Raw genomic sequence first — 135,878 nt, 5'->3', positions numbered from 1 at the left:
TATTCATATCATGATCAGATCACCATGCTCAATATATCCTATATGCATGGGGGTATTGGGGTAACAATACAAAAGGTTTGCTAGGGTAGATCCTCTTTCACTCAGACTCAGCCCCCCCACCCCGAATCAAACTCAACTCCCCCCGAAACAAAATCCTGGCTACGGGCCTGACTGTAGCTACTTTGAATTTGTAAGAGAGGAAAGCAGAATATAAATAGTAATTATGATTATGTTGGTTGAGGTGGAACTTTGAAGTAGCTGCTTTGAATAAAGGGAAGAAAGCGCAATATTATTATCATTAACTAGCCGTCCCCTGCCATGCGTTGCTGTGGCCCAGTCTGGTGATCTGGAAAATAAAGTAATTAGAAAGTGTTGGTTTCCAATATATGTAATGTCTTGATGCTTGTGGGTAACCAGTACTTCTTGCTGCTTCTTCGTCACTGTTGATGTGGAGATTGTCTGTTTTGCCTACTCTGGAACATAACATATAATTGTCCTTCTTTAGGGGTCCCTTTCAAATCTATGATACTATATCTGTCATATGCATATATGTGTGAATCATCTGTCTCTATCTATCTATCTATCTATCTATCTATCTTTGTATCTATGTATCTATGTATCTACAGTATATCTATGGCTGGATGGCTCTTTGTGAAAAGGGCTTTGATTATGTTTTCTTACCCTGGTGAAGGGAGTTGGACTGGATGGCCTTAAGGCAGCGTTTTTCAACCTGGGGGTCGGGCCCCCTGAGGGGGTCACAAGGGGGTGTCAGAAGGGTCACCAAAGACCAGCAGAAAACACAGTATTTTCTGTTGGTCATGGGTGTTCTGTGTGGGAAGTCTGGCCCAATTCTATCATTGGTGGGGTTCAGAATGCTCTTTGATTGTAGGTGAACTATACATCCCAGTAACTACAAATCCCAAAGGTCAAGGTCTATTTCCCCCAAACTCCATGTGTTCATATTTGGGCATATTGAGTATTTTTACCAAGTTTGGTCCAGATCCATCATTATTTGAGTCCACAGTGCTCTCTGGATGTAGGTGAACTACAACTCCAAAACTCAAGGTCAATGCCCACCAAACCCTTGCAGTATTTTCTGTTGGTCATGGGAGTTCTGTGTGCCAAGTTTGGTTGAATTCCACCATTGGTGGAGTTCAGAATGCTTTTTGATTGTAGGTGAATTATAAATCCCAGCAACTACAACTCCCAAAAGACAAATTCAATGTTTTTATGGGTGTGATAGTGACTCCGTGGATTAGTCTTGTGGCCAAATTTGGTGTCAATTAGTCCAGTGGTTTTTGAGTTATGTTATGTTAATCCCACAAACGAACATTACATTTTTATTTATATAGATTACTACTACTACAAACACCACTTTGTTCCTTGCGATTTTTCTAAGGTGCAGCTTGTCAAAGTAGGACAGCGTTTCCTAGCGTGCTCCTTCAACTACGATGATCAGATCCCCAGAGTTGGGTGTTGATGGGATCTACAGTTGGAAAGATCTGGGTGAGGCCTGGGTCACAATCGGGGGTCCCAAACAGAGTGTCCCAGCAGGAGATACTACTGACTCGGGGTCACGTAATCCCCGATTAGCTAAGCTTTGGCATACATCTAGCAGCTGCTTGTTGACACACACAGGAAGGGAGGACAGTTGTAAATGGGTCTTATCCACTCTCCGTCTGCAGTTGTGTTTTCAATCTATGCAAAGTTGTAGGAATCTACACAGTCACCTTCCTCCCACCCCTTTGATTGTGTCAAAGGCTGTATCTACAATGTAGAATTAATGCTGTTTGATACTACTTGAACTGCCATGGCTCAATGCTATAGAATTGTGGGGTGTTGTAGTTTTATGAAGTCTTTCCTTCCCTGCCAAATTGAGCTGGTGCCCAATCTGCAACTTCCATGACTCTATAACAAGGAGCCATAGCAGTTCAAGTGGTGCCAAAATACATTAAGTAGATCAGTGTTTCTCAACCTGGGGGTCAGGACCCCTGAAGAGTCGCGAGGGGGTGTCAGAGGAGTCTCCAAAGACCGTCAGAAAACACTGTATTTTTCGTTGGTCATGGCTGTTCTTTGTGGGAAGTTTGGCACAATCTTCCCACCTTTGATTGTAGGTGAAGTATACATCCGAGCAACTACAATTTCCAAATGTCAAGGTCTATCTTCCCCAAACTCCACCAGTGTTCATATTTGGGCATATTGAGTATTCGTGCCAAGTTTAGTCCAGCTCCATCATTGTCTGAGTCCACAGTTCCCCCTGGATGTAGGCGAACTACAACTCCAAAACTCAAGGTCAAAGCCCACCAAATCCTTCCAGCATTTTCTGTTGGTCATGGGAGTTCTGTATGCCAATTTTAGTTCAATTCCATCGTTGCTGGAGTTCAGAATGCTCTTTGATTAAAGGTGAACTATAAATCCCAGCAACTACAACTCCCAAATGTCAAGGTCCATTTTCCTAAACCTCCACCAGTGTCCACATATAGGCATATTGAGTACTCCGTGCCAAGTTTGGTCCAGATCCATCATTGTTTGAGTCCACAATATTTTTTGGGTGTAGGTGAACTACAACTCCCAAAACTCAAGGCCAATGCCCACCAAATACCTGGGAGTCACTCTGGACCGTGCTCTGACCTATTTATTTATTTATTTGCTTTATTTCTATACCGCATTTTTCAGCCCTTGACAGGCGACTCAATGAGGTTTACATGGTACAATTATCAAACAGTGTCAGTGCAATTAAAACATAACAATGCAACAAACAGGATCAACAGCATCAATCCACAACAATTGACAATCAACAAGACAGATCAACAAGACAAACATAACATAAGCACTGCCTGAATATCAAGCAAAAGGTGGGTGCTAGAAACAATATCATACGAAAGCTGACTGGCACAACCTGGGGATCACAACCAGACACAGTGAAGACATCTGCCCTTGCACTATGCTACTCTGCTGCTGAGAATGCATGCCCAGTGTGGAACAAATCTCACCACGCCAAAACAGTGGATGTGGCTCTTAATGAGACATGCCGCATTATCACGGGATGTCTGCGCCCTACACCACTGGAGAAATTACACTGTTTAGTCAGTATTGCACCACCTGACATCTGCCGGGAAGTAGCAACCGATAGTGAAAGAAGCAAGCAGTGACATCTCCAGCTCATCCCCTGTTTGGATATCAGCCAGCATGTCAACGACTTAAATCAAGAAATAGTTTTCTAAGATCTACAGAGACACTCGCTGGAACACCCCAGCAAGCGAGAGTCCAAAAGTGGCAGGCTCAAACCCAGAACCTCAACCAATGGCTGATACCAAATGAGAGACTTCCCCCTGGGCACACAGAAAACTGGGCGACTTGGAAGGCGCTGAACAGACTGCACTCTGGCACCACGAGATGCAGAGCCAACCTTAAGAAATGGGCTACAAAGTGGAATCCACGACATGCGAGTGTGGAGAAGAGCAAACCACTGACCACCTGCTGCAATGCAAAATGACCCCTGCTACATGCACAATGGAGGATCTTCTTGCTGCAACACCAGAGGCACTCCAAGTGGCCAGATACTGGTTAAAGGACATTTAATCAACTACCAAGCTTGCAAACTTTGTGTTTTGCCTGTTTGTTTGTTTTGTTAATGTCTGGTTGCTCCTGACACGATAAATAAATAACCAAACCCTTTCAGTATTTTCAGTTGGTCATGGGAGTTCTGTGTGCCAAGTTTGGTTCAATTCCATCGTTGGTGGAATTCAGAATGATCGTATGTGAACTATAAATCCCAGCAACTACAACTCCCAAATGACAAAATCTATCCCCCCAACCCCACCAGTATTCAAATTTGGGCGTATCGGGTATTTGGGCCAAATTTGGTCCAGTGAATGAAAATACATCCTGCATATTAGATATTTACACGACGATTCATAACAGTATCAAAATTACAGTTCTGAAGTAGCAACGAAAATAATTGTATGGTTGGGGGTCACCACAAATAAGGAACTGTATTAAAGGGAAGGTTGAGAAACACTCGTATAGATGCACTATATAGCTCACATTTCCTGGTTGCTGCAATTCTTTATTGCTTTGGATGAAATAAACCCTTTTGGCTTTGTCCAGGTGCATCCTCTTCCCAATCCCAAACTTTACAAAAATGATTGTGCTTGATTTAGAGTCGGCTTTGAGGATGTTGATCTTGGCGTTATCAGCCTCTTTCCTTGGCCAGAGATAAACAGAAACAAACTCAAGGGAACAATTCGGAAGAGAGATTGGAGCCCGTCTCTGGGATGTTTCCACAATGCGTGTTGTTGACCCTTTTGTTGTCTACCTTCTACTGTCTCCCCATCTCAGGTCATCCCTTTACAACTGGGGAGGGGGAAAGGGGTCACAACTCATCCCGTAATCCCCTCACAGCTAAACCATCACATCTGGCATGCGCAGTAAAGGAGACGTGTTACTTCCTTATCCTGAAAATGAGTCAAAATATGACTGCTTTTTATGGCTTTGTGAAGGTTTGGGTGGTCTTATGGCCATATTTTGGGGCAAAGTTGGGTATTAAAAGGGAATTTTAGGGCTTCAAGAGCTTCCTGAGAATCTTCGAAGGTCACAAAACAGGGCACCAGGGCCCACAAGCCATATTGAGGCTTGTGAAGACCTAACTCTTCTGGAAGGTTTAGCCAGTCAGTTTGAATCATACATTTTAAACTCATAATAATAATAATAATAATAATAATAATAATAATAATAATAATTTGGCACACTGGGTGCAGTGCCTAAAGACCTTGGCCTGCACTTAAACACAATCAGCGCTGACCAAATTACCATCTGCCAGCTGCAGAAGGCCACCTAACTGGGATCTGCACGCATTATTTGCCGATACATCACACAGTCATAGAATCATAGAATCATAGAATCAAAGAGTTGGAAGAGACCTCATGGGCCATCCAGTCCAACCCCCTGCCAAGAAGCAGGAATATTGCATTCAAATCACCCCTGACAAATGGCCATCCAGCCTCTGCTTAAAAGCTTCCAAAGAAGGAGCCTCCACCACACTCCGGGGCAGAGAGTTCCACTGCTGAACGGCTCTCACAGTCAGGAAGTTCTTCCTAATGTTCAGATGGAATCTCCTCTCTTGTAGTTTGAAGCCATTGTTCCGCGTCCTAGTCTCCAAGGAAGCAGAAAACAAGCTTGCTCCCTCCTCCCTGTGGCACTTGGGAAGTGTCCGACGTGTGATCCAATACAACATCCAGCAAAGTGATCTTGTCTGCTATGGACTCATCTTGTTGTGTTTCAAATAATAATACTGGATTTGTATACTGCCCTATCTCCCTGAAGGGACTCAGGATGGTTTCCAACATATAAGGCAAACATTCAATTGCCAGAAAGAAAACCATACAGACAATTGCATCAAAATAAACACATTTGGCAATATAGCACAACTAATTTAATTTACCAAACAAAATAACAACTAAAACCATGATAAAATACCAAAACCATGTTAAAACACACTAAAAATAAAAATAAAAAATATTGTGTTATCGAAGGCTTTCATGGCTGGAATCACTGGATTGCCGTGACTTTTCCGGCTTGTCTGGTCATGCTCCAGATACATTCTCTCCTGACGTTTCACCCACATCTACAGCAGGCATCCTCAGAGGTTGTGAGGTCTGTTGGAATCTAGGAAAATGGGGTTTATACATCTGTGGAATGTTCAGAGAAGCAATTCAAATCCACAAGCATGTGGACAATTTCAAAAGAAAGGAGGAAACCATGAAAATGAACAAAATCTGGCTACCAGTATTATAAAACTCTAAAACCAGAACAGTAAATAAAGAGCAACGCTTTGATAACAGGGGAATTCTAGACAAGAATCAATCAGGGCCAGCTAGCACCTCCCAACAAAGGATTCCCCCAGGCAGGAAGCAACCAGGCTTTGAGGCTGCAAGGCCATTCAGTGCTAATCAAGGTGGCCAATGGCAACATTCACACTTGCCTCCAACAGACAAGAGTTCTTTCTCCCACCCTGGACATTATTCCACAGATACATAAACCCCACTTGCCTAGTTTTCAACACAACCTCACAACCTCGGAGGATGACTGCCATAGATGTGGCCGAAACGTCAGGAGAGAATGCTTCTGGAACATGGCCAGACAGCCAGAAAAACTCACAGCAACTCAGTTATTTCCAGCCATGAAAGCCTTTTACAACACAATAAAATTATTATTATTATTATTATTATTATTATTATTAATCTTCTACCTCTCCAGTCCACAGAAAGTGTCGTCAACCTATTTGAGACCAGAGGATTTCTGTTTTGAACCATCCAATTTTCTACCTGCCTGGGGATTCTTGGAATTGTAGTCCGAAAACTTTGATTCTGTGAGACTCACATGTGAGGCTCATATACTTTATTTCTGCGAAGGGGTTAATTGTATTGAGTATATGTGTGAGCCAGGGAGGATGTTTGTTGTTGGACACACACAAAACCACAGTCTGGGCATCCAGCCCAAATCTCAGCGGTTTGAGCTCCTGAGTGGACATCAAACGCCCGCCGTCTCCCATCTAAGCAGCTTATAGGTGGGACCCTCTTGGCTTTTGAAGTGATGCCAGCTTTCGATTGTGGCCTTTCTTTTTTTATCAGGTGGGTGGTGCTCTGGGTTGGCTACCTGGTCTTAGCTTTAGACCGACAGACAAGGTGGGGGACTGGAGGGAATTTAAACAGGATTATCTAACCCAGGATTCCAATTTAGATAAGGGCAAGCCACAGATTCCCTTTGCAGGAATGTGAACAGTTTGTGTCACAAAGATTTCCTGCAATTTTCAAAGCGGGACAGGTTGGGCCAGCAAGAAAAAAAATGTTGGTCACTGGGCAGGAACACAGCAGGGGGTTGGACTAGATGGCCTTTGAGGTGCCCTCGCACTTTATTTTGATCCCACAATACTCCAGGAGGCAGGGCCTATTTATTTACATGATAAATTACATGAAAAACTGGTTTATTTCTAAACCATTAAAGAAAGAAACCATCTTTCAAAGAATAACCACAAGTTCAAAGCATTTTGAAAAACATACTGAAAGATCTGTTTTTTTTCTTTTAAAAGGCAAAATGCTCTGGTCCCTCACCATAGTGGTATCTTAATGAATGACTTGAATGGGTTTAATCTTATGTATGAGGGGTGTTCATTAAAGATTTCCCCTGACTCACTTCTACTGATCACAGGATGCTGAAACTGCACATGTGTAATGATATAAGTCTCTATAGGTAACGTGCCAATTTACAACTCGGAACTGAGAGCCGTCTTGATGTTACAAGTGCGGAAGTGGTGTAAGGTTTGATCATGGACCCAGTGGAATACAGAGCAGTCATCAAGTTCCTTGACTTGAAAGGACGCACACCAAAGGAGACGTTTGATAAGATGGAAGAGGTTTATGATTCCCCATCAGATGATGGAATCAAAAACTGGCATCATCCATTCCAATGTGGTCAGACTTTGGTGCAAACAGCTCCTATTCCAGGGCGACCCCACTCTACTATTGAGCAAGTTGAGGTTGCCATTTTGGGAAATTGCCACATAACCATCCAGCAGCTAGCCCAAAATGTCAAGATGAGTATGGGGTTTGTGGGAAAAAAACCCACCCAAGACCATCTTCACCTGCATAAGGTATCCTCTTGCTGGGTCCCCCGGCTGCTCACTCCTTTCCAGAAGCAGATACGAGTCAAATGCTCTCAGGCTCTCTTGATAATGATGTGCCATGGAAACCAAGAGGGCTTTTTCAACAGATTGATCACACAGGGTGAAAGCTGAGTCCATCCCTATGATCCTGAGACTCAATTCCAGTCGATGCCATGGAAGCATCCTGACTCACCGCCTCCAAAGAAGGCACGTGCCCAACTCTTGGAAGGCAAGGTCATGCTCAAAGTATTTTGGGACCAGCACGGAGTGGGATTGATGGTATTCCTCCCAAAGGGGACCACGATCACTGGGGCAGACTAGGCTTCACTGTTGCGAAAATTGCAAGAGGCCATCCAAACCAAGAGACAATGTGGCATTCTCACTAAAGGTGTCCACCTTCTGCAGGACAATGCACCAGTTCACAACTCACCTGTTGCCCAAATGGAAGAAGCATGCTCCGATGGCTTTGACATTCGACCGCATCCTCCTGATTCACCCGACCTCACACCATCAGACTTCCACCTCTTTCCAACAAGGAAGTTATTTTTGAAGGGCAAGCGTTTGTCAGATGATGAAATTTCCAAAGTCACAATGTGGCTTTGGGAACAATCTGTTGAATTCTACAAGCAAGGTGTTTACAATGGCTTCAAAAGATGGGAGAAGTGCATGTCCCAGGAGACAAGGACTCATAACTGGGCCAAGTTTCATTGCTCTCAGTCCATAGGAAATGGGTCAGGGGAAAAATTTCATGAATGCCCCTTGTATATGTCTTTTAGTATGTGTTCTAATGGTCTATTTTTTTCAATCTATGTATTTTAATAATGTTGCACCCTACCACAAGTAAGAAAAAAATGTTAAAATCAAGTTGAAAATAAATCCAGACAAAACAAAGGTACTCCTGGTCAGTCAGAAGATGGATCAGGGTGTGGGAATACAGCCTGTGTTGAATGGGGTCGCACTCCCTCTGAAGATACAGGTCCGCAGTCTGGGGGTAATCCTGGATTCATTGCTGACCCTGGAACCCCAGGTATCGGCGGTGGCCAGGAATGCCTTTGCATAATTAAAACTTGTGTGCCAGCTGCACCTGTACCTTGAGGTGCCTGACTTGACCATCGCAGTCCACGTCTTAGACACATTCTGCTTAGGCTATTGCAACAATCTCTATGGGGGGCTGCCTTTGAAGATCGTTTGGAAGCTTCAACTGGTTCAGAGATCGGCAGCCAGGTTACTAACAGGAGCCCCATACTGGAGCTCCTGCTTTTTGGCAGGGGATTGGACTGGATGGCCCACGAGGTCTTTTCCAACTCTAGGATTCGATGATTCTACAGGGAGAGATCCACTCCTATGTTGCAGCAGCTCAACTGGCTGCCAGTCTGCTTCTGGGCTAAATACAAAGTGCTGGTCATTACCTTTAAAGCCCTAAACGGCTCAGGTCCAGGCTACTTGACCAATCGCATCTCCTCTTACAAACCAGCTTGGGCACTGCGGTCAGCGGATGAGGCACTGCTCTCGGTCCCACCCCCATCTCAAGTATGGGCTGGTGGGAATGAGAGAGGGCCTTCTCCGTGGTCACCCCCTGCCTCTGGAACTCCTTCCCTACAGAAATAAAGTTGGCCCTGAAATTATTATGTCAGTATTTGTTTGTTCTATGGAGGCACTGGATGTCTCCTGCTGTATGTTGGAATCCGCCCTGAGTTCCTCTGGGGAGATAATATAAATAAATATATAAATAAATATCATCATAATCATGCTTGTTTGCATGCTGCAAGTCGCTTCTGGTTCTTCATAGACCTGTCAGCAGCTGATGATAGTGTGAACCACAGCCTCCTCCTGAAAAAAAAAAGTATAATATCACAAAGGACTACCACCTCACCCGCCTCATAGGAAACCTGCTACAAAACAGGAGCTTTTTTGTTGAGTTCCAGGGCCAGAAAAGCAGATGGCAGAAACAGAAGAACAGCCTGCCTCAGGGAAGCGTGCTTGCTCCATCCATGTTCAACATCTACACAAATGACCAGCCACTGCCAGAAGGGACAGAGAGCTTCATCTATGCTGATGATCGTGCCGTTACTGCTCAAGCGGGAGCTTTGACATGCTTGACCAGAAGCTCTCCGAAGCTCTAGGTGCTCTTACTGCCTATTACAGGGAAAACCAGCTGATCCCCAACCCATCTAAAACACAGACATGTGCTTCCCATCTCAAAAACAGACAAGCATCCTGAGCTCTGATCACCTGAGAAGGAATCCCACTGGAGCATTGCAGTGCACCCAAATACCTGGGAGTCACTCTGGACCATGCTCTTACCTACAAGAAGCACTGCCTGAACATCAAGCAAAAAGTGAGTGCTAGAAACAATATCATACAAAAGCTGACTGGCACAACCTGGGGATCACAACCAGACACAGTGAAGACATCTCTCCTTGCTCTATGCTACTCTGCTGCTGAGTATGCATGCCCAGTGTGGAACACATCTCACCATGCTAAAACAGTGGGTTTGGCTGTTAATGAGACATGCCGCATTATCACGGGGTGTCTGCGCCCTACACCACTGGAGAAATTACACTGTTTAGCCGGTATTGCACCACCTGACATCCGCCGGGAAGTAGCAGCCAATAGTGAAAGGACCAAGGCAGAGACATCTCCAGCTCATCCCTTGTTTGGGTAACAACTTAAATCAAGAAATAGTTTTCTAAGATCTATAGAGACACTTGCTGGAACACCTCAGCAAGCGAGAGTCCCAAAGTGGCAGGCTCAAACCCGGAACTTCAATCAATGGCTGATACCAAATGAGAGACTTCTTCCTGGGCACACAGAAAACTGGGTGACTTGGAAGGCTGCACTCTGGCACCTTGAGATGCAGAGCCAACCTGCCATAGATGTGGGCGAAACGTCAGGAGAGAATGCTTCTGGAATATGGCCAGACAGCTAGGAAAACTCACAGCAACTCAGTTATTCCGGCCATGAAAGCCTTTCACAACACAATAAAATAATAATAATAATAATAATAATAATAATAATAATGATGATGATGATGATGAGAGACTCCCCCCTGGGCACACAGAAAACTGGGCGACTTGGAAGGCGCTGAACAGACTGTGCTCTGGCACCACAAGATGCAGAGCCAACCTCAAGAAATGGGGCTACAAAGTGGAATCTGCAGCATGCGAGTGCGGAGAAGAGCAAACCACTGACCACCTGCTGCAATGCAACCTGAGCCCCGCCACATGCACAATGGAGGACCTTCTTGCAGCAACACCAGAGGCACTCCAAATGGCCAGATACTGGTCAAAGGACATTTAATCAACTACCAAGCTTGCAAACTCTGTTTTGTCTGTTTGTTGAAAATTTGTTTAAAATGTAATACAATTTTCTGGTTGATACTGACACGATAGATAGATAGATAGATAGATACCACCACCATCATCATCATCATGAATCACATAGGATGCATCACATGATCCCATTAGAGACAACTAAGACAAAGTGCTTTTAATTATGTAGCACGAAAAAGCTATATTGGAATTTAAGAACTGCTTTAAATCTCTTTAAGCAGGAGGTGGCGCCATCCTCCAATCTCTGCCTTGGAAGCATTTTTCCCTTCTTATTCCTATCAGGTGCTGATGCTATCAAAACTGGACCCCGAACCCCATTGTTGATACCGTAGCACCCCTATATCCTATATCCACTGGGGAAGAATTGCTGGAGCTGTCATGGATACGGAAAAACGTGAATAATAGCAAACCCTATTGCAACAACAGATGAAAGGCCCACGGAAGCTATAGAGTTGTGCTGGAAGAATTAGGCAAGGAAAGACATGAGTTATTGAATGAACTGCTATACTCTATTTCAGTGCAGGTTGTAGGTTTCTGCATTCCTTTAAGCAGGAGAAAAAGGAAGAATCTTGCCATTCCCAGTTGAATCAGGCAAAATCAAACTGCTGCAGGATATGAAGTTTCCAAATGCTAATCTGAATCAGCTTTTGTTATAAAAGGCCTTGATGTAGTTCTAATAGCTTGAAATACATAAAGAGCCCCTCTTTCCTTTCCCCTTCTCTCTTTTATCTTGTCTGAGTTTTTAATTAGTTTTAATTAGTTTGTTTTTTTAAATCATTACATGCAGCCCGCCCATTGTCTCTGTGCCTGTGTCTATTGTAATTCTTATATTGTTATGTATTCATACGTATTCATAACGGCGCTCCATTCAGTCATGCCGGCCACATGACCTTGGAGGTGTCTACGGACAACGCCGGCTCTTCGGCTTAGAAATGGAGATGAGCACCACAACCCAGAGTCAGACATGAGTGGACTTAATGTCAGGGGACAACCTTTACCTCATATGTTTTATGTGATTATGATGATTTTTATTGCTTGCATGTTCGGTTATGTTTTGGTTTTCTTTATTGTAATTGTTGTTCGGGCCTGGCACCATGTAAGCCGCTCCAAGTCCCCATTGGGGAGATGGTGGCGGGGTACAAATAAAGATGATGATGATTATGATGATGATTATTATTATTCCTGTCCTTCCATTGCATTTCCGAAGCACATGAACAAAACAAAACAAAAATTGTTCCATTTCTGGACTAGTCTGCCTAAAACCCTGCATGCTGTAGTGGTTTGAGCATTACTATGAATCCTGAGTTTGGCTCTCCACCTTGCCATGGGGTGACCCTGACCAAGTCACCCACTCTCAGCCCCCCAAACCCCCTTAGAGACACTGTAAGTTGGAAACTGTGGCTTTAAGCTGGCCTGATCTAGGATGGGACATAGTTATTTTAATGAGCAATTATTGGGAACCTGTTCCTTCCCACTTCTGTCCAAGTGATAAACGGCCTCCTCTCGGGCACCATTCCCACGGACTCCCTCGCTGGCTTCCTTGCCCTGTGTTCCTCCCACCTTCTTCCCCGTTTGATATTATTTTCTCCTGCGGCCCTTGCCTCGGCTGGACTTGATGGATGGCATGCCTGAAAAGCCTTGCTTGCCAACATGGAGGAGGCTGTTCTGAGTGAATGTGCTTCTGGGATGACTCCGACTCCCTTGCCCTCCCAGTGGCGGTGGTTCAAAGATTTCCCTTTTTTTAACTCCCAGGAATTAAAATAGCCATGGGCTTTGGCCAAAGGACTGCACTCTTGCCTGGCCTCTGGCTGCAAACAGTGGAAACGAACAGCGTGGCTAATATAAATGCATCCCTTACTGCAAAATAATTCCAACTTTAGAAAGATGCTTTATAAAATTGTTTCTCAACTTGGAGGTCCGGATCCCTGGGGGGGTCACAAGGGGGTGTCAGAGGGATCACCAAAGGCCATCAGATAACACAGTATTTTCTGTTGGTCATGGGGGTTCTGTGTGGAAAGTTTGGCCCAAACCTATCGTTGGTGGGGTTCCGAATGTCTTTGATTGTAGGTGAACTATAAATCCCAGCAACTGCAACTTCCAAATGTCAAGGTCTATTTTCCCCAAACTCCACCAGTGTTCACATTCGAGCATATTGAATATTTGTGCCAAATTTGGTCCAGATTCATCATTGTTTGAGTCCACAGTGCTCGCTGAATGTAGATGAACTACAATTCCAAAATTCAAGGTCAATGTCCACCAAACCTTTCCAGTATTTTCTGTTGGTCATGGGGAATCTGTGTGGGAAGTTTGGCCCAATTCCATCACTGGTGGAGTTCACAATGCTCTTTGATTGTAGGTGAACTATAAATCCCAGCAACTACAACTCCCAAATAACAAAATCAATCCCAACCCCATCAGTATTAAAATTTGGGTGTATCGGATATTTGTGCCAAATTTGGTCCAGTGAATGAAAATATATCCTGTAGATCTGATATTTACATTACAGGAGCAAAAATATGAAGTAGCAATGAAAATAATTTTATGATTGAGAGTCACCACGACATGAGGGTTCAACATGACATGAGGGGACATTAAGGGGTCGCAGCATTAGGAAGGTTGAGAAACACTGTTTTAAAGGCAGGTGAAAAAGTAAGAGGAGGGGAAATGAATTGAGATGATCAAATTGGGACAGATGCTTTCATGGACTGATTTGAGGACCAGATGCAGCGTGTGAGTGCTGCAACCCAGCCACATTTTGCTCCACGTAATGTTTCCTTTTCCACCCCAAGACACAAAGCCGTGGCCCTTGATCCAACAAGTGACCCTTTCAAAAGACTGTTCAGGATTTTAATTTGGTTTCTTCCTCTTTTTTCCCAAATAGGAGGGGCAATGAAATTAGTTTCTTACTGGACGCCCAACTGGGGGAGAGTCTGGGCAGAGGCAGTCTCCCAGAACCCAGCAGATTAATCTATCGAGGGCATATTATAGTAACTCTGGCTCCTGGTCCAAAACCCAATGTTTGGGGGATATCTAGAAGGATAGCTAAGAGTGGGACCCATATATACACAAGAAACCAGGAGAAAAATGGGAAAGGAAGGACAATCTATCAATCTATGCACATAATAAAAGTGAAAATATGTATGTGTATATGTGGTTGGAGTATCCACTTACACAGACAAGCCCCTGCCTCCACAAACAGCTATAGCTCCCACTACTCAGGAGACACCAATGGCCCTCCCTCCAATGACATTCCAGGTTACAGTGTGCACTATGAACATATCCAAGAACCCTGCCAGTGGCCTCCAGATACACCATCCTGCCCACCACCCAAGTGAAGGCTTTCATTTGGTGACAATTTCATCCTAGATTTTCTGTTTTTTTTCTTCCGCCACAGGCATCCCAGTGTTTCTTACTCTCTCCATTGGTGTAGAATTAGCATCACGCCTCTCACTGCCTCTCCCTTTCCTGTTCTTTTCTATGGCACACAGCAAACAGAGGAAATGATCAGCAACTGAACATAGTAAAGAGGTTTGGATATTGGATGGCATGCAAAGTGAATTCGCTTCCGTAAAATGTATTCTGAGTTTCTTGTGCAATTCCTATAATAGATTCATGGAGTTGGGAGAGAGGCCATCCAGTCTAACCTCCTTCTGCCATGCAGAAGGCACACAATCAAAGCCCTCCCGACTGATGGCCATCCAGAGATACTGCGAGGCAGCATCTCCCCCTGACAAACATTTCCCACTGTCAGGGCATTCTTCCTAATGTTTTGCTGGGATCACTGTTCCTGCAAATTTACTCTATTTCACCCCCAGTAAATGTCGCACTCTCCAACTGTCCCAATTTGGGTTGCCCATCCCCAAGATAAAACAAGCACTGAACTTTCCCAGCATCTGTATGCTTCCATTTTCCATCTCCCTGTTTCAGTGCCATTTCAGAACATACTATAGAGAGGTCTGGGGAGACATCACCATGATTGATAGGAGTTGTCCACTTCATAATTCTGGCCATTGGTATTTTGAATCCTGTCTGATGGAGTAAAATTGAAACTGGCTTTTATATGTTGTGATGGTTTTAATAGGATTATGTTTATGTTTTTATAATGTTTCATTTTTGTATAGTTTTTGTATCGTTTGGCAATTTAATGTTTTCCCCTATGTTGGTAACCGTCCTGAGTCCTCTCAGGGAGATTGGACGGTATAATAAATAAAGTATTATTATTATTGTTGTTGTTGTTGGACCTGGGATGTATAGTTCACCTGCACCCGAAGATCACTCTGAACTCTACCAACGATGGACCTGGAACTAACGTGGCACACAGAACCCCATGACCAACAAAACATTTTGGAGGGATTTATAGAGTTGTAGGTCACCTACATCCAGAGCAATCTCTGAACCCAAACGATGGATCTGGACCACACTTGGCATGCATACCTGATATGCCCAAATTTGAATACTGGTGGGTTTTGAGTGGAATTGGCCTGGACATTTTGGAGTTGTAGGTATTGGGATTTATAATTCATGTGCAATCAAGGAGCACTCTGAACTCCACCAGAGATGGAATTGGACCAAACTTGGCACATAGAGCCACCATGACCAGCAAATAATACTGGAGGTCTTTGGGGAGAATTTACTATGATTGGGGGGAGTTGCACTGTGAACCCAAACACCGATGGATCTGGACCAAACTAGACACGCATACCCAATATGCCGAAATTTGATAAGTGGATGGGTTTGGGGGGAACTGACCTTCCTTTCTTGGAGTTGTAGTTCACCCACAACCAGATAAACGGTGACCCCCACCAATGATGGACTTGGCACACAGAACTCCCATGTCTAACTCAACTTACTGGAGGGGTTTGAGAGAACTGACTCACCATAGTGGGAGTTGTAGTTTACCCTGCAGCTGGGGTGCACATTGAACTCCTCCGATGATGCATCTAGAGCACATTTTAAGTACCGATGGACATAACAAACTTTAAGTACTGATGGAGTTTTTCAGGGTTAACTTGGCATGAAGGGAGTTGTAGTTCACCCACAACCTTATATGTTTTGTACAATTAAAAAACTGACTTTTTCAAATAATCTGGGCAATGCTGGGGACCCAAGATAGTTTGTGTGTGTGTGTGTGTATGAACTAAAAGGGGGGAAAATCAAAGAAAATTGCCCAAGCCAATGGCCCATGACTGAGTTGGCCTCGGCAAGTGTAGTGTGTGACTTTGATTCTCCTATCATAACCCTCTCGAATTAAAAATGCAGGCAATTACGTGCATGGCTTCCCTCCGACGAGGGCTGGGCCCCGGCCTCATTAATGCAAGGGCACAGAGAAAAGTCGTTAGCCCTTGTGAAATGGAATGTTTCTCTGAGAACAGTTCCGCTTGAGGGGGGAATTCTTTTTCCCCCAAAAAAAGAAGTCCAGAAATGAAGAACACAGTAGAATTTCACACGTTTCCAAAGAGGGGAGTGGTGTTAGGCTGGGACCAAACGACACCCTCTTCTCCCAAAGGCTCCAAAGAGTAAGATCGCTGTTGTCTCTTGATGCCTCCAACTCTGTCACTTTGAAAAGGACAGTTCAACCTGACGGGAAGTCAACAACAGCCCTCTCTTTCTCCCTTTATTTTGCATTGAAGGTCTGTAACTGGATTTAACCAGAGCTCAAGGGAATGACTACCTACTCCACAGCCTCCAAGGTTTCACAGATGGAAATGGGGACGTGCAGCTAAACCACATCAGGGAGTGCCCAAGACGGCCAAAGTTATAGAATCATAGAATCATAGAGTTGGAAGAGACCTCATGGGCCATCCAGTCCAACCCCATTCTGCCAAGAAGCAGGAAAAATGCATTCAAAGCACCCCCAACAGATGGCCATCCAGCTTCCAAAGAAGGAGCCTCCACCACACTACGGGGCAGAGAGTTCCACTGCTGTACAGCTCTCACAGTCAGGAAGTTCTTCCTAGTGTTCAGATGGAATCTCCTTTCTTGTAGTTATTAATGTGGAAGGGCAAGCGAGCCAAGACATGCCACCGCAGTTTGCTTGTGCTTCAGCCGATTAGAAAGGGCAAGATGATAATAATAGAAATAATAATAATGTTGCAATCCCAGACGACAGTAGGATTGATGAGAAGTGGCTGGAAAAGCTGACTCAATACGAGAAGTTATAGATCGAACTGCAAACACTCTGGCACAAGCCAATAAAGGTGGTCCCGCTGGTGATTGGCACACTGGGTGCAGTGCCTAAAGACCTTGGCCTGCACTTAAAAACAATCGGCACCAACAAAATTACCATCTGTCAGCAGCAAAAGGCAGCCTAGTTGGATCTGCACACATTATTCGCCAATACATCACACTGTCCTAGACACTTGGGAAGTATGTGATGTGTGATTGAATACAACAGCCAGCAGAGTGATCTTTTTTTCTGTGTACTAATCTTGTTGTGTTTCAAATTATAGTAACAATAATGATCATGATTATGATCATGATGTTGCAATCCCAGGGGACAGCAGGATTGGCGAGAAGCAACTGGAAACTTTACACGATATGAGGATTTAAAGACAAAATTGCAAAAGCTCTGGCACAAGCCAGTAATGGTGGTTCCAGTGGTGATTGGCACACTGGGTGCAGTGCCTAAAGACCTTGGCCTGCACTTAAGAACAATTGGAGCCAACAAAATTACTATTGGTCAGCTGCACAAGGCCATCCTCCTCGGATTTGCATGCATTATTCGCCAATACATCACACAGTACTAGACACTTGGGAAGTGTCCGATGTGTGATCGGATATCAAAGCTGGTATAGTGATCTTGTTTGCTGTGTATTAATCTTGTTGTGTATCTAATAATAATAATAATAATAATAATAATAATAATAATAATAGTAATCTGGTAGATTATGAGAAAGGCAGTCAAGTACCAACGTTGATGGAAGTCAAGAGTAGTAAACTGCTTCAAGTGCAAAAGACAAAGAGTGAATACCATAAAAACAATCCAGAGCAGAAGAGAAAACTGGCAAAAGAAGGCTCTCCATGGACAGTTCCTGGGAAAAATTGAGAGCAAGATTGACAAAGAAAAAACATGGCTGTGGCTCACAAATGGAAAGGGAGAGGGAGGGCTAGCCTCCCGTCCCAAGACCAAGCCATTAGAATCAATGTCATCACAGCCAGAATTGAAACCAAGTGTAGACTCTGCAGACACAACAATGGATCACATCCTCAGCTGCTGCAAGAAGATTGCACAGACGGACTACAAGCAGAGGCAGAATACCATTGCTTAGATGATCCACTGAAACTTGTGCCAGCTGCGCCCGTACCTTGGGAAGTCTGACTTGACCACGGTAGTCCACGCTCTGGTTACATCCCGTATAGATTACCAGGCTCAATTCAAAGTGCTGGCTTTAGCCTATAAAACCCTAAATGGTTCCGGCCCAGCTTATCTATCCGTACGCATCTCTTCCTACCAACCCTCCAGGAACTTGAGATCGTCCGAGGAGGCCCTGCTCTCGATCCTGCCTGCTTCGCAAGCGCGTCTGGCAGGGACAAGAGACAGGGCCTTCTCTGTGGTGGCCCCTTGGCTGTGGAACTCCCTGCCTAGGGATATTAGATCAGCCCCCTCCCGCCTGATCTTTCGGAAAAGAGTAAAAACTTGGCTCTTTGAGCCATAATTTGGAACCTCAGAATAAATAGACAAACTTGAATCGGAAAATGACCCAGGAACGGCCCAAGACGATGGAACGGATGAGGATTTAAACAAGTGGACATCGTTTTTTTAAAAAAAAATGATATTATGCACTGCCTTTATGTTTAAATGCACTATAATGTTTCTTTTTTGCTAATCAATGTATGTATTTTATGGCATCAAATTGTGCCGACTGTGAATGCTGCCCTGAGTCGCCTTCGGACCGATATGGGCAGGATAGAAATAATGTAAATAAATAAATAAATAAATAAATAAATAAATACCATCTGCCTGGGACAAAGAACTGGTGGGATTACAAGCTGGGAAAAGTGACGCAAAATGAACATGTCAAACTACTCTGGGGCTTTCGAATTCAGACTGACAAGAGTTTTGGAGCACAAGACTCCTGACCTCACGATTGTGGGGATAAAATAAACTTGGATCGTCAATGTTGCAATCCCAAGTGACAGAAGGATTGAAGAGAAACAACTTGAAAATCTTACACGATATGAGGATTTAAAGACTGAACTGCAAAGACTCTGGCACAACCCAGTCAAGGGGGTCCCAGTAGTGATCGGCACACTGGGTGCAGTGCCTAAAGACCTTGGCCTGCACTTAAAAGGAATGTATATTATGAGAATTTAGACTTGCTGAGAAGCGTCAGAAAGAGTCTAAATGCAAACAAAGTTCACGGCGTACAGTGTTGTGGCAACATCGGCAGGATTTTTTTTCTCTTAGCATCTCGGTTTATTGCAACCCGAAAGGTCTTAAGGTTCAAACTCACGCTGAAAGGTACTTTTTATTTTACTCTGCTGCATTTTTTAAAATGAACGGACTTTTCCAGCTTTACCGTTTGTGCTCAATTGATTCCGCCTGTTGAAATGGCTCCTTTCAGGACCAAAGGTCGCTGCGTCTTGTTCCTGCTGCCCACGGCTGTGCCATTACTCACTTCCTGTGTTTTGGGATGGAAGGCTGGCATTGTGTTACTGGTTCATGATGGCACAGGTTTATACGAGACGCTGGAACAGGTGCCAACCGTCCATAAGGTGGTTACTCTGTGTGCTGGGCCTCTAATGATCCACAAATTGGCAGCAAATGTAGAAGTGAAGTTTTGGTACTGTCCCTCTCCTCCTTTCAGTGAAATGTACAGACTAGACCAGTGTTTTTCCAACTACCCAATGCCGCGACCCCTTAATACAGTTCCTCATGTTGTGGTGACCCCCAACCATAACATTATTTTTGTTGCTACTTCATAACTTTCATTTTGCTTCTGTTATGAATTGTCATGTAAATATCTGATAGGCAGGATGTATTTTCATTCACTGGACCAAATTTGGTACAAATATCTGATATGCCCAAATTGGAATACTGATGGGGTTGAGGGACTGATTTTGTAATTTGAGAACTGTAGTTGCTGGGATTTATAGTTCACTTACAATCAAAGAGCATTCTGAACTCCATCAATAATGGAATTGAACCAAACTTGGCACACTGAACTCCCATGACCAGCAAAAATATTGGAAGTGTTTGGTGGGCATTGGCCTTGAGAGAACACTGTGAACCCAACCACCAATGGAGCTGGACCGAACTTGGCATGAATACTCAATGTGCCCAAATGTGAATGCTTGTGGAGTTTGGGGAAAATAGATCTTGCCATCTGGGAATTGTAGTTGCTGGGATTTATAGTTCACCTACAATGGAAGAGCAATCTGAACCCCACCAATGGCAGAATTGGGCAAAACATGCCACAAGAACCCCCATGACCAACAGAAAATATAGTGTTTTCTGGTGCTCTTTGGCATCACCTGTGATACACCCTCACGACCCCCCAACCCCAAGGGTTCCTATCCCCAGGTTGAGAAATGATGCTTTAGAATAACTGAGCAGATACTGATTTTTTTAAAAAAATCAAAGCCTGTGTCTCCAAGAAAAGCCAAGAGCTTTCCTTTTCAACTGCTTTACCCTTTCCTTAGGTTCCTTCTTAAATATTAACTGAAAAGCCATTGGAGGGGTGCTTAGTGGAGCAGAAGGACACACGTTCAAAGTACAGGTGTCTTGTGCAAGTATCAGGTCACTCTCGGGGGCAAGGCGGGGGGAGAGGGGTTGCTTTTGGGGCAGTGGGCTGAAGATAATCGCTCTCCTCTCTGCCCGCCGTTGAGACAATCCACTACTCGAACATGTCTCCAAGAAGGTTTTAGATGTATATATAGAAGATTAGTCTATCACAGCGCCATCTTGCCTGAAACGTCTTGGGTTGGTCCTAAACTATCACTAATTGTAAATGTGCAAAGGTGGTTACTTGTGGAGGAGTGGGAATGTATTGCTCTCTCTTGATGCGACCTGCATCTTCCACCAACCCTGAAAGTTTGTATCCCACCTTTTCTCGAAGCATCTCACGGTGGTGCCATATTTATTTATTTATTTATTTATTTATTTTAAACACACCACAAGTATCCCTATTCTGTCCCGATCTCCTACCCTCAGGTGGACGCATTCAAATGAGGATGTCTGTGGAATGGGGGATCTGGTCAAGGAGATGGAATCCCTATAGATCACTGCAACCCCACCTCCCGCCCTCCAGATCTTGCTTGATGCTGCACAAAGTAGCCTGGTGTACAGAGTTGGGTAAGATAACCCCCTTCCCCCGCCTCATCCAACCAAGTCTCTGTTATGCACGCCAGGTCTGCGTCCTCATCCAGAATCAAGTCCTGGATGATTACAGTTTTCTCATTCACAGACCTGGCATTCAACAGCACCAACTTTAACCCAGAGGGACCGCCATCCTGGTTACCCAAATTCACCATGTCAGGAGACCGTTTTGGGAGTCGTTTTGGAGCTACCAATTCTCTCTCACATTCCCTAGGCTGATTCAACACATCCCCAATATGTCTCTTCAACACATCCTTATCAGCATTATTACTCTGTCAAGAAAGTCAATCTGACGTAAGTTGACTGGCTCATGGTCTCTCACTCAGTGACCTTAATACCCTAGACTACGGTATCTTTCTGGGATGCCTCATGGGAATGGGACTTTGCAGTGGCTCCACTCCTTCCTGGAGGGTCCTTCTCAGAAGGTGTTGTTGGGGAACTCCTGCTCTGCCCCAGTCTTTTTCCTGTTGTGTCCCACAGGGCTCAGTATTGCCCCTCCTGTTGTTTAACATCTACATGAAGCCGCTGGGTGAGATCGTCTGGAGTTTTGGAGTTCAGTGCCACCTGTATGCAGATGACGTCCAACTCTATCACTCCTTTCCACCTGATGTTAAGGAGACAGTTTATGTCCTGAATTGGTGCTTGGCGGCTGTGACGGTCTGGATGGGGATAAACAAATTGAAACTGGATCCACACAAGTCAGAGTTACTCCTGGTCAGTCTTAAGGCCAAACAGGGGATAGGGTTACAGCCTGGGCTGGATAGAGTTCCACTCCCCCTGAAGACACAGGTTCACAGCTTGCAAACGATCCTGGATTCATCCCTGAGCCTGGAACCTGAGGGTTTGGCTGTGGCCAAGGGAGCTTTTGCAGAACTAAAACTTGTGTGCCAATTGTGCCCGCACCTTGGGAAGACAGGTTTTGCCATGGTGGTCCACCCTCTTGTTATATCCCAAATGGACTACTGCAATGTGCTCTATGTGGGGTTGCCTTTGAAGACTGTACAGAAGTTTCAAGTGGTCCAACGGGCGGCAGCCAGATTCCTCACCAGAGTGGCATAAAGGGAACATATAACCCTCGTGTTACGTCAGCGCCACTGGCTGCTAGTCTGCTACCGAGCACTATTTATTTACTTACTTACTTACTTCCCTTGTATACCACTTATCTCCCCCCAGGAGGGGACTCAAAGCAGTTCCCAACACAATTATGACAAAATGTAATGCCTCACATACAGAAACATAACATAATGATAATAACATATAATTATCAGTTAAATCATAAAACATGACATCATTTAACATTAAAACATAAAACTAAAACATATCAATATAAACAAATAAAATCACACAATCGCAACAATCGTAGTCAAGGATGTTCCAAATATCAATTGCACGTAATCCGTGATCATTCCTTGTATTGCTTACTACCCAAAGGCTTGGTTCCATAGCCATGTTTTTACTTTTTTTCTGAAGGCCAGGAGGGAGAGTGCTTATCTAATTTCGTTGAAGAGTTCCATAACTGAGGGGCCACCACAAAGAAGGCTTTTTCTCTCATCCCCACCATTTGCACCTGCAAAAGAGGTGGGAACGAGAGCAGAGCCTCTCCAGATGATCTTAATCTCCAAGATGGTCCATAGAGGGAGATGCGTTTGGACATGTAAGCTGGGCCGGAATCGTTTAGGCCTTTATAGGCTAAAGCCACCACTTTGAATTGTGCTCAGTAGCAGACTGGCAGTCGGTGGAGCTGGCGTAAGAGTGGGGGGGGGGGTGTATGCTCCCTGTACACCATTCTGGTGAGAAATCTGGCTGCCGCCCATTGGACCAATTGAAGCTTCCCAACAGTCTTCAGAAGGCAACCCCACGCAAAACACATTGCAGTAGTCTATACCGGATGTAACCAGAGTATGGATTACTGTGGCCAAGTCTGACTTCAAAAGGTATGGGCACAACTGGCACACAAGCTTTAATTAGAACTTGTGTGCCAGTTGTGCCCATACCTTTTGAAGGTATGCAGAAGCTCCCCTGTCACTGTGCTCAAAGTGCTCGTTTTCACCTATAAACCCCTAATTGGTTCTGGCCCAGCTTACCTGTCCGAACACATCGTCCTCTATGAACCACCTCGGAGGTTAAGATCATCTGCGGAGGCTCTCCTCTCGGTCCCACCTCCTTCGCAGGTGCAACTGGTGGGGAAAGACAGGGCCTTCTCCGTGGTGGCCCCTCGGCTGTGGAACTCCCTCTCCAGTGAGATTAGATCAGCGCCCGCCCTCCTGACGTTTAGAAAGAAGCTAAATACATGGCTATGGGACCAAGCCTTTGAATAATAATTCAGTGCAATAAGTGGATATGGAATAAGTGCAATTACGACTGGGCTATGATTTTGGATTGTGTGGTTTTAATTCTTGGTTTTAATGTTTAGATTTTTTTTAACTTTGGGTTTTTTATGTATATGTTTTTATTTGTGTTTTTGTTTATGCGGCATTGAATTATGGCCCACTTGTCAGCTGCTCCGAGTCTCCTTGGGGTGAGAGGAGCAGGGTATGCAAATAAATAACTAAGAGGTATTTGAATATGGTATTTGACCGATCTTACTTTGATACACTGAATTTTGGAGCGGGGAGAATCTAAAGGGAATCAGAAGGTGGCAGAGGAAACCCCAAACAGAATGCAAGGAAAGCTTGATTGAGGAGTTGATTTTCTCCTCCTTTGCTTTGACAAAGAAGGAAGGGGACTTCAAAGTGGCTGCTGTTTGCCACAGGACAAAGAACATCCAGGATTTGTTTGCCAAGTGCTAGGGAGACATCACTTATTTGGGAGTAGAAAGCTGAGGGTAGTTTTCCTGCAGGATCTCCCCTTACCTTGGCCCCTTCCTCAGGCAATACAGGTTGCAGTTGAAAACCTGCTCAATTTGGGGCAAAAGAGACATAATTATTCCCATGGAGTCTATGCATTAACTACAAATTCACTGCTCCCAAGAATTGCAAGTGGAAGGACCTAGCAATGAAAAACAGTAAGGGAGGATGAGCATTATAGACCTAAACAGCAGGAGAGCCAAAGATTTCCTGCCCATGGTTTCAACAATTGAAGTTTCTGCCCTATAAGACAAGCCAGTCAAGGTGGTCCCAGTGGTAATTAGCACACTGGGTGCAGTGCCTAAATACCTTGGCCTGCACTTAAACACAATCAGCACTGAAAAAGTGCTCAAGACTTGGCTGTTTGGTTGTGCATTTAAGTAATCAGATCTAATTTGCCAAACAGTCACTGTTGAATGTTTTTATGTTGAATGTTTTTATATTGTGAAATGCTATTTTAAATTGTAAGTCGCTCGGAGCACCTTGGTGGAGAGCGACTAATTAAGAAATAAAGTGAAGTAAAATGAAGTGAAGTGAAAATTACCATCTGACAGCTGCAAAAGGCCACCTCATTGGGATCTGCACACATTATTCGCTGATATATCATACAATACTAGACAGTTGGGAAGTGTCCGACGGGTGATCCACTAGAACAGACAGCAGAGTGTCTGCTGTGGACACATCTCATTAATAATAATAACTCCAAACTGTCCCGACCATTTCCCCTCAAAACCAACCACTATTTGAATTTGGACAGGTCGGGTATGCATGCCAAGTGTGGTCCAAATCCATCCTTGTTTGGGTTCACAGTGCTCTTTGGTTGTAGGTGACCTACAACTCCTATAACCCTCCAAAGACCTCCAGTATGTTTTCTTGGTCATGGGGGTTCTGTGTGCCAAGTGAGTTCCAGGTCCATCGTTGGTGGAGTTCAGAGTGCTCTTAGACTGCAGGTGAACTATATGACAAAATGAAAACCATACGTAGTTCACGTTTCACCAGTCTACACACTGCCTTGCCAGAGAAAGAAAATATACCACACAGATTATCAACAAAGAACAAGTAGTTTACCCTTTGTAATTCAGAACAGCGTATTTACAATCATGTGATCAGTTGCTTCGACTCACTTAATGTGCTTTTATGAGAGATCTTAAAATTAGGTTCTTGTGGGTTTTTTTGGGCTATAGGGCCATGTTCTAGAGGCATTTCTCCTGACGTTTCGCCTGCATCTATGGCAAGCATCCTCAAGAACCTAGTGATTCCGGCCATGAAAGCTTTCGACAATACATTGATCTTAAAATTGTCTTTTTTTGTCCATGTGGATAAATTCCTTCCAGCAGCTCACGAAGCAAGAGCACACTCCAAACTCCTTCTCGCTCTCTCTGCTTCTCTCTTCAAACTATCTGTGCACTTGCATAGCTCAAGCCTGACAAATGTAACAGTATCCAAAAGTCTTAGGCTCAGCCAGCTCCCTGGGCATTGCCAGCAAATCAGCTTTGTGCATCTTATTTTACATACACACTATCTGATTTCTTGCATGCTCCAGCATACTATACATCCCAGTTCCTACAACTCCTATAATTCATGGTGAATTCTCCCCAAACCTCTCTAGTATGTTTAGTTGCTAGTCAATTCCTCTGCTGTGTGTCATAGAAAGAATAGGAAAGGGCCATTTCCACATCAATGGAGAGAGTCAGAAACACTGGGATGTCTGTGATGGAGGAAACACATAAAATCTAGGATGACATGGTCTCCGTATGAAAGCCTTCACTTGTGTGGTGGGCAGGATGGTGTTTGTGGAGGCCATTGGCAGGGCCCTTGGACATGTTTATAGTGCTCACTATAACCTTCAATGTCATTGGAGGGAAGGCCTTTGGTGTCTCCTGAGTCTTGGGAGCTATAGCTGTTTGTGGAGTCAGGATCTTGCCTGTGTAAGCTTGTCCAGCCACATACACACATACATACAATAGAACAGTGGTTCTCAACCAGGGGTCCCCAGATGTTTTTGGCCTTCAACTCCCAGAAATCCTAACAGCTGGTAAACTTATTGGGATTTCTGGGAGTTGTAGGCCAAAAACATCTGGGGACCCCAGGTTGAGAACCACTGCAATAGAAGATAGACAGATAGAAGGATAGACAGACAGACAGACGAACAGACAGACAGATAGGCATTGAATGTTTGCATTTGTTATGTTGGAATCCACCCTGAGTCCCCTCGGGGAGATAGCGCGGAATACAAATAAAGTTTTAGCATTTATTTTTATTATTATTATAGATGTCCAAAAGCCATTCTGTAAGTCTTTTTCTTCTCCTTTTGGAGGGGTAAGACAATAATGCTTTTAATTCAGAGTGCGCAACTTGTGGTCAACAAGCACTCATAATTCAAATCCAGTATCTCCAGTAGTGCAGGAAGATGGATATAGAGATATAGAGAAAGTCACAATTAAGGGAGATATTGAAAAGCTGGAATGTGTCCAGAGGAGGGCGACTAAGATGATCAAGGGTCTGGAGAACAAGCCCTATGAGGAGCGGCTTAAGGAGCTGGGCATGTTTAGCCTGAAGAAGAGAAGGCTGAGAGGAGACATGATAGCCATGTATAAATATGTGAGAGGACGCCACAGGGAGGAGGGAGCAAGCTTGTTTTCTGCTTCCCTGGAGATTAGGACGCGGAACAATGGCTTCAAACTACTTTTTTTTTTCCGAACATTTTTACCCCATCCTTCTCAACCCCTAGGGGGACTCAGGGCGGCTTATAATTGGTAACAATTCAGTACTGTCATAAAATGCAATAGAAAAAATAACAATTAAAACCAAGAACATTAAAATAAAAATTAAACAGTATACTTGCGATCCATTTAGCTATTGCCAGTCTCGTGGCTATTTATCTAGCTATATGCTAATGATAACTCCACTTCACAAGAAAGGAGATTCCATCTGAACATAAGGAAGAACTTCCTGACTGTGAGAGCCGTTCAGCAGTGGAACTCTCTGCCCCGGAGTGTGGTGGAGGCTCCTTCTTTGGAGGTTTTTAAACAGAGGCTGGATGGCCATCTGTCGGCGATGCTCTTTGAATGCAATATTCCTGCTTCTTGGCAGAATGGGGTTGGACTGGATGGCCCATGAGCTCTCTTCCAACTCTAGGATTCTATGATTGTATTTATTTATTTATTTATTTATTTCAGGCATTTGTACCCCATCCTATCTTGACCTCTGCATAGGGACTCAGGATGGCTAACAAACCGGCACCCCATGGTGCCCACAGCCGAAACATAAATATACAATTTAAATAACAATATAGTAATTGTAACGGTACAAAACAGTATAAAACAGTATAAAAACAATCAAACAGTCAACAGTCGCCGGTTTAAGTCATCGTTGAAGGAGTCAGTTCAATAAAAGCCGTCACCGTCAGCAGGTCAACCTAATCTTGATCCCATAGCCAGGATTTCACTTGTTTCCGAAAGGTCAAGAGAGATGTAGCAGATTTAATTTCACTTGGGAGGGAGTTCCACAGCTGAGGGGCCACCACAGAAAAGGCCCTGTCCCTTGTCCCCACCAAACACGATTGCGATAACAGGGGGACAACGAGCAAGTTCTCCCCGGATGATCTCAGTGCCCTCGGTGGATCATAGCGGGAGATATGTTCAGACAAGTAAACTGGGCCAGAACCATTCTGGGCTTTATAGGCCAAAGCCAGCACTTTGAATTGTGCTCGGAAGCTGATAGGCAGCTAGTGGAGCTGGCGCAACAAGGGCGTTGTGCGCTCCCTGAACCCCGCTCCAGTTGGCATCCTTTGTGGGGGTTTTTTGTTTTTGTTTTGCTGCCAAAATGCAGAATATTATTATTTTTGTCAGTCTGCTCCTGATGGTTCTCCCTTTTGGTCAGATTCAGCCCACTCTGTCACATCAAAGTTCTGGTCCACGTCCGGTTGGTTTTTCCTGTGCCAAAGAAAAGTACAGTCTTGGTGGGAGGTGAAAGGAGGCGTCTTTGATTGCCTAAGGACTCTGTCCACACCTGCAACTTGAAAGGCACTTTTGGCAGAGGTCACATGGCGTTTCTGAAAGAAGGGATCGCAAGGCTTCCCACAGCTAGTGATAGGATGATGGCGAAAATAAGCATAAATGGCCCAACTTAAACTTTAAGTACTGATTATTTATTTATGTACTATATTTATATACTGCTCCTCTCAGCCCAGAGGCGACTCGGAGTGGTTCACAAATTGGCAACAATTTGATGCCTCAGCTATTATAACAAGTAAAAACAATCAAGAAATTATGTTAAAAACAATAGCATATGATATAAATGTATATATATATATATATATATATATATATATATATATATATACCGTACAAAGCCTTAGACCAGGGGTCCTCAAACGTTTTAAACAGAGGGCCAGGCCACTGTCCCTCAAACAGCTGGAGGGTCGGATTATAATTTGAAAAAAGCATGAATAAATTCCATATCTTATTTGTAGTGCAAAAAACACTTAAAAACAATATAATAATTAAAACAAAGAACAATTTTAACAAATATAAACTTATTAGTATTTCAATGGAAAGTGTGGGCCTGCTTTTGGCTGATGAGAAAGGATTGTTGTTGTTGTTGTGTGCTTTCAAGTCATTTCAGACTTAGGTTGACCCTGCGCAAGAGCCTTGGAGGGCCATATACAGCCTTTGGGCCTTAGTTTGAGGACCTCTGCATAGAGTTTTCTAGAATCATAGAGTTGGAAGAGACCTCATGGGACATCCAGTCCAACCCCATTCTGCCAAGAAGCAGAAAAATTGCATTCAAAACACCCCCGACAGATGGCCATTCAGCCTCTGTTTCAAAGCTTCCAAAGAAGGAGCCTCCACCACACTCCGGGGCTGAATGGCTCTCACAGTCAGGAAGTTCTTCTTAATGTTCTGATGGAATCTCCTTTCTTGTAGTTTGAAGCCATTGCTCCATTGCGTCCTAGTCTCCAGGGAAGGAGAAAGCAAGCTTGCTCCCTCCTCCCTGTGACTTCCTCTCACATTTTTATACATGCATATCATGTCTCCTCTCAGCTTTCTCTTCACAGGCTAAACATGCCCAGCTCTTTAAGCCGCTCCTCATAGGGCTTGTTCTCCAGACGCTTAATCATTTTAGTCACCTTCCTCTGGACACATTCCATCCTGTCAATGTCTCTCTTCAACTGCGGTGCCCAGAACTGGACATAGTATTCCAGTTGTGTTCTAACCAAGGAAGAATAGAGCATGGGGAGCATGACTTCCCTGGATCGACACTAGACTCCTATTGGAGTTAACCTGGCATGATGGGAGTTGTAGTTCACCCACAACCTTATGCATTTTGTAAAACAAAAAAATGACTTTTTCAAATAACATGGGCAATGCCATGATTATACCAAAATATTCCAAAAAGCAAATAATTTTGTATAAGGGAGGCTATTTTGCAATGCCCTTGTACAAAACGGGCATCCACATATGTTGATACACCAAAGGCCCACTGTGACCAGTTGGGTCATTTATGCTCACATTGGGCAAGTTGGCTCTAGATGCATCATTGGTGTGGTTCATTGTGATCTCTGGCTGTAGGGTAAACTACAACTCCCACTATGGTAAATTAATGCCCTCAAATCCAGTAGGCCTAGTTAGTCTTGGGGGTTCTGTGTTCCAAGTGTGATCCAGGTTCATCATCGGTGAAGGTCACCATTTCTCTGGGTGTGGGTGAACTACAACTCCCAGAAAGGAAGGTCAGTTCCCCCCAAAGCCCTCCAGTATACAAATTTAGCCATATCAGGTATGTGTGCGAAGTTTGGCCCAGATCCATCGGTGTTTGAGTTCACCGTGCTCTCTGGATGTAGGTGAACTACAACTCCCTCAAATCAAGGTGAATTTTCCCCCAAAACCTCCAGTATTTTTTGCTGCTCATGGGGGCTGTGTGTGCCAAGTTTTGTCCAATTCCATTTTTGTTGGAGTTCAGAGTGCTCATTGATTGCAAGTGAACTAGAAATCCCAGTATCTACAACTCCCCCAAATCAAAATGAATTTTTCCCAAAGACCTCCAGTATTGTCGCTTGGAATCCTTGAAGTCTGCTGGTTCGTGAAGTTTGGTGTTCTCACTATCTTGCATCTGGTAGTTTGACTATTGGTTTCCTTCCTAGTTTGTTGACAAGGTTGGGTTTAAAGCCTGGCCATTAGTCAAAATTTGCTCCTACCTGCGAATTGGTTTGCTATGGAGTTGGCAGGAGCCTTTTGTGTGCGATGAAGCAGCCATTCAAAAGCTACCACACGCCTCTTACTGTGTCACACAAACATTCGCGTACAATGCAAAGCATTTTCCCTCATAATTCACGTTTCCTAACAAGCAAATGCTCCAGCGCTTTGGCGCAAATGATGCAAGGAACGTAACCTGCTGACGGCTGGCATTCCGTTCGCGCGATACATCCATCGTACAATGTATGTGGGGCAAATACGTTGCCGTAACGTGACAGATATATTCTACGTTGTGCATTGCTGTTCCAGATTGCACAACAGCATCCATGTATTGCTCAAGGTTGCTGCACCTTCATTTGTGGATATTGATTGAGCATCTTGCAGGCCGTAATATCTGAAGGCACACAGAATTCCCATGGCCAACAGAAAATATTGGAAGGGTTCACCTGCAACCTGAATACACTCTGAACTCCCCCACTGATGGACCTGGAACTATCTTGATACACAAAAGCCCCACGACTAACAAAACATAATGCAGGTCTTTGGGGGGATTTATAGGAGTTGCAGTTCACTGACATCCAGAGAGCACTGTGAACCCAAACACCGGTGGATCTGGACCAAACTTGGCACACATACCTGATATGCCAAAATCTGATCACTGCAGGGGGGGGGGGGGGGGGGTGATGGGCTGATATTTCTTCCTGGGAGTTGTAGTTCATTCTCAACTAGATCAATGGTGACCTCCACCAACGATGGACCCTGAACAAATTTGGCACACAGGACCCCCATAACTAACAACCTACCCGGGGGGGGGGGGGGGTTGAAGGGACTGACTCACCATGGTAGGAGTTGTAGTCTACCCTACAGCTAAAAAGTACACTGAACCCCACCAATGATGCATCTAGAACAAATTTGCCCAACATAACAAACTTTAAGTACTGATGGAGTTTCTGGGGGTTAACCTGGCATGATGTGAGTTGTAGTTCACTCACAACCTTATGTATTGTGTACAATTAAAAAATTGACTTTTTCAAGTACCCAAGCTTGTAGATATATAATATATTTGAATGAAGTTACAAAAATTCAGCTTAAGAACAAACCTACAGAACCTATCTTGTTCATATCTTGGGGATGGCCTATAGTTCCAAACTGCATCAATTCTCCAATGTAGATGTATCCTATACCTTGCCAGCTCACTCTGCACTTTTGCAAATATTAGGAATGCTCTTCCCGTGTATGAAAACTCCTCTGCAGGCCCCAAAATAAAACTCAGATCAAAATAAAAACACTCTCTTTTGTCGGCTTCTTTCTCCAAAACCCACCGCTTCCCTGTCACCGAAAGGGCAGGGATCAAAACCAGGTCATATTTGGCAAAGGTGGGGACGAAACAAGAAGGAGCCGGGGGCCCATTGCATCACTTTTAAGGAGCAAAAAAGCAGGAGGAAAAAATCTGTAGATGTTTTAATGGCTCTGTTTGCGTGGGGAGGAAAAACACCTCTCACCCACAGAGGTGGAGGTGCCGTTGGTGGTGGGACGCACCGAGGCGTTAAGAGGGATTGTAACATAGGACCTTTGTTTTCTCCTTGCCTTTTGGAACACGAAAAATATCACGCCTTCCTTCTGCTGAAGCTCTCTGTGGAATGGAAACTAGCGTGGGCTTTTAAATGGCTCTTTCGGGTTCAAGATGACCCCGTCTCCCCACCTTTGCAAAGAGCTGCTCCTACTGAGTCTTTTGGAAATGCTTTTGCTTTTGGGAATGTGGCCTTCCTACAACACATACAACCCTCCAGATTCGATAGGGGACAATCGGTTTACCCCTTTGACCTCCTACTTTTCTACCTGGTTTTTTAAAAGGCCCAAGCCCTTTCTACTCCCACTTTCCTCCTCTGTTTGCTGCTTGAGTTTGAGCAAAAGCAAGCTGTTTGTGCCATTGTTATTATTATTATTATTATTATTATTATTAGCACTTTATATTGTTTTAAGTCTGTTTGTATGTTTCCACAAACCGCCCCATCACTTTTTCACCATTGTCCAGCATTATTTTTAATTTTAATTACATTTGGCCTGCCCATAGATTTTAAAGTGTGTTATCCTATTGTTAATGCTTATGTTATTGCTTTATTGTCTTGTTTGTTTTTAAATTGCTTGTATTGTTGTTGTTATTGCTTGTATTGTTGTATTCTGGGCTCGGCCTCATGTAAGCCGCACCGAGTCCCCTGGGGAAATGGTAGCAGGGTATAAATAAAGTGTTATTATTATTATAGACTACAATTATTATTATTAATTATTATTAATAATAATAAATAATAATAAATAATAGTAATAATAAGTATCCAATGTGTGATCCAATAATAATAATAATAATAATAATAATAATAATAATAATATCTTGATGATAATAATAATAATAATAATAAGCTACTCTGGGACTTCCGAATTCAGACAGACAGAGTTTTGAAGCACAATACTCCAGACCTCACAATCGTGATAAAAAACAAAGTATGGATTGTCGATGTTGTGATCCCAGGCGACAGCAGGATTGATGAGAAACAACTGGAAAAGCTGACACAATATGAGGATTTAAAGATCGAACTGCAAAGATCGTGGCACAAGCCAGTCAAGGTGGTCCCAGTGGTGATTGGCACACTGGGTGCAGTGCCTAAAGACCTTGGCCTGCACTTAAGCACAATCGGCACTGACAAAATTACCATCTGCCAGCTGCAGAAGGCCACCTTACTGGAATCTGCACGCATTATTCGCCGATACATCACACAGTTCTAGACACTTGGGAGTGATCCAATGCAACAGCCAACAGAGTGATCTTGTCTGTTGTGGACTCACCTTGTTATGTTTCTAATAATAATAATAATAATAATAATAATAATAATAATAAGGGCAAAGACTCTGGCACAAGCCAGAGTGACAGAGTTTTGGAGCATAAGACTCCAGACCTCATGATCGTGGTGGTGGTGGGAACTAAAGTATGTATCGTCAATGTTGCAATCCCAGGCGACAGCAGGATTGATGAGAAACAACTGTTTGTTGTAGGTTTTTTTGGGCTATATGGCCATGTTCTAGAGGTTTTGTTTCCTGACGTTTCGCCTGCATTTATGGCAAGCATCCTCAGAGGTAGTGAGGATGCTTGCCATAGATGCAGGCGAAATGTCAGGAAAGAATGCCTCTAGAACATGGCCATATAGCCCGAAAAAACCTACAACAACCCAGTGCTTCCGGCCATGAAAGCCTTCGACAATACAACTGGAAAAGGAGTCACGATATGAGGATTTAAAGACTGAATTGCAAAGACTCTGGCACAAGCCAGTCAAGGTGGTCCCAGTGGTGATCGACACACTGGGTGCTGTACCTAAAGACCTTGGCCTGTATTTAAACACAATCGGCACTGACAAAATCACCATCTGTCAGCTGCAAAAGGCCACCCAACTCGGATCTGCACTCATTATTTGCCAATACATCACATAGTCCTAGACACTTGGGAAGTCTCTGACGTATGATCAAACACAACAGCGAGCATCGTGATCTTGTTTGCTGTGTACCCATCTTGTTGTGTATAAAATCATAAGTAAATTATAATAATACCAATGCTACATTTTATTTATTACCTGCCTCTCCTAATAAATAATAATGATAAATATACTGAGCTATATAAATAAAAATGTAATGTTCATTTGTGGGATTAACATAACTCAAAAACCACTGGACGAATTGACACCAAATTTGGACACAAGACACCTATCAGGCCAATGAGTGACCATCACTCATAAAAATAGTGACAAACACAGCAGAAGAGACCTAAAAAGCCAAAAAACAAAAATACATTGCAACGAATATATACACAAACACACATATAAACAGATATACACAAATAGATACACACACAAATCACATACACACAGACTAGGCCACAGCAACATGTGGCAGGGGATGGCTAGTAATAAATAAATAACATACTAATCCTACATTTTATTTGTTTCTTGCCTCTCCTAATAATAGTAATAATAATAAATATATTAATAATAAATAAATAAATTATAATAGTAATAATACATTTTATTTGTTACCAGTTTCTCCTAAGAAACCAACAAACAAATAAAATGTAAATAAATAAAAAATAATACTAATTCTACATTTTATTTGTTACTTGCCTCTCTTAAATAATAATAATAAATATATTAAAAATAAATAAATAATTCTAATACTACATTTTATCTGTTACCTGCCTCTGCTAATAAATAATAATAATACCAATAAATATATTAATAGTAAATAAATAAATTACAGTAATACTACTACATTTTATTTATGACCTGCCTCTCCTAATAAATAATAATAATGATAATAAATATATTAATAATAAATAAATTATAATACTAATAATACATTTTATTTGTTATCTGTTTCTCCTAAGAAACAAACAAATATAATGTAAATAAATAAGCAAATAATACCAATTCTACATTTTATTTGTTACTTGCCTCTCTTAAATAATAATAATAATAATAATAATAATAAATGTATTAAAATAAATAAATAATACTAATACTACATTTTATCTGTTACCTGCCTTTGCTAATAAATAATACTACTACTAATAAATATATTAATAGTAAATAAATAAATTATAATAATACTACTACATTTATATTTATTACCTGCCTCTCTTAATTAATAAATAATGCAATGATAAATAAATAATACTAATACTACATTTTATGTTACCTGCCTCTTCTAATAAACAATAGTAATAATATTGGCCATCTGTCAGGAGTGCTTTGAATGCAATATTCCTGCTTCTTGGCAGGAGGTTGAACTGGATGGCCCATGAGGTCTCTTCCAACTCTATGATTTTATGATAATAATATTATTAATAAATAAATTATAATAGTACTAATACTACATTTCATTTGTTACCCACCTCTCCTAATAAATAAATAAATAAATAAACAATGATAACTACATTGATAATAAATAATTACAATGATACTAATACTGCATTTTATTTGTTACCCGACTCTCTCAATAAATAAATGAATAAATGAATAAATAAATACGTTTATAATAAATAAATAAACAATAATACTACATTTTATTTGTTACCTGCATGCCTCTCCTCAAAAGCTCTCTCCTTCTTATTATGTTTTATTTTGCTTTATCTCGCCATCTGTCAGGGGTGCTTTGATTGTGCTTTTCCTGCATGGCGACGAGGTTGGACTAGATGTCCCATGTGGTCTCTTCCAACTCTATTGACTCTCCAAAAGAAGCCTCAAACGGCTAATGCTCAAACTCCTAACAATTGTTTGCCATTTTGACCAAACTTTGGTGGGGTTTGAACACATTTCTAGTCCTTTAAACATGGGGAGCCTGCAATATCTAAGGAGCAGACACTAAGCTACATTGCACACAATGCACCCATCGTTTGACTTTGCCATCTTCCATAAGATTGACTCGTTCTCACAGCCTCTTTCCAGGCCAAGAAAATGCTTGAGGTCAAAGCCTCTGAGAAACAGTGCGTCCTTCCAGCCCCCGAGAGATTGCAGAGCCCCTGAAATGGCATGAGCTTTGCCTGAGTGGAATTAATGAAGTGTGCAGGACAGTGATGGGAAAGAAAAGAAGGAGCCCTGCTTTGGGACCCCCTCCAGCGGGAAACCGTCCTCGCCGAGAGAGTGTGGAGAGTGGCCAAGGTCCGGCTTACCCACTGTGACAGAACATTATTGGAATCAAACACGGTGGAATTCGTTCAAAGGCCGAGAAGGTCCTTCCTTAGCACTTGCCCCCCTGCCACACATGGCTGACTTCTGTGCGCAGCAAAAATGTATCCCAATGTGCCAAGCGGCCCTGAACACCTATGGCCTTCTGCCCTGGTTTGCATCACTTTCCGTAGAATGCTAGAGTTGGAAGGGACCCCCAAAGACCACCTAGTCCAGCGGTTCTCAACCTGGGGGTCGGGACCCCTTGGGGGGTTGTGAGGGGGTGTCCGTGGGGTCTCCAAAGACCATCAGAAAGACAGTATTTTCTGTTGGTTATGGGGGTTCTGTGTGGGAAATTTGGTCCAATTGGTGGGGTTCAGAAGGCTCTTTGATTGTAGGTAAACTATAAATCCCAGCAACTACAACTCCCAAATGTCAAGATCTATTGTTCCCAAACTCCACCAGTGTTCACGTTTGGGCAAATTGCATATCTGTGCCAAGTTTGGTCCAGATCCATTATTGTTTGAGCCCACAGTGCTCTCTGGATGTAGGTGAACTACATCTCCAAAACTCAAGGTCAATGCCAATGAAACCCTTCCAGTATTTTCCTTTGGTCGTGGGAATCCTGTATGTCAAGATTGGTTCAATTCCATCATCGGTTGAGTTTAGAATGCTCTTTAATTGTAGGTGAACTATAAATCCCAGCAACTACAACTCCCAAATGACAAAATGAATCCCCCCCCCCAACCCCTACCAGTATTCAAATTTGGGCGTATTGGGTATTTGTGCCAAATTTGGTCCAGTGAATGAAGACACATCCTGCATATCAGATATTTACATGATGATTCATAATGATAGCAAAAAGAGAGTAATGAAGTAGCAACGAAAATAATGTTATGGTTGGGGGTCACCATAACTTGGGGAAATGTATTAAGGGGTTGAGGAAAGTTGAGAACCACTGATCTAGTCCAACCCTCCTTTGGCCAGGCAGGGAGATAGAATAATAATAATCATAATAATGATAACACAAGCCAACAAAACCAAACTTTTTGTAATCATTGGAAATGAGAATAGCAAAGTTTAAATCAATTTTATGCTGATTTTAACTATGGTTAGGTGGATCTGTAATTGTTTAAATGGACGAACCCAGAGGGTGATTCTCCCCAATGCTTCCTCTTCATCCATGGAAAGAAGTGATGAGCGGAGTGCCACCTGCAGGTTTCCGTCCTGGGCTCGGTCCGGTTCAGGATCTTTATTAATTAATCAATCAATCTATGTATATATAAATGATCTGTTCGTAATGAGTTCCTTAAAAACAAAAGAACCAATGAACGAAATCACACCAAATTTGGCAACAAAACGTCTCACAACACAAAGAGTGACCATCACTCAAAAATTATGATTTTGTCATTTGGGAGTTGTAGTTGTTGGGATTTTTAGTTCACCTATAATCAAAGAGCATTCTGAACTCCACCAACACTGGAATTGAACCAAACTTGCCACACAGGACTCCCTTGACCAACAGAAAACACTAGAAAGGTTTGGAGGACATTGACCTTGAGTTTTTGGAGTTGTAGTTCACCTACATCTAGAGAGCACTGTGGACTTGAAGAATGATGGATCTGGACCAAACTTGGCATGAATACTCCATATGCCCAAATATAAACACAGATGGAATTTGGGGGAAATAGACCTTGACATTTGGGAATTGTAGTTACTGGGATTTATAGTTCCCCTACAATCAAGGAGCATTCTGAACCCAACCAACGACAGAATTGGGGCAAACTTCCACACAGAACCCTCATGACCAACAGAAAATATTGTGTTTTCTGGTGGTCTTTGATGACCCTTCTGACACCCCTGGGGTCTTGACTTCCCAGGTTGAGAAATGCTGCCTTAAGGCCATCCAGTCCAACTCCCTTCTGCAGGGCAAGAAAACAAAATCAAAGCCCTCCTGACAAAGGGCCATCCAGCCATTCACACACACACACACACATATATGAGAGATGCAGCATCAAAGATTTGAAAGGGACCCCTAAAGAAGGACAATGATATGTTGCATGTTCCAGAGTAGGCAAAACAGACAATCTGCACATCAACACTGACAAAGAAACAATAAGAAATACTGTTTACAAGCATCAAGAAATCACATATATTAGAAAACAAAACACTTTCTCATTACTTTATTTTCGAGATCACCAGACTGGGCCACAGCAACGTGTGGCAGGAGACAGCTAGTGACTTACATGAAGGCTTAGAAGGCATGATCATCAAATTTGCAAATGACACCCAATTGGGAGGGATTACCAATACTCCAGAGGACAGGAGCAAAATTCAAAACCATCTGAACAGATTAGGGAGATAGGGCAAAGCTAACAAAATGAAGTTCAACAGGGACAAAGGCAAGATCCTCCACTTAGGCAGAAAAAATGAAATGCAAAGAGAAAGAATGAGGGACGCATGGCTTGAGAGCAGGGTAGGCCCATAGCCAGGATTTCATTTCGGGGGGGGGGGGGGGCTGAATTTTTTTCATGGGGGGTTTGGGGGGGGGCTGAGTTTCGTGGGGGGGGTTGAGTCTGAGTGAAAGAGGATCTACCCTAGCAAACCTTTTGTATCATTACCCCGATACCCCCATGCATATGGGATATATTGAGTATGGTGATCAGATCATGATATGAATAAACATAACAGTTTAAATAATGCACCAGTAAGGCCTTTTCACGAACCACCATGAGAATTTCGGGGGGGGGGGGGGGGCTGAAGCCCCCGACCCCCCCCCCCCCCCCCCCCCGGCTACATGCCTGAAAAAGATCTTGGGCAACAAGTTAAAAACATGGGCCAACAATGTGATGCGGCGGCAAAAAAAGCCAATGGGATTTTTGCCTGCATCAATAGGAGTCTAGTGTCTAGATCCAAGGAAGTCATGCTTCCCATGCTCTATTCTGCCTTGGTCAGACCACACCTGGAATACTGTGTCCAATTCTGGGCACCACAGTTGAAGGGAGATATTGTCAAGCTGGAATGTGTCCAGAGGAGGGCGACTCAAATGATCAAGGGTCTGGAGAACAAGCCCTATGAAGAGTGGCTTAAAGAGCTGGGCATGTTTAACCTGAAGAAGAGAAGGCTGAGAGGAGATATGATAGCCATGTATAAATATGTGAGAGGAAGCCACAAGGATGAGGAAGCAAGCTCCTTCCCTAGAGACTAGGACACGGAACAAAGGCTTCAAACTACAAGAAAGGAGAATCCATCTGAACATGAGAAAGAACTTCCTGACTGTGAGAGCCGTTCAGCAGTGGAACTCTCTGCCCCGGAGTGTGGTGGAGGCTCCTTCTTTGGATGCTTTTAAACAGAGGCAGGATGGCCATCTGTTAGGGGTGCTTTGAATGCAGTATTCCTGCTTCTTGGCAGGGGGTTGGACTGGATGGCCCATGAGGTCTCTTCCAACTCCATGATTCTATGAATGTTTTTATATTGTTTTTATTTAATTCATATATTTATGCTTTTGGTTGTGGGCACCATGTTGCTCTGAGTCCTTCTGACATAGGACGGGATTCAAATGTCCAAAATAATAATGATAATAATAATAATAATAATAATAATAATACGTTAAAATTAGCCTTCTTTTCTCCAAGCTAAACGGACTTGGTTCCCTAAGCTGCTCTCAGGAAAGCATAGTTTCCAAGGGGATTGAAAGGTCATCTGTCAGGAGGGCTTGGACTGCATTCTCCTGCCTGGCAGAAGGGGGTCAGATTGGATAGCCCTTGGGATCTCCTCCAACTCGCTGCCTTGAGTCCCAATATAGGGACTCAAGGCAGCTTTCAGTTTACCCAGGACACCTCCTTAAGTCTCAGTGGTATTGTTGTCAAACAATTGATTTTGAACTTGCTTTCAACCCCCCCACCCCCCACCCCTCACTCGCTTTTTCTTTCTTTCCCTCCTTTGCTCCCCCCTTCAAACTCAAAGGCTGGAAAGTGTTTAAACAAAACCGCCTGAGATTCTTTGCTTTGCCGAAATGGCCTTGGAGCCATCCACCCCAAAGCGGTGACGTTATATATCCCCATTTTTTTTATCACCCCGGCAGGTAAACAAACAGACCTGAACAGAAACTGGATTGTATTTGTTATGGCTTTAACACTCTTATGTTGGAGGGGATCGGTTGTATTTGTTGTCTCTGTAGAATTTGTTTCAAAACATAGGATCCACCATGAGTGGTTTTTTAATTTTTATTTTTATTGTCTTTTTTCCCCTTAAGGGTATCAATTCTTGAATTCATAAGTATAATTAATAAATTCCTTTAGTTCTTATAATCAATGTATTCCTCCGGAAAATTCCTTAATTTTTTAAAAATTTATTCGATTAATTATCCGGTCATCTATTAAGCTTTCTATTTGGATTTTCCAATTCTTTGAGTTTCAATCCCATTACCCAAATAGGGGAAGGGATAGTCAATTCTTGGTTCCGACACAGAATTAATTTTTTTTTTTGGAAACTTACATCTCCTTGATCTTTGCGATCGTAGATTTCTTCCATTTCTTTTCTTCTTATGATTTTAAAAATTGGTAGGCCAGCAGTTATTGCTAACCTTTTGGTTTGCTTCCCACAGAGAGGTCCGCTTATCCTCGCACCGTCCAGATCCACTCAATCTCTCTCCCTTGAGGTGGGGGGTGATCTTTGGGACCTTTGGAACTGGCAATTTGGGTTTTTCACACTTCCTGATCTCAATCCGTCAGGATGTGGGGAGCTATCGCTCTACCAGACCCCTCTACGTGGTTGCCCCTTTGAGGAGCTCCTCATTGAGGCTGTCCTGCCACCATCTTCCCCACCAGAAGTCTGTTTTGGACATTTCTTCAGGCCAGTCTTGGCTGCATCTACTGTGGAATGAATGCAGTTTGACACCGCTTGTTCAAGCCATTACTCAATGCTATGGGACTCTAAGATTTGTAGTTTGGTGAGGCTCTAGTCCTCGTTCAAAAACAAAAAAGGTCAACCCCCAACTGAAAGGCTTCCTTCCTTCCTCACCCTCCATCCAGCTGGAAGTCTTTTAGCAGCATCAGCATCAGGAGGGATGTGACGAAGAAGAACAAGCCCTATGAGGAGCGGCTTAGGGAACTGGGCATGTTTAGCCTGAAGAAGAGAAGGCTGAGAGGAGATATGATAGCCATGTATAAATATGTGAGAGGAAGCCACAGGGAGGAGGGAGCAAGCTTGTTTTCTGCTTCCTTGGAGACTAGGACGCGGAACAATGGCTTCAAACTACAAGAGAGGAGATTCCATCTGAACATTAGGAAGAACTTCCTGACTGTGAGAGCCGTTTAGCAGTGGAACTCTCTGCCCCGGAGTGTGGTGGAGGCTCCTTCTTTGGAAGCTTTTAAGCAGAGGCTGGATGGCCATCTGTCAGGGGTGATTTGAATGCAATATTCCTGCTTCTTGGCAGGGGGTTGGACTGGATGGCCCATGAGGTCTCTTCCAACTCTTTGATTCTATGATTCTATGAAGGAAGGCATACGGACTCTGGGCGTCAGAGGTTGTCAGGAAACAACACAATCAAGCTTGAGCTTGTGGGGATATTATTCCAGCGGATCGAACTACAGATCTATGTGTCAACAACAGAAAATAATAAAGTGGATATTTTGGGGGAAGAAGCCTTCAAGCTGTCTCTAGAAAGTTCCAGCTCTTTTTGTTTACTTCTCCAAAGCTTAAGAGGCTAGTTTAAAGGTTGGCTGAAACAGGTGGGAAAGGACTTGTCTGCTTTTTTTCCATGTCGTTTCTGCCTCTAGCGCATCACCATTTCGGCCAATAAGAGAACAAGACCACAGATTGTATAGGTCAAATGGTCTTTTGTGAAGCATAGGTAAAGGTAAAGGTTTCCCCCTGACATTAAGTCCAGTCATGTGTCCAACTCTGGGGTGTGGTGGACTTCTCCATTTCTAAGCTGAAGAGCCGCCGTTGTCCGTAGACACCTCCAAGGTCATGTGGCCAGCATGACTACATAGAGCGCCATTACCTCCCCGCCATTTTTGAACTGCTAGGTTGGCAGAAGCTGGGGCTGACAGCAGAAGCTCACGTCGCTCCCTGGATTCAAACCTGCAACCTTTCAGTCAACAAGCTTAGCAGCTCAGTGGTTTAACCCACTGCACCACCGGGGAATCCTCTTGTGAAGCATAGTGCACTTTAAATGCTGATGTGGATGGTAATAATAACAAGTATACAATCTATCTGCCCCTGGTGGCACAGTGGGTTTAACTGCTGAGCTGCTGAACTTGCTGACTGAAAGGTAGCGGTTCAAATCCAGGAAGTTTTCAAACTCCTAGGTTGGCAAAAGCTGAGGCTAACAGCGGGAGCTCACCCCACTCCCTGGATTTGAACCTTTCAGTCAGCAAATTCAGCAGGTCAGCAGTTCAACCCTCTACACCACCAGGGGGCCTATTATATGTATATACAATTACATTTTTACATGATTAGCATAGCACAATATTAGTATTATATAGTACTATATTGTACTCTACCACTATACTGCAATAGTGGTATTATATTATATTAATAATATATATAATATAGTAAAGGTAAAGGTTTTCCCCTGACATTAAGTCCAGTCGTGTCCGACTCTGGGACTCTGGTGCTCATCTGCATTTCTAAGCCAGAGAGCAGGCGTTGTCCGTAGACACCTCCATGGTCATGTGGCCAGCATGACTGCATGAAGCTGTTACCTTCCTGACAGAGCGGTACCTATTGATCTACTCACATTTGCATGTTTTCAAACTGCTAGGTTGGCAGAAGCTGAGGCTGACAGGGGAAACTCACGCCACTCCCCGGATTCGAACCTGCGACCTTTAGGTTAACAAGCTCAGCAGCTCAGCGCTTTAACCCACTGCACCACCGGGGGCTCAATATATAATATATATTATATATAATATAAATATAAATAAATAGAATTATAGAATGCAGTTATATGATCTATATAAATAAAATGTAATATTCATTTATGGGATTAACATAACTCAAAAAACCACTAGACAAATTGACACCAAATTTGGACACAATACACCTATCAGGCCAACGAGTGACCATCACTCATAAAAACACTGAAAAACACAGCAGAAGTGACTTAAAAATTCAAAAATTGAAAAATACATTACAATGCATGCGCAAAACCACATATATAAGCGTAAACACACATGTATACACATAAACACAGATATGTATACACACACTTATACACAGAATGGGCCACAGCAGTGGTAGGGGATGGCTAGTATAATATAATATAGTATATAGTATATAACATATATATATATATATATATAAATGTAATGTTTGTTTGTGGGATTAACACAACTCAAAAACCACTGGATGAATTGACACTAAATTTGGACACAAAACACCTATCAGGCCAACGAGTGAGCATCACTTATAAAAACACTGAAAAACATAGCAGAAGAGACTTAAAAAGCCAAAAAATAAAAAAATACATTACAACGCATGCGCAAAACCACATATATACACACATACATACATATGCACATATACACACACACAAAACATATGAACACAGACTGGGCCACAGTAACGTGTGGCATGGGATGGCTAGTATATAATATAATGCATGGAATAACAATAATCATCATCATCATCATCTTTATTTATATCCTGCTCCATCTTCCCACAAGACTTGGGGCGGCTCACAACATAAATAACACAGTAAAATACATAGAATGGAGTAAACAATTAATAACACATTCCCATCAATATGAAACACAAGACAGGACACAAAAATTTATTTTTTTTAAAAAAAAATTAGAAACCATTAGATGCAAAACACAGCTCAAAGGGGCTTGCTGCTTCCCCAGTAGAGGTAAATCCACATCAGAACAAATCTATATCTATCTATATTATATAATCAAAGTCAGTGTTTGTATGTATGCTTGCGGGTATGTGGGAGCTTTCTGATTGGCTGCCACTTCCGCAGGCCGCTACAACCCCCACAAATGACAGACCTGGACCAAACTTGGCACACATAACCCCCATGACTTCCTTGATGTCCTGGTGAGGTTTTGGGGAGGACGGGCAATGGATGATGGGATTTGTAATACTTTCAAACACGTTGGATCCCACAGACCACTGCACCCCCCTGCAATGACAGAACAAGACCAAACTTGGCACACAGAGCCGCCATGACCCACTCTACATCCTGGTGCAGTTTGAGGGAGGGCAGACCATGGACTTGCAGTACTTTAACTCACTTCCTTAGAGCACTGTGATCCACGCCAATGACAGATCAGGACCAAACTTGGCACAAAGAGGCCCAATGGCCCACTTTACAACCTGGTGCGGTTTAGAGCAGGATAGACCACGGATGATGGGATTTGCAGTACCTTCACCCAATTCACTTCCGACAGAACACTGTGGCCACTACAAATCACAAACCAGGACCAAACATGGTACACAGAGCACTCATGATGACCCACTCTACATCCTGGTGCAGTATGAAGGAGGACAGACCATGGATGATGGGACTTGCAGTACCTTCACTCACTTCCTGAGACCACTGCGACCCTCATCCAATGACCGATAAAGACCAAACTTGGTATACAGAACCCCCATGACCCACTTTCTCAAATAATCTGGGCACCACCTAGTCCCCAAGCTAATATAATATAACTAAAAGAATAGGTGAGATCCTATGAAATAGAATTCAATAGGAAAACGCTCAATCAATACTAAAGATGAGGGAGAAGTCTGTGCAAAGCAATAAAGAAACAGGAGCTCCTGGTGGCGCAGTTGGTTAAACCACTGTGCGGGCAGGACTGAAGACCAACAGGTCGCAGGTTCGAATCTGGGGAGAGCGCGGACGAGCTCATGAAGGGACATGAGAGAAGCCTCCCACAGGGATGGTGAAAACATCAAAACATCCAGGTGTCCCCTGGGCAACGTCCTTGCAGACGGCCAATTCTCTTACTCCAGAAGCGACTTGCTCCTGACATGACAATAAATAAATGAATGAAGGGAGGAAGGGAGGAAGGAAGCACCACAATTGAAGAGAAATATTGACAAGCTGGAATGTGTCCAGAGGAGGGCGACTAAAACAATCAAGGGTCTGGAGAACAAGCCCTATGAAGAGCGGCTTAAAGAGCTGGGGATGTTTAGCTTTCAGAAGAGAAGGCTGAGAGGATATACATGATAGCCATGTATAAATATGTGAGAGGAAGTCACAGAAGAGAAGGCTGAGAGGAGACATGATAGCCATACGTGTGAGGAAGTCATAGCGAGGAGGGAGCAAGCTTGTTTTCTGCTGCCCTGGAAGTCTAGGACGCAGTGGAGGAATGGCTTCAAACTACAGGAGAGGAGATTCCATCTGAACATTGGGAAGAACTTCCTGACTGTGAGAGCCGTTCAGCAGTGGAACTCTCTGCTCCGGAGTGTGGTGGAGGCTCCTTCCTTGGAGGCTTTGAAACAGAGGTTGGATGGCCATCTGTCGGGGGTGTTTTGAATGTAATTTTCCTACTTCTTGGCAGAATGGGGTTGGACTGGATGGCCCAGGAGGTCTCTTCCAACTCTTTGATTCTATGATTCTAAGCTGGAATGTGTCCAGAGGAGGGCGACTAAAACGATCAAGGGTCTGGAGAACAAGCCCTATGAAGAGCGGGTTAAAGAGCTGGGGATATTTAGCCTTCAGAAGAGAAGGCTGAGAGGAGACATGATAGCCATATGTGTAAGGAAGTCATAGGGAGGAGGGAGCAAGCTTGTTTTCTGCTGCCCTGGAAGTCTAGGACGCAGTGGAGGAATGGCTTCAAACTACAGGAGAGGAGATTCCATCTGAACATTGGGAAGAACTTCCTGACTGTGAGAGCCGTTCAGCAGTGGAACTCTCTGCTCCGGAGTGTGGTGGAGGCTCCTTCCTTGGAGGCTTTGAAACAGAGGTTGGATGGCCATCTGTCGGGGGTGTTTTGAATGTAATTTTCCTACTTCTTGGCAGAATGGGGTTGGACTGGATGGCCCAGGAGGTCTCTTCCAACTCTTTGATTCTATGATTCTAAGCTGGAATGTGTCCAGAGGAGGGCGACTAAAACGATCAAGGGTCTGGAGAACAAGCCCTATGAAGAGCGGGTTAAAGAGCTGGGGATATTTAGCCTTCAGAAGAGAAGGCTGAGAGGAGACATGATAGCCATATGTGTGAGGAAGTCATAGGGAGGAGGGAGCAAGCTTGTTTTCTGCTGCCCTGGAAGTCTAGGACGCAGTGGAGGAATGGCCTTCAAACTACAGGAGAGGAGATTCCATCTGAACATTGGGAAGAACTTCCTGACTGTGAGAGCCGTTCAGCAGTGGAACTCTCTGCTCCGGAGTGTGGTGGAGGCTTTGAAACAGAGGCTGGATGGCCATCTGTCGGGGGTGTTTTGAATGCAATTTTCCTACTTCTTGGCAGAATGGGGTTGGACTGGATGGCCCAGGAGGTCTCTTCCAGCTGTAGGATTCTATGAAGGAAGGCGTGCCAGAGTGCCCTCGATGGGGCCTTCCGCGGGGCTCCTCACCTGGGCGCCTCTTCCTGGTCCAAAGGGCACGCGACGGGAGTCCCTGCGAGGCCCCGCCCCTCCTCCTCCTCCTCCTTTGCCTCCCCGCCCCCCCCCCCCCAATTTGCATCCCGCCTATGTCCTGGCGGCGGGGGCGGGGCGTGGCGGGGCGGGCCTCCTCGACGGAGGCGGCAGGTGTCCGTCCCTCCGTCCGCGCGTCCTCTCGGCAGCCTCAGTCTCCTCGCCGCTTTGCCGACCATGGTGTCCCGGCTGAGCGCCCTGCAAGAGGAGCTGCTCAAGGCGCTGCTGGACTCGGGCGTCTCGCGGCAGGCCCTGGTCCGCGCCGTCGAGGAGCTCATGCCCGGCACCAGCGGCGGCGCACCGGCCCCGCGCTACGGCTCCGGCTCCGGCGGGGGCTTGGTCAAGCTGGAGGCTCTGGCCCCGGTCTCCCCCGCCGGGACCCCGGCCGAGGCTCTCCTCCAGCCCCTGAGCAACGGCAACGGAGCCGGAAAGGGCAAGCTGTCCGGGGACGAAGGCGCCTCCGAGGAGGACGGCGACGAGGACTTCGACACGCCGCCCATCCTCCGCGAGCTGCAGGCCCTCAACACCCAGGAGGCCGCCGAGCAGCGCGCCGAAGTCGAGCGGATGGTCAGGTAAAGCCTTCGGCGCTCTGGCCTCCACTCCGGGGCTCTGCACTCACCCTAGACATGTCTACAAGACATTAGGGACATCCACGCTGACCCTAGGGGAGTCTGCACTACATTCTAGGGCTCTAGGCTGACCCTAGCCGGGTCTATATGACACTCGTTGCATCTATACTAAACCTACGGGAGTCTACACTGGATTCGATGGTCTACACCGACCCTCTATGAGTCTACACTGCATTCTGTAGCTCTAAGCAGAGTCTAGATGGGTCTACACAACACTAGGGGCATCTACACTGACTCTAGGTGAGTCTACATTACATTCTATGGCTCTACGCTGACCCTAGACAGGTCTACATGACACTAGGAGCATCTACACTGACTCTAGGTGAGTCTACATTACATTTTATGGCTCTACGCTGACCTAGATGGGTCTACATGACACTAGGGACATCTACACTGACTCTAGGTGAGTCTACACTACATTCTAGGGCTCTACGCTGACCCTAGACGGGTCTACATGACACTAGGGACATCCACACTGACTCTAGGTGAGTCTGCACTACATTCTAGGGCTCTACGCTGACCCTAGACGGGTCTACATGACACTAGGGCTTGGGGCATCTACACTGACTCTAAGTGAGTCTACACTACATTCTAGGGTTCTACGCTGACCCTAGACAGGTCTCCATGACATTAGGGACATCTACACTGACTCTAGGTGAGTCTGCACTACATTCTAGGGCTCTACGCTGACCCTAGATGGGTCTCCATGACACTAGGGACATCTACACTGACTCTAGGTGAGTCTACACTACATTCTAGAGCTCTGCACTCACCCTAGACGGGTCTACATGACACTAGTTGCATCTACACTAAACTTACGGGATTCTACACTGGATTATATGGTCTACACTGACCCTCTATGAGTCTACACTGCATTCTGTAGCTCTAAGCAGAGTCTAGATGGGTCTACATGACACTAGGGGTGTCTACACTGACTCTATTTGAGTCTACACTGCATTCTATGGCTCTACCCTGAGTCTAGATGGGTCTACATGACATTAGAGGCATCTACACAAACTCTAGGTGAGTCTCCCGTGCATTCTATGGCTCTATGAGTCTACCCTGCATTCTGTGGCTCTACGCTGATCCTAGATGGGTCTACATGACACTAGAAGCATCTACACTGACCCTAGATGGGTCTGCACTGCATTCTATGGCTCCACACTGATCCTAGATGGATCTACATGACACTAGATCCATCTACACTGACCCTGTATGAGTCTACACTGCATTCTATGGCTCTAGATGGGTCTACATTACACTAGATGCATGTACACTGACTCTAGGTGTCTACACTGCCTTCTATGGCTCTACACTGACCCTAGATGGATCTACGTTACACTAGATGCATCTACATGGACTTTAGGTGAGCCTACACTGCATTCTATGGCTCTACACTGACTCTAGATGAGTCTACATTGAATTCTATGGCTTTGATCCTAGATGGGTTTACATTACACTAGGTGTATCTATGACCCTACGTGGAGCACATATGAGTCTGCACTGTGTTCCATGGCTCTATGCTGACCCTATATGGGACTACATTGCATTATTTAGGTTGACATTGCATTATTTGTGCCTCTACACTGCATTATATAGGACTACACTGACCTTCTATGGGCCTACATTACACTGATTGTACCTACACTGGCCGTACACCTAGAATCATAGAATCAAAGAGTTGGAAGAGACCTCATGGGCCATCCAGTCCAACCCCCTGCCAAGAAGTAATAATAATCTGAACGGTGTTACATTCCTGTGTTATTTAGGTCTACTCTGACCCTATACACATTGCGCTGTATGCATCAACACTGGCCATATACATATCTACATTTCATGATATGGGTCTACACTGACCCTATATGAGTCTACATTGCGCTATATGCATCTACGTTGGCTATATAGCTATCAACATTTCATGATATGGGTTTACACTGCCTCTACACTGCATAATAATAATAATAATAATAATAATAATAATAATAATGGTCTACATTGACCTACATTGTACTATATGCATCTACATTGGCTATATACCTATCTACATTTCATTATATGGGCTACACTGACCTTGTATGGGTCTACATTACACTATAGGCATCTACACTGATCTTATATGAGTCTACACTGCATTATATGGTCCTACACTGACCTTGTATGAGTCTACACTGAATTATAAGAGTCTATGTTGACAATGTATGGGCCTACACTAACCACATATGAGTCTATACTGCATTGTATGGGTCTACAGGAGTCTACACTGCATGGTATGAATCTACACCACAATAAATGGTCTACGCTGACTATATTTGGGTTTACATTGACCTTATATAAGTCCATTCTGCATCATAGGAGTCTGCACTGACCATATAATACAATATCGAAGCCCTGAATTCATTTGCCTCTTCTCTTCCCAAATCATTTGCTTTTGCAAAACAGGAAAAAAATAGAGAAGACAGCGAGTAAACATAACAATGCCTCAATCCTATAGGGCTATTGCATGGCAAAAATCATATCGTTTGAAAGTTGTTGAAAGCAGGAAAAGGGATATTATGAGTTCTAAACATGATTTGTGGACAATACATTGGTTTTGTGCTGTCTCTGGCTTTCTTTCGGAAAATCCCATGTGTCTTGGGAGGTTTTCTAAAGCAAGGGATACTTCTGGAATGGGTTGGGGTTGGCTTTTTTTTGCATTTGCCATCAAATAAATCCCCCCCCCCCCCAATGAGTATTTTACACACAAAATACTCACAAAATCCCAAAATTCTCAGAAGTTGGGATTTTGTGAGAACTTATAAAGACACCCCTCCACCGAAATATCCTCCAACGAAATATCCCCATGATTGGTGCCTTTCGTAGGGTTTTCTTTAGACACTTCCTGTGTATTTTTAATGATGGGCTCCCAAGAAATCTGTCCCATTTGTGTTTAGCACCGTTTCCAGAAAGATTTTAACGTGCTTTTCATAATAATAATAATAGTAATAACAATAATAATAATAATAATAATAATAGTAATAATAATAATAATCTGACCTGCGGTTTCTAGGTTTGTTTTTCTCACTGTCTGCAAAACAGCTATAAAAACTAAGGACCAAGGGAAAAGGAAGGAAGGAAGGAAGGAAGGAAGGAGAGAAAGAAAGAAAGAAAGAAAGAAGGAAAGGAAGGAAGGAAGGAAAGGGAGAAGGAATGAATGAATGAAAGAAAAAAAGGGTTAGAAAAAGAATGATAGGAAAAAGGGAGAAAAGAAGGAAGAAATGAAGGAAAGAAAGGAAATGAAGGAGAAATAATAATAATAATAATAATAATAATAATAATAACTTTATTTTTGCATTCCTCCACCATCTCCCTGAAGGGATTCAGGGCGGCTTACATGGGGAAAGGAGGAAAAGAAAGAAAGAAAGAATGGAAAAGGGGAAGGAAGAAAGGAAAGAACGAAAAGAAAAGAGGGAAGGAAGAAAAGAAAGGAAAAGAGGGAGAAAAGAAGGAAGGAAAGAACGTATGAAAGGAAAAGAGGAAGGAAGGAAAGAAAGAACAAAAGAAAAAGAGGGAGAAAAGAAGAAAGGAAGAAAAGAAAGAAAATAAAAGAGAGAGGAAGGAGGGAAAGAAGAAAGGAAAGGAAGGAAGGGAAAAGAGGGAGGGAGGAAGAAAAGAAAGAAAGAAAGGAAAAGAGGAAAGAAAGAACAGAAGAAAGAACAGAAGAAAAGTAGGAGAAAGGGAAGGAAGGAAAATGTATTTATTATTTATTTGCGGTATTGTATACTGCTCTTTTCAACACCCGAAGGAGACCCAGGTTGGTTAACAGTGGAAAAGGAAGGAAGGAAGAAAAGGAAAAAGAAAGAAAGGATGGAAAGAAGGAACGAAAAAAGGGAGAAAGGAAGGAGGGAAAGAGAGGAAAAGGGGAAGGAAGAAAGGAAGGGAGGAAAGAAAAGAGGGGGAGAAAGGAAGGAAAATGTATTTATTATTTATTTGTGGTATTTGTATACTGCTCTTTTCAGCTCCGAAAGGGGACTCAGAGCAGTTCACAGTGTAAAAGAGAGGAAGAAAAGGGGGGGAAAAGAAAGTATGAAAGGAAGGAACTAATGAAAAGAGGGAGAAAAGAAGGAAGGAAGGAAGAAAAGAGAGGAAAAGGGGGAGAAAGGAAGGAAGAAAAGAAAAAAGAAAGAAAAGATGGAAGGAAAAGAGGAGAAAAGAAGGAAGGAAGAAAAAGAGGTAGGAAGAAAGGAAGAAAAGAAAAAAAGGAAGAAGAGATGGATGGATGAAAGGAAGGAAATGAGGGAGAAAGGAAGGAAGGAAAGAAAGAAAGAGGAAAAGAGGGGGGAAAGAAGGAAGAAAAAGAAGGAAGAAGGAAGGAAGAAAAGAAAGAAGAAAAAGAGCAAGAAACGCAGGAAAGAAAGAAAGGAAAAGAAGGAGGGAGGGAGAAAGGAAGAAAAGAAAAAAGAAAGAAGAGATGGATGGAAGGAAAGAAATGAGGGAGGAAGGAAGGAAAGAAAGAAAGAAAGAAAGAAAGAGAGAGAGAGAGGAAAAGAGGGGGAAGAGAAGGAAGAAAAGAAGGAGGGAGGAAGGAAGGAAGAAAAGAAAAAAGGAAGGAGAGATGGATGTAAGGAAAGAAATGAGGGAGGGAGGAAGGAAAGAAAGAAAGAAAGAAAGAAAGAGAGAGAGAGAGAGGAAAAGAGGGGGAAGAGAAGGAAGAAAAGAAGGAAGGGAGGAAGGAAGAAAAGAAAAAAGAAAGAAGAGATGGATGGAAGGAAAGAAATGAGGGAGAAAGGACGGAAGGAAGGAAAGAAAGAAAGAGAGGAAAAGGGGGGGAGGAAGGAAGAAAAAGAAGGAGGAAGGAAGAAAAGAAGGAAGGAAAAGAGCAAGGAAGGAAGGAAAGAAGGAAAGTAGGAAAATAAGTTTAAAAGTAAGGACAAAAAGGGACAAAAGCGGATCAGAACTGAAGGGAAAGTCACTTCAGAAGGAGAGGGGGAAACAACCGAAGCGAAAGCGGTGTGTTGATTCCTCCTACCCAGGAGTAACGCCTCGGTTTCAATGGGATTTCCGTCGAAGGCGGAATGCCGTCCAAATCTCTTTCTCCTGAGTCTCCAAAACGTCTATCATCCAGCAAGGCATGTGTCAAAGAGAGAGAAAGGCAGGAAATGGTGTCTTTTTGCCTGTTGTCTTTGGAGGACACAATAAGGTTGTGTTTCGCTGCCCCATTTGGTGCCTTAAAACCTCTTAAACCCTTCCAAACCCCCAGATATCCCTTCCTTTTCCCAAAGGAAGAAGGGGAGCCTCGGGAGCGCTCTTTTCTCGCCTCTTTTGGGCGAAGTTTCAGGCAGACCCGCGCCGAAAGCCGGCCCAACGGCTTTGACAACTTAGTTACTAATTATCCTTCCTTGTCGTTGGGAGCCTATATATATATATATATTTACCCCCCTCTTTAGCAAAATATCAACTAAATAAACCCTGCTATTGATTAACTCGATTTAAGGCGCATTTATAAAAGAGCAGGAGAAAGGGAGAGGCAGGCAAAGAAAGAAAGAGAGAGAAAGAAAGAGAGAGAGCGGCTCGCCATGGCTTCTCCTTCCTCTCCAAAGGTAAACATCCCAGGGATCGATCCGATTGGAAATAATTCGCCTTCAATGCAAAGGGCCAAAGGGATCCGGAGGGGAAAACAACAACAACAACTTTGCAATGGGAAATTGGGACAGTTTGGGAAGCCAGGAACTCATTGAATGCGGTTTAGAGCAAATGTGGGAAGGAATTCCGTCTTTAAGGAAAGTTCTTTTCCCGGATCCGAGATTCGCTCAATCGCGGGTTCGATCCGAAACAAAGTCAGTGCGGATGGAGTTTAGAAATCACTCAAGACTCTGGAAGAATGGGATCTGTAGTTTGGGCCATTTGGCTTAGTCAAAGGACAACTCTCAGGACTGACTACATAGCATGAAAGTGATCTCAAACTGCGGCAATTCTACAATGTAGACGCACCCTGTGTTGAAAGTCTTGTAATAATAATAATAATAATAATGAAAGTCTTGTAATCATAAGGTATTAAGTCTTACAACAATAATGTATTGAAAGTCCTCTTCTTCTTCTTCTAATAATAATAATAATAATAATAATGTATTGAAACCATAATAATAATGATAATAATAATGTATTTAAAGTCTTCTTCTTCTTCTTTTAATAATAATAATAATAATAATGTATTGAAACCATAATAATAATGATAATAATAATAATGTATTTAAAGTCTTATAATGTATTCTTCTTGAAGAAGAATAATGTATTCTTCTTCTTCTTCTAATAATAATAATAATAATAATAATGTATTGAAACGATAATAATAATGATAATAATAATAATAATAATGTATTTAAAGTCTTCTTCTTCTAATAATAATAATAATAATAATAATAATAATGTATTGAAACCATAATAATAATAATAATGTATTGAAACCATAATAATAACAGTAATGTATTGAAACCATAATAATAATAGTAATGTATTGAAACCATAATAATAATAATAATGTACTGAAACCATAATAATAATAATAATGTATTGAAACCATAATAGTAATGTATTGAAAGTCATGCAATAATAATGATGATGATGATGATGTATTGAAAGTCTTCTTCTAATAATAATAATAATAATAATAATGTATTTAGTCTTCTAATAATAATAATAATAATAATAATGTATTGAAAGTCCTCTTCTTCTTCTAATAATAATAATAATAATAATGTATTGAAACCATAATAATAATAGTAATGTATTGAAACCATAATAATAATAATAATAATGTATTGAAACCATAATAATAATAGTAATGTATTGAAACCATAATAGTAATGTATTGAAAGTCGTGCAATAATAATAATGATGATGATGATGTATTGAAAGTCTTATAATAATAATAATAATAATAATAATGTATTGAAACCATTATAATAATAATAGTTATGTATTGAAAGTCTTCTAATAATAATGATAATGTGTTGAAAGTCGTGCAATAATGATGATGTATTAAAAGACTTCTAATAATAATAATAATAATAATAATGTATTGAAAGTCTTCTAGTAATTACAACACTATGTGATCCAATACATCAGCCAGCAGAGTGACCTTTTTTGCTGTGTACGAATCTTGTTGTGTTTCAAATAATAATAATAATGTCAAAACCACAATAATTATAATAACAATGTATTGAAAGTCTTGTAATAATAATAATTTTGTAACCATAAAGAGAGGTGGGTGATACATTATTATCATCATCATTATTATTACTAGTATACCATAAAGAGAGGCAAGCAATTAATAATAATAAAAGTAATAATAAATTCTTGAAACCATAAGGAGAGGTGAGCAATAAATAATAATAATAATAATAATAATGATGATGAAGGTGAGAAGGAGAGAAAGGTGTGAGTGAGGGAAGGAAGGAAGGAGAGATGGAGGGAGGAAGGAAGTGGCAAATAATAATAGGGTGGCAAAAGGCCACCCTGCTTGGATCTGCATGCATTATTTGCCAATACATCACACAGTCCTAGACACTTGGGAAGTGTGATCCAATACAACACTCAGCAGAGTGATCTTGGACTCATCTTGTTGTGTATCTAATAATAATAATAATAATAATAATAATAATAATAATAATAACAATAATAATAATGTATATGCTCCCTGTGTTGAAAGTCTTTTATGATAATAATAATTTCTTGAAACCATAAGGAGAGGTTAGTAAAATAATAATAATAATAATAATAATATGCATGCTTCCTGTGTTGAAAGTCTGAAGATGATGACAATGATGATAAGTCATAAAGGGAGGTGTGTAATAAATGAACAGTCATTTCTTTAACCCAATTTGATCTCCTGCTTCCCCATCACCCTCCTCTTTCCTCAAGACCTTGTGTATCTTTCTGTAGATGATTTATCAAATTAAATTAATAACAGCCAGCCATCCACGTGCTCAAAGTTTATTTGGAATGGGATATTCCACCCCCGTTTGGCTTTGGGTCTGATACCTGAGCGGCAAAGTAATGTTCCTATTGTGCCGGGGCCAAAAAGTCTATATATTTGGTTCTTTTTAGTGTCTGTTTTTGTGTTTCATACATCCCTCATGTCTGCATGAGTATTGAGTCATCAATCCACAAACATAGTTTAAGTTTGTGTTGTCGAAGGCTTTCATGGCTGGAATCACTGGGTTGCTGTGAGTTTTCCAGGCTGTATGGCCATGTTCCAGAAGCATTTAGTTTAAGTTAACTATTTGACTAGTAGTTAAACTATTTGACTTTTGCTTGGCAGGGTTTGTTGAGATGGGCTTTGCCATTGCCTTCCTCTAAGGCTGAGAGAGTGTGACCTGCTCAGTGATCTTCTGTGGCAGGATTTGAACCCTGCCAATCTTTATCTATATTACGATTATAATGTTTATTTCCCTCCCCACTGTTTCTTTTCACAAAGGAGATTATATGTTGGGGTTCTGATTAATATTATATGCATTTGGTCCCTTTTGGGGGGGGGGGGGGAGGCAGGATATAAATAAAGGTAATGATAGAGAAAATACTGTAAAATATAATATTTATAATATAATACTAAATACAATAATAAATATAATAATAAAATTATAATAATAAATACCTGTAATAAGAAACATAATGTTATAATATAATATAATATAAGGTATAATAATAAATAAATATAACATGCATGTATTATTAATAATAGTATTAGTAATATTAATTGTTATGATTATCTCTATAATTGTTATGATAGGGGTAAATCTATTAAATATAATATTAATAATACAATAGTAAATATAAGAAATAATAATAGAATCATAGAATCATAGAGTTGGAAGAGACCTCATGGGCCATCCAGTCCAACCCTCTGCCAAGAAGCAGGAATATTGCATTCAAAGCACCCCTGACAGATGGCCATCCAGCCTCTGTTTGAAAGTCTCCAAAAAGGAGCCCCCACCACACTCCGGGGCAGAGAGTTCCACTGCTGAACGGCTCTCACAGTCAGGAAGTTCTTCCTCATGTTCAGATGGAATCTCCTCTCTTGTAGTTTGAAGCCATTGTTCCGCGTCCTAGTCTCCAAGGAAGCAGAAAACAAGCTTGCTCCCTCCTCCCTGTGGCTTCCTCTCACATATTTATACATGGCTATCATATCTCCTCTCAGCCTTATTTCTTATTATAAGAAATATAATAATAGATATAATAATAAATAAATATAGGAATACATTCATTTTTATTAATAATATGAATTATTATGATTATCTTTCATTATTATGATAGAGATAATACTATCAACTATAATATTAATACCACAATACTAAATATAAGAATAAGAATAATAAATGCATGTAACAAGAAATATAGTAATAGATTTAATAAATAAATATAATTATACATGTATTATTATTGTTAATATTATTAATATAAATTATCATGATTATCTAATTGTTATGATAGAGATTATAGTATTAAATATAATATTAATAATACAATACTAAATGCAATAAATAATAATAAGAAATGTAATAAGAAGTATAATAATAAATATTATAATATATATATAATCATAATTATTATGATTATTTCTATCATTGTTATGATATAGGTAGTACAATAAAATATAATGTTAATAATACAGTAATAAATATACTAAATATAATTAGAAATATAATAAATGTATTTTTAATAATAATAATAATAATAATAATAATAATAGTAGCCATTGCCATCTACCTTGTTACAAGAATCCCACCCAATGTGGGATTTGCAACCATTTTTGTCTCTGCTTAGTTTTGGATTGATCTTTGCAACTTGTCTTGGATTTTGCTTTATTTGCTAGCCTTTCTTCCTCCTGTTTAGGAACAGACCAGAAGGGATTGAAAATGAGTTCCTTTGGTTCTTTTCCCCGCTTGGAAACAAACAAACAAACAAGCAAAAGGTGTGGGATTTATGACATCTCAATGACTGAATGGCATGTTCTCGTGGAGGGCGAAAAATAATCATCATTGAAAAACAAACAAAGCCGAGGGCTTTATAGAAAAACAAAACTTCATAGCATTTGCACAATATGGAAGAAGGCAAGACACTGTCTGCTAGGACTAGCACACAAGCTGGGATCGAGATGGGAGTTGTTTCCAATACTTTTAATGGGGCTTGTGTGTGTTTGGGTCCAGCCCTTGTCTGCACAGATGGAGAAGAGCAGCAGAGGCCCTGTTTTGCAAAGTTTGTGCTTCTGGGGCAAAGTTCTCCTCCTGTGCAAACAAAGCCGCAGCCCCTGGCCCTGAGCGAGCCCTGAGCGAGTGGCTCGGCTTGGCAGAGATGATGGCCCTGTTTGTTGGAAGACAGGGCCTTTGTCCTGGGGGGAAGGGGCTGGGGCCAGAGTTCGAAATCCCCCTCCGTGTCACCCGCCTGTGCACCTGGTGCCAAGGAGAAAACCAGACCTTTGGGGATGTAAGAACGTAGAATCAAGAACAAGAAGTGTTGGAAGGGTCATCCAATCCAACCCTCTACTATGCACGGATACACAATCTAAGACAGTGTTTCTCAACCTTTGTAATGCCGCGACCCCTTAATACAGTTTCTCATGGTGTGGTGACCCCCAACCATAACATTATTTTTGTTGCTACCTCCTAACTGTATTTTTTCTTTCTGTTATGAATCGTAATGTAAATACCTGATAGGCAGGATGTATTTTAATTCACTTGACCAAATTGGGCACAAATACCCGATATATCCAAATTTAAATACTGCTGGGGTTACTTGATTTTGTGATTTGGGAGTTGTAGTTGCTGGAATTTATAGTTCACCTGCTATCAAAGAACATTCTGAACCACACCAAGGATGGAATTGAATCAATCATGGCACACAGAACTCCCATGACCAGGAGAAAATACGGGAAGGGTTTGGTGGGCATTGACCTTGAGTTTGGGAGTTGTCGTTCACCTACATCAAGAGAGCACTGTGGACTCAAACAATGATAGATCTGGACCAAACTTGGCAAGAATACCCAATGTGCCCAAATGTGAACACTGGTGGAGTTTGGGGAAAATAGACCTTAATATTTGGGAGTTGTATTTGCTGGGATTTATAGTTCACCTACAATCAAAGAGCATTCTGAACCCCAAGAACTTTAGAATTGGGCCAAACTTGGCACACAGAACCCTCATGCCTTGAAGGGACTCGCTGGTGCGAGCCTCCCTCCAGCCTTGCATGCTCTCCCTCACCTGCACATGCACACCACACTGCCATGCACTGAGCACACCTGCTCTCCCCTCTCTGCTTGGAGGCTCAGAAACAGCCCTCCACTTGCTGAGAGGCCGGCCAATCACAGCGGATGAGGACTTTTGGTGGGAGGATTTGTTGTATGTTTCTAAAAAGGAAGAGAAGGTCAGGCGGAGAGATCTTCAGCCTTCTCTGTCCAAGAGGTCCCTAAGGCGATTAGAAATATGTTTTCTAGAAAGTCCCTGTGGTCTCTTCTAACTCTGTGATTCTATGTGCCTTACTTATATGCTTAACTTTTATAAACAACTAGCTTGGGTTCCCGACGATGCCCAGGTTATTTGAAGGTCCCAGGAAGTGAGTGAAGGTACTACAAATCCCATCACCCATGGCAAGTGTGGTCTAGATCCATCGTTGGTTGGGTTCACAGTGCTCTCTGGATGTAGATGAATTACAACATCTATAAATCAAGGTCAATTCCCCCCAAATCTCTTGTTCAGTTGCTGATAATTTCCTGTTTGCTGTGTGCCATAGGAAAGGGTTAAGGGAGAGGCAGTGGGCGGGGTCATGCAAATTCCACAGTGATCGAAAGAGCAAGGAACCTTGGGATATCCATTCTAGAGGAAAAACAAAACATGTAGGTGGTGGGTAGTATGGTGTTTGGGGAGGACATTGGCAGGGGTTGGGAGACATGTTCATGGTGCCCGCTATAACCTTCAATGTCCTTGGAGCGGAGGAAGTACTTTTGGTGGCTCCTCAGCACTGTGGGCGATAGCAGTTTGTGGAGGCAGGATAGATGTTTTGAACCATCTTGTGAATTAAACAAAGTAATCAATTCCTCCTTCTTCTCATGCCATGTATCTTGGTTGAAGCTCATGGATTAGTTCCAGAGAGAGAGAGAGAGAACGAGCAGTGTCATCCCACCTGTTTTCTTGGACTTTGAGCCGCTTCCTTGTATAACCTGATTTTATATGGAGAGATAGTAAAACCTGCCTGGTGCTTCGAAAGGAGACTTTTATCCATCCGTAGTGTTTTATTACGTCTGGATTTTATCAGGGGCGCAATAGGATGAATGGAGTTTGGACACAATTTGAACTGCCAGTCTTTGCTGGAGGAGGCCTTGCAAGAGTGCTGGTGCGTCACCAAACAACAACTCCTAGCATCCCATGGCATTGAGCAAGTGGTAGGAAACTGCATTCATTCCATAGTGTAGATGCACCTCTAGGCCAAGGCTTCAGAGTGGAAGGGAAATGGAGATTTCTGGAATCATATCCAGGCCTTCTTGGAGTTGTTTTGATGTACAGAAAGGTTCTGATAAGCTCGGTGTAAACGTCATAAAGTCGGAGAAAGGAATTGTTGGCATATTTCTAAGGAAGATGTTGTCGAGTCATATGTACTCGTGCTTGTTTTGCTACGATGGCTGGAGTTGATGATGAAAGCGCTCCGAAACTCTCTGTGTTTGGGCAATTTCCACTCGGGAGTGGCCTGTGGGGCTGGTTTCCGTGACTGTCCCCATGTGCCGGCTGTGCGCTTGCGTGACTCAGCCTGACTTTGATCCAGGGGAACACTGGGTACACAAGGAAGGCCGCAGGCTCAAATGGCCTGTGTTTGATTACCAAACTGGCTTCTTTAAAATTGCTGAAGGGAGGTGCTCCCAACTTGTCTCCCCCATTTTCCTCCTCCATCCAAGTCATCTGAGCAAAACACTGTCCAGTTTGTGCAACCATCCACATGGCAGACTTGCAGCAGTTCCATGCCACTTTTGGCTCCAACCTACAGAAGCCATGGCTTTGTTGTGGCTCCAATAGAGAAGGACAAACATCTCCCAGGATGACAAGAATCTCATATCATAGAGCCATGGCTATTGTTCTAAAGCAGACATGGGCAAACTTTCTAACTTGGGGGCCACATGCTAGCACTCCCTGCTAGGAAGTGTGGCTACCCCATGATGGAAGGAAGAAAGGGAAGGAGGAAGGAAAGAGAGAAGGAAGGAAGGACGAAAGGGGGGAAGGGAAGGAAGGATGAAAGGAAAAAGAGGGGGAGTGGGAAGGGGGGAGGAAAGAGGGAAGGAAGGAAAGACAAAAAGGAAGGAAGGTAAAAGAGAAGGAAGGAAGGAAGGAATGAAGGGAAGGATAAAGGAAAGAGAGAAGGAAAGAAAGACAAAAGGGAAGGGAGGGAGGGAGGAAGCAGAAAGACGCAGAGAGGGAGAAAAGAGGAAAGGAAGGAGGAACAAAACTGGAAGGGAAGGATGGAAAGGGAAAGATGAAGGGAAGGAAGGGAAATAGGAAGGAAAGAGAGAAGGAAGGAAAGACAAAAGGGAAGGAAGGAAGGAAGGATGAAAGGGTGGAAGAAAAGGATGGATGGAAGGAAAGAAGGAAGGAAGGAAGGAAGGAAGTGAAGGAGGAAGAAAAGAGAGAAAGAAGGACGAAAGGGAGGAAGGGAAGGATGAAAGGAGAAAGACGGGGAGAGGAAAGGAAGAAGGAAAGGGGGAAGGAAGGAAATACAAGAAAGAAGGAAGGAAGGGAAGGATAAAGGAAAGAGAGAAGGAAAGACAAAAGGGAAAGAAGCAGAAAGAGGCAGAGAGGGAGGAAAGAGGGAAGGAAGGATGAGACAGTGGAAGGGAAAGATGGAAAGAGAAAGAGGGAGGGAAGGGAGGGAAGTATGAAGGAAAGAGAGAAGGAAGGAAAGACAAAAGAAGGGAAGGATGAAAGGGTGGAAGAAAAGGATTGGATGGATGGATGCAAAAGAAGGAAGTGAAGGAGGAAGGAAAGAGGGAAGGATGGAAGAAAGGGAGGAGGGGAAGGATGAATGGAGAAAGGGAAGGAAGGAGGAAAAAGAGAAGGAAGGAAAGACAAAAGGGAGGGAAGAATGAAAGGGTAGAAGGGAAGGAGGAAGGAAAAAGAAGGAAGGAAGAAAGGGAGGAAGAGAAGGATGCAAGGAAGGAAAGGAAGGATGAAGAGAGAAATGAAGGAAAGACAAAAGGAAAAGAAGGAGAAAGAGGTCATGAGGGAGGAAAGAGGGGAGGAAAAAGAAAGCACGAAGGAGTGGAAAGGAATGGTGGAAGGAAGAATTTATTTATTTATTTATTTTATATACTGCTTTTCTCAACCCTCAGGCGGCTCAAAGCGGGAAGGAGGAGGGGAAGAGAGAAGGAAGGACAACAAAAGGGATGGATGGATGGATGGAAGGAAGGAAGGGAAGGAGGAAGGAAAGAGAGAAGGACAAAAGGGTGGAAGGGTGGAAGAGAATGGAGGGAGAGGAGGGAGGAAAGAGAGAAGGAAGGAAAGACAAAAGGGAAGGAAGGAAGGAAGGAAGGAGAAAGAGGGAGAGAGGGAAGGAAGGACGGAAGGGATGGAAGGAGGGAGGGAGAAAGGGGGAGGTAAGGAAGGAAAAAGAGAAGGAAGAAAGGATAGGATGGTGAGAGAGAGAAAAGAGCCCAAGGGGTTGCACCCAGCCCCTGGGCCTGTTCCAAAACGTGGATGGAGGCAACCTGCAACGACTGCCATCCCGAATAATAATAATAATAATAATAATAATAATAATTCTTAATCACTTCTCCCTGTGACTAGAGGCAGGTCACAGCAGATGTGTTCAACTGTTGCAACCAAAACACTATCATATTCTTATGTCCTTCAACTGTTCCTGGATGAAAACAGGAGGCCAAAGGACACCAGAGAGCAGCCAACAGGGCAACAGTTACAGAATCATAGAGTTGGAAGGGACCCCTAAAAGCCATCTAGTCCAACCCCTTTATGTGCAGAAAAAGCACAATCAAAGCACCCCCAACTAATGCCCTCTGTTGAAAAGCCTCAACCAGACACTGATGCAGAGAGTTCCACTGTTGAACAACTCTCATAGTCAGGAAGTTCTTCCTAAAGTTCAGGTGGAATCTCCTTTCCTGCCATTTGAATCCATGGTTCTGAGTCATATTATTTTAAGGTGGAAGGGCCCATAAGCGAAGAGATGCCGCAGCGGTTTGCTTGTGCCTGAGCTGCTTCCTCCATCTTTAACTGTCAAACTGAGTGTGATTATGTTTGTGTTTCGACCCATGGCTTCCAATGCAGTGCAGCCATGGGGTTAATTCCCATGTTCAAATCCATACTTCAGTTTCCTAACCCCATTCCTTTTTCAAGCCTCGACACCAACATTAGAGACCTTCTCCTTGATTTTGAACAAACTCCTAATGGTTGTTTCCCCCCCCCCCCCATTTCCTTTTAGCGAGGACCCTTGGCGGGCAGCCAAAATGATCAAGGGCTACATGCAACAACACAACATCCCTCAAAGGGAGGTGGTGGATGTCACTGGATTGAACCAGTCCCATCTCTCTCAGCATCTCAACAAGGGGACCCCCATGAAAACCCAGAAGCGGGCGGCACTCTACACTTGGTACGTCCGGAAGCAGAGGGAGATCCTTCGGCGTAAGTACTGTTGTTGTTGTTTATTATTTATTTACTCTATTTATACCCTTTCTCAAGCCTGAAGGGAACTCAAGGCAGCTGTATATATAGGCAGTTTTCAATGTTGTTGTTGTGTTGATCTATAGGCCTAACAATCTCTCACCATAGTGAAAGTTTGCCTGTGGGTCAAAAGCACAAAAAATACTTCGCAATCCATTAGCTTCCCTGTTGCCACACAATTCCATATGTTCCAGTCCAGGCAATAAATATATTTATGGATAGCCCAATTGGATGTGTTTTAAAGTCTCCTATGGCGAACAAGGATTGTGATGGGGTGCAGATTTGAATGCATGTATTAGCACCATCTTTTTTCTAATGAATTCAAGACAGCATGTAAACATTGGCAAATAGAATTGTATTTGGGTTGCCGAGAGTTTTCCAGGCTATATGGCCAAGTTCCAGAGGCATTCTCTCCTGATGTTTCACCCACATTTATGTCGTGTCAGAAACTGCAAGTTGCTTCTGGTTGGAGAGAATTGGCCGTCTGCATTGGCCGAACTGCTAGGCATGCTTTTCAAATGATCATAAATGATTTTCGAGCTCTCGGAACAAAGCTAAAACAATGTAATGTACACGTGGTCTTTTAATCCCTCCTCCCAGTTGTAAGACACGGTTCTACAAGGGCCAGAAAAATAGTACAGGCCAATAACTGGCTTAGAAAATGGTGTCAGGAGGAAAGTTTTGGCTTCCTTGACCATGGCCTGCTTTTCCAGGAGGATGGCCTACTGGCAAGGGATGGAGTGCATCTCACACAAGTAGGAAAACACCTTTTTGCTCACAGACTCGCAAACCTCATTAGGCGCACTTTAAACTAGGTCCACTGGGGGAGGGGGACAACAGCCTTGCGAACACTACTTTATCACAATGTCAGGGAACTGCCAGAAGGCTAAATGGAGGGCTGCACAAACACAACGAGGACCAAGTACCAAAAGCACAATAATCTCAATTAAACAGCTCAGGGGAAGATCTCAGGGGCTCACATGTCTTTACACTAATGCACAGAGCATGGGAAATAAACAAGATGAACTCCAACTTTTAGCACAACATCACAAATATGATATCATAGGCATCACTGAAACCTGGTGGGATGACTCCTATCGCTGGAATGTAGACATCGAGGGCTATAACCTCTTTCACAGAAACCGAACAAAGGGGAGAGGAGGCGGAGTATCCTTATATGTCAAAAACTGTTACGCTGCAGAAGAGATGCAAGACACCAATCTGGGAAACCAGCTTAAAAGCATCTGGATAAGAATCAAGGGAACTGGGACTCAAAAAGATGTCATTGTAGGTGTCTACTACAAGACCTCCAAGCTAGGAGGAAGAACTTCATGAAGTCTTATGCCAACAGTTGACCAAACATGCACAGAGAAGAGATGTAGTAGTCATGGGTGATTTTAACTATCCCGACATTTGCTGGAAAACAAACTCGGCCAAGAGTACAAGGTCCAACAAATTCCTCGCTTGCCTTGCAGACAGTTTCATGGTCCAGAAGGTAGAAAAGGCAACAAGGGGGTTGGCTACTTTTGATCTCATCCTAACAAATGCGGAGGACCTGATCGATGCGGTTAAAGTGGTCGGATCCTTAGGGGCAAGTGACCATGTGCTCCTGCAATTTGAGATACAAAGGAAGGTCGAAACTAAGACAAGTCAAATCCGCATTTTGGACTTTAAGCGAGCTGATTTCCAAAAAATGAAGGAAACACTGAGCAGCATTCCGTGGACACAGATACTAAAAGACAAGGGAGTTATGGATGGATGGGAGTTTCTCAAGAATGAAATACTCAAGGCGCAATTGCAAACCGTGCCAACAAAGAGAAAAAATAGGACAAGTGCAAAGAAGCCAGAATGGATGTCCAAAGAACTTCTAACCGTGCTAAGACACAAAAGAGGCATGCACAAGAAGTGGAAAAAGGGAGAAATCACCAAAGAAGAATTCAAACAAATAGCTAACATAAGAAGGGAAAAGGTCCGCAAGGCTAAAGCACAAAACGAGCTCAGGCTTGCCAGGGACATTAAAAACAATAAAAACGGCTTCTTTTCTTATGTCAGTAGAAAAAGGAAAAACAAGGAGGCAATAGGGCCTCTTTGAGGAGAAGATGGGGCAATGCTGACAGGGGGTAGGGAAAAGGCAGAACTACTTAATGCCTTCTTTGCCTCAGTCTTCTCACAAAAAGAAAGTCATCTTTAACCTCAGCAAGATGGAGTGGATGAGGGATTAGAGGACATCCAACCCCAAATTGGGAAACAAGTCATCCAGGAATACTTGGCCGCTCTAAATGAATTCAGGTCCCCAGGGCAAGATCAACTACACCCAAGAGTATTGAAGGAACTAGCAGAAATCATTTCCAAACCATTGGCAATCATCTTTGAGAGTTCTTGGAGAACGGGAGAAGTTCCAGCAGATTGGAGGAGGGCCAATGTGGTCCCAATCTTCAAGAAGGGAAAAAAAGATGACCCAAACAATTACCGTCCGGTCAGCCTCACATTGATACCAGGCAAGATTCTGGAAAAGATTGTCAAGGAAGTGGTCTGCAAGCACTTAGTAACAAATGCGGTCATCGCTAATAGTCAACATGGATTTATCAAAAACAAGTCATGCCAGACTAATCTGATCTCTTTCTTCGATAGAGCTACAAGCTGGGTAGATGCGGGGAATGCCGTGGATGTAGCGTACCTGGATTTCAGTAAGGCCTTCGACAAGGTCCCCCCCGACCTTCTGGCAAGGAAACTAGTCCAATGTGGGCGAGGCAAAACTACGGTGAGGTGGATCTGTAATTGGTTAAATGGACGAACCCAAAGGGTGCTCTCTAATGCTTCCTCTTCATCTTCGAAAGAAGTGACAAGTGGAGTGACACAGGGTTCCGTCCTGGGCCCGGTCCTGTTCAACATCTTTATTAACGACTTAGATGAAGGGTTAGAAGGCAGGATCGTCAAGTTTGCAGACGACACCAAATTGGGAGGGATAGCCAATACTCCAGAGGACAGGAGCAGGATTCAAAACGATCTTGACAGATTAGAGAGATGAGCCAAAACTAACAAAATGAAGTTCAACAGTGACAAATGCAAGATACTCCACTTTGGCAGGAAAAACGAAATGCAAAGATACAGAATGGGGGACGCCTGGCTCGAGAGCAGTACGTGTGAAAAAGATCTTGGAGTCCTCATGGACAACAAGTTAAACATGAGTCAACAATGTGATGTGGTGGCAAAAAAAGCCAATGGGATTTTGGCCTGCATCAATAGGAGCATAGTGTCTAGATCAGGGGTCCTCAAACTTTTTAAACAGAGGGCCAGATCACAGTCCCTCAAACTGTTGGAGGGCCGGATTATAATTTGAAAAAACATGAATAAATTCCTATGCACACTGCACATATCTTATTTGTAGTGCAAAATAATTAAAATGAAGAACAGTTTTAACAAATATAAACTTATTAGTATTTCAATGGCCTGCTTTTGGCTGATGAGATAGGATTGTTGTTGTTGTTGTTGTTGTTGTTGTTGTGTGTTTTCAAGTCGTTACAGACTTAGGTTGAGCCTGAGCGAGGGCCGGGAAAATGACCTTGGAGGGCCGCATCCGGCCCCCGGGGCTTAGTTTGAGGACCCCTGGTCTAGATCTAGGGAAGTAATGCTACCCCTCTATTCTGCTTTGGTTGGACCACACCTGGAATATTGTGTCCAATTCTGGGCACCACAATTAAAGGGAGATATTGACAAGCTGGAATGTGTCCAGAGGAGGGTGAATAAAATGATCAAGGGTCTGGAAAACAAGCCCTATGAGGAGCGGCTTAAGGAGCTGGACATGTTTAGCCTGAAGAAGAGAAGGCTGAGAAGAGATATGATAGCCATGTATAAATATCTGAGAGGAAGTCACAGGGAGAAGGGAGCAAGCTTGTTTTCTGCTTCCCTGGAAACTAGGACGTGGAACAATAGCTTCAACTACAAGAAACTTCCTAAACATGAGGAAGAACTTCCTGACTGTGAGAGCCGTTCAGCAGTGGAACTCTCTGGAGTGTGGTGGAGGCTCCTTCTTTGGAAGCTTTTAAACAGAGGCTGGATGGCTATCTGTCAGGGTGATTTGAATGCTACATTCCTGCTTCTTGGCAGAATTGGGTTGGACTGGATGGCCCATGAGGTCTCTTCCAACTCTTTGATTCTATGAGTCTATGATTCTATGATGTTGCCCAGGGGACGCCTGGATGTTTTGATATTTTACCATCCTCGTGGGAGGCTTCTGTCATGTCCCCACATGAGGAGCTAGAGCTGACAGAGGGAGCTCATCTGCGCTGCCCAGATTCGAACCTGCGACCTATCGGTCTTTAGTCCTGCCGGCATAGGGGTTTAACCCACGGTGCCACCAGGGGCTCCATTCTCTCCTGACGTTTCACCCACATTTATGAGGAGCCACTGGTGGCGCAGTGGGTTAAACCCCTGTTCAAATCCGGGGAGAGGCAGATGAGCTCCCTCTATCAGCTCCAGCTCCTCATACAGGGACATGAAAGAAGCCTCCCACAAGAATGATAAAAACATCAATTCATCTGGGCGTCCCCTGGGCAACGTCCTCGCAGATGGCCAATTCTCTCACACCAGAAGCAATTTGCAGTTTCTCAAGTCGTTCCTGACACGACAAAAAAAAAAAAAACCCACATTTATGGCAGGCATCCTTAAAGGTTGAGGGGTCTGTTGGAAACTTGGCAAGTGAGGTTTATATATCTGTGGAATAATGTCCAGGGTGGGCATTTATTACACACATACACACATATGTATGGATTGATCTGACTGGTTGTAGCTCTCCAAGGTCTTCGCCAAAGATATGTCAGTCCCTTCTATGTACCTACAGCTCATAGCTTGCTAACCAGGGAACGAAATCTTCTGGTCTCCCATTTGTCATCTTGGTCCTTCCTTTGGGAAAAAGGATCCTGCCGGTTGCTGCAAAGGAGATATCTTCTCCTTTTGTCTCAGAGAAATTAAAGAGCCCATTGTGTCCTTGAAGGAACAATGCCATTCAGATGGGGTGATCCAATTAGTGGGCTGCCATCTCGCATATCCAAAGATAATATTGTTGACTGTTTCTTTCCTTTTCCCCCCTCTGGGGTTGTAGCAAAGCTAACAGATATCCATAGGTGTTGCTTAGGATTGTTATCTCCTGTTTGAGATGAATGGGAAGCCCAGAATTAGGACACATAAAAGCCTCCATATTGGGTGCCTTCTCCTTGAGGTTCTAGATTTGTCCCAACATGGCATAGTTATGTCCCATTAGACGACTGCATTGCACTCGCTGTCGCCTTAGAAGTGTTTGCAAACTTCCGTTGCAAAGTTTGCAAATTACGAACTCCAAGGAACTGCATTATTAACTGGACAGACTCCAGGGATGGTACGGTATGTTCCTTTAAGCCAGCTGTTGGTTTATGGTGACCCCTTGAATGTCATTGAAGCATTTTTAGGCCCAGAGTACTCCAATGAGTACATCATATGCCATGCTGTTCTGAAACATGGTCATCAAAACGTGGTGTTCTTTGATAGTATGGGGCTTAGATAAAGGAGGGATACTCTGTGTTAAGTTGAGATTTGATCTTAAGGGGTTGCTTCTTGGGGTTAGGGTTAGGGTTGGCTAGTTGTGGATGCAAGAATCAGATTATTATTATTAATTGAAAATTGTTGTTGTTGTTTGAAACACAATACGATTAGCACACAGAAAACAAGATCGCTATGCTGTTTATTATTACTATTATTACTATTATTATTATTATTTACATGTACATAACAACACAGCATGAGGCCCCCTAGTGGTGCAGTGGGTTAAACTGCTGAGCTGCTGAACTTGCTGACCGAAAGGTTGGCAGTTCGTATCTGAGGAGCGGGGCGAGCTCCTGCTGCTAGGCCCAGCTTCTGCCAACCTCACAGTTCAAAGCCAAATGTGAGTAGATCAATCGGTACCACTTCTGCAGGAAAGTAACAGTACTCCATGCAGTCATGCTGGCCACATGACCTTGGAGGTGTCTATGGACAACACCAGCTCTTTGGCTTAGAAATGGAGATGAGCACCAAACTCCAGAGTCGGACACCAATAGACTTAATGTCAGAGAAAACCTTTACCTTTAAGCACACATCCAAGTGTCTGGCATTTGTCTCTGAACAATCACGCTCTTCCGAAGGGCCCACAATATTGGAGATATGTTCATAGAATGTGCACAGTTCTGAGAAGCGCTGCCTTCTGCAGCATGTGGATTGATGTTCTGTCCAAATTAAGGCTTTTCAAGTGCATTATTATTGCCATATATATATACACACACTATTAATATTATGTTTACATATTATGTATGCTATGTTATTATAATAATAATGATGATAATAATAATTATTTATTTATAACCTGCCCTATCTCCTTGGGAGGACTGTATTAGATTATTATTATTATTATTATTATTAGTTGAAAATTGTTGTTATTGTTTTTGTTGTTGTTTGAAACACATTAAGATTTGTACACAGATATGAGTAGATCAATCGGTACCACTTCTGCAGGAAAGTAACAGTACTCCATGCAGTCATGCTGGCCACATGACCTTGGAGGTGTCTACGGATAGCGCCAGCTCTTCGGCTTAGAAATAGAGATAAGCACCACACCCCAGAGTCAGACACGACTGGACTTAATGTCATATATATATTATATTATTGTGATATATATATATATATATCTCACAATAACAACAACAACAACAACAAGGTGGTCCCAGTGGTGATTGGCACACTGGGTGCAGTGCCTAAAGACTTTGGCTGACACTTAAACACAATAGGCACTGACAAAATTATCACCTGCCAGATGCCAGCAAATCCCACCTTACTGGGATTTGCACACATCATTCTCCGATACATCACACAGTCCTAGACACTTGGAAAGTGTCCGACTGTAATTCAGTACAACAGCCGGCAGAGTGATCTTGTCTGCTGTGGACTCATCTTGTTGTGTTTCAAATAATAATAACACCTATAGTGTATAGAACAGGGGTCCTCAAACTAAGGCCCGGGGGCCGGATGCAGCCCTTCAAGGTCATTTACCCGGCCCTCGCTCAGGGTCAACCTAAGCCTGAAACGACTTGAAAGCACACCACCACCACAACAACAATCCTATCTCATCAGTCAAAAGCAGGCCCACACCTCCCATTGAAATACTAATAAGCTAATAATAATAATAATAATAATAATAATAATAATAATAAACTTTATTTGTACCCCGCCACCATCTCCCCTATGGGGACTCGGTGTGGCTTACATGAGGCCAAGCCCAAACAACATTTACATAAAATAAAACCGAAAACGCAAATAATGAACAATAATAACAATGAAAACATAGCAATATAAGATTACAATAAACTTATATTTGTTAAAATTGTTCTTCATTTTAATTATTATATTCTTTTAAAGTGTTTTTGCACTACAAATAAGATATGTGCAGTTTGCATAGGAATTAATTCATGTTTTTTTCAATTTATAATCTGCCCCCCCAAAAGTTTGAGGGACTGTGACCTGGCCCTCTGTTTAAAAAGTTTGAGGATCCCTGGTATAGAACCTTGGCTGCAACCTGAAAGACCCCAAATGTCTCTGGCCATCTGCAAGGAAGCCAATGACTCAATGCATGCAAAGAGTGTCTCTTTCTCTCTGAGTGGCGGGGGCTCTAAGCCCGATCACATCTGCTCCTTTCTCTTTCAGAGTTCAACCAGACAGTCCAGGGTTCTGGAACTATGACAGACAAAAGCAGTCAAGATCAGCTGCTGTTTCTCTTTCCAGAGTTTAACCAGCAAAGCCAAGGCGGGGGCCACTTGGACGACCCCTGCGCTGAAACGCCCAGCAAGAAGATGCGGCGCAATCGCTTCAAGTGGGGCCCGGCCTCCCAGCAGATCTTGTACCAGGCCTACGACCGGCAGAAGAACCCCAGCAAGGAGGAGAGGGAGGCCCTGGTCGAGGAGTGCAACAGGTAGGAAGAAACAGATACATCAATAAATACATAGGCAGGTGCCTTGCCCTTAAACGGCAGCTTCTTGGCCAACGGCAGGGCTTTTGTTGTTGTAAAGCACACCTCCATTGTGTGACATGTTTGGCATGTTCCGTGTCAAAGGGAAAAGAACCTACTCTTCTCAGTACTTAGCATAAGTCAACAGCAGAGGGGAGGCAGCGTGGTTGTAGGATTTGGGACTCAGCCTACTGCAGAGAGTGCGTTTACAACATTGACCAGTGAAATCCGGTGCCAGTTCAGAACAGAAATTTTAGATCTTCAGTCATTCATTAACATTTGATTTTAATAATATATAACATTACTAGCTGTGCCCTGCCACGCATTGCTGTGGCCTATAGTAAGACTTTTCAAAGTAGAGGCAGATATCTGGACTATTGTGAAAGAGAGGTATCTACCTATTCCTTCCCCACTTTTTCTTTCCCTTCCCGTTCCCCTTTCTCTCCTTTCTTCCTTCTCTACCTCTTTCTTTCATTCCTTCTTTCACTCTTTGGTTTCATCCTTCCTTCTCTCTTTCCTTCCTTCCCTCCCCCTTTTTATTTATTTATTTATTTGCTTTATTTCTATACCGCATTTTTCAGCCCTTAACAGGCGACTCAATGCGGTTTACATGGTACAATTATCAAACAGTGTCAGTGCAATTAAAACATAACAATGCAACAAACAGGATCAACAGCATCAATCCACAACAGTTAACAATCAACAAGACAGATCAACAAAACAGACATAACATAACGCCTCAGTTGAAATCAGATCCGTTCTCATAATCCTTGTGCCATTCCTATGTTCCATTTGCCGTCTTCCTATGATTGGTTGCACTGCTTAACCAAACGCTTGTTTTTCTACTTCTTCTTTTGTCTCCTTTCTTTCCTCCCTGTTTCCTTCCTTCTTTTACTTTTTATTTCCTTTTCTCCTTCCTTCCTTCTTTACCTCTTTCCTCCCTTTCCTTCTCTTTTTCTTTCCTTTCCCTCCTTCCTTTCTGTCTGTTCTCCCCCAATACCATGGTAGAGTCCCTTCTAACTCTATTCTATGAGTCTATTTAATATAGTAATATATAGTTGTAGCATTATATTATATAGTAATATATATATAACAATAATTAATATAATGTAATATATATGTGTGTTATATAGCAATATATGTAATAGTAATATATAAAGTATTGTTAGACTGGATGGCCTTTAGGGCTCCCTTCCAACTGGTTGGCCATCTGTTGTGAAGGCTTTGATGGTGTCTTCCTTTATTGCCAAATGTCTGACTGTCTATTTATTTATCTATCTATGTGAGTGTGGAGGGCCAACTCTCTACCTGCCTACCTACCTATCTATTTATCTTTGTGGATGTGGAGAGCCAACTCTATCTATTCCGCCTGCCCCCTCCCCATATATTATATATATTGTGATTGCCAGGCTGATATTTAGGGATATGAATAAATTATGTTTACAGATTAGCTGGTTGTCCAATTAATTATATCATTAGTGAAGGAAATCTAGTGGATTTCCTGTGAAACCTGTGAAAGCTGTCAAAGCTCAGGCGTCTCACGATTTGGATTCAAGGTTTTGCAAGTTTGTTTCCCACTTTTCCTTACAAATTGAACTCACCAGCAAATCACAAAACAAAGAAAACCATCACACTGTTGATAGAAAACGTAGCCAAAGCAAGCTAGCAGTGAACAAAGCAGAGAGATAGGAAGCTTGCCAATCAAAATGTATTGTTATTTGTGTTGACTTTGTAGCTATAAGAGTGTTTCAGATCTGTCCCTGATACAGTTATTTATTAGCATTATATCACTCCAACACTTTCTAATGTCCTTAGCTATCTTTTCCATAGTGCTTTGAGTCTCATTTGAGAAAAGAGCTGGGGTAATACTACTACAACAACAACTACAACTAATAATAATAATAATAATAATAATAATAATAATAGATTGCATCAGCTTTCTATAGATAGGTAGATGAAGACTGTGTTGTTGTTGCTATTATTATGGTTATTATTTGTATTCTGGTAGGTTGTTCCACAGTTTTGGGGTGGCTGATGGAAAGGTCCTTTGGGTGAGGGTAACAATTATTATTATTATTATTATTATTATTATTATTATTATTATTATTAAGGTGTATTTATACCCTGCTTTATCTTTCCCAGAGAAAACTCAAAACAGCTTACATTAAAAGTATGACCACATAATTTTACATATACGAACATGTAAAAATGAAAACAGAATTTTATATATATATATATACACACACACACACACAAAATAAAGTGTATTATAATACTATCATAAGACTATATAAAATATAACAGTTATAAAAATATAGCCATTATACTGTTGACTGTTGAATGTTTTATACTGTTTTATACTGTTTTGTTGTTATATTGTTATTTAAATTGCATATTTATGGTTTTGGTTGTGGGCATCATGGGGTGCTGTTTTGTTAGCCACCCTGAGTCCCTCTGCGGAGGTCGAGATAGGACAGGATACAAATGTCCAAAATAATAATTATTTAATAATTATTTATTTATAAATAAATATAATAAATAATATAATATAATAAAAATATAAAATTATAATCTATCTATGTATACACATAATAAAAGTGAAAATATGTGTGTGTGTGTGTGTGTGGCTGGGGTGCCCACTTACAGACACAAGCTCCTGCCTCCACAAACATTTATATCTCTTACACTACGTAGGAGACACCAAAGGCCCTCCCTCCTATGACATTGCAGGTTATAGTGAGTGCCATGAACATGTACAAGAGCCCTGTCAATGTCCTCCACCAACACCATACTGCCCATCACACAAGTGAAGGCTTTCATTCGGGGACAACTTCCTTCTAGATTTTTCTGTGTTTCCTCCACCAAAGACATTGGTGTGGAATTTGCATGATCCCACCCACTGTCTCTCCCTCAACCCTTTCCTATTCTTTTCTATGGCACACAGCAAACAGGAATTAACCAGCAACTGAACATACTAGAGTGGTTTGGGGAAAATTCACCATGATTTATATTAGTTTTAGGTCCTGGGATGTATAATTCACCTGCAAGCTAAGTGCACTATGAACTCAACCAATGATGGGCCTAGAACTAAGTCACACAGAATCCCCATGACCAACAAAACATACTGGAGGTCTTTGGAGGGATTTGTAGGAGTGGTAGTTCACTTATATCCAGAGTGCACTATGAAGCTGATATGGCCAAATTTGAATACTGTTGAGTTTTCACTGGAATTGGCCTGGACATTTTGGCGTTGTAGGTGCTTGGATTTATAGTTTACCTGCACTCAATGAGCACTCTGAACTCCACCGATAAAGGACCTGGACGTAACTTGGCACACATAGCCTCCTGACCAACTGAAAGTGCTGGAGGGATTTGATGGGACTGACCCACCATTGTGGGAGTTGTAATTCATCCCGCAGCCAGAGAAGAGCAAACTTTCCCAACATGACAAACATTAAGTATTGATGGAGTTTCAGGGGGTTAACCTGGCATGATGTGAGTTGTAGTACACCCACAACCTTATGCCGGGTACCCAAGCTAGTATATAATATAATAATATAACAATACTGTATATCATCTAATATGATAGTTATAATACAATAATATCTAATATAGCAATGAAAATCTATAATATAGTACATAATTTAATCTAATAAGAACATAATAATAATAATAACAACAACAACAACCCCACAAGAAATTAGGTTGCATTCCCTTCTGCCTTTTTCATTCCCAGATCTAGACAATGGCATAGGTGATGTCTCCCTCTCCTTTTCCTCTCTTAGGGCAGAATGCCTCCAGCGGGGCGTCTCGCCTTCCAAAGCACATGGTCTGGGTTCAAATCTGGTCACGGAGGTCCGCGTCTACAACTGGTTTGCCAACCGGAGGAAAGAGGAGGCCTTCCGCCAAAAGCTGGCCATGGACGCCTACAGCACAGGCCAACCCCACACTATGAACCTTTTGCTCTCCCACAATTCCCCACACCATGTGCAGGCCAGCGCTTCCCCGCCAAACAAGATGACAGGTAAGCCAAGGCCGGGATCAATTGTTTCCCAATGAAAGACAGCTGTGTGTATATGTGTGTTGTGAGCATTTGCTTTCCATGCCATTCTTATGAAAGGACACTCTCAAATGCTTTCAATGCCATTCTTGATTCACAATAGTGAGTCGTATCAATTTCCGCAAGTTTGCTTATATTTGTGAGCTAATTGTCTTGTGTCGGAATCTTTCCATTTTTAAGCATAGATCTTTCTTGCTGCCGTTGTCATGTATAGCAGTAACCTTTCCTATTTTCTATCGAGTTGATTGTTTAACATACCAAGCAGATCGAGTTCAGGTTTCATTTCAAACTTAATTGTAACAATTTCTTCTGTAATGTATTTCTTCTGTAATGTGCTTAGGAGGACATTTTTGCTTTTCTGATGGTTTAGTGTCCACCAAAATTGTTTCAAAATTGTTCAAATTATTGTATAACATTATGTTCAGCCTGTGTTTGTATATGGCCATCTATCAGGGGTGCTTTGAATGCAATATTCCTGCTTCTTGGCAGAATGGGGTTGGACTGGATGGCCCATGAGGTCTCTTCCAACTCTTTGATTCTGTGATTCTATGAAGCATAAATGAGCTTCTAATATCTGATAAAGGAAAACTAGTGCCATTTTTGGAACCAGCAGGTCAAATAATCATAATAATAACAGTAACAATATATACCAGTGGCTCTCAACCTGTGGGTCTCCAGGTGTTTTGGCCTACAGCTCCCAGAAATCCAAGCAAGTTTACCAGCTGTTAGGATCTTTGGAAGTTGATGGCCAAAACATCTGAGGACCCACAGGTTGAGAACCACTGATAATAAAAGTGAAAATATGTATGTTTTGTAGTTGGGATGTCCACGTACACAAACAAGCCCCCACCTCCACAAACAACTATAGCTCCTACTTCTCAGGAGACACCAATATACCTCCCTTTGTATCTCCTGAGTAGTGGGAGCTATACTGGAGGGGTTTGGTGGGAATGGACCTTCCTTTCTGAGAGTTGTAGTTCACCCACAACCAGAGAAACTGTGACCTCCACCAATGATGGACTTGGACCAAACTGGGCACACAGAACCCCCATGAATAACTCAACCTACTGGAGAGGTTTGAGGGGACTGACACACCATAGTGGGAGTTGAAGTTTACTCAATAGCCAGAGCACACAGATGATTCATCTAGAGGAAACTTCCCCAACATAACAAACTTTAAGTACTGATGGGAGTTTCAGGAGGTTACCCTGACATGATGGAAGTTATAGTTCACCCACAGTCTTATGCATTTCGTACCCAAGCTAGTATATAATAATATTTCCAAAAACAAGCATCCAGGGGTGTTCATGGAAGATATATTCCATAATTATGGGATCATAGTGTAGAGCACATGTGTCAAACTCAAGCCCCATGGTTTTAATATGTCCCTCCATGTCATTTTATGTGGCCCTCCAAATGCTGACCCACAATACATCCATCTAAAACCCAATTGTACAATTGTTTGGGGACAGAAGAAGATCTTGACTGTATGGCATGAAGGTTGTTCCTGTCCTAGAGAGTGAAACCATTTGGGCAGAGCTCTCTGCCTCTTTCTGCTTCACACATGCAACTTTTCTTTATTTTGCCATTCTCATAAAAAAAAACAAAAAAAGAAAAGCAAACCCCTGTCTGCATTTAAATAGATATTGGAAAGAGACAAGGCTGGCGTTTAATCTGGGGCTTGGGAGGGACAGCATGAGCAAGTGGCGCGAAGCAAAGCGCATTCATTGTTGGGCAAAACAATCCCCATTGTTCTCGTACCTCTAATCTGCACACCAAAGTCAGTGAGTTCGAGAGGCAAACAACCCAAATCAGGGCCCTGACAAGCATTCGGGTCGCATGGGGGTCAGTGTGGGGTCACCAGCACCGTTCTTTGCGAGGGTTTGGTTCCTTAAACAACGTGCATCTTCTCAACGTCCCTTCTGGTATCTGTAGAACTCTCATCCAGCACCACAATTCAAATAATTGGGTGCTGTCCCAATGAGCTCCTCCTATGTGGCCAAATTCGTGCAACACAAAGGCTCCCTGATCTGAAATGTTTGGAAGCCGTCAACAGATTAAATAGGCAGTCAGTTCAAAGTTTGACAAAGAGTGCCCCACCAGTCTATAACTCACAGGATTCCATAGCACTGAGCCACGGTGGTATTTATTTATTGGGTCAGAAGCGAGTTAAGGGAACAGTTAAAATTCATTTTAAGACACAGACAAAGTTTTTTAAAACCTGGCATTGTGCTAAATGTCCTTTGACCAGAAGCTGGCCACTTGGAGTGCCTCTGGTGTTGGTGTGAGAAGGTCCTCCACTGTGCACGTGGCAGGGCTCAGGCTGCATTGTAGCAGGTGGTCTGTGGTTTGGTCTTCTCCACACTTGCATATTGCGGACTCCACTTTGTGGCTCCATTTCTTAAGGTTGGGTCTGCATCTCGTGGTGTTAGAGGGCAGTCTGTTCAGCACCTTACAAGTTTTCCAGTTTTCTGTGTGCCCAGGAGGGAGTCTCTCATTTGGTATTAGCCACAGATTGAGGTTCCGGGTTTTAGCCTGCCACTTTTGGACTCTTGCTTGCTGAGGTGTTCCTGTGAATATCTCTGTAGACCCTAGAAAACTATTTCTTGATTTAAGGCATTGGCAAGCTGGCTGATATTCGAATAGGAGATGGGCCAGAAATGTCCATGCCTTGGTCCTTTCATTGCTGGCTGCTTCTTCCTGCCTGGTGGATATCAGGTGGTGCAAGACAGGCTAAACAGTATAATTTCTCTCATAGTGTAGGGCGTAGACATCCTGTGATAATGCGGCATGTCTCATTAAGAGCCACACCCACTGTTTTGACATGATGAGATGTATTCCACACTGGGCATGCGTATTCAGCAACAGAGTAGCAAAGCGCAAGGGCAGATATTTTCACTGTACCTGGTTGTGATCCCCAGGTTGTGCTAGTCAGCTTTCGTATGATATTGTTCCTAGCACCCACTTTTTGCTTGATAATCATGCAGTGCTTCTTGTAAGTCAGAGCATGGTCCAAAGTGACTCCAGGTATTTTGGTGTATTTGTGCCAAATTTGGTCCAGTGAATGACAATACATCTTGCATATCAGATATTTACGTCATGATCCATAACAGTAGCAACATTACAGTTATGAAGTAATAACAAAAATAATGTTATGGTAGGGGGTCACCACAACACGAGGAACTGTATTAAGGGGTCGCGGCATTAGGAAGGTTAAGAAACACTGGCCTAACGTCAAGCATACCCTCAGAGTCATTATCCATCCAACATCCTAACAACTCTGGGGTCACTCTTTGCCTCCCGGCTCCATCCAAGGGGGTGTTTGAGGTTCCGCTGCAAGAACGAAGACTGAATCAGCAGAATCGGACTCAAACCTGTTGTGCCCCTTCTATGCCTCCTCCTCAGTGACCAGGGCCTGACCCTTGGAGAGGAATGCCCCATTCAGGGCTAGTGACGGAGTAGGCAGCCCGCCATTCCTCCAGAGCCTGATTGCTTACAAGATGCCCCGCAAGCACATTGTGGGCCACATCAGCTGTTTTCTGTGTTTCCCGCTGCCTGTCAGGACAATAATGCACCAGCATGGAGCCCGGTGGTTGCCATGGCACAGTGCCCCACCCCACCTTGCTATGCATGCTTAATTGACAATTAAAGTACCCCCCCCCATGCGCCTTTGATGTGCCCTCTTGGTGTGTCCCCCAAGTCTCTATCCAATCCCCCATGACACTCTTTTGTTTTTGTTTTCCCCCCTACTAGAATTGTTTTAACCCTGGTCTGTTGAGGAGGCCATTAAGATGGAATCCTTTTCTTTCCCCTCCCTGTCTCTTTTTGGAGATTTGGTCAGCAGGACATGCTTGGGTTGCAGGCCTTGGAAGGAATCTTGGGGAGATGGAATGGAATAATGGTTGTTCCATTCTAGGTCCATTTTTAGCCATCTTTTGGAGTCCTATCGATCTGTCTAGATCTGCAAGTTTGCAATGTGCCCAGTTGTCTTTGCATGGCTTCAGAGGGCCGGTTCACTGTCCCTCAGATTGTTGTGGGGCCAGACTATGTTTTGCAAAAAACATGGACAAATTCCTATGCACACTGCAGATATATTATTTGTACTGCAAAAATATATATGAAAGAACAATACAATATTTAAAATGATGTACAATTTTAACCAACATAAACTCAATGGGAATGTTGGGCCTGCTTTTGGCTGATCAGATAGTCAAGTTAATTTGGGTTGTTGTTGTTGTTGTTGCTGTGTGACCTAAAGTTGTTTCAGACTTAGGGTGACTCTAAGTCAGTGGTTCTCATTCTTTCTAATGCCGTGACCCCTAAATAAAGTTCCTCATGTTGTGGGGACCCCCAACCATATTTTCGTTGCTACTTCATAACTGCTACTGTTATGAATCGTAATGTAAATATCAGATAAAACTGAACATAGTGTTTGGGGGAGTATGGATAACTGATTATAGGATTGCCAATACCTTCAACAGATTAAGCTCTGACTTCCACAGACCCCCCACGAATTACAGACCTGGACCAAACTTGGCACAGAGAACCCCAATGAGCAACATAAAATACTGGAGGGGGTTAAGAAAAACTGACAGTGATTTACAGGAGATGTAGTTTACCTACATCTGGAGAGCACTGCGATCCCAAATGACTATGGATCTGGACCAAACTTGGCACATATACTCAATATGTCCACATTGAACACTGGTGGAGTTTGGGGAAAATAGAACCTGACATTTGGGAGTTGCAGTTGTGTGGCTTGCAATAAAAGAGCATTGAGAGCTCCACCAACAATGGAGCTGAACCAAACTTGGCATACAGAACTCCCATGACCAACAGAAAATACTGGAGGGGTTTGGGGAAATTTGACTCTGACATTTGGGAGTTGCAGTTGTGTGGATTTATGGCTCCTCTTCAGTCAAAGAGCACTTGAAGGTGCACCAAGAATGAAATTGAACCAAACAATGGAGCTGAACCAAACTTGGCGTACAGAACTCCCATGAGCAACAGAAAATACTGGAGGGGTTTGGGGAAAACAGACCCTGGCATTTGAGAACTACAGTTGCTTGGATTTATAATTCACCAGCCAACAAAGAGCATTCTGAGCTCCACCAACAACTGAAATCGAACCAAACTCAGCATACACAACTCCCATGAGCAAAAGAAAAAAATACTGGAGAGGTTTGGGGAGGATGTACAACTGATGATGGGATTTGTACTACCTCCAATCGCTTCAACTCTTACATGAACACCACTGGGCTGTCTCCCACTTCCTGCAGGCACAGTCTCCAGGAGAGGCGCACCATCGCCTCTGGTGCCAGCCTCTTTCCTCCCCCCACCCCACGCTTGGCCTTGCAGTGGTCCTTTTCTCCCGTGCGTTTGCCAATGCCAGGAGAGGGACGCGGCCCGGTGTTGGCAAGTGCACGATGGGAAGAGGGCAGGTGCAGGGAGAGCGCACCCAGGGGCCAGTGGAGAGAGTGCACACCCTGCACTGGCCTTTTCCCCATGTTCTTGCCAATGCGGGAGAGCGTCCCTCTTCCGGTGTTGGGAAGTGTGTGAGGGAAGAGGGTTGGTGCAGGGAGCATGTGCCCTGCACCTGCCCATTCCCCTGTGCACTTGCAAGCACTGGAGAATGTTCCTCTCCCAACATTGGCAAGAGCATGGGGGGAGGGTGCTGATGGAGAGAGCGTGCACCCTGCACTAGCCTTCTTCCCCTGCCTGCTTGCCAACACTGGCATTGGCAAATGCACAGGAGAAGAGGGCTGGTGCAGGGAGCACGCATCCTCCACTGTCCCCTGGGTGTGTGACTCCCTGCACCAGCCCCTGGGCGCGCATTCTCTACACCAGGAGAAACTTTACACTTTTTGCTGCCCTTGGGAGGGGCAGCCCTTCAGGGCGCAGTGGCCCAGTGTATCCGCAGGTCGGATAAATGCTCTTGGGGGGCCAGGATTGGCCCATGGGCTGTTTGAGGACCCCTGCTTTAGAGTGTTGTTGCCTCATCAAACTACAACTCCCAGGATCAAAGAATTGAGACATGACAGTTAAAGTGGTATCGAAAACATGCCCAATTGTCTTTGCATGCCCAATTGTCTTCTTGGGCAAACAGAGTGTTGTTGCCTCACCAAACTACAACTTCCAAGATTCCAGGGCATAGAGACATGATAGTTAAAGTGGTGTCGAATTGCAGTCATTCTCTGTCTTCTTGTGGGTTTTTTCGGGCTATAGGGCCATGTTCCAGAGACATTTCTCCTGACGTTTCGCCTGCATCTATGACAAGCATCCTCAGAGGTAGTGAGGTCTGTTGGAATAAGGACAATGGGTTTATATATCTGTGGAATGGCTGGGGTGGGGCAAAGAGCTCTTCCCTGCTGGAGCTAGGTGTGAATGTTTCAACTGATCACCTTCATTAGCATTTGAAGGCCTGGCTGAGCCTGGGAAAATCCCCTGTTGAGAGGTATTGAGATGTGCCTGGTTGTTTCCTCTCTGCTGTTTTGCTGTTGTAATTTTAGAGTTTTTTACTACTGGTAGCCAGATTTTGTTCATTTTCATGGTCTCTTCCTTTCTGTTGAAATTGTCCACATGCTTGTGGATTTCAATGGTTTCTCTGTGTAGTCCGACATGGTGGTTGTTGGTGTGGTCCAGCATTTTTGTGTTCTCAAATAATATGCTGTGTCCAGGCTGGTTCATCAGGTGCTCTGCTATGGCTGACTTCTCTGGTTGAAGTAGTCTGCAGTGCCTTTCATGTTCCTTGATTTGTGTTTGGGCAGCGCTGCGTTTGGTGGTCCCTCTGTAGACTTGTCCACAACTGCATGGTATACGGTAGACTCCTGCAGAAGTGAGAGGACCCCTCTTGTCCTTTGCTGAACGTAGCATTTGTTGGATTTTCTTGGTGGGTTTTAGATTGTTTGTATGTTGTGTTTCCTCATCAGCTTCCCTATGCGGTCAGTGGTTCCCTTGATGTATGGCAGGAACACTTTTCCTCTGGGTGGATCTTCATCTTGACTCTCGTGGCTTGTTCTTGGTCTTGCAGCTCTTCTGGTGACTGAGGTGGAGTCTCCATTGGCCTGGAGAGCCCAGTTGAGGTGGTTCAGTTCATCTTGGAGGAGGTGGGGTTCGCAGATTCTTTTTGCACGGTCTGCCAAGGCTTCTTTTTTGACTTGGGTGATGGTTGGAGTTTTTATGTGTGTGTGGGTTTTCTGTAGACAGTGTGGCCCAATTGTTGATCTGGTTTGCGGATAACTAGGACATGTAGAAAAGGCAGTCTTCCTTCATTTTCTTTTTCCATGGTGAATTGGATGTTTGGGTGGATGCTGTAAAGATGGTCCAGGAACCTGTTGAGTTCTTCTTCTCCGTGGCTCCAAATGGTGAAAGTGTCATCCACATATCTGAACCATATCGTGGGCTTTTTGGTTGCTGTCTCCAGGGCTTGTTTTTCAAAGTGTTCCATGTAGAAGTTAGCTATGACTGGGCTGAGAGGGCTCCCCATAGCTACTCCATCTTTCTGTTCGTAGAATTCATTGTCCCACTGAAAGTAACTGGTGGTGAGGCAATGGTGAAACAGAGCCTTCGACAATACATTCTCTGTCTTCTTTATCTCCCCCCCCCTTTTTACAGTATTTTAATAAATATCTACATTGAAACATGCAAAGAGAATGTAACAATATATTTCCTACCTCTACAAACTACTGAGGGACAAAATAATCTACATATCCTTATATATATCACTATATTCAACAACTCAGCATATGTCATTTTGCACAGAAACAATAATATTGGTTGTTTTCTCTTCTTTTTCTTACTCTATTACAGTGTTTCTCAACTTCCCTAATGCTGTGACCCATTAATACCATTCCTCATGTTGTGGTGAACCCCAGCCATAAAATGATTTTGATTGCAAGTTCATAACTGAAATTTTGCTACTGTTATGAATTGTAATGTAAATATCTGATATGCAGGATGTATTTTCATTCACTGGACCAAAATAGGCACACATACCTGGTATGCCCAAATTGGAATATTGGTGGGGTTGGGAGGGGGGATTAATTTATCTTTTGTGAGTTGTAGTTGGTGGGATTTATAGTTCACCTTCAATCAGAGAGCATTCTGAACTTCTCCAACAATAGATTTGAACCAAACCTGGCACACAGAACTCCAACGACCACTAGAAAATACTGGAAGGGTTTGGTGGGCATTGGTCCACCAATGATCACTGTGGTCTCAAACAACGATGGATCTGGACCAAACTTGGCACCAGTGTCTAAATGTGAACACTGGTGGAATTTGGGGAAAATAGGCCTTGACATTTGGGAGTTGTAGTTGCTGGGATTTATGGTTCACCTACAATCAAAGAGCATTCCGAGCAATCACCAACTATAGAATTGGGCCAAACTTCCCACAGACATCCCCCATGCCTTGAAGGGACTCCTTGGCACTAGCCTCCCTCCAGCCTCACATGCTCTCCCTCCTCCGCACATGCACACCATGCTGTCATTCGCCGAGCACGCCTGCTCTCCCCTTCCTAGTTGGAGTCTCAGAAATAGCCCTCTCCTTGGCTGAGAGGTCAGCCAATCACAACGGAGTAGGGCTTTTGGAGGAAGTATTCACAGTCTGTTTCTAAGGATGAGAAGGACAGGCAGAGAGATCTTCAGTCTTCTCTGCCAATGGGGTTCCTAAGACTATCAGAAATATGTGTTTTCTGGTGGTCTTTGGTGATCCCTCTGAAACCCCCTTGCAGCCCCATTAGGGGTCCCAACCTCCAGGTTGGTAAATGCTGTTATAGAGTTCTTTGCACTGAATTTAAATCTGTGTTTATTTTTTCTCTGTCATGTGTAGTTTTTGTGATGATGCTAACTGAATAATTAATGCATCCATGTGTAAATGCATTAATTATTTGATTAGCTTCATCACAAAAACTACATGTGATAAAAAAAATAAGTGCAGATCTGAACTCAGTGCAAAAACTCTATACGAATGGCCTAAATTATATCTGATGAAAAATACTTGATGGCTTGCCTTATCTCATGGTCTTTTGGGATTTGTCTGTGGATCAACATTTCTGGTTCAAAAATAGTTTTAATGTTTAGTATGTTCCCCATTATTTTGTAATTTTTGTGCAATATTTTTTAGTTTGTGGACATTACCACCACATATGATAAAAGGAGCCAACTGCTTTATTACATTGCCAACATGCATTTCTCTCCCTCTTAGGTTGGATCATTCTCCCTTTTCTTAAATTCCTTTGCACGTTTGGCTGGGATTTTGTGTCATGCACCAAAATTGCACATACGCCATCATATAAGTCTGGAAATTTTAAACTCTTCATTGGTGGGTTAACCTTCCAGCTTTTATATATGCCCACCTGTGAAATGCGAGTGGGAGGTGGAGTGGGGAGAGATCCAAGAGGATCTCCCATCCGGAACAGCTGTTTGCGCTGACCCCATTGATGGCTCTACCTGCTGGGATTTGAACTGTCCTTGCACCACGGTTTGTGGGATTGTCTGGAGCCCTAAATTCTTTCAAGGGCTGTATTGCAGGCCTCAGACAGTGCCTTTGCCGCTCCCCTTTTGCTTCCACCCACCGCTGATTTTAGATGCAAGCCTGTAGCATGGTTTTCTTTGTATTTTATGTCCTGCATTGCTCCCACATAGCAACTTGAACATCCAAACTGTTTTTAAAGCATCGATTCCAGAATCAACTTCCAAAAGCTCATGCGATTCTAGGCTGCATCGATAGGAATGTGGTGTCTAGGTCAAGGGAAGTTATAGCCCCAATTTGGCTTGACCTCACTTGGAATTTTTGGGATTTAACCCCACACTGCCCAAGTCTCAAGTCCTCAATGAGAAACAGTTTAGTTAGCTTAGAATAGTTTCCCTTCCCCCATGTCTCCTGAATGACAATTGGAATGTATCTATTTTGGTTTATCTCTACTCTTCTGATTGGTTGTTTAAAATGCATACTTTTCTACTGCAAGCTTTTTGAATCTGCCTTCTGCCTTCTTACTCTTTGGTATAGAGAGTATATGCTGTGTGCTTTGAGATCTCTCTCTCTGTGCGTCAGGAGAGATGTAGTGACTGAGTTTTTCCCTCTCTTGAAACCTTAGAAGAGATGGGAGTTAGAGTAGCTCAGACCTAGTTCTGTACCATTAAGAAATGTAGTTAGTTCTTCTTATTGTAACTAAACCTTTTGTGATTTTTAAAGATTTGACTCTGCATCTCTGCCTCCTAAGCTCTGAATTCTTTACAGCCACATCACGCGACACTTCATGTTTTGCTAGTTGTCAGCTGATGCTCAACTTTTGTATCCTGTTTGTTTTTGGATGCTCTGCTATATATTTTAGGGTAGTTTTCCCTAACAGGAATAACTTTGTGTCCAGTTATTTATTTATTTATTTCCAGTATTTCTATCCCGTTCCTTCTCAACCTCCAAAGGGGGACTCAGGAGGGCTTACATTTGGCAGCCATTCGATGCCACTACATATAACAGAGCAATATAATAATACAATAAGTAAAACATTCATTAAAACAGTAAAAACAGTATTAACAGCCTTATCACCATTCCAGTCAATTCCATTTTGAAAGTGCTATCTATGCCTGTTGTCCAAAAGCCTGATCCCAGAGCCACGACTTCAGTTTCTTTCTAAACGACAGGAGGGACAAAGCCGATCTTACCTCGGTGGGAGGCCACAGCCAAGAAGGCCCTGTGTCTCATCCCCGCCAGACGTATTTACGACGCTGGTGGGAGCGAGAGCAGGGCCTCCCCAGATTACCTTAAACTGCGAGGCGGGATGTAGAGGGAGAAATGTTCGGACAAGTAAGCCGGGTCAGACCGTATAGGGCCAAACAATTCAAGAAGAAGATTTATTCATTTATTTCATATCAAAAGCATTACATGAATTAGTATAAAGCTGATAAAAATAGAAGGAGCACAAGTGGCTAAATATCTTTTCATAAGACATTGCGGACAAGCATACAGATGCGGAGTTGTTTGTTCTTCTCCACAGCTGCACAAGATGGAGGATTCTTTTAGGTAGTGCCATTTTGCCAGGTTGTCTTGTGATCTGCCCACTCCACTTCTGAGTAAAAAGCTAAGCTTCAGAACTTGCTGATCAACAGGTCAGCGGTTTGAATCTACGGATGGGGTGAGCTCCTGCTGTTAACCCCAGCTTCAGCCAACCTAGCAGTTTGAAAACATGCAAATGTGAGTAGATCAATAGGTACCACTCTGGCGGGAAGGTAACAGTGCTGCATGACCTTGGAAGTGTCTGTAGATAACGGCAGCTTTTCAGCTGAGAAAAGGAAGATGAGCACCAACCTCCCCAGAGTCGGACTTGACTAGACAATGTCAAGGGGAAACCTGTACTTTTGCCTTCATCACTGAGGAGAGGGCAAGCTTGTTTTGTGCCCCTCTGGACACAAGGGAGTAGTAGATCCAAATTGCAGGAAATGAGGTTCCACCTAAAAATTAGGAAGAACTTCCTGAACTGTTCCAGAGTGCAATATGCCAACTTTGAGTCTCCTTTTATGGAGGTTTTTAAGCAGAGGTTGAATGGTCATCTGTTGGGAATGCTTAGATTGTGTTTTCCTGCCTGGCAGAATGGGGTTGGACTGGATGGCCCTTAGGGTCCCAGCTCTCTGTTTCCATGGTTGTCTCCCACTCAAGAAGTAGTTTCCCAAGCTTTTGATGGAGATGACTCTCAAGATGTACAAGGTACAGAGTCCAAAATCCATATTGCAGCCACACCTTTCTTAGTCCTAGGATATTCTGCAGTACAGAGGGTGCTAGGACTCCAGAGTATTAAGGAAAGGCAAAAGGTTGATATTTCCAAACAGGAAACTTTGACCCTGGGCATCTCCCTTTCTGCAGCCCAAGTTTTGGTACTCACCAAAGTAAACCAAACCCGAGACACCTTGTACTCCCTTATCATAATCTTTATTCCCTTTATTCTCCCAACTCGGAGAATTGTGTATTCTTTTGGAAAGTTGGAGTTTGAAGGCTTAGGAAAGGTCTCACATTTTGCGGCTGCCTTTCCTACACCATGACACCAAATGCCAGCATGAGATGCCAACCCGACCTTGCCTTTTTTTTTCTTAATGCTTCCTCGCTCATTATTGTGTTGTCTCAGCCTCCCGACATGTTGTTTGGGAACCCTTTCTGGTTTTATTGGGGATAATTAGAGCGTTATGGCCCCATCCGAATGGGCAGGGGAAGGATGGTCACCATAAACTGGTTTATAATGGACATAAAGCATTCCTGATGCGACCCAAGGGAGATTTTAACACTTTCTTGGGCATGTGTGGATGGCAACCTGTTCTCGACTTGTGCCATTCCCTTCCAAAGACGGGAGTCTGAAAAAGGCAGATATTTCTGGCTGGTTCCTATGTTTTTTGGGGGTTTGAGGCATATTGGTTGGCCACTTTATTTATTTATTTACTTACTTACTTACTTTGCTTCTATACTGCTGTTCTCAGCCCGAAGGCGACTCACAGCGGTTCACAGCAATAAAAGACAGCAGAAATTCAATGCATAATACAAAAACAGTTAGCAGTCTAATCCATTACACAATTAATAACAATAACAATTAACGACTACCACAGAGGGTTATTAAAGAACCTTTAAGACTAGCTGATTTATTTTACTTGGGTTTCTTCACCATAAGCCTTAGTGAGAGGTGGAGAACAAATATCATCATCATCATCATCATCACTACTAGTTGTAGTAGTGATGATGATGATGATGATGATGATGATGATATTTGTTCTCCACCTCTCACTAAGCTTGGGTACCTGACGTTGCTCGGTTGCTGTGAGTTTTCCGGTCTGTTTGCCCATGTTCCAGAAGTATTCTCTCCTGATATTTTGCCCACATCTATGGCAGGCATCCTCAGAGGTTGTGAGGTCTGTTGGAAACTAGGCAAGTGAGGTTTATATATCTGTGTAATAATGTCCAGGGTGGGAGAAAGAACTCTTGTCTGATTGAGGCAGGTGTGAATGTTGCCATTGGCCACCTTGATTAGCATTTAATGGCCATGCAGCTTCAAAGCCTGGCTGCTTCCTGCCTGGAGAAATAAACCTCACTGGCCTAGTTTCCAACACACACTCTGAGGATGCCTGCCATTTAAAGCAGATATAACTGATTTTAATGTTTGTGTATATTTATAGTTTGTTTTATGCATTGAATGTTTGCTGTATATATTTTGTGCTCTGCCCTAAGACCCCTTCGGGGTGAGAAGGGCAGAATATAAATGCTTTAAATAAATAATAAATAATAGATGTGGGCAAAATGTCAGGAGAGAATGCTTCTGGAACATAACCATACAGTGATTCCAGCCATGAAAGACTTCGACAACATATTAGAAGAAGTCATTTTTTAATTATTTTACAAAATGCATAAGGTTGTGGGTGAACTACAACTCACATCATACCAGGTTAACCCCCTGAAACTCCATCAGTCATTAAAGTTTATCATGTTGGGCAAGTTTGCTCTAGATACATCATAGGTGGGGTTCATTGTGCTCTCTGGTTGCAGAGTAAACTACAACTCCCACTATGGTGAGTCAGTCCCCTCAAACCCCTCCAGTAGGTTGAGTTAATCATGGGGGTTCTGGGTGCCAAGTTAGGACCAGGTCCATCATTGGTGGGTTGCAGAGTGCTCTTTGATTGCAGTTGAACTATAAATCCTAGCACTTATAACTAACAAATGTCAAGACCAATTCCCCCAAATCCACCAGTATTCAAATTTTGGCATATTGGGTATGTGTGCTAAATTGATCCAGATCCATTGTTGTTTGGTGCTCTCTGGATGTGAGTGAACGAAAATTCCTATAAATCAAGGTAAATTTTCCCAAAGCCCTCCTATATTTTTGTTGGTTATGGGGTTCTGTGTGCCAAGTGAGGTTCAGGGCCATCTTTGGTGGGGTTCAGAGTGCTCTTTGATTTCAGGTGAACTATAAATCCCAGTACTTACAATAGTTATAAATCCAGGTGAATTATCCTCAAACCTCTCCAGTCATGGGGGTTCTGTGTGCCAAATGTAGTCTAGGTCCATTGTCACTGTGGAGTCACACTGACAATGTAGATGTAGAGTGAACTACAGCTTCCCTCATGTGGAGGCAATCCCCCAAACTTCTCCAGTATGCTTAGTTGCTGATTAGTTCTGCTGTTTGTTGTGTGGCGCTATAAGTCGCCTTGAGTCCCCCAATGGGGTGAGAAAGGTGGAGTATAAATAAAGCGAATAATAATAATAATAATAATAATAATAATAATAATAGTGCAGGCAGAGTTGAAAAAAGTAGGAAAGCGTTAAGGGAGAGGCAGTGGATGGGATCATGCAAATCCCACACCAATGGAGAGAGTAAGAAACAGTGGGGTGCCTGTGTGGAGAAAACACGTAAAATCTAGGAACCAAGTCTTCACTTGGTTGGTGGGCAGGATGGTGTTGGTGGAGGACATTGGTAGGGCTATTGGACATGTTCATAACATTCACTATAACCTGCAATGTCATGGGAGGGAGGGCCATTAGCATCTCCTGAGTGGTAGGAGCTATAGCTGTTTGTGGAGGCAGGACCTTTTCTGTGTAAGTTGACACCCCAGCCACATACACACATATTTTCACTTTTATTATGTGTATTCATAGATAGATTGTTAAGACTCAACCATTTTCACTGAACCACTACAAAACACTAGTTAATTAATTTTACTTGGGTTTCCCCACCTCAAACCTTGAGGAGAGGTGGATAACAAATAAAATAATAATAATAATAATAATAATAATAATAATAATAATAATTACTACTACTATTATTCAACCATTTCTTCAGATACACTGAGGGTAAAGTTGTCCGCAGAGTCATGCCAAAAGATCTAGCGATTCCTAGGTAAACCTTACTAATCAAATCCACAGAAGGGAAACTCACAAATGTGTGTGTGTGTATAAATGTATATATGTATGTATCATCATCATCATCATTTAATAACGTATTAATCGCCCTCCATCTGAGAACGCTCTAGGCGATTTACAGCTAAATTATAAAAGATAAAATACATACATACAAAAATTAAAAATCAACAGAGATCGAATGCTGTAGTAAAAAGCCAGGTCTTAAGTGCGAGAGTAGAAGGCCCTCAGTCACGCATGGCTCTCACGTAGGGCGGCAAGGAATTCCACAAGGCAGGGGCAGAAATAGAGGAAGCCCATCTGCGCCTGGTCCTTTCCAAGTGCACTTCTCTAGGACCCGGTATATGGAGTAAGTCACGTTGGGCTGGTCATTGTGACCTCTGATGATGGGAGAAGGAGAGGCGGTCCCTAAGGTACGATGGACCCTGGCCGTAAAGAGTTTTAAAGGCCAGAACTAGCATCTTATACAGGCCACGGTACTCAGTTGGAAGCCAATGTAAATGTTGCAGCACTAGTGTTATATGGCATTTCATGGGCATTCTTGTGAGTAACCTGGCTGCCGCATTCTGAACAATACGAAGCTTTCGGGTCGTAGACATCAGAAGGCCCACATACAGGGCGTCGCAATAGTCCAGCCTAGACGTGACCGTGGCATGGATGACAGTTGCCAGAGCCTCGTCAGATAGGTAGGGTGCCAGTTGCCTCACTTGTTGTAGATGGAAAAAGGCCTGTTTGCTGGCAGCAGCGACCTGAGCTTCCATTGTCAGCTGCGAATCCAGGATGACACCTAAGCTCTTAACAGTGGTCGATGGAGATAGGGCGGCACCATCGAAGGTGGGTAATGGAGGAGTCAGACCTGCCGGGCGGCCATGCCAGAGAATCTCAGTCTTCGCCGGGTTCACCTTCAGTCTGCTAGCACGTAGCCAGTTTGACAGAGCTTCCAGACATCGGGTGAAATTGTCTGGAATTGAATTTGCTCCAGGCTCCAGGCGCAGAAGGAGTTGGGTATCGTCTGCATATTGGTAGCAGTCCAGGCCAAAACTCCGAGCCAAACTAGCAAGGGATCTAACGTAGATGTTGAAGAGAAGAGGAGAGAGAATTGCACCTTGGGGGACCCCACATAGGAGGGGGGATCTATCGGAGACTTGATCCATGTACTCCATGCGTTGACTTCGGATCCGGAGAAATGAGTTGAACCAATTGAGGGCCTGTATTTGTGTGTATATGTGTTATCTTACTCTATTATTACATTTACATTATTTTACTCTATTATTGTTTTATTACATTTATTACTCTATTTACTCTATATATTACTGTTCTGATTACATTTATTATTTTTATTCTATTTATTATTATTATTATTATTACATTTACATTATATTACTCAACGTTTATTATGTTTATTGTTTTGCTCTCTTTATTATTATTGGAAGGATATGTAAGCACATTTACATTGAAGAAGGTTAAAATAATGGTTGGGCAGTCTTATCTTAAATTACAGTTTTATGTAAATATTCGAAAACATTTATCCTAATAATGCCTCAAATAATGTAATTTTATTGGTATATATTTTTATTTTGAAATTTACCGGTAGCTTCTGCATTTCCCACCCTCGGCTTATACTTGAGTCAATGCATTTTCCCAGTTTTTTGTGGTAAAATTGGGTACCTCAGCTTATTCGGGTCGGCTTATACTCAAGTATATACGGTATATAGTCTGTGTATGTCGATATGTTTATTTCTCATCAAGCCAATGTCCTCCCACTCAAAGGGGGTTTTCATTCAGGTTTAAAGTGTTCACAACAGATGAGACATTCCTGTTGCATTTTTTTAAAAAAAAAACAAAATAAGCCCTTTCTCTTGCTATAAAACACAGTATCAGATGAAAGAAGCAAAAGATCAGAGGGCGAGATTGGGAAAGTGTGTTTGCTCTCCCCTTCTGTTCCAGTCCTTAACAAATAATGAATCCATTTGGCCAGAAGGAATCCTATAAAATGGAGCCACAGACTTAGGGTCAGAAATTTCAGCTCAGATGGCAGAGTTAATAGCATTTTGCATGCATGGAAACTATGGATATGACTTCAACACTGATGGGCCCAAGTGACAATTACTGGTGATGGCGGGATGATGGGAGCTGGAGTCCATCATAATTCATAAAGGAAAAAGAAAATGTTTAAATGTGTGCGGGTTTGGAAGATTAAGTAAAACATTGAGATAGGAGTTGATAGGATGACAATAATATTTTCATTGTATATGTTGTTGGTATGTGGCTTGACTTTGAAGGAACTGGGTGTGGCCACAGCCGACAGGGAGCTCGTGACGAAGAGTCAGAAGTGAATTAATGAATGAATAAACAACAACAACATATTGTTGGTATAAGTGATGCATTGGAAAATTACAGACTGTACAAACTGTGTATACACACACAGTTTGTACAATCTGTAATACACATACACATACAGACTACACTCTCTCACAAACACTCGCATGTATATATATGTATATATTTCTGTGTGTGTATATACGCATACATATATATACACACATACATAGTATCTTTGATCCCTGGCGTTGTCTGGGTTATTTGAAAAGGTCAGGTTTTTTATCGTGCAAAATGCATAAGGTTGTGGGTGAACTACAACTCACATCATGCCAAATTAACTGCGAAAAACTCCATTAGTGGTTGGGCAAGTTTGCTCTAGATTCATCATTGGTGCGGTTGAGTGTGCTCTCTGACTGCAGGGCAAACTACAACTCCTACTATGGCGAGCCAGTAATCATGGTGTTCTGAGTACCCAGAAAGGAAGCTCAGTTCCCCTCAAACCCCTCCAGTAATCCACTTTCAACATATCAGGTATGTGTGCCAAGTTTGGTCCAGATCCATCGGTGTTTGAGTTCACAGTACTCTCTGGATGTAGGTGAACTACAACTACAACTCTCCCAAATCAAGGTGAATTTTCCCCAAACCCCTCCAATATATTTTGCTTGTCATGGGGGCGCTGTGTGCCAATTCTCTCTTTGGTGTTCAGAGTGTTCATTAATTGCAGGTGAACTATAAATCCCAGTACCTACAACTCCAAAATGTCCAAACCCATTCCCCTCAAAATCCACCAGCATTCAAATTTGGGCATATCGGGTATGCATGCCAAGTTTGGTCCAGATCCATCATTGTTTGGGTTCATGATGTGCTCTGGATGTAGGTGAACTACAAGTCCTATAAATCCCTCTGAAGACCTCCAGTATTTTTGTTGGTCATGGGTGTTCTGTGTGCCAAATTAGTTCCAGGTTCATTGTTGGTGGAATTCAAAGTGCTCTTCGATTGCAGGTGAATTATATATGCCAGTACTTACAACTCCAAAATGTCCAGGCCAATTCCCCTCAAAACCCACCAGTATTCAAATTTGGGCATATTGGGTAAGCACGCCAAGTTTGGTCCAGATCCATCATTGTTTGTGTTCATTGTGTGCTTAAGATGTAGGTGAACTACAACTCCTATAAATTCCTCTGTGTGCCAAGTTAGTTCCCAGTCCGTCATTGGTGGAGTTCAGAGTGCTCTTAGATTGCAGGTGAACTATATATCCCAGGACCTACAACTCCTATAAATCAAGGTGAATTCTCCCCAAACCTCTCCAGTATGTTCAGTTGCGGATCAATTCCTATTTGCTGTATTATTTTATTTATTTATTTATTTATTTATTTAGCAGTTTTTTACACTGGTCTTCTCACCTCCGTTTGAGGGACTCAGGCCGGTTTCCAACATCAGTATTACAGACAGTCATTAAAACATCATATTCTAAATCACACTAAAACATTAAAATAGCAAAATTTATTACCTGCCTCTCCTTGCAGTCTCTCCTCTCCTTTTCCCCCATTGACCTCATTGAATGCTTTTTGAACTCCGTTTGCAGCAAGTGAAATATGCTGAGGACAAAGTGGGAATGTAAGAGTAGAAGAGAGAAACTGGGACATTTTAAAAGCAGCTTGGAAAAGTGGTATGGCTGTCCTTACCAAATTAAAGAGGTCATATCACATATTAAAGTAAACTTAATATGTCATATTACATGTATGGATTGTGCCGCAAAGCTCTGGTTATGTTTGTTCTTCTCACTGTGATAACATTCCTGAGCCATACACACAGACACACTCCTTTGGAAGCTTGAGTTGTGCTGGGAGGGGAAGGATGAAAGAGTCACTTCTATTTTTCTTTCTGACCAAGGAAAGCCATCGCTGACCCTCCCTTTGTTCCCGGTATCTCCCTGCCCATTGTTCAAACACGGCTTTGGGTTTTTGGATCTGTCCCACGTCGGGGCACCCTTTGCGTGAGGCTAGGAACGCACTCCAAGAATGTGGACCTTGTTGAGCAATGTTTACTCGGTTCGTGACAGGGACGTCCGCTTATGCTGGCAAAGGTCCATCCCACGGAGAGCATTCTTATACTAGGTTCTTGTGGGTTTTTTCGGGCTATAGGGCCATGTTCTAGAGACATTTCTCCTGACGGTAGACTCCTGCAGAGACTCATGCTCCGTTCAGCAAAGGACAAGAGGGATCCTCTCACCTCTGCAGGAGTCTACCGTATACCATGCAGCTGTGGACAAGTCTACATAGGGACCACCAAACGCAGTGTTGCCTAAACACGAATCAAGGAACATGAAAGGCACTGCAGACTCCTTCAACCAGAGAAGTCAGCCATAGCAGAGCACCTGATGAACCAGCCTGGACACAGCATATTATTTGAGAACACAGAAATGCTGGACCACTCTCACAACCACCATGTCAGACTACACAGAGAAGCCATTGAAATCCACAAGCATGTGGACAATTTCAACAGAAAGGAAGAGACGATGAAAATGAACAAAATCTGGCTACCAGTATTAAAAAACTCTAAAATTACAACAGCAAAACAGCAGAGAGGAAACAACCAGGCACAGCTTAACAACTCTCAACAAAAGATTTTCCCAGGCTCAGGCAGGCCTTCAAATGCTAATGAAGGTGGTCAGTTGAAACATTCACACCTAGCTCCAGCAGAGAAGAGCTCTTTGCCCCACCCCGGTCATTCCACAGATATATAAACCCATTGTCCTAATTCCAACAGACCTCACTACCTCTGAGGATGCTTGCCATAGATGCAGGCGAAAAGTCAGGAGAAATACCTCTAGAACATGGCCCTATAGCCTGAAAAAACCCCACAAGAACCTAGTGATTCCAGCCATGAAAGCCTTCGACAATACATTCTTATAGTCAGGGATGGGAAAACCAAGGCATCCATGGGCCTATACATATGGCAGAAATGGGCCCAAACAATGGCTACAACCATAGACTCCTAGACTTCCTATCATCTAGATCTCTTTTTCTAGAATCATATTGGCCTTCTGAACTGCCACATCACACTGTAGGCTCATGTTCAACTAATGGTCTACTAAGACTCCTCGATCTCTCTCCCATGGACTGTTTTCAAGCCAAGTGTCATCCATCCTATATCTGCATTTCATTTATTCTATATCAGTGCTTCTCAACGATTTATAACAGTAGCAAAATGAAAGTTATGAAGTAACAACAAAAATAATGTTATGGTTGGGGGGTCACCATAACATGAGGAACTGCATTAAAGGATCGCTGCATTGGGAAGGTTGAGAAACGCTGCTCAATATAGTACCATGCTTTTCTCCCCATTGAAATCCATGTTGTTTATTTTGGCCCTGCTCTCTAATTTGTTCGGTCCTGTCCTCTGAACTGTAAGTTGTCTCTTTGAAGGAACTGTGTGATTCCTTTCCTGAGTTGACAGATAAGGAAATTATCTGTTTTTCGCAAGAGGAATTGAAAAAGATCAGCTAAAAGGGGAAGTATGAGGGTGGGTGGGGGCATTTTATCTATTTGATTTGATTTCCATCTGATGTTTCGCCCAGTGCTGCTCACAACCAGATGAACAAAAAATGTGCAGGTGAAAGCCATACACATAGAAAATTAAAAATAGTATAACAGGTTAAAGTGGTTTCAAACAGCACTAATTCTACAATGTAGGTGCACCCCAAGTGGGATCAAACCACATTAATTCTACAGTACAGATGCACCCCAAGTGGTGTCAAAGTGCATTAGTTCTCAAGCATAGATGCACCCCCAATTGGGGTAAAACAGCATTAATTCTACAACGTAGATGCACCTCAAATTGGGTCAAACTGCATTAGGTCTACAATGTAGATGCAACTCAAATGGGGTTAGACTACATTCATTCTGCAGTGTAGATGCAGCCTGAGATCCTATTTGACCTTCAGAGCTGATTGGATTTGTACAATCTCTTCAAACAATCCTGGAACTTAATCTGTAGATACACCTCTTTTCCTGTCTGTCACCACAACAGCCCTGAAAGGTAGGCCAGGCTGCCAGATGATGACTGGAGCCCCCTGGAGAGATTTGAGCACACATCTCTTGGGCCTAAATCTGTTTTAATTTCCCCCTGCTCTCCTTCCCGGCAGGCGTCCGCTACAGCCAACCTGGGGCCAATGAAGTCACCTCTTCCTCAACCATTAGCCACCACGGCAGCGCCAGCGCCATGGTGACCTCCAGCCAAGCCATCCTCCAGCAAGTCTCACCAGTTGGTTTGGACCCCAGCCACAGCCACAGCTTGCTTGCCCCGGACGGCAAAATGGTGAGTACACCCGGCCTTAGCCGCTGATAAGATAAGACTGGCCTGCCAGGCCAAGCAAACAAGGAATCGCAAGGAAAATATTCTCTAAAGCACTTTGTCTTCAACAATGAAGTGTTTGTTGGAACGGGAAGGAAAGCCCCCCAAACGTATTTTCGAAAAAGCCTTCCGCCTGACCTTACCTTTCCCCATCAGTCGCTATTCAAAGCCACCAATAAATATGACAAGGAGCCATTCTCTAGGTATTGATCAAATGCCTCCTAAATTGGAAGGACAGGTGGGTAACTATTTGCTTTTTTCTGCCAGTGACATTCCTCTCATTTTTTGCATTTTTTTTTTTGCTTTGAGAAATCTTTACAGTGGCTCCTCCACCATTGTCACCTTGGGGACTTTCATACTCACTCTACATTGTGGAGTTAGTGCAGTTTAACACCACTTGAACATCCACCACTCAAAGCTACAGAGTTGAGGAACTGAGAAGGCTAAAGACCTTGTCAAATGATAATTCCCAGGAATCCAAAGCTATATATCACAAGTGTTGAATATGATTCAGAACATAGAAGATGGTTTTGAAAGGCAGCCTATTACAGGAGCTGTCTTCCTAGACTTGTCAGCAGCTTATGACACTGTAAATCATCGTCTTCTCCTGAGAAAAACATATAGCATCACAAAGGACTTCCACTTCACCCGCTTCATAGGAAATCTGCTACAAAACAGGAGCTTTTTTTGTTGAGTTCCAGGGCCAGAGAAGCAGATGGCAGAAACGGAAGAACAGCCTGCCTCAGGAAAGCGTGCTTGCTCCATCAATGCCTAACATTTACACAAATGGCCAGCCACTGTCAGAAGGGACAGAGAGTTTCATCTACGCTGACAATTGTGCCATCACCGCCCAAGCAGGGAGCTTTGAAATAGTTGAACAGAAGCTCTTCAAAGCTTTAGGTGGTCTTACTGCCTATTACAGGGAAAACTAGCTGATTCCTAATCCATCTAAAACACAGACATGTACTTTTCACCTTAAGAACATCCAAGCATCTCAAGCTCTGAGAATGATCTGGGAAGGAATCCCACTGGAACATTGCAGCACACCCAAATACCTGGGAGTCACTCTGGACCATGCTCTGACTTACAGGAAGCACTGCATGATGATTATCAAGCAAAAAGTGGTTGCTAGAAACAATATCGTACGTAAGCTGACTGGCACAACCTGGGGATCACAACCAGACACAGTGAAGACATCTTGCCCTTTCGCTTTGCTACTTAGCTGCTGAATACACATGCCCAGTGTAGAATACATCTCACCATGTTAAAACAGTGGATGTGGCTCTTAATGAGACATGCTGCATTATCACAGGATGTCTATGCTCAACACTGCTAGAGAAATTATACTGCTTAGCCAGTATTGCACCACCTGACATCCATTGGGAAGTAGCAGCCAGCAATGAAAGGACCAAGATAATGACATCTCTGGCCCATCCTTTCTTCAGATATCAGCCAGCATACCAATGCCTGAAATCAAGAAACAGCTTCCTAAGATTTACAGAGATATTCGCAGGAACACCTCAGCAAACGAAAGACCAAAAGTGGCAGGCTAAAACCCAGCACCTCAATAAGTGACTGAGACTGGATGAGAAACTCCCTCCTGGGCACACAGAAGAGTGGATTATTTAGAAGGCCCTGAACACATTGTGCTGTGGCACCATGAGATGCAAAGCCAATATTAAGAAATGGGGCTACAAAGTGGAGTTCACAACATGTGAGTGCGGAGAAGAGCAAACCGCAGATCACTTACTACAATGCAACCTGAGCCCTGCCACATGCACAATGGAGTACCTTCACCTTCAACACCAGAGGCACTCTGAGTGGCCAGTTTCTGGTCAAAAGACATTTAGCACCATGCCAAATTTTAAAACTTGGTTTGTGTTTTAAAATATATGTCAACTGTACCCTCAACTCACTTCTGACACGATAAATACATATCAAACTGCGTTATTTTTGCAGTGTAGATGCACCCTGCCATAATTTGGGGCTTGAAAGCTACTCCACCATGAAATCCATTGGTAAACATTCTCAGCCTTAGAAAATCCCATGGCTGGTTTGCCGTAAGTCGGAAACAACTTGAAGGCACACAAACAAACCATTCAGATGTATCAAGGTGAAATCCCAAGAGTTTATATCAATGTATTTTTAGGATCCCTAAAGATGTTTTCCTCTGTAAAACAAAAATGGATTTGGATTTAGGGGGAGATCCGTGATGTAGTCATTTCCAAGAAATGTTGGTAACTATAGCTCAGGTGGTCAGAAAATGACTTTCTGGTTGGAAAGGTCTTGCTGTCTCCGAAAAGAACGACACATTCCTTCCCAGACCAAAGCAGGAGGCTATAAAAACCACTCAGTGTGACAGTAATCAGTCAAGCCAGTCTAAGAAAAATAACCCCACCGGATGAATTTCTGGAATATTCTCTATCCCGGTTCTGCTGCTGAGAAAGAATCCAAACAAAGACTTCTACTATGGACTGGAAGCCCAGTACGAAGGGGTGAAAGGGTGCAATGGAGGGGCAGCTGAAAGTGTCAATATTTGAAAATGATTTGCACTCTAACAGGCATATGCTCTCTTTCCCTGCAATTTTCCCTGCTACTACGACTCCTAGATCCCTTTGTGCTGTCAATAATAGTATTAATTACTGGGTCATCACCCCAGTACCAATATAATAATATAGAGAAGGGCAGGATATAAATAAATAAATAAATGATACACTTTGTTTATATTCTGCTTTATCTCCCCAAGGGGACTCAGAGCAGATTACATACACACACACACACACATATACACATACACACACACACACACACACACATAGGCCTTTTATACAGTAAATAACAATGACATACAATACACAAAAGCAAAGGTTTCCCTTTTCCATCTCCAGCATCTCATGCTCAACTCTGGCCATGGGAAGGTGCTCTTGTTCCATTTTCCATGCCGAGGAGCCTGTTGCTGGCATGGCTGCATGGGTGCCTTTTATCTTACCGCTGAGACGGTACCTATTGATCTACTCACGTTGTATGTTTTCAAACTACTAGGTTGGCAGGAGCTAGGGCTAACAGCAGGAGCTCTCTCTGACCCACAGCTTTGAACTGACAACCTTCCGGTTAGCAAGTTTTCCTGCAACAAGCAGTTTAACCCGCTGTGCTACCGTGGCCGCAGTTATTGCCCGTTCTATATTTCAACATTTCATTTTCATGCAGTGTTGTACATTTCTCCCTATTTGAAACTCATTTTGGCCAATCAGCTTTCTGATCAGTTAAGGTCATTTTGGATCCTGTCCTCTGGGGTATTTTTCTCTCCCTCTCAATTTGTTGTCATCTGCAGATTGGATCAGCCTGCCTTCTATTGCATCCTCCAAGTCATTGATAAAGATGTTGAAACGCCCTGGGGCCAGGACAAGGCTATTCGCCCCATTGTCCACTTCCCTTTTGGATGGAGAAGACCTACTGGGTTCAGCCAATCAACCAGTTCCTAATCCACTGTAGCATCGTCCAACCCACATTTTATTTATTCATTTATTTATTTGCTGTATTTATATCCTGCCATTCTCACCCCAAATGGGATTCTGAGCAGCCTTTCAATCACCAGCAATTAAATGCCATATAAACAGACAACAGAAAATAAACATATACATTAAAACAGAAAATTAAAAAGCAATATAAACATAAAGTTAAAGGTAAAGGTTTCCCCTGACATTAAGTCTAGTTGTGTGCAACTCTGAGAAATTGTGCTGATCTCAATTTCTAAGCTGAAGAGCTGGTGTTGTCTGTAGACACCTCCTAGGTCATGTGGCCAGCATGACTGTATGGAGTGCCATTATTTACTTACTTACTTTACTTACTTAGGCAATCCCTCATTGTCCGAGTAGGATAATCTTCCAAGATCGGTGTACTGTTGGTGGGTCCTTAGGTGACTGTGGAGCCCTATTCTTGATCTGCATGTTCTGCTTTGAGCCCATCTTTAAATCTCTTTTCCTGTCCTCCAGGATTCTGTTTTCTTTTTCTTGAGTTCAGAGTAGAGCAACTGCTTTGGGAGACGGTGGTCGGGCATTCGGACAAGGTTGCCGGTCCAATAGAGTTGATGGCGGAGGAGCATCGCTTCAGTGCTGGTGGTCTTTGCTTCTTCTAGCATGCTGACATTTGTCCGCTTGTCTCCCCAAGAGATTTGCAGGATTTTCTGGAGGCAACGCTGACGGAATCATTCTAGGAGTTGTATGTGACGTCTGTAGACAGTCCACGCAGGTTTATAGCAGGGTTGGGAGGACAATAGTTTTATAAACAAGCACCTTGGTAAACCTATGGATGTCCTGATCCTCAAACTCTCTCTGCTTCATTCGGAAAAATGCTGCACTCGCAGAGCTCAGGCAGTGTTGTATTTCAGTGTCAATGTTGACTTTTGTGGAGAGGTGACTGCCAAGGGAGCAGAAATGGTCAACATTTTGTTGACCATTTCTAATGTTACACCATGAAGCTGTATTTCTGGCATTGGAGAGAGATTGGCTGGTGACTGCTGGAAGAGCACTTTAGTTTTCTCGATGTACAATGACAGGCTGAGCTTCTCGTATGCTTCTGTGAAGGTGTTTAGAGTGGCTTGTAGGTCTTCTTCTGAGTGTGCACAGATGGCATTGTCATCAGTATATTGGAGTTCTATAACATGTTGTTGTAACCTTGGTTTTGGCTTTCAGTCTGCTGAGGTTAAATAGCTTGCCATCTGTCCAATAGATTATTTCCACTCCGGTGGGAAGCTTCCCATGAACAAGGTGAAGTATCATAGCGTTGAAGATGGAAAATAAGGTTGGGGCAGTAACACATCCCTGTTTGATACCAGATTCCACCTTAAATTAGCGCCATTACCTTCCTGCAGAAGCGGTACCTATTGATCTGCTCACATTTGCGTGTTTTTGAACTGCTAGGTTGGCAGAAGCTGGGCCTAACAGTGGGAGCTCACCCCACTCCCCAGATTCAAACAGCCAGCCTTTTGATCAGTAAGTTCAGCAGCTCAGTGGTTTAACCTGCAGCGCCACCAGTGGTCCATAGATAAACATTAAAACACATTATTGAAGTCATGCAATCTGAGGACATAGTCAAAAGCCGTTCCGGACGTTATTGCACATAATTCCACTTCATTTACTGCATTGCACTGTTGGCCAAAGGCTTGGTCCCAGGGCCATGTTTTTACATTTTTCTGAAGGTCAGGAGGGAGGGGGCTGACCAGATTTCATTGGGGAAGGAGTTCCATAACCAAGGGGCCACTGCTGAGAAGGCCCTGCCCATCTTTTGTGTCTGCAAAGGAGGTGGGACTGAGAGTTGGGGCTCCACATACAATCTTAATCTCTGAGGTGGTCACTGAGGGAAATACGTTTGGACAGGTAAGCTGGGCCGGATCCATTTAGAGCTTTATAGGCTAAAGCCAATACTTTGAATTGTGCTTGGTAGCAGACTGGCAGACAGTGGAGCTGACATAACAGGGGAGTTGTATGCTCCCTGTACGCCACTCCGGTGAGAAATCTGGCTGCTACCCGCTTGAAGCTTCCTAACAGTCTTCAAAGGCAACCCCTCACAGAGTGCATTGCAGTAGTCTATTCAGGATGTAACCAGAGCGTGGACCACTGTGAGCAAGTCTGATTTCCCAACTTGGTGCACAAGTTTTAATTCTGCGAAAGCCCCACTGGCCACCGCCGAAATCAGGGATTCCAGCAATGAGTCCAGGAGAATTCCCAAGCTGCAAACCTATGCCTTCAAGGGGACTGTAACCCCATCCAGCATAGGCTGTAACTCTATACCATGTTTGGCCTTACCAGGAGTAGCTCTGTCTTGTCTGGATTCAGTTTCAATTTGTTCACCCTCATACAGACTGTAACTGCCACCAAGCACCAGTTTAGGATGTAAACAGCCTCCTTAGCAGCAAGTTCAAGCTCTCGGAGAAAAGCTAAAACAATGTAATGTACAGGTGGTCTTTTCATCCCTCCTCCCAGATGTAAGACACGGTCCTACAAGGACCAGAAAAACAGTACAGGTCAATAACTGGCTTAGAAAATGGTGTCAGGAGGAACGCTTTGGCTTCCTCGACCATGGCTGCTTTTCCAGGGGGATAGCCTACTGGCAAGGGATGGGGTGCATCTCACACAAGTAGGAAAACACCTTTTTGCTCACAGACTCGCAAACCTCATTAGGCGCACTTTAAACTAGGTCCACTGGGGGAGGGGGACAACAGCCTTGCGAACACTACTTTACCCACAATGTCAGGGAATCAGCAGAAGCGGAGGGCTGCACAAACACAACGAGGACCAAGTACCAAAAGCACAATAATCCCAATTAAACAGCTCAGGGGAAGATCTCAGGGGCTCACGTGTCTTTACACTAATGTACAGAGCATGCGAAATAAACAAGACGAACTCCAACTTTTAGCACAACACCACAAATATGATATCATAGGCATCACTGAAACCTGGTGGGATGACTCCTATCGCTGGAATGTAGACATCGAGGGCTACATTCTCTTTCTCTCTTTCACAGAAACTGTTACGCTGCAGAAGAGATGCAAGACAGCAATCTGGGAAACCAGCTTGAAATCATCTGGATAAGAATCAAGGGAACTGGGACTCAAAAAAATGTCATTGTAGGCATCTACTACAAGACCTCCAAGCCAGGAGGAAGAACTTCACGAAGTCTTATGCCAACAGTTAACCAAACAGGCACAGAGAAGACATGTAGGCGATTTCAACTATCCCGATATTTGCTGGAAAACAAATTTGGCCAAGAGTACAAGGCCCAACAAATTCCTCGCTTGCCTTGCAGACAACTTCATGGTCCAGAAGGTAGAAGAGGCAACAAGGGGATTGGGTACACTTGATCTCATCCTAACAAATGCGGAGGACTTGATCAATGCAGTTGAAGTGGTTGGATCCTTAGGGGCAAGTGACCATGTGCTCCTACAATTTCCTCAAATTGCAGGAGCACATGGTCACTTGCCCCTAAGGATACAAAGGAAGGCCGAAATTAAGGCAAGTCAAACTTGCATTTTGGACTTTAGGAGAGCTGATTTCCAAAAAATGAAGGAAACACTGAGCAGCATTACATGGACACAGATACTAAAGGACAAGGGAGTTACGGATGGATGGGAATTTCTCAAGAGTGAAATACTCAAGGCAGAATTGCAAACCGTGCCAACAAAGAGAAAAAATAGGACAAGTGCAAAGAAGCCTGAATGGATGTCCAAAGCACTTCTAACTGTGCTAAGACACAAAAGAGACATGCACAAGAAGTGGAAAAAGGGAGAAATCACCAAAGAAGAATTCAAACAAATAGCCAACTCCTGTAGGGAAAAGGTCCACAGGGTAAAGCACAAAACGAGCTCAGGCTTGCCAGGGACATTAAAAACAATAAAAAGGGCTTCTTTTCTTATGTCAGTAGAAAAAGGAAAAACAAGGAGGTGATAGGGCCTCTTTGCCTCAGTCTTCTCACAAAAAGAAAGTCATCTTCAACCTCAGCAAGATGGAGTGGATGAGGGATTAGAGGACATCCAACCCCAAATTGGGAAACAAGTCATCCAGGAATACCAGGCCGCTCTAAATGAGTTCAAGTCCCCAGGGCCAGATCAACTACACCCAAAAGTATTGAAGGAACTAGCGAAAGTCATTTCAAACTATTGGCAATCATCTTTGAGAATTCTTGGAGAATGGGAGAAGTTCCAGCAGATTGGAGGAGAGCCAATGTGGTCCCAATCTTCAAGAAGGGAAAAAAGGATGACCCAAACAATTACCGTCTGGTCAGCCTCACGTCGATAGCAGGCAAGATTCTGGAAAAGATTGTTAAGGAAGTTGTCTACAAACACTTAGAAACAAATGCGGTCATTGCTAATAGTCAACGTGGATTTATCAAAAACAAGTCATGCCAGACTCATCTGATCTCTTTTTTCGATAGAGTTACAAGCTGGATAGATGCGGGGAATGCCATGGATGTAGCGTACCTGGATTTCAGTAAGGCCTTCGACAAGGTCCCCCATGACATTCTGGCAAACAAATTAGTCCAATGTGGGCTAGGCAAAACTACGGTGAGGTGGATCTGCAACCAGAGGGTGCTCACCAACGCTTCCTCTTCATCTTGGAAAGAAGTGACAAGTGGAGTGCCGCAGGGTTCTGTCCTGGGCCCGGTCCTGTTCAACATCTTTATTAATGACTTAGATGAAGGGCTAGAAGGCAGGATCATCAAGTTTGCAGATGACACCAAATTGGGAGGGATAGCCAATACTCCAGAGGACAGGAGCAGGATTCAAAACGATCTTGACATATTAGAGAGATGGGCCAAAACTAACAAAATGAAGTTCAACAAAGACAAATGCAAGATATTCCACTTAGTCAGGAAAAACAAAATGCAAAAATACGGAATTGGGGACAATGCCTGGCTCGAGAGCAGTACGTATGAAAAAGATCTTGGAGTCCTCGTGACATGAGCCAACAATGTGATGTGGCAGCAAAAAAAAGCCAATGGGATTTTGGCCTGCATCAATAGGAGCATAGTGTCTAGATCTAGGGAAGTAATGCTACCCCTCTATTCTGCTTTGGTTAGACCACACCTGGAATATTGTGTCCAATTCTGGGCACCACAATTGAAGAGAGATATTGACAAGCTGGAATGTGTCCAGAGGAGGGCGACTAAAATGATCAAGGGTCTGGAGAACAAGCCCTATGAGGAGCGGCTTAAGGAGCTGGGCATGTTTAGCCTGAAGAAGAGAAGGCTGAGAGGAGATATGATAGCCATGTATAAATATGTGAGAGGAAGTCACAGGGAGGAGGGAGCAAGCTTGTTTTCTGCTTCCTTGGAGACTAGGACGCGGAACAATGGCTTCAAACTACAAGAGAGGAGATTCCATCTGAACATGATTCCTCACTTCCTGACTGTGAGAGCCGTTCAGCAGTGGAACTCTCTGCCCCGGAGTGTGGCGGAGGCTCCTTCTTTGGAAGCTTTTAAACAGAGGCTGGATGGCCATGTCAGGGGTGATTTGAAAGCAATATTCCTTCTTCTTGGACTGGATGGCCCATGAGGTCTCTTCCAACTCTTTGATTCTATGATTCTATGATAGAGTTGGACGTCATCATGGGGGGGGGGGGGCATTCTCAAAAGCCTTACAGAGATCGATATATGCTCATTCTACCATCCAAGATATTGATGAATATCAAATGGTGTGCCATTTTGAATGGTCCGTTCTTCCTTTTTGTCTTGGCAGATCACCGTTTCCGGAGGCGGGCTCCCTCCGGTCAGCACCCTCACCAATATCCACAGTTTCCCGCATCACAATCCATCGCAGTCTCAGAACCTCATCATGGCCCCGTTGTCGGGAGTCATGGCTATCACACAGAGTGAGTGTGCCTTATTTTCCTTGAAGATTGAATGCTTCAGGAGGTGCTTTGAATGCAATTCTTCTGCTTCCTGGCATGGGGTTGGACTGGATGGCCCACGAGGTCTCTTCCAACTCTAGGATTCTGTGAATCCAAGGTTTGGTTTTCATGCAAGGGGAGGAAAGTGAAGACTTAAGGGTTTGGTCTCACTCTATCACTTTTGAACCAGAATTTGGGTGAACATTGTTTCTGCACCAAGCTAAGGAATGACAACTTACCTGGTATTTATACATCTTCTGTTTATTTGTGTAAAACTCCAGAATGGCACAATCCCACAAAACAATAACAAGCAACATGTGTCAAGAAAACAAAACACAATGTAAATCACTCCACGTGTAATACAAACTCATTTGATACAAATATATGGCTCGATTGTTTTGATGGAGTTGAGGACAATATACTTGATGTGACTGATAACCCGATGGAGGGACCAGCGTGCATTTGACTTTACACATTCCTGTGGTGCATATACACTGTAGAATTAATGCAGTTTGAGAACGCTTCAACTGGCATGGCTCAAGGCAATGGGATCTGGGGAATTTTAGTTTGGCGAGGCATCACCTATAGTTATTGTAAAATGACAACTCCTAGGATTCCATAGTATGGAGCCATGGCGGTGTCAAGTAGTGTCAAACTGTATTAATTCTACAGTGTAGATGCATCCCCAGATGCTTTTTAAATAGAGGGGTTGATTTGGTGCTTCCTTTTGGCTTGCCATTGGAGAATTGATCTGAGATGGCATCTAAGAAAGGCTAGAGTTCAGTTAGTGGATCAAACTGATGAGATGACCTATGCTTAGAAGCTCCCAACACATCTCTTCCCATCTTTTTCTCATTGCCAGGCTTAAACAGTTCACAAGCGCAAACCGTGCCAGTCATCAACAGCGTGGCTAGTAGCTTGGCTGCCCTCCAACCGGTCCAGTTCTCCCAGCAGCTGCACAGTCCTCACCAGCAGTCGCTCATGCAACAGTCACCCAGCCCCATGGCACAGCCACCCTTCATGGCCACCGTGACGCAGCTCCAGAACTCGCACAGTAAGCATGAGGGTGGCAAATGGAGGGAGGGTACGTACCCCAATATCCAGTGGGTGGAGATGAGAATCAATGTTGTTGAGTAAGATCCAGCTGGTGGTCAAGGTGGCCAGGCCCGTAGCCAGGATTTTGTTTCAGGGGGAGCTGAGTTTGATTCGGGGGGGCTGAGTCTGAATGAAAGAGGGTCTAGCCTAGCAAATCTTTTGTATAGTTACCCCAATACCCCCATGCATATGGGATATATTGAGCATGGTGATCAGATCATGATATAAATAAACATAACAGTTTAAATAATGTACCAGTAAGGCGTTCTCGTGGACCACCATGAGAATTTCAGGGAGGCTGAAGCCCCCCAAGCCCCCCCCCCCCGGCTACATGCCTGAAGGTGGCAGTTGGTGGTCAAGGTGCCACTGCTGACTCCTCCTCCTTCCTCCTCCTCGTCTCCCTTTTGCTGAGTTTTACAGCAATTGAATTAAGCTGAGGGCAAAGGAGGAGAACAGAGAAATGGGACACTTATCAGCAACTGAAAAAGTGGGACAGTGGAGGATTAGTTTGGTCCAGATCTGATGTCAGCTGGGTTCTGTGCTTTCTGGATAAGGGTGAACTAGAACTTCCAGATCCAAGGTCATTCACCCTCAAACCCGGCCTGTATGCATAGCTGGCCATGTTATTTATTTATTCATTTATTTAAAACATTTATATTCTGCCCTTCTCACCCCAAAGGGGACTCAGGGCGGAGCAGAGCATATATACGGCGAACATTCAATGTTGGAGCTGTGGTGCCAAGTTTGGTCCATTGTTGGCTGGGTTCCGTACTCTCTGGATAAGGGTGAACTACAACTCCCATATGCCAAGGGCAATCAACCCTGAACCTCACCTGTATTCACATTTGGCCATGTTGGATCTGTGTGCCAAGTTCGGTCCTGATCAATTGTTGGCTAGGTTCCATGCTCTCTCAATAAGGGTGAACTACAACTCCCAGATCCAAGTTCATTCACACCCAAACTCCACCTGTATTCACAGTTGGCCATGTTGGGCGGTGTGCCAAGTTTGGTCTAGTTCTGAAGTCGGCTGGGTTCAGTGCTCACTGAATAAGGGTGAACTACAACTCCCAAAATCAAAGTCCATTCCCACAAACACCTGCATTATATTCAGTTTGGTCATGGGGCTTCTCTGTGCCAAGTGTGATCCCGGTTTATTGTTGGTGGGGGGTCAGTGTTTCTTTGGATGCAAGTGAGACATTGCTGAAACTATTAATTATACTTTGAAACCAGTGAGTGAATCACGATGTCAATGGGACAGCTAATATGGCAAAGTCTACATCCAACCCACTGAATTTCAATTGATCAGCTTGGGGCTACTGTGTATTTTGTCAGAGGGCAGTGTCATTTCATGCTATGCCGAATGTAACTTTCAGGGTGCATTGTGTGTTTTGTTTTGTTCTCCCTAGTGTACTCCCACAAACAGGAACCCCCTCAGTATTCCCACACATCCCGCTTCCCTTCGGCCATGGTGGTCACGGATACCAGCGGCATCACTTCGTTGACCAACATGTCTTCCAGTAAACAGGTAAAAGATTATGCATGTGCTCTTTGGAGAAACGGGGCTTCTAAAATGAAGCTGCAGGTTCCGAACTGGGATCTAGGAGTTGAACATAAGCCGACAGTGGGATCCTGCTGCAGTGAAAAATCATTCCTGGGCACACAAAAGGGCTTATTTTCTTCTTCCTCCCCTTTCCCCCGCTCCCTATTTGTCAAAGTTAGCTTTGGAGGCTGTGGGAAATATGCGGCCTTTATTGATTGGTAGATAGTTGGGAGAGAAAACCTTGAACTTCTCAACAGATAAGCCATTGCGCTTTTTTCTTTGTTGGTTTTTTTATTATTACTTTTTTTTAAAAGCCAACGCCACCCATCTTGGTGTGCCAGACTCATAAAATCATGGGGCCGGGTTCAAGAATGTGCGGAATGAATGTTTCCTGGTGTGGTGATCTTGGCGGGCATTGAAGAACTGATTATAGAAGCTGAGCAGAGACAGGCCCGGTTCATGCTTGGATGGGAGATCAATACCAAGAACTGTAGGAGAGATTGCAGAGGAAGGAATTGGCATTATATATAATAATTTATTTATTTGACCAGTCATTTCAAAATACACACAAATAATATACACACATACACATATATATCTGTCACTCCTTCTCACCTGTCACCAAGGAGGCTGTCCAGCCCTTGAACCGGTGCTTGGCTGCTGTGTCAGACTGGATGAGAGCGAACAAATTGAAATTGAATCCAGACAAGACAGAGGTCCTACTGGTCAATCGTAAGGCCGAACAGGGTATAGGGTTACAGCCTGTGTTAGACGGGGTTACACTCCCCCTGAAGACGCAGGTTCGTAGCTTGGGAGTGATCCTGGACTCATCGCTGAGCCTGGAACCCCAGGTCTCAGCGGTGGCCGGGAGAGCTTTCGCACAATTAAAACTTGTGCGCCAGCTGCGCCCGTACCTTGGGAAGTCGGATCTGGCCACGGTGGTCCACGCTCTTGTCACATCCCGGTTGGATTACTGCAACGCACTCTACATGGGGTTGCCTTTGAAGACTGCTCGGAAACTCCAACTAGTCCAACGGGAGGCAGCCAGATTGCTCACCGGAGCGGCATACAGGGAGCATACCACCCCCCTGTTATGCCAGCTCCACTGGCTGCCGATCCAATTCTGAGCACAATTCAAGGTGCTGGTTTTAACCTACAAAACCCTATACGGTTCCGGCCCAGTGTATCTGTCCGAACGGATCTCCCTCTACATCCCACCTCGGAGTCTAAGATCTTCTGGGGAGGCCCTGCTCTCGACCCCGCCTTTATCACAAGTGAGACTGACGGGGACGAGGAGCAGGGCCTTCTCAGTAGTGGCCCCCCACCTGTGGAACTCACTCCCTGGGGAGATCAGATCAGCGACTTCCCTTCTCTCATTCAGGAAAAAGCTGAAAACTTGGATGTGGGACCAGGCCTTTGGAAACTCTGGCAGCTAAAAAAAGAAAGACCATAATGATGGGCAAATAATGAAGAAACCTATTGGACCTATGGAACGCGAAACACTGACCATGAGATGGTTTATTGATGTGCTATTGTGCTATATATTGATGTTTTTAATCTGTTAATTGTTTAACTACTGTAACTGTTTTTATATTTGTATGTATTTGGATAAGGGCATCGAATTGTGCCTTCCTTTTGTAAGCCGCCCTGAGTCCCCCCTCGGGGGTGAGAAGGGCGGGGTATAAGCAGCAGAAATAAAGAAATAAATAAATATACATATACACACAATGACATTTATATGCTGACCTTCTCACCCTGAAGGCAACTCAGGCGGCTAACATAATTGGCATTATTCCATGCCCCAAAAACATTAAAACCACATATGTAAAGATTAGATGACTATCATGCATAGATCCAAAACCAGATACTCAAATAATCATGTTTATCAATCTAGGGGCATTTCCCACTGTATTACACAGATAATTATGCTGGGCCAAATGTTTGTTCCCAACGGCAAGTTTTCACTTGTTTGCAAAATGACAGGAAGGAAGGAGTCGATCGAATCCCACTAGGGAGGGAGTTCCACAGCTGAGGAGCCACCACTGAGAAGGCCCTGTCTCTTGTCCCCATCAGTCAGGCCTGCAGAGGTGGTGGGACTGAGAGCAGGGCCTCCCAGTTGCCCATGTCTTTCTTGAATTGTGGGGGACACAGCATTGTACATGAGAATAGAATGAAGACGATGACTTTGCTTGATCTAGACCAGTGGTGCCCAACCTTTTTTTTTATCTGGGGCCACTTGGTCAGGGACCAACAATAGTACCATAAAGATTACGAATCGGTTTTTAGTCAACTTTAGATTCGGTTAACCAAAAATTGATTCGTAACTCTTTTGGTACTAATGTTGGAGAGTAGTCCCTGGTCAAAAAAAAGGTTGGGAACCACTGATACAGACATTGTGCTTCTCTTGATACAGTGTAGAATTGTATTGGCCTTTTTAGCTGCTACATCACACTGTTGGCTCATGTTCAGTTTGTGGTCCACCAAGATCCCTTTTGTGTGGATCGTTTTCACACCAGGTCTCACCCATCTTATATCTAAGAAAACCCTCTGCAATTCATCAGGTTGGCATGCATTGACGACACACACTTGGATGCAGATGGGACTTGCCAGGAAGCACCCTGAAGGAGAGAATGCTCTTCTCTGGGCTTCCCCTTCAGTGGGATTTCCCAGCTTTTGTAGTGACCAAGGAGGAAGGAGGGGGGAAATGCTGACCAACCGATCTCCATCAGTCAGAGCAACCAGGCGCTCCCGAGGAAGACCATTTCCTCTAGAAAGCACTATCGATTCATCTGGTGGGCACTCAACCCTAACTTTGCCCTTGATGGATAGCTCCCTCTTGCCCTCCTATTGACTTTGAGGCTTGCCCTGTTGAAACAAGCCTGTCTCAGTTCGAGGAGGCATCTCTGCATCCCGACGGAGCAAGACACTACTTGCTCGGCGGTGCTGGGGCCTCAATAATCATATGCACTTTGCTATTTTGCATCGTAGCAACAAGCCTTACAAACACTGTTATTTTATTACAGAAGTTTATTTGCACTAGTCCTATCAACAGAGATTTCCTGAAAATGCGGCTTTTGGTTGTGTGACTGCCCTGGCCTGAATGAAGGAATTTTATGGGGAAGGCTGCATTCAAATGAAGCCATTTTTATTTTGCAATGCTCCTGTGCTTCCGCTTCCCTTACTTTTTTTTTATTCATACCATCGAAAAATCTATTAAGAAAAAGATAGACTGTTTTCTCTGTTTATACTGTTTTGAAAAGAGATCCACAAGTGAGATCCTCAATAACTACTGGGAGGATTAATTATGCATGAAACTCAAGGCTGAATCTGGCCCTCTTGGAAGGCTGGGGTTATAGTGTAGAGCACATGCGTGAAACTGAAGCCTGTAGGCTGAATCTGGATCTCCAAATGCTAGGCTAAAACTTCTGTATTCCTTGTTATTAAACATCCTAACTGGAACTGATGAGAGTTGTGGTACAGTAACATCGGGAAAGCAGTTTGTTCTGTTGAGTTAGGACTTTGAATTGAGATACAAGGTTTGTGGATGTGATGTCCGACATTAAAATATCCTTTAACCTTTCCCAAAACTCATTATACCCATAATCCTGATGATCAAAAGGGATGGTAATTGTTGTTCAATAACATCTGCTGACCCCAAACTAAAGAGCACTGGCCACTTTGTCTCACTTATCCAACCTTCACTTATCCGACATTCCGTCTTATCCGATGCTCTTATCTGATGCCCTGCTTTTCCTCCAGCATTTCCCCTCCAATTAAAGGAGCGCTCCCCAACTCTCTCGCTATCGAAAAAGGCAAGACAAGGAGGAGGAGGGAGGAGGAAAGGGGGAAAAGAAGCCGAACCAGAAGCTAAAGCAACCTCTTTCTTTCCCTCTGTGATTTTCATGCTGCTCTTCCGCATCCAGGCACTTCCTGCTGGGCGGAAGCTTTGCCTTGCCTTAACCCTTTGAGTCATTGGTTCTTGGCCTGTGGGTCCCCGGGTGTTTTGGCCTGCAGCTCCCAGAAATCCCAGCCAATTTATTGGGATTTTTGGGAGTTGGGGTCCCATGAATTGGGAGGCACTGCCTTAGGATCATGAGAGGGGAAGGGGGAGGCCCTGGTAGGGTGCTTAAAGGATTGGTCCAATGTTTTATTTGTGTATGGGGTTATTATGGTTTAATATGTTTAATGGTTTTAAATGTTATCTAGTGATTTTATGTTATGTTTTATATGATTTGTATAATGAGGCATTAAATATTTGCTTAGATGTATGTTGTACGCCGCTCTGAGTCCCTTGAGGGGTGAGAAGAGCGGGATAGAAATAATAAATAATATTAATAGTCACTGTTGTGAGTATTCTAGGTGCCTAGCACCACATTGGACGGGTAACAGTAGGAGTAGGTAACAGTGGGAGACTCTGTATTATCCGACGTTCTGCTGGCCCGTTTATATCAGATGAGCGAGACTCTACTGTAGTTGGTTCTCTTGATCCATGGATTCGCCATCCATGGCTCTTTGAAGACAACCATAAGATGCATGTGGCTCTTGATGAGATTGAGACCCCTTTTCTAACCCGTTCATCCCACTTTCCCTGTTATTTTCCCTCCAGTGTCCACTTCAAGCTTGGTGATGCAGCTCCGAACACCACTTCCTTTGCATCTACCACCCAGAAATGGTTTTACCTTCAACGCCATCCTGCCAGCGACTCTTGATGGCGTCTTGGGGCCAGGCATGTTGAAGAGGGGAGAGATTGCCTGGCATTGTTTGCACCAGGAAGCGCCAACTCAACCCAGTGCGAGGGCCAAAGACACAAAAACGGCATCCACACAGATCTGGTTCTCCATGGCAGAGCTTTCCCCACAGTATTCCTCCTTTTGCGTCTTAAGGATTTTGAAAGTATTTCCTTCCCAAGGGCATTGTTGTGAGAGGCGAAAAGAACAAAGAGTGGAGAAGGAGCTTGGAGAAAGTGTAAAGCAGAAGATCAATCGTATTTATAAAAGGGACGTTCCTCTGCTGGAATGAACTGGAGAACGAGAGAGAAACCGGGGGCTTGAAATGGAGGGGCTGTTGAACTGAGCCAACCGATATGTATATAGAGAGAGAGATTCCCTACCTGCGGCTCCCTCCCTTCCCTTTTCCATGACCAATCCACAGAGATTTATATTAAAGGAAATCCACCTTTGTCCAATGTATGTATAAGAAGTTAAGTGCGATTGTTCCACATTTATTTATGTACTAGCTTGGGGACCCGGCGTTGCCTGGGTTAATTGAAAAAGTCATTTTTTAAAAAATTTACAAAATGCATAAGGTTGTGGATGAACTGCAACTCACATCATGCCAGGTTAACCCCCTGAAACTCCATCAGTAGTTAAAGTTTGTCATGTTGGGCAAGTTTGCTCTAGATTTATATTTATCGTGTCATCCGCAACCAGAACATTGTATTATATTTCTAACAGAACAAAACAAACAAACAGATAAAAAAACAACACAAATTTTGCAAACTTGGTAGCTGATTAAATGTCCTTTGACCAGTATCTGGCCACTTGGAGTGCCTCTGGTGTTGCCGCAAGAAGGTCCTCCATCGTGCATGTGGCAGGGCTCAGGTTGCATTGCAGCAGGTGGTCAGTGATTTGCTCTTCCCCACACTCGCATGTCGAGGATTCCACTTTGTGGCCCCATTTCTTAAGATTGGCTCTGCATCTCGTGGTGCCAGAGCGCAGTCTGTTCAGTGCCTTCCAAGTCACCCAGTCTTCTGTGTGCTCAGGGGGGAGTCTCTCATCTGGTATCACCCACGGATTGAGGTGCTGGGTTTGAGCCTGCCACTTTTGAACTCTCGCTTGCTGAGGTGTTCCAGCGAGTGTCTCTGTAGATCTTAGAAAACTATTTCTAGATTTAAGTCGTTGACTTGCTGGCTGATACCCAAACAAGGGATGAGCTGGAGATGTCTCTGCCTTGGTCCTTTCACTATTGGCTGCTACTTCCCGGGGGATGTCAGGTGGTGCAATACTGGCTAAACAGTGTAATTTCTCCAGTGGTGTGGGGCGCAGACACCCTGTGATAATGCGGCATGTCTCATTAAGAGCCACATCCACTGTTTTAGTGTGGTGAGATGTGTTCCACACTGAGCATGCGTACTCAGCAGCAGAGTAGCATAGCGCAAGGGCAGATGTCTTCACTGTGTCTGGTTGTGATCCCCAGGTTGTGCCAGTCAGCTTTCGTATGATATTGTTTCTAGCACCCACTTTTTGTTTGATGTTCAGGCAGTGCTTCTTGTAGGTCAGAGAACGGTCCAGAGTGACTCCCAGGTATTTGGGTGTGCTGCAATACTCCAGTGGGATTCCTTCCCAGGTAATCCTCAGAGCTCGGGATGCTTGTCTGTTCTTAAGGTGAAAGGTACATGTCTGTGTTTTAGATGGATTACGGTTTCCCCTGTAATAGGCAGTAAGAGCACCTAGAGCTTCGGAGAGCTTCTGTTCAACCATCTCAAAGCTCCCTGCTTGACGGTAATGGCACGATCATCAGCATAGATGAAACTCTCTGTCCCTTCTGGCAGTGGCTGGTCATTTGTGTAGATGTTGAACATGGATGGAGCAAGCACGCTCCCCTGAGGCAGGCCGTTCTTCTGTTTCCGCCATCTGCTTCTCTGGCCCTGGAACTCAACAAAAAAACTCCTGTTTTGTAGCAGGTTTCTTATAAGACAGGTGAGATGGTAGTCCTTTGTGATATTATACATTTTTCTCAGGAGGAGGCGGTGGTTCACAGTATCATAAGCCGCTGACAGGTCTATGAAGACAGCTCCTGTGATCTGCTGCTTTTCAAACCCATCTTCTATGTGCTGAGTCAGGTTCAGCACTTGCGATGTGCAGCTTTTGCCTTTCCTGAAGCCAGCTTGCTGTGGAATCAGACATGGGTCTATTTTTTCCATAATTCTATGCAGAATAAGTCTCTCCAGAACTCTGTAGAGGTGGCACAGCAGGGAGATTGGTCTGTAGCTCTAGATGCATCGTCGATATGGTTCGGTGTGATCTCTGGCTGCAGGATAAACGACAGCTCCCACCATAGTGGGTCGGTTCCCTCAAATCCCTCCGGTAGGTTCAGTTGGACATAGGGGTTCTGTGTGCCAAGTTTGGTCCAGATCTGTCATCAGTGGTGGTTACAGTGTATCTGGATGTAAATGAACTACAACTTCCAGAAATGAGGGTCAGTTCTCTTCAAACCCTTCCAGTATTTTCAGTTGGTCAGATTGGTTCTGTGTGCCAAGTTAAGTCCAGGGCCGTCATTTGTGGGGTCCAGAGTGCTCTTTGATTGCAGGTGAACTATACATCCCAGTACCTACAACAGCTATAAATCAAGGTGAATATCCTCCAAACCTCTCCAGTATTTTTGGTCATGGGGTTCTGTGTGCCAAATGTGGTCCAGGTACATTGTCAGTGGGGGTCACAGTGCTCTGACTTGATGAACTACAACTTCCATCATGTGGAGTCAGTCCCTCAAACTCCTCCAGTTTGTTTAGTTGCTGCTCCGTTCTGCTGTTATGCAGACAGAGTTGAAAAGAGTAGGAAAGGGTTAAGAGAGAGGCAGTGAATGGTATCATGCAAAATCCACAGCAATGGAGAGTGAATGGAACCCTGGGAAGCCTGCCTGTCTGGAGGAAACACGTAAAATCTAGGATGAAACGGTCCCCAAATGAAAGCATACTTAGATGGTGGTCCATAGTGTTTGGGGAGGACATTGGCAGGGTTTGGGCCACATGTTCATGGTGGCCACTATAACCTGCAATGTCAGTGGAGGGAGTGCCTTTGGAGGCTTCTCAGCACTTATTTATTTATTTATTTATTTATTTCTTGCACTTATTGACCGCCACTCTCAGCCCTAGGGCGACTCGTGGCGGTGAACAACAACACAGAAAAGAACTATATCCTGTGTAAGTGGACACCTTTGTCACATACACACATTTTCACTTTTATTATGTGTATAGATATTATGTCCATAGATAATATAGATATTATGTCCATAGATATAATGCCTTTCTCACCCCTGGGGTGAGGGGGCGACTCAAGGTGGTTCACAATGAATTAATGGCAAAAATTCAGTGCCAAAATTCAGTAATACTAAAGTTACTGTCTGGTCCATCCAGACAGTACCTTTATCCCAGGAGCTTCTGCAGCAAACAGGAGGGTGGCCAGACGTCGTCCCCTGTAAACAGAAGCAATCATTACCCATTTTAAATGCAATGGCATTTAAAACACGCCCTGACCTTATTTATTATCCAGTGCAGATGCATCCAGAGAAGGATATGGACCTTGGAAAACTATAACTCCCAGGACTGCATAGTATGCAGCTATGGTATTTAAAGTGGGGTGTAAGGGCATTCATTCCAGAGTATAAATGCACCAAGATAAGGTTATGGACTTTGGGAAACTATGACTCCCAGGACTGCACAGCATGAAGACATGGCATAATAATAATAATAATAATAATAATAATAATAATATCCTTCTCTCCCATCTTTCCCATTCAACACAAGGCACAGACACATCACGGAGAGGAAAGGAAAGGCTAATTTTTGAAAAGGAATTGTTCTGGCAAAGTAAAAACTTGGTGAGCACAAGGTAATGTTTTCCCTTTTAGCTCCTCCCACAATTTCCCTTCCCACAAATTGGGGAAACATTTCATTGTAAACCTGGGAGCAACTAACGCTATCACATTACAGAAATGGCCAAACATCTGGATAATGTAAAAAAAAAACAAAACCAGTTCCCACCACCTCATGAAGTAAGCAGAGGTGTAAAGAGGGTTGCTCGCGAGCCAGAGTCTTTACACCTCTGCTTACTTCCCCAACCCCCATCTCACAATCGGAGAAGCCCGGAAACGTATCAGTATCGCTTGGAGCCATAATGATTTCTCTAATGTGCTGACGCTGCTGTTCTCCCTCCGACTCCAAAGTAGACCCGTTCTCCCTGCTACTAGGAGTAGCAACTCGAGCAACATGCTGAACTACAACAGGGATCACCACTACATGAGGAACTGTATTAAGGGATCATGGCATTAGGAAGGTTGAGAAACACTGGTCTATGTTATCAAAGGCCGCTGAGAGGTCCAAGACAACCAACAGAGACTCACTCCCCCTGTCGATTTCCTGGCATAGATCATCCACTCAGGTGACCAAGGCTGTTTCAGTTCCACGTCCCATCCTAAAGCCAGACTGCACCGGATCCAGATAATCAGCTTCCTCTAAGAACACTTGTAGATCGATCACGTATTCAGCCTCTTTTGTTTTGGGATCTCATCAGGGCTGGATGTGATTTGCAACTGTCCTTCATTCTGATGACAAAAGAGCAATCTAGTTGAGGATGGAAATTCAGTTTTGAGGGGGAAAGTGGATGACGTCCGCTTTCTAAAGAGTGTGGGGAAAGGACTGACCCCAGCATCACCCCCAAAGTAGAAAGTGAGGCCCAACCCACACCTGTTCAGACAGGTAAATCCCCTTGGCCAACAGCTGGAGTGTTTGCTCTTCGAGAATGACGCTGAGATCGGAGGGGAGATCGGCTGGGTCACCGCAAGGTTACCAGTGTTGGTGGCACCATAGGCATGGGGCCCTCTTTGATAGCAGAGCCCTGGGATTGTTGTTGTTGGGTTTTTCTTCCCCTGTATGGGAGGGAATGCAGGATACTGGTGCTCCACCAACTTGAGGTCATGACCCACAAGGAAGTCCTAAAGAGGACAGAATGTGCATCCGGCATTCAAAGGACCCGATGGAGTTGAAAGGGGGCAACTGAGAAAGAAGACAAAGATGTTTGAGGAACCCCCAAGGTTTGCTAAACTCCCAAAGCAAATAAATCAGAAAGAGTATTTCGAAGTGTGCTATTGAGTTTGGGGGCTCGTTCAGTTTGCTGGTGTCTACGCTATATTGAATGCAGTTTGACACCAATTAACTAGGTCTTTAGCTTTTTGTGACCAAGATTGCTGCCCCTCAACAAAGGTCACTCCCATGATTCCATAACACTGACCCATGGCAGTTCAAGGGATGTCATGCAGCATTGATTCCATAGTGCAAATGTGCAATTTGTGGGTTTTGCTTTGCCGTGGCTATTGGACTCTTGCTCCGAGGAAAGTCCCAGCCAATCCTTGGGCAGGAGGTGACATGATTACATTGCAGCAGTGACAAACACTGGGCCGAAAATACCCTCAAACTAAGGAACCAGGTCCCATCTGATCATGTAAGCTAAGTAGGGTTGGATGGGGGCTCACCAAGGGTTACTAGGTGTTGTGGGCTATATTACAGTGGCAACCACCTTTGAGGACCCTTTGCCTAAGAAAACCCTGTGAAACTCATTAGATTATTATGTGTTGATAGGCAACTTGAAGGCAGATATACATGCATGGCTTAAAAACCCTATATGCACTAGATCCTGGGTGATTTTGGAAGGGCCCGCATAGTACTTGGATGAGAGACCACCAGCAAATACAAACATTCCAGGCTATATTTCTACAAAATGTATGGGGTCCTCATAAGTCAGCAGGTGACTTGAAGACAAGCACATACACACAAAATGTCAATTATTTCTTACACTGGCTTGGGTACCTGGCGTTGCGTGGGTTATTTTTAATTGTACAAAATGCATAAGGTTGTGGGTGAACTACAACTCCCATCATGCCAGGTTAACTCTGAGAAACTCCATCAGTACTTAAAGTTTGTTATGTTGGGCACGTTTGCTGTAGATGCATGCTTGAGGTCCCCTCCAACCCCTCCAGTAGGTTGGGGGGTGGGGTTCTGTGTGCCACGTTTGGTCCAGGTCCCTCATCAATAGAGGTCACAGTCTCTCTGGTTGTGGGTAAACTACAACACCCATAAAGAAAGGTCAGTTCGTCAAAAATCCCTCCAGTAATCAAATTTTTGCATATCAGGTATGTGTGCTAAATTTGGTCCAGATCCATACCTTAGTTTGGGTTCACAGTGCTCTCTGTATGTAGGTGAACTACAACTCCCCCAAATCAAGGGGAAATTTCCTCAAAGACATCCAGTATTTTTTTGCTAGTCATGAGGGTTCTGTGTGCCAAGTTTGGTCCAATTCCCACTTTGGTGGAGTTCAGAGTGCACTTAGAGTACAGGTGAATTATATATGCTAGTACCTGTTGTTGTTGTTGTTCATTTGTTCAGTCGTCTCCGACTCTTCGTGACCTCATGGACCAGTCCACGCCAGAGCTCCCTGTCAGCCGTCACCACCCCCAGCTCCTTCAAGGTCAGTCCAGTCACTTCAAGGATACCATCCATCCATCTTGTCCTTGGTCGGCCCCTCTTCCTTTTACCTTCCACTTTCCCCAGCATAATTGTCTTCTCTAGGCTTTGCTGTCTCCTCATGATGTGGCCAAAGTACTTCAACTTTGTCTCTAGTATCCTTCCCTCCAGTGAGCAGTCAGGCTTTATTTCCTGGAGGATGGACTGGTTGGATCTTCTCGCAGTCCAAGGCACTCTCAGAACTTTCCTCCAACACCACAGCTCAAAAGCATCGATCTTCCTTCGCTCAGCCTTCCCTAAGGTCCAGCTCTCACATCCGTAGGTGACTACGGGGAATACCATGGCTTTGACTAGGCGGATCTTTCTTGCCAGTCTGATGTCTCTACTCTTTACTATTTTATCGAGACTGGACATTGCTCTCCTCCCAAGAAGTAAGCGTCTCCTGATTTCCTGGCCAGAGTCTGCATCTGCAGTAATCTTTGCACCTAGAAATACAAAGTCTGTCACGGCCTCCACGTTTTCTCCCTCTATTTCCCAGTTGTCAATCATTCTTGTTGCCATAATCTTGGTTTTTTTTTATGTTTAGCTGCAACCCAGCTTTTGCGCTTTCTTCTTTCACCTTGATTAGAAGGCTCCTCAGCTCCTCCTCGCTTTCGGCCATCAGAGTGGTGTCATCTGCATATCTGAGGTTGTTAATGTTTCTTCCAGCAATTTTCACCCCAGCTTTGCATTCATCAAGCCCCGCACATCGCATGATGTGTTCTGCATACAAGTTGAATAGGTTGGGTGAGAGTATGCAGCCTTGCCGGACGCCTTTCCCAATCTTGAACCAGTCTGTTGTTCCGTGGTCAGTTCTTACTGTTGCTACTTGGTCCTTGTATAGATTCCTCAGGAGAGAGACAAGGTGGCTTGGTATGCCCATCCCAATGTGTCATGCTAGTACCTACAACTCCAAAATGTCTAGGCCAATTCCCCTCAAAACTCACCAGTATTCAAATTTGGGCATATTAGGTAAGTGTGCCAAGTTTTGCCCAGCTCCATCATTGTTTGTGTTCATGGTGTGCTCTAGATGTAGGTGAACTAGAACTCCTATAAATCCCTCCAAATACCTCCTTTTTAAAAATCATGGAGTTTCTGTGTGCCAAGTTAGTTCCCAGCCCATTGTTGGTTGAGTTCAGAGTGCTCCACCTACAACTCCTATAAATCAAAGTGAACCCTCCCCAAACCCCTCTATTATGTTCAGTTTCTGATCAATTCCTCTGTTTGCTGTGTGCCATAGAAAAGAATAGGAAAGGGTTGAGGGAGATGCAGTGGGCGGAGTCATGCAAATTCCACACCAGTGGAGAGAGTAAGAAACACTGAGATGTCTGTGGTGGAGGAAACACATAAACTCTGGGATGGAATTGTCCCCGTATGAAAGCCTTCACTTGGGTGGTGGGCAGGATAGTGTTTGTGCAGGACATTGGCAGGGCTCTTGGACGTGTTTATGGTGCTCTCTATGAACTGCAAAGTCATTGGAGGGAGGCCCATTGATGTGTCCTGAGTAGTGGGAGCTATAGCTGTTTGTGGAGGCAGGAGCTTGTCTGTGTAAGTGGACACTCCAGCCACATACACACATGCATATTATGTGTGTAGATAGATAGATGGATGGACGGACGGACGGACAGATGTTTGACTTCCACTGGAGGACACTGTTGGGATTTTCTGAAATAATAATAATAATAATAATAATAATAATAATAATAACAATAAACATCCTGGCTCATTTCCATCTTCTATTATTCTAGTGTGGTCGTGCTTTTGTGCCTGCTGAAATGTTTTGATGCTAAGCAATAGCTCAAAGTTCAGGAGCCCAGATTTGGCAAGTGGAGAATCAAAGCCTGGTCTCCAAAGTTGCAATCCAACACTCAAACCAAGTGTTTTCTTACCAATGCATTCTTAAGAGAGAGAGAGAAGGGGAGAAGAATAATTGGTCATTGGGCAGACCCGTCTGTTCTGAATGGGGTGGCATATAGACAATGGGATTGCTAAGTCATGGAAAAGGGAGCCTCCTTGTCATCCATCCCTGACAAGGAATCCGCTGAGCCAGTGCTGTGGAAAGGAAATGCAGGAGACTTTTCATGGATGCCCTGAATGAAGACAAGAAAAGGCCAAGCGATCCTTCTTCCTTAGCATCCGGTCTCTAGTGGAGCTGATTTATAGGAGGTGAAAAGCCCCACACAAAGTAGTTGCAGGGTGACAAACTATCCTGTCTTTGACTTGGAAAGAACCGAGTTGCCTTCATCCCAAATTGCCTATCTTAAAAATGATTTTTATTACAGTGTTCCCTCAACCTGGGGATCATGATCCCTGGGGAGTTGCAAGGGCTTTTCAGGGGGGTCACCAAAGACCATTTACAGAAATGACCAGCCATTGCCAGAAGGGAAAGAGAATTTCATCTATGCTGACGATCGTGCCATCACCACAATTTCACATGACTGTTTAGCTTAAAGTTCTGTCATTGGAGTAGATGTGTCCCCCCCCCCCTTGTGGGAAAGCTTGACTCCACAACCCCTGCTGTGCTGTTACACCCAGACGTTATAAAAATAAAACTAAGATGTGCTTCTCTCTATGTCTGAGCGAACTGCTGGTGTCTTTCTTTAGAAGCTTGAGATATTCAGCAACTGAGGCTATTAAAGGTTTTGGACATCAAAAAGGGATATTTATTCTTCAAAGTCTTTGTAGACTTGGCACAGCTTATCGAGGTTACAAACAGAACAGTCAATAGGTGAAACCACAGAGATATTCTTTCTTTCCCTTCTCCTCCAGTCACTGAGTTAACTTTTCCCCAGAAGGCAGAGAAGATCCTGGAATCTTTTCACCCTACCCCTAAGCTGTTACGTTTTAGAAAGACCAGGTCTTTCCCTATCTATGCTCATGGTTAGTTCTGGAGATAAAGCAATGAAGTCTCTCTTTCTATATCTATATAACTCAGTTTCTCAATAGTCTTCTCTATCTATAGTATCTCAATCTCAATCTTCAATATCTCAATCTTCAATTTCTCAATCAGCTATAACCTGATCACTCAATCAAGCTTAGCTATCTATAGTATCTTAATAGTCTTAATAGTACTTACAATGATTTTCCCAGAGCTACCCTGACTACCCACCAGCACATCTGAAGTTCCTTCTCTAAACTAAAAGGGCAGGGGAGATTCCAAAATTTATTTATTATTATTTTTATTTATTTACTTACTTTATTTCTATACCACTTTTCTCAGCCCTCAGGCGACTCAAAGCGGTGAACAACATCAGTACAAAACATCACAAAACAAGTATAGGGCATTTAAAAACAATTATCACATAAATCATTAACATCAGTATAACAATCATTAGCGCCTCAACAGTAAAATCAGAATCCAGTCTCATTATCCATTATTCCGTGTTCCTATATTCAATTACACTGTTTAATCAAATGCTTGTTCGAACAGCCAGGTCTTCACTTTCCTCCGAAACACCAGCAGGGAGGGGGCCAATCTGATATCTACAAGAAGCACTGCCTGGATATCAAGCAAAAAGTAGGCGCTAGAAATAATATCATACGAAAGCTGACTGGCACAACCTGGGGATCACAACCAGATACAGTGAAGACATCTGCCCTTGCGCTATGCTACTCTGCTGCTATGCATGCCCAGTGTGGAAAACACCTCACCACGCTAAAACAGTGGATGTGGCTCTTAATGAGACATGCCGCATTATCAAGGGGTGGCTGCGCCCTACAGCACTGGAGAAACTACACCACCTGACATCCAAGGGGAAGTAGCAACCAATAGTGAAGGGACCAAGGCAGTGACATCTCCAGTTCATCCCCTGTTTCGGTATCAGCCAACACGTCAACGACTTAAATCAAGAAATAGTTTTCTAAGATCTGTAGAGACACTCGCTGGAACACCTCAGCAAGCGAGAGTCCAAAAGTGGCAGGCTCAAACCCAGAAGCTCAATCAATGGCTGATACCAAATGAGAAACTCCCTCCTGGGCACACAGAAAACTGGGCGACTTGGAAGGCGCTTAACAGACTGCGCTCTGGCACCACCTTAAGAAATGGGGCTACAAAGTGGAATTCACGACATGCAATTGTGGAGAAGAGCAAACTACAGACTACCTGAGCCCTGCCACATGCACAGTGGAGGACCTTCTTGCAGCAACACTAGAGGCACTTCAACTGGCCAGCTTCTGGTCAAAGGACATTTAATAGAATACCAAACTTTGTGTTTTGTTTGTTTGTTTTTTAATGCAGTACAACATTTTTGGTTCGCTCCTGACACAATAAATAAATAAATAAATACCAAAGGCCATCAGAAAAAGTATATTTTTGATGGTCTTGTGAACCCCTGTGGCAGAGAAGGCTGAAGATCTCTCCGCCTGTCCTGCTCATCCTTTTTGGAAACAGACAGTGAATCCTCCCACCAAAAGCCCTCCTCCTGCTGTGATTGGCCAACCTCTCAGCCAAGGGGAGGGCTGTTTCTGAGACTCCAAGTGGGGAAAGAAGAGCAGGCATTTCCGGACGCATGGCAGTGTGGTGCGCATGTTCGGGCGAGGGAGAGCATGCAAGGATGGAGGGAGGTTCACACCAGCAAGTCCCTTCAAAGTATGGGGTTCTGTGTGTGAAACTTGGCTCACTTCTATAGTTGCTGGGTTTCAGAATGCTCTTTGACTGTAGGTGACCTATAAATCCAGCAACTACAACTCCCAAATGTCATAGAATTGGAGGAGAACTCTTGGGCCATCCAGTCCAACCCCTTTCTGCCAAGGAGCAGGAAAATTGCATTCAAAGCACCCCCGATAGATGGCCATGCAGCCACTGTTTAAAAGCTTCCTAAGTAGGAGCCTCCACCACACTCTGGGGCAGAGGGTTCCACTGTTGAACAGCTCTCACAGTCAGGAAGTTCTTCCTCATGGTCAGATGGAATCTCCTTTATTGTAATTTGAAGCCATTGTTCCACGTCCTAGTCTCCAGGGCAGCAGAAAGGAAGCTTGCACTCTCCTCCCTCCCTATAACTTCCTCTCACATATTTATACATGGCTATCATGTCTCCTCTAAGCCTTCTCTTCTTCAAGCTAAACATGCCCAGCTCTTTAAGCTGCTCCTCATAGGGCTTGTTTTCCAGACCCTTGATCATTTTAGTCGCCCTCCTCTGGACACATTCCAGCTTGTCAATATCTCCCTTCAATTGTGGTGCCCAGAATTGGACACAATATTCCAGACAGAATAGAGCATGGGGAGCTTGACTTCCCTGGATCTAGACATTATACTCCTATTGATGCAGACCAAAATCCCATTGGCTTTTTTTGCCGCCCCATCACATTGTTGGCTCATGAGGATCTTTTTCACACATCCTGCTCTCGAGCCACACCTCCCCCATTCTGTATCTTTGCATTTCAATTTTTCTGCCTAAGTGGAGTATCTTGCATTTGTCACTATTGAATCTCATTTTGTTAGTTTTGGCCCATCTCTCTAATCTGTTAGGATCGTTCGGAATTCTGCTCCTGTCTTCTGGAGTATTGGGTCTCCCTCCTAAATTTAGTCCCGTCTGAAAACTTGATGATCATGCCGTCTAAGATCTAAGTCATTAATAAAGATGTTGAACAGGACCGGGCCCAGGACGGAACCCTGGGGCACTCAGCTCGTCACTTCTTTCCAAGATGAAGAGGAAGCATTGGTGAGCACCCTTTGGGTTCGTCCATTTGACCAATTACAGATCCACCTCACCGTAGTTTTGCCTTGACTACATTGGACTAGTTTCCTTGCCAGAAGGTCATGGGGGACCTTGTCGAAGGCCTTACTGAAATCCAGGTATGCTACATCCACGGCATTTCCTACATCTACCCAGTTTATAACTCTATAGAAAAAAGGTCTATTTTCCCCAAACTCCACCAGTGTTCACATCTGGGAATATTGAGGACTTGTGCCAGATTCATCATTGTTTGACTCCACATTGCTCTCTGGATGTAGGTGACCTACAATTCCAAAACTCAAGGTCAATGCCCACCAAACCCTTCCAGTATTTTCTGTTGGTCATGGGACTTCTGTGTGCCAAGTTTGGTTCAATTCCATTGTTGGTGGAGTTCAGAATGTTCTTTGATTGTAGTTCTCCCAAATGTCAAAATCACCCCCAACCCCACCAGTATTCAAATTTGGGCCTATTGGGTATTTGTGCCAAATTTGGTCTAGTGAATGAAAATACATCCTATATATCAGATATTTACATTACAATTCAGAACAGTTGCAAAATCTCTGTTGTTAAGTAACAACGAAAATAATTTTTTGGTTGGCGGTCACTACAACATGAGGAACTGTATTAAGGGGTCGCAGTATTTTTTCTTTTTCTTTTTAATCTGTGTGTTTGTTTTGCTCTGTTAGAATTGTAATACAATGGTATGGTTGCTGATGACACAATAAATAAATAAGCATTAGGAAGGTGGAAAAACACTGCTCTATTATATGAAGAACAGAGAAAAGACAGAATTTCTCTACATCTTCTTTGCTTCAGTCTTCTCCCAAAAGGCCAACAGTTGGGTATATTGGAGCAAAAATGCAGCACAGCATAGGTAAAGTCAGTAGAGGAATATTTGACTAGTCTAAACGAATTCAATTCTCCAGGACCAGATGAACAATATCCAGTGATATCAAGGAAGAAAGTGTCCAACTCCTAAACTTTGGAGTAATAAAGCAGGAGCAATTTATCTTCTTTGGAGTTTGGTCTTTCCTTCAAGCAAAAGGAGGGGACTTTGGAAAGCAGAGACGACACTGTGTTGCATGATGGAAGTGGCCAGACATAGAAGTGGCTTCCCCTGGAAAAGAATTCAAGCAAAAACTTTGGATCTGAAAGCCAAAGAAGTGTTTCTTTCCCTCCCGGAGGGTGCATCACTCAGAGGTGGAGAGCCGGAGGTCAAGATGTTGAGGGTGGGTTGGCAACACGTAGAACAGCAGGGAGAGACAAAAGGACACCAAGTGGAAGCGAGGAGATGAATGAGGGCCCATGTCGCTTTGTCCCAAAGAGAATAGAGGGCAGGTCAATGCACACTGCAGGGCCAAGGAGTTGGGGGCTGTAAATAAATTGGGGGACACAGCGGGGGTCAGAGGTCACAGGGGCAATGAAGCCAATGAACTCAACTGGTCAGGGATCCAAAGACCAAGGCTTGATGGATTCATTGGCAGACAATGTTTACAACCAGTGCTCTGAATAAAAGGCACCGTGTTGCCAAAGGGAAGCCTTCAGTGTACATACCCATGGGAGAAACTGACCTAATTATTATTATTATTATTATTATTATTATTATTATTATTATACTGTACATGGATGACCTGAAGCTGTATGGGAAAACCGAAACTGAAATCCAGTCTCTGACTAACACTGTGCAAATCTTTAGCACGGATATCAACACTGAAAAGGGGAAAAATCACTGAAAGTGAGGGAATAAATATGCCAAATGGCCAAGCAATAAAGTGTCACCAGCCAGAGGCCTATAAATATCTGGGCATGCTACAGGTGGACAATATCAAACATGAGCATGTGAAAACTGTGGTTAGCAAAGAATACATTCAAAGGGTCAGAAAAATTCTCAAAAGCAAGCTCAATGGAGGCAGCACCATCAAGGCCATAAACACCTGGGCCATACCTGTCATAAGATATACTGCTGGCATCATAAACTGGACTCAGGCAGAACTGGACAATTTGGACAGAAAAACTAGAAAACTCATGACCATTCATAATTCATTACATCCTCGCAGTGATGTTGACCAGCTCTATCTGCCTAGAAAGTCTGGTGGCAGAGGACTTTTACAAGTAAAACAAGCAGTCGAAGAAGAAAAACACGCCCTAGCGGAATATGTCAAGGAAAGCCAAGAACCTGCTTTAATTGAAGTCAATAATCGGAAACTCTCAAAGCACAGCAGACAAAGAGTCAGTACAAGAAAACTGCACTCCAAACCAGAGCTGACAGGTGGCACAACAAAGCATTGCATAGGCAGTTCCTTGACAAAATTGAAGGAAAAGTTGACAGGGAGAAGACCTGGATATGGCTCACGAATGGAACTCTGAAGAAGGAGACAGAAGGCCTGATTCTTGCAGCCCAGGAGCAAGCCATCAGAACCAACGCAATTAAGGCCAGGATCGAAAAATCAGCTGATGACCCAAAATGCAGACTGTGCAAGGAAGCTGATGAAACCATGGACCATATCCTCAGCTGTTGCAAGAAAATCACACAGACGGGATCACTGCAATGATGAACAGCAGTGGTGACAGTGAGTCACCCTGGAAAATTCCTCTCTTGATGTTAACAGTTCCATAACTTTCATTGCCCACGAACAACTTGGTTTTCCATTGTTTCATTGCATTTTCGGTAAACTTTCTAATATTTTCACAAACCCCGATGACATCTAGACATTTGATAATCCAACAATGTGGCAGTGAGTCAAATGCTTTTTTGTAATCAATCCAGTTGTATAGAGGTTTGTTTTGCGGCTTTTGCAATTCTCCAGTATCATTTTGTCAATTAGAAGGTGCTCTTTTGTGTTCCGACTTTTTCTTTTATTGCCTTTTTGTTCTATTGGTAAGATGTTATTTTCCTCCAAGTAATCCTGGATTTGATCAGCTATTATGCCTGTCAGCAGTTTGAACATTGTAGGCAGACATGTTATTGGCCTGTAGTTTCCTGATATTGGCCTGTAGTTTGCTAGATCTTTCTGTATCAAATATGTCTCCCCAGTTGTTATCCATTTGCTAATGTTTCCAGTTTGCAGCATCTCATTGAATTGTACGGCCATTTTTGAGCGCAGGCTAACCAGATATTTAAGCCAAAATCCATGCAGTTGATCATTGCCAGATGATGTCCAGTTCTTGACTTTCTTCACTCTTTCAGTGATCGTTTCTGTTGTTATTTCCAAGGTTTTAATTTTATTCTCTGAAAAATTATTTTCAAAGTCTTTTATCCACTCAGCTTTTTTGTTGTAACCTTTTTCTGTTTCCCACAGATCTTTCCAGAATGCATTTGTAGCTGTTTTTTCCGGTTTTTCATTTTTCACAGCCACCTGCTGATTCAGACTCTGGTAGAACCGCCTTCGATCAGTTTGGAAGAGTTGATTTTGTTTGTATTGGCTGATTCTAGCTTCATATAGCTCAATTTTTATGGCTGTTGCCGTGATTTGTTGTTTCACAATTTCAAGAGCATCTTCAATTTTTTTTGTATTCAGCCAATATTTTTTAATCAAGTTCTTCTTTATTTTGACATTCTTTAGTTTTTGCTCCTTCATGTTCTTTAGATGCTTGCATCTGATCGTAGGCTCTTGATTTTTTAACTCCAACCTTATTTTCCATTTTCCCTTTGTGGGGTCAGGGCCATCTCAGCTCCTTAGCCCTTCCTAATGGGCCATAAAAGTGTTCAGCTGCCTTAGAGTCCTGTATCAGCCTTTTGTGGGCTTCAGTGGTGAATTCATCCTTCCTTTTTCAGAAGAGTGAAAGAGCTGGGCAAGAAAGTGAAATAATAATCTGGAAACCTTTCCTTCTTTTCTCGTTGTTTCCCCCCTTCAAGTCACTGACATACAAGTCACTGGCAAACCTATGAATCTGCAAGTCTGGTGAGGCTTACTTAGGCAGTTCCTCATTGTCTGAGGATGATGGCCTTCTAAATGCAGTGTCTTGGCGGTGCATAAGTAGGTGACTGTGGAGTCCTATTCTTGATCCGCATGTTCTTTCGCAGTGAAGACATCGGTTTCCAGGTGAAAGGTGATCCTGGTAAGGCTTGGCTTGATGCACCTTCCTCTTGGCACATTTCTTCCTTTCGCCCTCCATTCGTGCCTCCTTGAATTCTGCAGCACTGCTGGTCACAGCTGGCCTCCAGTTAGAGCGCTCAAGGGCCAAGGCTTCCTAGTTCTCGGTGTCTATACCACAGTTTTTAAGGTTGGTTTTTAAGATTGGCTTCCTGTCACCAACATTCAATTTCCCATTCTTGAGTTAGGAGTAACTGCTTTGGGAGACTGTGATCAAGTCCAGTGGAGTTGATGGTGTAGGAGCATCGCTTCTTTGCTTCTTCCAGCACGTTTCCCAAGTGATTTTCAGGATTTTCAGTGATTTTCAGGATTTACTAGAGGCAGTGCTGATGGAATTATTCCAGGAGTTGACATCTGTAGACAGTCCACGTTTCGCAGGTGTATAGCAGGGTTGGAAGGACAATCTATATATAAAAAAAGTTTGTTTGTGGGGTTAACATAGCTCAAAAACCACTGAACGAATTTACACCAAATTTGGTCACAATACATGTACCAGGCCAACAAGTGAACATCACTCATAAAAACACTGAAAAACACAGCAGAAGGAACTTAAAAAGCCAAAAATTAAAAAAAAATATTACATATAGATACACAAACACACATATGTTGACATGTACACAAATAGATACACACATATATGCACACACAAAGCACATATACACAGACTAGGCCACAACAACGTGTGGCAGGGGATGGCTAATAGCTTTATAAACAAGCCCCTTGGTCTCCCTACAGATGTCCTGATTCTCAAACACTTTGCTTCATTCGGAAAAATGCTGCACTCGCAGAGTTCAGGGGGTGTTGTATTTCAGTGTCAATGTTGATTTTTGTGAAGAGGTGGCTGCCAAGAGAGCGGAAATGTACAACATTTTCTAACATTACACCATTAGGCTGTATTTTTGGCCTTGCACAGGGATTGGTTGGGGACTGCTGGAAGAGCGCTTTGGCTTTCTTGATGTTCAGTGAGCGACCAAGTTTCTCGTACACTTCTGCAGAGGGATTCAGAGTGGCTTGTAGGTCTTTTTCTGAATGCGCACAAACTACATTATCATCACTATATTGGAATTCTATAACATATGTTGTTGTGGATAGATGGCAAGCTATTTAACCTAAATAGCTTGCTGTCTGTCCAATAGATGATTTCCACTCTGGTGGAAAGCTTCCCATCAACAATAACAATGATAAAGATGGATAATAAAATTGGGGTGTAGTGAATCTTACCTAGTAGGCCGGAAAGGAAGCCTGGATAACAGTATGGCAAACCTCCATTTTGGGAGTGTATGCCAGGGAAGCAGCCATCTTGAAGATGGGAGGAGTTTGAGGTCTCCTGGGATTGGCTAGAGCAGATGGGAGGAGCCAAGTCTTAGGAGGGAAAAGATTTCAGCTTCTAGGAAGTTTAGAACTGTGAGCTGGTGGGTGAAGAAGTGTTTTTGAAACTAGGTTTTCAGGGAGAGAGTGTCTCTGAGACAGGGGCTGATTAGCTGACAGGAGAAAGTAAGATAGCAGCCTGATTTCTTGTGGGAGATATCACAAGAGATTAGCTCTCTAGACTGAGTTAGTTAGCAGGAAGAACTCTGGGAAGAGTTAGCTGATAACTCAGGGGACTACCTAGGATAGGTTAGTCAGAAACTCATTAATATTTCTCCAAAGTAGAGTGAGGGGTTTTTGTTACTAGCAGCTAGATCTGTTTGATTAGCTCTGTATGTAACTAAGTAAAGAAATTCATTCTAGCAACCATCAAGCTAAAGAACTTTTGTAACAAGTCAAGCGTTTTGTACCTCTCAGAAGTAGTTAGTTGTCTGTTTTTATAAATAAATCTTTTTCTATTTATCCTTCAAAAAGTCTCTATTGTTCCTCAATCTACCATTAATCCTTTGTGATAATTCCAGCATCTTTAACATCCTAATACTACAGAAAGGCCTCTTATCCAAACAGTCATTCTAGGAGCTGGGGGAAGAACAGTGTTGGTAAAAGTGGGAAAAGTTTGCCTCAAAAACTCATTTTAAAAGTCCTAAGGCAACTTGGGTTGGTAGCAGCTTTAAACCAAAAGAAGACTAAAAGACAAGCAATGTTCACTCTACCATTACACACATCTACTATATCTCGCTACCAAATTGGAGGCACAGGGGTAGGATTTTTGAGAGAAAAGTGAACCTTTGGGGGAAGATTCATCCTGCCCAGACATATTATCAATAAGCCTCCAGCCTCGCGCCACTGGTTGTGATATTCTCCTTCTTACTGGTGTCAAGTGGTGTGATATCACATACATTCCTTTATGGTGGTGTCCATTTGCGTGATATTTGGTGATATATGCTGTGATTGCCTGGGGGTGGAAAGAAAAAAAGAAAGGGACCCTGGGAAAATTGTATGAATATGTGTGGGAACAAGTACAATTGGAAATTATGGACATTATAAGAAATGAAAAACTATGGACAGAAAAGCAGAAGGAAATCAAAGAAATATGGTCACCCTTTAAAAATTGGATACAAGAAGCTAAAGCAGAAGACGATCATTGGGGGGAAAAACTAGACAGAATGCAACGATGGCTCGAATAAATGAAGAAGGACCAACTTGTCAACGGGGGGAGGGGGAGAGTTAAGGGGTGGAAAGAAAAATGTATTGAAACTAAAGCAATGTAAAGATAAATGTATTACAAATAGTTGTTAACAATACAATAAAGAACATTTTAAAAAAGGTATTTGGTGATATATCATATAGGGATTCGTTATATGGGGCAATAATAACACATTTCTGTTTAACACCTGATTCCACCTTAAATTGGTCTCTTTGAGAGCCATTGCTGTCCAAGACTGTTGCCATCATGTCATCATGGAGAAGCCTCAGGATGTTCTCAAATTTGTCAAATCTGGTGAGGCACCTTCCTTTGACAGTAAAAACTACAACTCTCACCATTGGATTAACGTTGTGCCATTTGTGTCAAACTGCATTCATTCTAATCTACAGCCTTTTATTGGGGGGGGGGGGGGAAGATTCACCTGCTGGCGTTAGAGGAAAGGAAAGTAATCATTGCAAACCTAAACCTTATTGGCATCTGAGATATAATTAAAGCAAGCATAAGTGGAGAGACCTCAAGACATTATTTGTCCCTGCTTTTAATAAGAAGTCACAGAGTGAAAAATAGTCCCTTTCCTCCCTCTTTTCCCCTGATTAATGGCCAACCTTTTGACTCCTACAAAAGCGGGGGAGAAACCAACTCCCCAAAATGGCCTGATTTAGAGATCTAAGATTTTCCCCATAGTTCCTCTCTCCTGCCTTCAAAATGGTCCCTTATACAGTATACAAAGCCTAATCCCAATATATTTCCCATTTAGGGGCAATAGCCGGGATTCCTTTGGATCTCCTTTTAGAAGGCCATGACAAATGAAGTGCAAGGAAGAATGCGAAGGGTGCATTTGTGTGACAAAGATCCATAAATCACCCAGGAAAACCCCAGGAAGATCCATCACTCATTCAATAAAATGCAAGGAAGGCAAAGGGAATCCCGGTGGATTCTTTCATCATCAGATGCATCATCTCCTCCATGACCCTTGGCATTTTTATTTTTATTATTATTATATTGTTATTAAATATCAGACATCGGGGGAATTTAATATTAAATTATTATTATTATTATTATTATTATTATTATTATTCAAAGTGCTGGCTTTGACCTATACATAAATAATATTACATTTATTATTATTGAATAACTAGCTTGTGTATCTGGCATTGAAAAAGTCATTTTTTTTAATTGTACAAAGTGCATAAGGTAGGTGAACTACAACTCACATCATGCAAGATTAACTCTCTGAAACTCCATCAGTACTTAAAGTTTGTTATGGCAAGTGCAATCTAGATGCAACATCGGTAGGGTTCAGTGTGCTCTCTGGCTATAGGGCAAACTACAACTCCCACTATGGTGAGTCTGGGTTCATAGTGTGCTCTGGATGTAGGTGAACTACAACTCCTATAAATCACTCCAAAGACCTCCAGTATTTTTGTAGGCCATGGGAGTTCTGTGTGCCAAGTTTGGTCTAGGTCCATTGTTGGTATTAGATTGCAAGTGAACTACATATCCCAGTACCTACAACTCCTGGAGCCCCCCCCCCCCCCATGGCGCAATGGGTTAAACCCTTGTTCTGGCAGGTCAGTGGGTCAAATCCGGAGAGAGCTGGTTGAGCTCCCTCTGTCAGCTCCTGCTCCCCATGTGGGGACATGAGAGAAGCCACAGAATGGTAAAACATCAAAAAACATCTGGGTGTCCCCTGGGCAACGTACTTGCAGATGGCCAATTATCTCACACCAGAAGCGACTTGCAGTTTCTCAAGTCACTCCTTGCATGAAAAAGAAAAAAATCCTACAACTACAACCCCAGCAGCCACACACATTTTCACTGTAGTTTTTCTGCCCAAGAGCCATCATGAAACAATAGACTCATTATGAGTCTATCAGACCATTTGAAATTATAGCTTCTATGAGTTTCTGTCATTCTGAGATAATGTGGAAATTAAAAGCAATATGCTGGCTGTAAGGAGAGCTGGGAGTTAGCAAAGCCTTTTTGCAATAGCATGGTTTGATTGCCCCAAAGTGGTGAGGAAAGAAATAGCAGTTTAGGAATAGTTTTCAGGAGGCTGTCTTCTTTGGAAGTGAAGCTGCATCCTAAGTGCATGTGCATGAATATATATAGGTATAGGTATAGGTATAGGTATAGGTAACGGTAACTGTAACTGTAACTGTAACTGTAACTGTAACGGTAAAGGTAAAGGTTTTCCCCTGACATGAAGTCCAGTCGTGTCCGATTCTGGGGTGTGGTGCTCATCTCCATTTCTAAGCCGAAGAACCGGTGTTGTCCATAGACACCTCCAAGGTCATGTGGCCAGCATAACTGCATGGAGCGCCGTTACCTTCCTGCCGGAGCAGTACCTATTGATTTACTCACATTTTCATGTTTTCGAACTGCTACTTTGGCAGAAGCTGGGGCTGACAGTGGAAGCTCACACCACTCCCTGGATTTGAACCTGCAACCTCTCGGGCAACAAGCTCAGCAGCTCAGCTCAGCGCTTTAACCCACTGCGCCACTGGGGGCTCCATATAGCTTAGGTAGAGGGCGTTGCCCAGGTTATTTGAAAAAGTAAATTTGTTAATTGTACAAAATGCATAAGTTTCTGGGTGAACTACAATTCTCATCATGCCAGGTTAACCCCCGTGAAACTCCATCAGTACTTAAAGTTTGTTATGTTGGGCAAGTTTGCTCTAGATGCATCGGTGGCATCCAGTGTGCTCTCTGGCTGTAGGGTAAACTACAACTCCCACTATGGTGAGTCACTCCCCTCAAAACCCTCCAGCAGATTGAGTTAGTAAGGGGGTTTGTGTGCCAAGTTTGGTCCAGGTTCATCATAGGTGCAGGTCATAGTTTCTCTGGTTGTGGGTGAACTACAACTCCCAAAAGGGAAGGCAGTTCCCCCAAACCCCTCCAGTAATCACATTTTGGCATATCAGGTCTGTGTGTCAAGTTTGGTCCAGATCCATTGGTGTTTAGATTCGCAGTGCTCTCTGGATGTAGACTACAACTCCCCCAAATCAAGAGGAATCTTCCCCAAAGTCCTCCAGTATTTTTTGCTGGTCATGGGGGTTCTGTGTGCCTAGTTTGGTCCAATTCCATCTTTGGTGGAGTTCAGAATGCTCCTTGATTGCAGGTGAACTATACATCCCAGTACCTACAACTTCAAAATGTCCAGGCCAATTCCCCTCAAAACCCACCAGCACCCCCCCCCCCCCGAAATTCTCATGGTGGTCCTCAAAAAGGCACTGGTACTGTTATGTTTATTCATATCATGATCTGATCACCATGCTCAATATATCTCATATGCATGGTGGTATTGGGGTAACTATACAAAAGGTTTGCTAGGGTAGACCCTCTTTCACTCAGAATCAGCCTCCCCCCCCCCCCCCGAATCAAACTCACCCCCCCCCCCCCCTGAATCAAAATCTTGGCTACGGGCCTGCCCACCAGTGAACTACAATCCTATAAATCCCTCCAAAGATGTCCAGAAGACACGGGGCTTCTGTGTGCCATCATTGGTGGAATTCAGCTCTTAGACTGCAGGTGAACTACAGTACATCCCAGTACCTACAACTCCTGTAAATCATGATGAATTCTCCCCAACCCTATCTAGTATGTTCATTTGCTGATCAATTCCTCTGTTTGCTATGTGCCAC

General features: G+C 43.4%; 1 protein-coding gene across 2 annotated transcripts; it reads left to right on the top strand.

Moving 5' to 3' along the window:
- Positions 1–46,745: 46,745 nt before the first annotated feature.
- HNF1B (HNF1 homeobox B) lies at positions 46,746–113,804 on the top strand. 2 transcript variants are annotated; one of them, XM_060757099.2, is made up of 9 exons: positions 46,746–47,219; positions 62,721–62,920; positions 70,745–70,931; positions 74,753–74,991; positions 96,389–96,561; positions 105,830–105,962; positions 106,843–107,034; positions 108,482–108,600; positions 113,222–113,804. In XM_060757099.2, exons 1-9 carry the CDS (start codon positions 46,825–46,827, stop codon positions 113,240–113,242), a joined length of 1,659 nt encoding a protein of 552 aa, XP_060613082.2. In that variant the 5' UTR covers positions 46,746–46,824; the 3' UTR covers positions 113,243–113,804. The 2 variants fall into 2 exon arrangements, with proteins under 2 accessions (XP_060613082.2, XP_060613081.2); XM_060757098.2 differs by having other exon boundaries at positions 46,747–47,219; positions 70,667–70,931.
- Positions 113,805–135,878: the final 22,074 nt, after the last annotated feature.

The sequence above is a fragment of the Anolis sagrei genome, chromosome 11 (genome assembly GCF_037176765.1).
Source record: "Anolis sagrei isolate rAnoSag1 chromosome 11, rAnoSag1.mat, whole genome shotgun sequence".
NCBI classification, from domain to species: Eukaryota; Metazoa; Chordata; class Lepidosauria; order Squamata; family Dactyloidae; genus Anolis; species Anolis sagrei.
The sequence above is the reverse complement of the archived record's forward strand: the minus strand, read 5'-3'. Positions and strand labels throughout refer to the sequence as shown.

Excerpts from the sequence above, each read along its gene's own strand:
- HNF1B (XM_060757098.2), top strand. The coding sequence starts at position 46,825 with ATGGTGTCCCGGCTGAGCGCCCTGCAAGAGGAGCTGCTCAAGGCGCTG. Across the intron at positions 74,992-96,388 it reads CCCGCCAAACAAGATGACAG|GCGTCCGCTACAGCCAACCT; the intron begins GTAAGCCAAGGC and ends CCTTCCCGGCAG. Across the intron at positions 96,562-105,829 it reads TTGCCCCGGACGGCAAAATG|ATCACCGTTTCCGGAGGCGG; the intron begins GTGAGTACACCC and ends TTGTCTTGGCAG.